The 143,737-nt window shown below is 46.3% G+C and overlaps 2 protein-coding genes across 17 annotated transcripts; both read right to left on the reverse strand.

Moving 5' to 3' along the window:
• Positions 1-651: 651 nt before the first annotated feature.
• NKRF (NFKB repressing factor) lies at positions 652-19,141 on the reverse strand. 3 transcript variants are annotated; one of them, XM_045383148.3, is made up of 4 exons: positions 18,427-19,141; positions 16,118-16,221; positions 4,680-4,810; positions 652-3,620 (listed from the first exon to the last, which is right to left on the reverse strand). In XM_045383148.3, exons 2-4 carry the CDS (start codon positions 16,144-16,146, stop codon positions 1,663-1,665), a joined length of 2,118 nt encoding a protein of 705 aa, XP_045239083.1. In that variant the 5' UTR covers positions 16,147-16,221; positions 18,427-19,141; the 3' UTR covers positions 652-1,662. The 3 variants fall into 3 exon arrangements, with proteins under 3 accessions (XP_045239083.1, XP_005594514.2, XP_073885993.1); XM_005594457.5 differs by lacking the exon at positions 16,118-16,221; XM_074029892.1 differs by lacking the exons at positions 16,118-16,221; positions 18,427-19,141 and adding an exon at positions 5,393-5,446.
• A 9,654-nt stretch (positions 19,142-28,795) lies between these two features.
• On the reverse strand, positions 28,796-108,648 carry SEPTIN6 (septin 6). Of its 14 annotated transcripts, none has more exons than XM_005594461.4 (11): positions 108,556-108,648; positions 89,951-90,065; positions 77,877-78,072; positions 67,365-67,551; positions 63,439-63,600; positions 54,151-54,247; positions 50,545-50,713; positions 46,857-46,989; positions 43,089-43,279; positions 39,071-39,115; positions 28,796-29,832 (listed from the first exon to the last, which is right to left on the reverse strand). In XM_005594461.4, the coding sequence occupies exons 1-10, from the start codon at positions 108,583-108,585 to the stop codon at positions 39,112-39,114; spliced, it is 1,284 nt and encodes a 427-aa protein (XP_005594518.1). In that variant the 5' UTR covers positions 108,586-108,648; the 3' UTR covers positions 28,796-29,832; positions 39,071-39,111. The 14 variants fall into 14 exon arrangements, 9 of the variants coding, with proteins under 9 accessions (XP_005594518.1, XP_045240063.1, XP_005594517.1 ...); XM_045384128.2 differs by having other exon boundaries at positions 39,071-39,132; XM_015444039.3 differs by lacking the exon at positions 28,796-29,832 and adding an exon at positions 30,036-32,149.
• Between the last annotated feature and the right edge of the window lie 35,089 nt (positions 108,649-143,737).

Genomic DNA, 143,737 nt, shown 5'->3' on the forward strand with positions numbered 1-143,737 from the left:
GATTGCCTGAGGGTCAGGACTTCAAGACCAGCCTGGTCAACATGGTGAAATCCCGTCTCTACTAAAAATACAAAAATCAGCCAGGCGTGGCAGCGGGTGCCTGTAATCCCAGCTACTTGGGAGGTTGACACAGGAGAATCATTTGAATCCAAGAGGTGCAGGCTGCAGTGAGTCGAGACCACACCATTGCACTCCAGCCTGGGCAAGAAGAGCGAAACTCCATCTCAAAAACAAACAAACAAAACAGGGGAAAGGAAATTACGATTTCTTGTTGGCCAATTACATGTCAAGCATGGTGCTAAATGTTTTCAAGCACTGTAAACCACCTAATTGTCCCGAACATCATTTCATTAGAGGTGTCTAATGATCAATGGTAAATTCCCCTGTGCTTTTATGAGGTTATACTTGATTTACCTGAGATACAAAAACAAAATCACATAAAAGGGAGCGGCCTAAGACTTGGTTGAAGCCAGCATGTTGGCCCACAGGAAAAAAGTGATAGTTGACTGATTCCTATCTGTTAAATCCGGACATTCATCCACATGTGCTCTGGGTGCTGAACTATTCTGTGCAAACACCACTTCCGTTCTCCAGAGACCCAGTGCTGCTACAAGGCTGCTGCCCGGAAATGAGCACGCCACCATTCTGATCAACTTTGGCTCCTTTTTATTCAGGAAGCATACACTAATTCTTTTTATACATTTTTTTTTTTTTTTACATTCCAGAAATAAGCGAAAATAGCAGTTTTAAATATGTTACAAAGTTGGCTTTTCAGGCTTAATAAGCTTTTTGAGAGAGGGACCAGCCAACTGACCTTTTCATCAAAGCACCAATGTATCTTCAGTCTTTTACCAAGCTCTACCACAGCTGTGGTTGCCTTGGATGTGCTGCACATCCAAACCGTGTGAAAGCTATAATGGAGAGTTGCTGTGAGTCTCTCTGCAAGGCACCAAGAACAAACAGTTCAAGCTTCCTTTCTTCAGATTGAACCAAAGTTTTTGAAACTTTCAACTGCTCTCTCAAGTAGTGCTCTCTCAGCGTGAAGACTAGAATTTGTTAAAACCCATATATCACAAGATACAGTAAATCACTTCCAATATTCTGGAAATCACATGGTAGAAGTTATAAATAAATGAACACTAAAATTACTTTAAGAAACTTTTACATCATTTAGTTGGTAAGGACATTTACGTGTACAGCACAATTTATTGTTAAACATTCTATAACTGGCTTCACACAAAGATGAAAATAGATTAATACAAAATGATCTGACATTTTCAGTAAATCTGGAATTAAGACTGTTTTTTTTATTGTAGTCAATATCAACTTTACATATTGTTGCAGGTTGCTGTGCTATGCCCTTTAAAATGAGAATTTCTCGGGGTAAAATTCCATTTGGATATGTGTTCTTGCTTGTCAAACTACTAAAATCTGAGGGACACAGCAATATCAAAGACACAAACAGTAACTGCACAATATCATCTGCTGGATTAAGCTAATACAAGTAGACAGAATTCTTTAGGTTCCAATATCTAATAAACCACTATGTGAAATGAACAAGGTGAGACATCTTATGAATATACTCTGCAACCGGAACATGTAGCATCTCTTTAATTCAAAAATCTGCCTCATTAGGCATTTACAAAATAAATTAGTAAGATCTCAATTTGCTTGAGGCATAACAAGCTCGTAATGGCCCACTTGGCCTTCCTGTTTGAGCTGATCTAGTAGGTCTTCCTTCCGTCTTTTTCTACCTACCACCAGGTACCTATCATGGCCCACCCCATGAGACTTACTCTTAAGACCATACTTCTGGGCAATCTGATGTATTTGCTTCCGTTCGTCATTAGTCAGCTCTCTAGAGAAAGTCAAATCTGTGTGGCTCTCAGAGCGGGCATAGTTTCTGATGATCTGTTCAATATCTCTCTTGGCAATTTTATTCACCCTCTCTACATCCAGACCAAGCCCTTCCCGCTTATGCTGCTCTTTGACTGAGATAGGCTCCCGTATGCCCTCACCAGATTTACCTAAACCACCACCAGTCCAACCCATCTTTCTCAGAAGCTGATTTCCAATGTTATCTTCTTTGATTTGTTGTTTGTAAGCCTCCTCTGCTGAGCGGCCCTGAATTTCATTTCTTGAAATCACATCTTCAACAGCTCCTTTCTTCAAGTTGTTAATGACAGTTGGCTGGGTCTTTTTGAGGGTTTTCACAGCTTCCCCAGCAGCTTCATATTTGACAGTTTTCTTCACCCCAACTGCTTCTGCAATTACTTCACTCTCTAGAATCACTTTGCATTTCCAGCGGAGGCCTGTCATCCTTTCATAGACATACTCAACTGTCATTCGGTTAAACTGAGCTGTGTCATTCAGCGTGCACACGGGATTTGAAGAATTCTCATAAACTACAAGATCCTTTATATCTTTCTTCTTTCCAGATCCTCTGGGTGAAGAGCCTGTATGGCATTGTGAACTTTTGACAGATGGATAAGTGGGCTGTGTTTTTTGAAGAATTTTCAAAGCCTCGTCGGCAGCTGCATGTTTACTTGTTTTCTTGGTTCCATAACCTTCAGCTAAGCAGTGATCTTGTAAAAACACTCGACAACGCCATGTGCGATTTGGCATCATCTCATATTTGTATTCAATTGACATCTTGTTGAATGAGGCAGAATTGTTAAGGATACCAATTGCATCATTTGCATTTTCTGTAATGACAAAATTGGTCCAGTGTTTGGCGGAAGCATTAAAAACTGGCTGCCCGGAAGCATCTTTACCCAGTACCACCAGGTCTTCTGGTGGTTTCAGAGCTGGAGGAAATTCATAGGAGGACATGCCAATCTGACACACCACGAGGTCCTCTCCAAACGTATGTTTGAATTTCCGCCGGACAACTCTAACTTCAATACGTTTCTGCAAGAGTTTTACAGCTAGTTCTGTAGCTCGATCCCTGGACCCATTCTTGCTGCCAGCATAACCTGTAGTTAAGTAGATATTTTGGCATCTAACTTCACAAGCATAGCCATCAGTTAGAAGTTTTTTATTTTTGGGGATGTCAGCAGGAGGAATTTCCTTTAAAGGAGCATATATATACTCAGGATTTGTCTTACATGCCTGAATACAACGAGTTAACATATATGTATAATTAATTTTATCAGATCCAGAAGTCATCTCTGGATTAGAAAGGTTCTTCCAGATTGTCGCCGTTAACTTTTCAATAAAATACTGCTTCTCGGCTACCACGGACTCGGGAAATGTCTGTGATGGTGAAGGCTCAGGTGTTGACTGAGAGTTTGCCTGCTGTGATGTGCTGCTTGGGGCAGGGTTCCCACTGTCAAAATACATGTTGGCTGCTACAGGCTGGTCTTTTGTGAGAATGAATCCTGATGAATCACAATACTGAGAATTCCCATCTTGTATACTGAAAGAGTCTTGAGTATAATCTTGGTAGATGTCTCTTGGCAAGCTGGCAAAATGTGTTTGTTCATTTACCTCTTTTGTTTGAGGGCCATAAGGATCTTCCTGTCTTTCATCTTTTGAACTACTAGCTACAAAATGTACAGGCTCAAAACGAGGTCTCGCATGGAATTTGGAACCGGCTTGCTTTTTAGGAGGATTTTGACCTATAGAATGAGTGAAATTTACAATTCATTAAAATGGGAATATTTCAAAAGAACCAAACAGGAAAATAGTACCAACCATATTATTTGCAAGCTGCATTGTTGGTACAAGATACTTCCATCACAAAAACTTCACATCATTTGGGTGAAGGGACTCAATTATCAATGTAAGATTCCAGCATAAGGAGGGATGTTCCCTGTCTTTCCACATGTATGGGAAGACCCTTGATAGAAAATATACCATTGAGTCAAGTATGCAGGTCACCACCACACATTACTGGTAGCTGCTTTTGCATCAAATGAGCTAAAGCACAGGTGAAGTGTACTCTTCACTTGTGCTGGAAGGTGAAGTGGACTGGAAGATTGTTCCAGTACAATCTCATACCACCCATGCTGAAAAGCTCACTTAAGGATTGAAAATGGGAAAGATGGTTCTAATGCAAGGCAGATGATGAGCAGAGGCAGTTACAAAGCCTTTCTCTTTTGTATCAGAGGTGAGTGACTCTGTGATGGTGCTTTACATAGTTGTGACTAAAAATCAAAGAAAAAGAATGATCAAAAGTTTTCAACTTCAAAACCTCAGCTCTGACCCATTCATCACAAAAGGGTGTTTGCTCTATTTTCTTTCTAGAACAAACAACAGCTGGAAACTAATGATTTATGTGAGATGCCAAATTTAAAGCTATAGATGAACTCTGATGAGGCTATACTAGACACTAGAGCTTCCTCCCTGTAACACTGCTCAGTAGAAAGCTCGTCCATCCCGGACCCATCCAAGAGGATTTAGGGATTTAGATGCTCAAGTGATCACAGGATAAGATTTTATTTAGAGGGCGGTTCCATGGCATAAATTTCAAGGACTGCATAATAATATGATTTCGATATTCTTAGTTTTCAATTCTATTTAGCATACTCAAAAAAGTGTATATAACTAAAAGCTAAAACTCTTTTACCCGTAAGAACTAATATTACCAATGTTATTTGAAATCATATACCACACTCATACCATTTTTGAAAGCCATGTTTCTTCAAATCCCACCTTTCAGAAACAAGTATACTCACCATCACATGTTGAGAGGTGGCGTTTTTGACCTTTGGAAGGCTTGGACAGCACCAGATCATATGAAGGCATCTCCCCAATATCAATACCTTCAGCCATTTGGAGAATTTTTTCCATCAGGCGTGGGCTGTACCTATTTAAGTTAATATAATCTAGAGTTAAAACAGGTAAGGATGTCTTTTCAAAAAAGCTTCAAAATAAGCCAGTCTCATAATTGCTCCCACAAGACTTTATCAACAGGGTATTTTGGCTATAAAACCAAAGAATCGGCCCTAAAATATTTACCCATCAAATGAATAATTATGTTACTAATTAGGAAATCAAGATTTTTTCAGCATAAGACATACAAATATAAACTCAAAAAATTTTTAGCAAAAACCTTAATTTGAATTGAAAATATCAGTATAAATTCATGATTTGTTTTGATTGTGGTCTCTACCACTTCTCTTGAAATGGAATCAGGGTCCTTAGAGAAGTGGCTGATTCTAAGTCTGTGGCAGGAAATGTCTAAGGTGAGCCTGAGAAATCTTCTAGCACCTAAAACCAAGGAATCTGTCAAAGATCAAAGGGGTTGTGTCAAATGGACTCAGAAGCCAATCTGAATAAACTCATACTGGCAAAGTGAGCCAACTAAAATATCGATAAGAACAATGATGGCAATGGATTGAAACACATCAAATATGTTGAAAATCCATTAGTTCATAATGATACTTACAAACTATTATTGGTCACCTTTGAAGGATGGAAGGAACCATGTCATTATTCTGCAAACAGGTAAATATGAAAGGAAGAAAGCAAACATTTATCCTGCATTTTCCTGTATAAACTGTACTTAGAGCAACCAAAGAGATGATGAGGAAAATATCTTTTAGAGAAGCATTCCAGCTAATAAATGAAGGAACGATGGACTACTACCATTTCGTAACCTATAATAAAATAAAAAACGATCATCAGGCGGGTATGGTGGCTCACACCTGTAATCTCGGCACTTTGGAAGGCCGAAGCAGGTGGATCACTTGAGGTCAGGAGTTCGAGAACAGCCTGGCCAACATAGTGAAACTCCATCTCTACTAAAAACACAAAAATTACCCGGGCATGGTGGTGGACACCTGTAATACCAGCTACTCAGGAGGCTGAGGCAGGAAAACTGCTTGAACCTGGGAGGCAGAGGCTGCAGCGAGCCGAGATTATGCCACTGCACTCCAGCCTGGGCGACAGAGCTAGACTCCATCTCAAAAAAAAAAAAAAATCAACCAACCAATCAATCAATCAATGGCTGCTAAACCTATTAGGTGAAAAGCTAATGGAGGAAGAACTCACAGTCAGACCCAAGCAAATATTCTCAACTGATTACTGACAAAGGTGCCAAGGCAATTCAATGGAGGAAGGATAGCCTTCTCAACAAATGGCACCGCAACAAGTGGGCATCCATAGGCAAAACAAAAAACAAACAAACAAACAAAAAACAAAACTCTACAACCTAAACCTCACACCTTACAAAAAACTAACTCAAAATGCATCATAAACCTAAATGTAAAACTATGAAACTTTTTTTTTTTTTTTTTTTGAGACGGAGTCTCGCTGTGTCGCCCAGGCTGGAGTGCAGTGGCCAGATCTCAGCTCACTGCAAGCTCTGCCTCCCGGGTTTTTACGCCATTCTCCTGCCTCAGCCTCCCGAGTAGCCGGGACTACAGGCGCCCGCCACCTCGCCCGGCTAGTTTTTTGTATTTTTTAGTAGAGACGGGGTTTCACCGTGTTAGCCAGGATGGTCTCGAACTCCTGACCTCGTGATCCGCCCGTCTCGGCCTCCCAAAGTGCTGGGATTACAGGCTTGAGCCACCGCGCCCGGCCTGAAACTTTTATTGAAAAAAACACAAGAGAAAATCTGTGGGATCTAGAGCTAGGCAAACAGTTCTTAGGCTTGATAGCAAGCATGATCCATCCATAAAGAAACTGGTGATAAAACGGACCTCACTGAAATTAAAAAGTTTTGGCTGGGTGCGGTGGCTCACTCCCATAATCCCAGCACTTTGGGAGGCCAAGGCAGGTGGATTACTTGAGGTCAGGAGTTCAGGACCAGCCTGGCCAACATGGCAACACCCTCTCTCTACAAAAATAGAAAAAAAAAATAGCTGGGCATGGTGCTACACACCTGCAGTCCAAGCTACTTGGAAGACTGAGGCAGGAGAATCACTCGAACCCGGGAGGTGGAGGTTGCAGTGAGCCGAGATCGCGCCACTGCACTCCAGTCTGGGTCTGGGTGACAGAGCGAGACTCCGTCTCAAAAAAAAAAAAAAAAAAAGTAAAAATTTTTGCTCTTGAAAGACTGTGAAGAGGATGAAAAGTCAAGCTGAAGACTGGGAGAAAACAGTTGTAAACCACACACTTGACAAAAGACTAGTACCTAAAACTCAACAGTAAAAAAAAAATCAAATTAAAAAATGAACAAAAGACATAAACAAAATATTTCACCAAAGAGGATAGACAGATTGCAAATAAGCACATGAAAAGATGTTCATCACTAGCCAGCAGGGAAATGCAATTTAAAAATCACAATGAGGTATCACTATACACTTATTAGAATGGCCAAAATAAAAAAGTGACAATGGCTGGGCACGGTAGCTCACGCCTGTAATCCCAGCACTTTGGGAGGCCAAGACGGGTGATTCACGAGGTCAGGAGTTCAAGACCAGCCTGACCAACAAGGTGAAATCCCGTCTCTACTAAAAATACAAAAATTAGCTTGGCGTGGTGGCATGTGCCTATAATCACAGCTCCTCAGGAGTATGAGGCAAGAGAATCGCTTGAACCTGGGAGGCAGAGGTTGTAGAGAGCCGGGATTGTGTCACTGCACTGCAGCCTGGGTGACACAGCAAGACTCCGTCTCCAAAAAAAAAAAAAAGTGACAATACCAAATGCTGGCAAAAATGAGAAGAAACTGGATCACTCAGACATTGCTGCTGGGAATGTAAAATTATACAGTCACTCTGGAAAACAGTTTGGTAGCTGCTTATAAAACCAAACATCAGACTGGGTGCGGTGGCTCACGCTTGTAATCCCAGCACTTTGGGAGGCCAAGGTGGGCGGATTACCTGAGGTCGGGAGTTTGAGACCAGCCTGACCAACATAGAGAAACCCCGTCTCTACTAAAAAGACAAAACTAGTCGGACGTGGTGGCACATGCCTGTAATCCCAGCTACTCGGGAGGCTGAGGCAGAATCGCTTGAACCCAGGAGGCGGACGTTGCAGTGAGCCAAGATTGAACCATTGCACTCCAGCCTGGGCAACAAGAATGAAACTCCGCCTCCAAAAAAAAAAAAAAATCAGTTACCACTTGATCCAGCAATTGCAATTACACTCTTGGACATTTATTGCAGAGAAATGAGAACTTATGTTCACACAAAAACCTGCTTTATTTGTAACAGCCCAAAACTACAATCAACCCAGATGTCCTTCAACAGGTGAATAGTTAGATTCTGGTACAAATACACTATGGAACACTACTTGAGACAAAAAGGAACTTTTTTTTTGAGACAGAGTCTCGCTCTGTCACCCATGCTGGAATGCAATGGTGTGATCTCAGCTCACCGCAACCTCCGTCTCCTGGGTTCAAGTGATTCTCCTGATTCAGTTGCCCAAGTAGCTGGGACTATAAGCATGCATCACCATGCGGGGCTAATTTTTGTATTTTTAGTAAGATACCTGTCTCACTAAGACATGTGAGACTCAACATGTCTCACCATGTTGGCCAGGCTGGTGTCAACCTCCTGACCTCTCCGCCAGCCTCAGCCTTCCAAAGTGCTGGGATTACAGGCATGAGTCACCGCACCCGGCCATCTCTTTGTATTATTTCTTACACTTGCATGTGAATCTATAATTATCTCAAGAAAAATTTCAGTTTAAAAAGCTGATTGGGGACTTTATCATCTTAATATCACTAAAAGTGGGACAATGAAACATGTACCCCAAGATGTGATACAATAGGACATCATGGCACTATCTAGAAAGCATTATGGCTCTCCAGAGAATTAAACCTGAACCTAATCAAGTTCCTGACTCCCAGAAACATGTGAAACACCACAAGAATGGAACTATCCAACTCCAGAATGAGGGAACAGTATGTGACAGCCCAGTCATCAAATAAATACTGTAGGAGGGAGTGGCTATAGGTTAAAGGAGATGGATCAAATACACTGTATAGACTTTGTATCATGAATGAATCAAACTGTAAAAAGACATTTGAGACAAATGAAGAAAACGACATGAAAGAGGCATTGGGTGATTTTTAAGAAATTACTGTTAATTTTGTTGAACATGAATAATGCAATCGTAACTCTATTTTTAAAAATTCTTATCTGATACAGATGTGTACTGAAGAATGTACAGGTGAAATGATGTCAGGATTTTAAAAAATATACTCCAGACTAGTGCCCACAAAAAGCTAGGGCAGAATAGATGAAGGAAGAAGGGTAGTATGGCAGACTGCTGATGATTGCTGAGTGATGGGTACATGGGATTCATTAAACTCTTTTCTATTTTTGTGTGTTTGAAATTTTAAGACAAAGCTTTAAAATATACAATTAAAAAATGTCTCCTGGCTGGGCACAGTGGTTCATGCCTGTAATCCCAGCACATTGAGAGGTGGAGGTGGGCAGATCACTTGAAGCCAGGAATTCAAGACCAGCCTGGACAACATGGCAAAACACCATCATTTCAAAAATAAAAAAACAAACGAAAAACATAGCCAGGCATGGTGACCCATGCCTGGAGTCCCAGCTACTTGGGAGGCTGAGGTGGGAGGATCACTTGAGCAGGGAAGGTCAAGGCTGCAGTGAGCTGTGATAGCACCACTGTGCTCCAGCCTGGGTGACAGAGTGAGACCCTCTCTCTCTCTCTCTCTCTTTTTTTTTTTTTTTGAGAGGGAGTCTTGCTCTGTCTCCCAGGCTGGAGTGCAGTGACACAATATCAGCTCACTGCAACCACCACCTCCTGGGTTCAAGCAATTCTCCTGCCTCAGCCTCCCAAGTAGCTGGGATTACAGGCATGCGCCATCATGCCTAGCTAATTTTTGTATTTTTTTAGTAGAGACGGGGTTTTGCCATGCTGGCCAGGCTGATCTTGAACTCCTGACCTCAGGTAATCCACCCGCCTCAACCTTCCCAAAGTGCTAGGATTACAGCATGAGCAACTGCACCTGGCTGAGACCGACTCTTTTTTTTTTTTTTTTTTAAAAAAGGCTCCTTATGAAGATTGACTGCTTGATAGAATAACATTTTACTACAGAGAAAGAGAAACAGGAGCTCAAGTGAAGTGTTTGTTATCACGGTTACCTGTTCTCCCTTCCTACCTTCAGAGCCTTCCCCAGCCTAGGACCAAAAAAGAGATTTCTGGTAGCATTTGGGAAGAAAGTTCTGAAAATGAGTAACTATCACACCTTTACATGAATCAGTTCTAAACCAGAAGGAGGGTAACATTTTCCATTTTCAGCAGAACAGGTTGCACACCCATCACGTATCATTCCACGCAAAACAGAAGTCAAGGCACGGTGGCCTCCCCGACAGATTGCTGGAAGCTAGCTCAGTTGTAACCTGCACTTTCTATTGACAACTGTTGCTGCTAAAGCTAGCACGAGTATTTAAATACCAAGAGTAATTTTATCTTCATTGACTCTTATCTGAACATCAGAAAGCACAGTCTAAAACACAATATGGCTGGGCAGGGTGGCTCACACCTATAATCCCAATGCTTTGGGAGGCTGGGGTGGGCAGATCACCTGAGGTCAGGAGTTCAAGACCAGCCTGGCCAACATGGTGAAACCCCGTCTCTACTAAAAACACAAAAATTAGCCAGGCATGGTGGCAGGTGCCTGTAATCCCAGCTACTTGGGAGGCTGAGGCAGGAGAATCACTTGAACCTGGGAGGCGGAGGTTGCAGTGAGCTGAGATGGCACCACTGCACTCCAGTCTGGATGACAAGAGCGAGACTCTGTCTCAAAAATAATTAAAATAAAATAAAATAAACACAATACATTCTACATATCACTTCCATTCAAACTGGGGAGTCCCATTTCCAAAATATGAGATAAAAACAAAAGCCGGGCACATGTGGCTCACACCTGTAATCCCAACACTCTGGGAGGCCAAGGCAGGTGGATCACCTGAGGTCGGGAATTCGAGACCAGCCTGACCAACATAGACAAATCCTGTCTCTACTAAAAATACAAAAATTAGCCGGGTGTGATGGCACATGCCTGTAATCCCAGCTACTTGGGAGGCTGAGACAGGAGAATCGCTTGAACCCGGGAGGCAGAGGTTGCAGTGAGCCGAGATTACGCCATTGCACTCCAGCCTGGGCAGCAAGAGTAAAACTCCATCTCAAAAACAAAAAAAAAAAAACACCACGAAAATGAGATGAGTCTATACATCTTAAACTACTAATCCCACGCCTGTTACCAAAAGTGGCCCTACAACCAGGCAACTTACCTTGAATTCCAGTCAATATTCTCCAGACCTTCAGTTAGAGCCTGATTCCAAGTACAGTGTACAACTGCGAATGGCATATATGTCTTACGGTGTGATGCACTTAGGGCTCACTCATTCATGCTCACTTTTCTCAGGTTTCTTCCAGCATTAGTAATTACTCTACCTACTTACTATACCCTATTCATTACATCTGCCACAAAATTCAACTTCACCCATAGGCCATAAAAATAAGTCTTTGCATAGGTTGCTGATACAGTTCTCTGTCCTTTGCTATGAAGTCATAATACTGAAGAAGCCCAGCCAGCTTGAACAATAATGAAAAAGACTATATAGTACCTAACAAACACTTCACTATTCAAAGAACAATGTAAATATGAATCTGGAGTGTTTAGTAAGACCACGAGGCTTCTACAATTATTCAGAGTAGCTATCCAAAGATAAAGAAGTGGTGCCACATATTTAAAGTAAGCCAAGGCAGTAAAGCTTTTATTATTCAGTTTCTCCAGAGTCTATTTTTTAATAGTATGTTTTAAAGTAACACGTTTAACACCAGGAATTTTAGAAAATCCACCAAGAAAAGCACCTACATTCCCAACCACTGGCCGGGAGCGGTGGCTCACACCTGTAATCCTAACACTCTGGGAGACCAAGGCAAGAGGATCACTTAAGCCCAGGAGTTCGAGATCAGCCTGGGCAACATGGCAAGACCCTGTCTCTACAAAGGGAAAAAAAAAAAAAGCTGGACATGGTGGCATACACCTGTAATCCCAACTACTCAAATCACTTGAGCCTAGGAAGTTGAGGCTACAGTGAGCTGTGATCACACCACTGCACTCCAGCCTGGGTGACAGAGTGAGAACCTATCTCAAAAATAGTAATAATAACTCCAACTACTGATAACTTCATCAACATGTTGGGTTTTTTTTTTAAATTAATCTTTTTTTTTTTTTGAGACTGAGTCTCACTCTATTGCCCAGGCAATGGCGTGATCTCGGCTCACTGCAGCCTCCGCCTCCTCAGTTCAAGGGATTCTCCTGTCTCAGCCTCCCAAGTAGCTGGGATTACAGGAGCACACCATCACACCCAGCTAATTTTTGTATTTTTAGTAGAGACTGGGTTTCACCATGTTGGCCATGCTGGTCTCGAACTCCTGACCTCGTGATCTGCCTGCCTCAGCCTCCCAATTTGGTGCTGGGATTACAGGTGTGAGCCACCGCGTCCCGGCCATGTTGAGGTTTATTTTTTAATGTTTTTTCTGTGTTTTCCATAACTCCCCATCACTATCAGGTCATCTATGTTGATTTGAAATCTGGTGGGGTTTTCTGTTAATTTACTGTACCATAAGCCTTTTCTCCACATCATTACCACGTGAGTTTTAATGGTTATACACTATTCGTATTATTGAATAAAATGTAAGATATCATTAAGGCAAGTCTAATATAGTAATTTTTTAAGATGCACACGTACTATATTTTTAAGTCTGCTAAGTTACCCTTTAGATTATAAATGCTTAAAAAAGAAAACCAGGCCGGGCATGGGGGCTCATGCCTGTAATCCCAGCACTTTGGGAGGCCGAGGCAGGCAGATCACTTGAGGCTAGGAGTTCAAGACCAGCCTGGACAACATGGTGAAACCCTGTCTCTATTAAAAATACAAAAATTAGCCAGTCGTGGTGGCGTGCGCCTGTAGACCCAGCTACACAGGAGGCTGAGGCAAGAGAATCGCTTGAACCCGGGAGGCGGAGGTTGCAGTGAGCTGATATCACAGGCTGCACTCCAGCCTGGGTGACAGAGCAAGACTGTCTCAAAAGAAAAAGAAAAAAAAAGAATCCCAAAATTCTGAGGTCTATGGTTCTCAAAAGTAGCTGATAGTATACCAAGCTTTTGGAAACCAGGATGTGACTCAACTATCCCACCATATCTAGCACATAAAAAGATGACTTCTAATGAACAAAAACATCTGTCTTCGTAAGTTTTACATCTCTGGACACAAAACAGGTGCATATATATGCATACCTATGAATAACATAAACCACTATAATATACAATGGCAGGTGAAATTTAATAAATATTCAGCAATAGATGCTTACAAACTTTTTTTTTTTTTTTTTTGAGATGGACTCTCGATCTGGCGCCCAGGCTGAAGTGCAGTGATGCTATCTCGGCTCATTGTAACCCCTGCCTCCCAGGTTCAAGTGATTCTCCCAACTCAGCCTCCCGAGTAGCTGGGACTACAAGCACCCATCATCACGCCTGATAAGAGATGGAGTTTTACCACATTGGCCAGGCTGGTCTCAAACTCCTGACCTCACGTGATCTGCCCGCCTCAGGCTCCCAAAGTGCTGGGATTACAGGCATGGGCCACCAGGCACAGCCTTTTTATAAAACTTTAAAAAAATATATTAAACTGTTCTACTAAGTTCAAATAAAAAAGCTGAGATTTGAAAATTAAGCAAAGATTAAGGTTTCCAAGTATAAAATTGTTTATTCAAAACTATTCATAAGGAAAACTAATTAAAAAAAAAAAAAAAACTATTCATAAGACTTGGGCCGGAGCCTGGTGGAATGGCTCATGCCTGTAATCCCAGTGCTTTGGAAGACCCAGGTGGGCGGATCACCTGAGGTCAGGACCAGCCTGGCCAACATGGTGAAACCCTGTCTCTACTGAAAATACAAACAAAATTAGCTGGGTGTGGTGGTGCACGCCTGTAATCCCAGCTACTTGGAAGGTGGAGGCAGGAGAATGGCTTGAACTTGGGAGGCGGAGGCTGCACTGAGCTGAGATCACGCCATTGCACTTCAGCCTGGGTGACAGAGCAAGGCTCTCTCAAAACAAAAAACAAAAAACAAAAAACAAAAAAAACGCTGGCCACAGTGGCTCATGCCTGTAATCCCAGCACTCTGGGAGGCCAAGGTGGGCGGGATCAACTGAGGTCAGGAGTTCCAGACCAGCCTGACCAACATGGAGAAACCCTGTCTCCACTAAAATACAAAATTAGTCAGGTGTGGTGGTGCACGCCTGTAATCCCAGCTACTAGGGAGGCTGAGGCAGGAGAATCACTTGAACTCAGGAGGTGGAGGTTGTGGTGAGCTGAGATCGCGCCATTGCACTCCAGCCTGGGAAACAAGAGCGAAATACTGTCACAAAAAAAAAAAAGAAAGAAAGAAAGAAAAGGAAAGAAAAGGAAAGAAAAGAGAAGAGAAAATAAAAAGAAAAAAAGACTCAGACCAGGCACGGTGGCTCACTCCTGTAATCCCAGCACTTTGGGAGGCCAAGGCAGGTGGATCACTTGAGCTCAGGAGTTCAAGATCAGCCTGAGCCACACAGGGAAACCCCATCTTTATTAAAACAACAACAACAACAATAACAACAATTAATGAGACTCCTGACATCATAAGTGAATAACATATACCCAGATTACTGATAATCTTTCAAAAGCTCCCACACCCATTTAATTAGCTAGTGATTGCTGCACTCTCCCTACTATGTGCACAGTTTTGCAACATGAGCCCAGCCAGCATCTACCTTCCAAACACCAGTCTTGTATCAACCAGGAAGAGACAAATAAGGGAGCAAAGCTGGTTTCATTTTAAGGTATATTTTATCTATTAATTAATGTCTCATCAAAGGTAAATAGTAGGCCAGGATTCTCCTTCTAATCTTATTGCTCAACGACTGGAAAAATAAATGCCCCAGTTAATCAAACTGCTTTATTAAATATAAAGACACTATCTACAATTTTAAGTAAAAATCACACAGTTCTTTAGGCATTCATATGTACAATTATTTAAGTGCTGCAGGTGTAGTTGGTCAGAAAACTGAACTAATTTTTCACTAGCCACAAATCTTAGAAATTGCTTGCAGAAAAAATTCTTGGTTAAGTTGTTTACTTGAATGGAACAGACAAATGAAAAAACGAAGTGAAACAATTTTAGCCATTTGAGCTTTCTGGTTGCCTGGACAATGAGGGAGAAAATGATTAAAAAACAGAATAGAAACATTTTTATTTTATCCTAAAAAGCAGTGGTTCTGAGAGTGCTGTTCTCTGGATCAGCAACATCGGCATCACCTGGGAACTTGTCAAAAATACAAATTGTGAGGTCCCACCTCAGACCTACCAAGTCAGACACCCTGGGGCTGGGACCCAGCAATCTGTTTCAACAAGCCTAACAGGTGATTTTGATGTGTACTTAAGTTTGAAAACCCCAGTTACAGAGTCAAGAAGATACCCAAATTTGTTCTGTGGAAATTGCCACCATCACCAAAAGGAATGAAGTATGTTCTGTTTCCCTGCACATTTGAGTTCCTCCTGGCTTGGTCTTATGATGAAGGAATTTTCAAAGATTTATTTGACCTAGAAGTTTATTTCAGCCCCAAGTAAAATGGAACACAAAACATTTTGCCAGAGGGAAAAAAGAGCAAGGAAATTCCTCTTTGCTATTGGTTCACAGCCTGTTCCAAAAGTCAAGTGATAAACCTTGAGGAACAAATCAACAATTTAAGGCCAGGTGCAGTGACTCACTGCTGTAATCCCAGCACTTTGGGAAGCCAAGGCAGGCGGATCACCTGAGTCCAGGAGTTCGAGACCAGCCTGGCCAAAATGGCGAAACCCCGTCTCTACCAAAAATACAAAAATGAGCCAGGTGTAGTGGTGCATGCCCGCAATCCCAGCTACTCAGGAGACTGAGACATGAGAATAGATTGAACACAGGAGGTGGGGGTTGCAGTGAGCCGAGATCATGCCACCGCACTCCTGCCTGGGCGACAGAGCAAGACTCTGTCTCAAAAAAAAAAAAAAAAAAGAAAAGAAAAAGAATTAACAATTTAAGTTTAGAAAGAGCTATTTCACCATGTATTCTGCAGTTCACTTGAGAGAAGAGTATTCTGTCACAGAAAACAAGAACTCTGCCAACATCTACATTAACATCAACAAGTATTGGAACACAAGTTTTACCCACCTGAAGATGAGAGGTAACATAAAGCCCATCTAAAGTGGAAGACTGCACTTGGTCCCTAGCTTCCAAGATTCTTCATTGGCCCTTCCCTTTCTCCTATATGGAAGCTATCAGATATAATGCAAACATTACTTTTCAGTTAAGCTATTTGATAATGTAATGGCAATTCTTGTATTAACTAAACTGACTTAGCTACAATGTAACATGGTGACTATAGCATACATAGTATCCACAGATGCACCTGAGTGCACACACAACAGCCTGCAATGCTTGAGCCTTTAACACCAACTACCATTGGCCTACTTTGTGTTTTTAATGCCCTGCTTATGTACAAGGGTGTTGTTCTTGGAATTAAATCCTGAGATATAGTGATGTGGCTTATGTCAGTTACTTGCTTTCACTCATGATCCATCCTTCCCAAATATGGCAGCTGTGGCTCAGTGGAAAGAGCATCAGTCTGGGCATCAGAAGACCTGGGTCCTAGCCCCAGCTGTAAGACCTTGGACACGTCACTTAACTTCTTGGCCTCCACTGATTTAGCAGTAAAAATGAGACGCCACCTGATCCCCCAGGTTGTTGTAGGAAATGAAATAAATATTTAAAATGTGTTATACATCATAAAGCTGTATACATCCATTCACTCCACACACATTTATTGAGCAGCTATTATTTAGCAGGCAATCTTCTAGGCACTGAGGATAAAGGTGTAAACAAGAAAGCAAACTCCCTATCCCTAAGGAAGCTTCCATTCTAGTGGGAAGATTTATTAACACAAAGGACGGTTACCCTCATTCAAGTTTTTGTTTTTATTGTATTTTAAGGATTCAGATTCCCGACGGCCTTCTGTGATATGATGGAGACTTATGATTATAGGATAAAGGTAACTTTTGAACTCAAGAACAACATTGTTAGGCAAAGGTCAAGTAGATTTATCTGACTTGTTTAATAACTAAGGCTTCCTCAGTTGTAACCAGTTCCTCCTAATCATTATCTCTGGTGGTAGAAATTATGCTAACCTACAGAAGACAAAAAAAATTTATGTGATGAGAGCAAAGTATATCACACTGAATGCCATGTTCAATAATTAAGGGCAGGAGTAGACAATCCTTTTTCTGCATCTGTTACAGTCACTCCTGGAACTGAACTGGCCAAAACTGACACGATCATATTCCAGAATTTCTCACCCTTCCTGATAAAAAACAAACAAACAAACAATGATTGCAGGAATGTCGAAAGAAGTCGTCTCCCAGTCTCCCAGTCTATCAAAGGAATGAGTAGTATAGGGCCGATTTAGGGGTTCTGAAGGACAGAGGTCCAAGCAGCCTGCTCAAAAAAAAAAAAAAAAAAGAACTGCGTTGGAACCATACTGCAGTCTCCATTCAATGCAAAGAGCTTTCAAAGAGGCCTGTTCAAAACGTCACCAGGTTCTAGGAAAGGGGGGAAAAACAAACAAACACACACCCCCACCACACACACACACACACACACACACACACACACACACCCACCACACACACACACACACCACTAAAACCACACACACACACACACACACACACACCCCTAAAACCTCACTCAGAGCCAAATGTTAATCCTTCTGATCCCATTTAGGGTAAAAAGAGGGCAATCCATTTTTACAGTAGATATATCCATTTCTTTGTTTGAGTCCAGACACATTATGCGCAAATCTACAAGCAAGGCTGACGCTGCTGCGGCTCTGAGAGCTGATACGTACCGCCTCCCCAGGAGAAGACAGTAAGACCCTGCTAGGGGCTGCAAGTAGAGGCGGGTGTTTTATTTAAGGGGAATGGAAAAAGAGAGTGGTCAGGAGGAGACTAGAACAGTGGGGTCCCCTCGCCCTTCCCCCACAACCCCAACTGTCGAATATATTCTCTGCGGATACTGCATGCTTGGAAGGCCCTACGCAGGTCCGAGATGCTGCTATTCATCATTTCCCACGTCCTCTAATACCGCCACCAACTACAACGACCATCTCTCAATAATCCTCTTCTAGGCGCTGCTTCATCTCCATCCCTGGTCCTGGAGAGGCCGCTTCCGCGATCTCTGCGCCCTACTAGCTGTTATGTCATGCCCAGCCACCACAGTCGGCCACCCCACCCCCAGGGCAAGAGTGATCCCTCTAGTGCCCTCCAGCACCTCCAAGTATCCAGCCTCCAAGCTATCCTACGCATCCCGCCCCCGTCCCTATCCCAACCACCATCATCGATCCCTCCCCACCGCAGTCCCTAACCCGATCCCCCATCACCCATCTCTCACCCCCGTCCCTAACCCGACACCCACACCTTACTCACCTGCAGCCCAGGAAGACGTGGTTGGTCCAGGCGGCGGAGAGGGCGAGGAGCTGGTCGAGGGCAGCCCCGGGATAGCTGTGCAGGTGCCGACAGATGAAGCTGCGCCGCAGAGCCCACTGCCAGTCACTTTCGTGGCTATAGCGCCACTGCTCCAGCACTGGCTCGGGCGGGGGCGGCGGGAGGGGCGGCAGCGGCGGCGGCGGGAGGGGGGGCAGCGGCGGCGGCGACAGGAAGTCGCCCCCCAACAGCAGACGTCCTCCAGCCATCTTCTCCGCCCCCAAGCAGGGACCCCAGGGACGAAGCCGACTACGGACCGCGAGCTAGGTAGCTAGCAAGCGGGCGGAAACGGGGGGCCTGTGGGAGGGGCCGGGTAAGGAGGCGCGCGCTGAAGGGCAAAGATCAACTCTCGGGGGGACTGGAGTGTGTGCGTGGGGGCCACCGTTAGGAGGAAAAGAGGAGCACGAGCTCGCGTCCCGACACCGGGGTGCGCGTCCCGACACCGGGGTGCACGTCCGCTGCACTCCTCCAACTCGTGGAGGAGCAGAAGGGCTTCCGCCGCACTCACGCGCGAGCCGGGGAGGCCGAGTGAGGCTCCGCACCTCCACGGATCCGCAGACCCACGCACTGCGCGGAGAGCGATAAAAGACCCCAGCACGCTCTGCTCCCCTCCTCTAGGTTCTAGCCTACCTACCCGCGTGCCGTCCGGGGTTGTGAGGCCAGTGCGCTTGCGCCGCGGCTGTTCCCTAACTTCCAAATCCCGTCGCAGAATCTCGCGCGACGTACTTTTTTCCCTCCAGTGACGACTACGGGCCTTTGACGCACTACGGTGACAAGCAGAGGGCGGGGACTCTAGAAAGGGAATTTAGGAAGGTTCTCTGAGGTTCGAGAATATGGTTAGAAGGTGCCCTCAGGTAGCCGTTGTTAGCCCACGGCTCGTCTGACGCTTTTCCCTGGATTTCTAAGCGGCGCGACAGTGAGACCATGTTCCTTGTAAGGGCTTTAGGTCTGCAATGGACTTTACATTAAAACAAAACAAAACAGGCAGCTCCCCGAGGTGCCTTTTCTTCAGAGTAGCTTGAAATGCTCTGTGCATCATGCATCATTAGCTCTGTGTAATAGCTTACTGCGAAAACGTACTAAAAATGAAACACTTGCAAAGAAAATCATCCACAGCGCCGCTTCTCAAGTTAGCCACTTTCAAGTCCCTACTGCATCCCAATTACGAACACAGACACTGTTTACACAGTTCTGATCACAACTGCAAATAAGTGTATTTCACGTATCAACTTAAGTGCAACAGATTACAAGATACAAAAGGGGCCCAGAGAAGAGGGGCCCGCTCAATCACTGTAGCCAAATGTATCACTCCACCCGGAGTCAGCTTCACTCAATAACTTCAGTCGCTTCACGAAAGCAGTTAATGAGTGTTTGGCGGCGGGAATTTACACAGCACCTACTGTGTGCTCAATACAGCAAGAATACACAAAAGAAGGAAAGAAAGTGGGTTTTCTCTGTTGTCCTGGAATTGACTACAATCTTTGGGGAGAGAAATAGCCCTGCATAAAACTAAATGTTCCACCAGGAGCCGGAGCATTGGATGAGGTGGCTTTGACGCACTACCATCTTTAACTCTTTAAAGTATTTCTAATTATATGACACTTTATGTGTAGGGGTGTAGTAGACTGATAGGAGAAGATAACAGCACTTTACACACTTTCATAATGTATTTCCACGTCTTTCTCCATGGTGGGCATTCATGTTTATTGGGATAACAATCAGACTGTTTTTAAAAAGTTCACAAGATGATACATGCTGTGAAGAAAATAAAACAGGCTGGGTGCGGTGGCTCACGCCTGTAATCCCAGCACTTTGGGAGGCCGAGGCAGGAGGATTACTTGAGGTCAGGAGTTGGAGACCAGCCTGGCCAACATGGTGAAACCCCGTCTCCACTAAAAATACAAAAATTAGCTGGGCATGGTGGCAGGCGCCTGTAATCCCAGCTAGTCAGGAGGCTGAGTCAGGAGAATCGCTTGAACCTGGGAGGCAGAGGGTGCAGTGAGCCAATATTGCACCACTACACTCCAGCCTGGGCAATAGAGTGAGACTCCGTTTCAAAAAAAAAAAAAAAAAGAGAAAGAAAAGAAAAAAGGGCAGTGCAAAGGCAAATGACTGGGGGAACACTAGATGAGAGGAGTCAGGTGACCTAAATTCTCATCTCATCGTTGCCAACAACTATCTCTACAACCTTCGGCAAGTCATTTCACCTCTGTGGCCTTGTTTTTCTCACTCATACAATCATTACTTGAATTTATTATCTCTAACCTTCCTTCGTAGTACTATGTTCTTTGATTTAGTGGTTCAGAGACTAACATTACCTCAATAAACATGAATGCCCACCATAGAGAAAGACAGACATAGAAATAAAGAATTCTGAAACTGAAAAGTGCTGTTATCTTCTGCTCTTCTCAGTCCAATACACCCCTACGCATAAGGTGTCATATAGTTAGAAATATGTCATTAGAGAGTTAAAGAGGGCACTGAGTCAAAGCCACCTCATCCGGTGGTCCTACTGCTGGTGGCACATTTAGTTTTATATAGGGCTATTTCTCCCCACCCAGCTTGTAATCAATTCCAGGACAACAGAGAAAAACCACTTTCTTTCCTTTTCGTATTCTTGCTGTATTCCACTGGAATGTCAGCTACATGAAAGCAGGGAACTCATCTGGCTTGCTCTTAGCACCTACACCTTGATCCTGTAGGTCCTCCAGATATATTTGTTGAATTAAATGCATAAATGAATGAAGCTCTTCCTTTTGTCCTAACCTAGTGAAAATCATTTCCTTGGAGCCTACATTTTAAGCTGATTTGTTATTTTATAATTAGATTAAATTCAGCCTGCTATGGTTTGAGTGTGTCCTCTTCAAAATTCAAGCGTTGAAACTTAATGGCTAATGTGATGGTATTAAAAGGTGGGGCCTTTGAGAGGTCATTAAGCCATGAGAGCTCCTCCCTCAGGAATGGGATTAAGGCCCTGATGAAAGAGGCTTTACACAGTGTTTGGTCACTCGCCCTTTGCCTTCTGCCATGTGAGGATATAACACTCTTCTCCCCTTGTTGCTGGAAGATGCAGCAACAAGGCACCATCCTGGAAGCAGAGAGCAGAGAGCTGCCCCCACCAGACAACTGAACCTTCTGGTGCCTTAATCTTGGATTTCCCAGGTTCTGGAACTCTGAGAAATAAATGTATATTCTTTATAAGTCTCAAGTCTCAGTATCTTGTTATAGCAGTATAAATGGACTAAGACACAGCCTAAGTTGCCAACTTTCACCAAAATCAGCACTGTAATAAATATACATCTTTCCTAGAAAACAATCTGTGAAAAGATAAATTACTTCCTCTCAGCCTGAATTAAAACGTTTCCATTATATAGAAACAAATAATTGTAATCTGACTTCTGAACTTGGATTACAAAATAAAAGGTGTTGGAACTGATGTAAGAGGCCATCTGCTCTGGAACAACCATAATAGGATTCCATTTGTAAATCCCACTAAGGAATAAGCAGTTTCATCCATGGAACACAAATTTCCAGGATTCTCCATGTCCTTCTCTCCCTGGTATCCTTCTGATTACAAAAAATCCATCAGCCAATCTATTTTAGCCCATTCCTTTCTCACAGCTACAGATGGTTTCTCAGTAAGCAGGAGTTGAAACCCCTGAGCAGAAATACATTAGTTGAAGAGACGTGTAGGTGTAGATAATAAAGGTCGCCATTACAATCCTAAACAAGCCAGAAGGCCGGGCATGGTGGCTCACGCCTGTAATCCCAGCACTTTGGGAGGCCGAGGCGGGCAGGTCACTTGAGGTCAAGAGTTTGAGACCAACCTGGCCAACATGGTGAAACCCCATCTCTACTAAAAATACAAAAATTATCCGGGCATGGTGGCATATGCCTGTAGTCCCAGCTACTCAGGAGGCTGAGGCAGGAGAATTGCTTGAACCTGGGAGGTGGAGGTTGCAGTGAGCTGAGATTGTGCCACTGCATTCCAGCCCGGGCAACAGAGCAAGACTCCATCTCAAAAAAGAAAACAAAAACAAAAATAATCCAGACACCTCCTGTAATCATCCATCCTCTTCCCCTCTATTGCAGGTGTCTGTCACTGCTTTTTTTTTTTCTTTCTTTCTTTTTTTTTTTTTTTGAGACGGAGTCTCCTCTATTCCACGGTTGCCCAGGCTGGAGTGCAGTGGTTGGAATGCAGTGGCTGGAGTGCAGTGGTATGATCCCAACTTGCTACAACCTCCGCCTCCCGGGTTCAAGCAGTTCTCTGCCTCAGCCTCCCCGGTAGCTGGGATTACAGGCTCTCGTCACCACACCCTGCTAATTTTTGTATTTTTAGTAGAGACAGGGGTGTCACCATCTTGGCCAGGCTGGTCTTGAACTCCTGACCTCGTGATCCACTCGCCTCAGCCTCCCAAAGTGCTGGGATTACAGGTGTGAGCCACCGCGCCCAGCCCTGATCACTGTCTTAAGACACATAAACCCCCATTTTGACTGCTTTGAGCTTCCTTCCCTGCTTTTGCCTATAGGGGGAGTCGGTATGTAATGGAAAGACAGAAACTTGAAACCTGATGCAGCACCACTCCCATAAACTATCCCAAAAATCAGATCACTGAAAGTTCTTGACCCGAGAATTCTGCACCACCATGTGCTCTTGAGGAATGTTTACTAACGGATTGAAAGCGTAACTAGGAGTTCTCACTGGCCAATTCTGAGTAATGTGAGCACCAATATTATTAAAGACAGTAATGAATTATAAACCATTGAAAACTAGGGAGCCATAAGTCCACAGTGATACCAAATAGATAAATAAATGAGAGACAAGGGAGGGCCTTTGCAGGGAGGGGCTTTGCTTTCAGTCGAATACCATGTGCTGACTGGTAAATATGGAGGGAGTGCTGGAGTTGGAAAATCATCATTTTATATAGATTGGTCCAGGCAAACATTATCAATAGATGCTCAATCCAAGGATAAATTTTTGATGAGTAAGATATTTCCAGGAATTTAACAGTTTCTCTCCAAAGATTGTTTATTAGTAGCAATAAAAAAAAAAAAGTAATTATATCCTGGAGAAATTGGGCAACACCTTGACCCAAAATGAGAACATCCTATTTTAAAAATAGGACTTCAAAAATATCAATGTCATGAAAGACAAAGAAGGGCTATTCCAAACGAAAGGAGAGTAAAAAGACAGGGTACAATGCATAAACATAGACTAGATCCTGTACTGCAAGAAAAAAAATGGTATAAAGGATATTGTTTGATAGATTAGTGTTAGAATGTGAAATTTACCAAAGTTGATAACTGTCTGTGGTTATGTAAGAAAATATTATCTGTATATATGGTGTAGATACATATATATGGGGCACAAAAATGATAAAGCAATAGGGCAAAATGTTATCAACTGGTGAATTTGGGTCAAGAGTATGCGAGTATATGCTGCACTATTCTTTTTTTTTTGAGACAGTTTCACTCTTGATGCCCAGGCTGGAGTGCAATGGCGTGATCTCAGCTCACCGTAACCTCTGCCTCCTGGGTTCAAGCGATCCTCCTGCCTCAGCCTCCTGAGTAGCTGAGATTATAGGCATGCGCCACCACGCCTGGCTAATTTTGTATTTTTAGTAGAGACAGGGTTTCTCCATGTTAGTCGAACTCCTGACCTCAGGTGATCCTCCTGCCTCGGCCTCCCAAAGTGCTGGGATTACAGGCGTGAGCTACCATGCCCAACCAGGTTGTACTATTCTTGTAATTTAATTTCAAAATATATTGTTTGAAAAGTGCAATAGTGGGTCAGGCGCGGTGGTTCACGCCTGCAATCCTAGCATTTTGGGAGGCCAAGGTGGGCAGATCACGAGGTCAAGAGACCAAGACCATCCTGGCCAACATGGTGAAACCCGTCTCTACTAAAAATACAAAAATTAGCTGGGTATGTTGGCGCTTGCCTGTAGTCCTGGCTACTCGGGAGGCTGAGGCAGAAGAATCACTTGAACCTGAGAGGCAGAGGCTGCAATGAGAGATAGTGCCACTGCACTCCATCCTGGGCGACACAGCGTGACTCCATCTCAAAAAAAAAAAAAAAGTGCGATAGCTCCCGACATTGGTGAAGAATATAAATCTAGTGCAGTTGCACAATCTCAACTCACTGCAGCCTCCACCTCCTGGGTTCAAGCGATTCTCCTGCTTCAGCCTCCCAAGTAGCCGGGACTACAGGCGTGTGCCACCGCACCTGGCTGATTTTTTGTGTTTTTAGAAGAGACGGGTTTTCACTGTGTTGGCCAGGCTGGTCTTGAACTTGTGACCTCAAGTGATCCGCCTGCCTCAGCTTCCCAAAGTGCTGGCATTACAGGTGTGAACAACCATGCCCAGCCTCTAGCTACCTCTTAATCACTTATCTTGAGGTCACACTTTACTGGGACCTCTGGAGAGCTTATAAATGATGCCCCTACTCTTATGAAGTTTAACATCTCTTGAGGAGGGAAGTCCCCCAATAAGCAGCAGAGAAGATTATGTAAATTCAACTAGGGGCCGGACTCGGTGGCTCATGCCTATAATCTCAGCACCATGGGAGGCCGAGGTGGGTGGATCTCGAGCTCAGGAGTTGGAGACCAGCCTGGCAATTTGGCGAAATCTTGTCTCTACAAAAAAATACAAAACATAGCTGAGTGTGGTGGTGCGCACTTGTAGTCTTAGCTACTCAGGAGGTTGAGGTGGGAGGATCGCTTGAGCCCAGGAGGTAGTGGTGGCAGTGAGCCGTGATCATGCCACTGCATTCCAGCCTGGGCGATGGAGTGAGACAGTTTAAAAAAAAAAAAAAAAAGGTTCAACTGGGAAGTTTGAAAATGGAGAAGAGATCAGGAATCAGGATAGGTGGATGAGATCAAGGAAGTCTTCAAAGTAGGACCTGAGCCTTGAAGGTAGGATTTAAATCAGTAGAGGATATTTCAGACAGAGTCAATGAACAGTTTGTGTAACTCAGGGAGAGGTTTGTGCAGAGATGGAATAGACTGGACAGAGAACGAATATTGGGAAGTGTTGGCAAACATGGTTGAGTAGATACAAGGGGCCAGTCTGCAAGTTCCGCAAGGGCAGCATCTAACTAGATCTCATGAAAAAGATTTAATTAAGCCCGGGCGCAGTGGCTCACCCCTGTAATCCCAGCACTTTGGGAGGCCGAGGCGGGAGGATCATTTGAGGTCAGGGGTTAGAGACTAGCCTGGCCAACATGGCAAAATCCGTCTCTACTAATAATACAAAAATTAGCCGGGTGTGGTGGCGGGCCAGAGACTACAGGCCCGCGACACCAGGCTAGTTTTGGTTACGTTTCTTAATGGCTGGGAAAAAATTGCTGGGTGCAGTGGCTCACGACTATAATCCCAGCAGTTTGGGAGGCCGAGGTGGGTGAATTGCTTGAGCTCAAAAGTTCGAGACCAGCCTGGGCAACATGAGGAAACCTGTTTACAAAAGATACAAGAATTAGCGGGGCATTGGGGCGCGCTCCTGTAGTCCCAGCTACTTGGGAGGCTGAGGCAAGAGGATTGCTTGGGCCCAGGAGCTCGAGGCTGCAATGAGCTATGACTATGCCACTGCACTCCAGCCTGGATGAAGAGTGAGACCCTGTCTCCAAAAATAAAATAAAATAAAATAAAAATAAAAAGAATAATTCAGGATATGTGAAATTCAAATCATGCATCCATAAGTGAAGTTTTAGTGAGCAGAGCCATGCTCAACCTCTTACATATTATCTATGGCTGCTTTTGTGCTACAGTAACAGTTGAATAGTTGCAGAGATCATATGGCCTGCAAAGCCTAAAACATTTATCAGCTGGCGCTTTACAGAAGTTTGCAGCTGGGCACGGTGGCTCACGCCTATAATCCCAGCTCTTTGGGGGGCCGCGGTGGAAGGATCACTTGAGCCCAGGAGTTTAAGACCAGACTGAGCAACAGCCATACCCCAGTCTCTACTCACCCCCTCCAAAAAAAAAATTAAAAATAATCTGGGCGTGGTGGCACGAGCCTGTAGTCCCAGATACTCAGGAGGCTGAGGTGGGAGGATCGCCTGAGCTCAGGATTTCGAGGCTGCAGTAAGCTGTGATTGCACTACCACGTTCCAGCCTGAGCAACACAGTGAGATCCAGTCTCAAGGAAAAAAAAAAAAAAGTTTGCTCACTCCTGACCTAAAGTGATGGTTGTCCACATGGGGCGATTGTGCACAGGGAATATTTTGGCAATGCTTGGAAACATTTCTGGTTGTCACAACTGTGGAGGGTGGGGAGGGCATCCTACTGATATCTAGTTAGTAGAAGCCAGGGATGGTGCTAAATATTCTTTTTTTTTTGAGATGGAGTCTCGCTCTGTGGCCCAGGCTGGAGTGCAGTGGCGTGATGTTGGCTCACTGCAACCTCCGCTTCCCGGGGTCAAGCAATTCTCCTGCCTCAGCCTCCTGAGTAGCTGGAATTACAGGCACGTGCCACCACACCCAGCTAATTTTTGTATTTTTAGTAGAGACAGGGGTTCACCTTCTTGGTCAGGCTGGTCTCGAACTCCTGACCTGGTGATCCACCCACCTCAGCCTCCCAAAGTGCTGGGATTACAAGCGTGAGCCACCGCGCCCAACCCTAAATATTCTTTAATGCACATGACAGCTCTCCAGATGTCTGGTCCCAAATGTCCATAGTACTGTGGTTGAGAAACTCTGGATTATAGGACTCTAAGGTGAGTACTTTCTTTTTTTTTTTTTCTTTTTGAGACAGAGTTTTGCTCTGTTGCCCAGGTTGGAGTGCAATGGCACAATCTTGGCTCACTGCAACCTCCGCCTTCCAGGTTCAAGCAATTCTCCTGCCCCAGCTTCCCCAGCAGCTAGGATTACAGGTATGTGCCACCACCCCTGGCTAATTTTTGTATTTTTAGTAGAGACAGGGTTTCGCCATGTTGGCCAGGCTGGTCTCGAACTCCTGGCCTCAAGTGATCCACCTGCCTCGGCCTTCCAAAGCGCTAGGATTACAGGCGTGAGCCACCACGCCCTGCCAGATGAGTACTTTCTAGTACAGGGAAAACTCAGTCCTTAACAAGGGAGCCCATTGACTGAACGCCCAGGTCTTTAACTTACATTAGCTCAGGAAGCCTTCACAATGACCATGGTAAGGCAATCACTGATGTCCTCCTTTTCCGGAGACGTTTTATTAAATTTTTATTTTATTTATTTATTTTTGAGACAGAGTCTCACTCTGTCGCCCAGGCTGGAGTGCAATGGCGCGATTTCAGCTCACGGCAACCTCCGCCTCCCAGGTTCAAGCGATTCTCCTGCCTCATCCTCCGAAGTAGCTGGGATTACCGGCGTGCACTACCACACCCAGCTAATTTTGTATTTTTAGTGGAGACAGGGTTTCTCTAGGTCGGTCAGGCTGGTTTCGAACTCCTGACCTCAGGTGATCTGCCCGTCTTGCCCACAGCTCTCAAGTCTGTAGGACTCCAGGGCTTGTAATTTTCCATAACACCTCAGTGCCTGCCTCTGCTCAGTGACATCACAAACGTCACAGACGTATTGTCTCACTCGGTTGTCCCCTAGCGTGTGAGCTGCAGAGAGCCAGGCCTATATACGCAGAGCCAGGCCTATATACGTGGAATATACGTGGGTACTTTCTGAAGCCTCCAGGCCTCCGTAAGGAAAGGATGCGTGCCCTGATGTCCGCACCCTGGCCCTTAGGCAAGCAAAGTTGAGGAAAGTTTGTTTTCCTAAGGGCCACCAGAGTTCTTTAAAGTGACAACTCTCTCTCTTGCCCACTTTAATGCTTGGGAGGATGGGAGGCTCCGCTCTCTAGTAGACCCAGGACACAAAATACTCCCTAGTATCTATAGAATGCTTTTTGAGTGATGAAGAATAGTCATATCCATGAATTTGGGGGGATGCTCACATCACAGGAGTAAATGAGAGAAGACACGTGGTGCAAAGTTCTTTTCCTGCCAGAATTAAAACTCACCTGAATCTTGTTCCGTAGGCTCTGGCACTCTACTTTCTCCATCTAATATACTAGATGATAATCAGCTCAACTTAGTTAAATCCATGCTAATAAAGAAAAAGTAGAGGACTTCCTGCACACCTCCACCCCAGGTGGTGGGAATTTCAGGCCCAGATGGAAGAAAGTTAGAGGGGGCGGGCACAGGGGATGGCAACCCACCTAGGAAGATTTCATAGGCTGACGGTGCCTCCCTGAGCCCTTCAAATCACCCATTCAGAAGGCAGCCACCCACTCCTCCTCAGGCAAACCGTGGTGGGCCGCATCACCCAGTGACTTAAGATCAGACCACACAGCCATTCAGCATTTCTTTGAATTTTATTGAAAATTGACATGGACATTAGAAAGGTAGTAAGCTAAACAGTGCTGGTTCTGGGATGTTTCTCCTGGAGAATGAAAGCCCCAGAGGGGCAGTGACTGGTCACACCTTTGAGCAAAAAGAACAAAGGAGAAGAAAGGAAAAGCACACACAGATTCTGGAAAACATGCAAAGAGGCTCTCTCAAGAGACACTGAACAGCAGAATGGTGGTGATGATGGTAGGGATCTATGAGAATGAGCACACTCACATGGTATTTTGATGCAAGTTAAACCAATGAATTCAAGGCAGATTTACCAACATCAAAGCTCTCCCTCCAGATCCCAGGTTGAGCAGAAACCTCTCTCAAAACCCCAACTGGTCTCAGAAGGTGGAATGGAGTAATTTTGCCCTCACTAAGCTTAAACCCCCTCCCTTCTCTCCCTTCTCTCCCTTCTCCACCTGAGTGTTAGATAGTGGACACATTTTTCCCCTTTGCTGGAATCTATAGAAGGTCTGTAAATGCTGAAGAAGATAAAAATGTCACTTGACTTTCTCTTCCATATTCAGAAATATTTTAACAGTGGCCGTAGACAGTCAACCCATCGAACCAGAGAAATGTTTAAAAGAAAAACACAAAACGCAAACAAAACCTTGTGAACAGAACAGTACTTCCACACCCACAGCTGAAGTGTCCTGCCCCAGTCACTTACACTTGGGTGAGTGGTCCTGTAGTTGTTTCTCTGAGGTTACATTTGGTCCATTTTCCAGCTCTGATGGTTCTTTTCCTGCCTTGTTAGTTAGGACAAGACACTTCCATTTAAAATACCATGTGAGTCGGGAAGAGAGCTTCTTGCCTGGACACAGGGACACATGAACACTTGTTGGGTGGTGTGGCGTATGTGTGTGTGCTTGCAGTTTGAGGGGAGAGGGAATTGGTTGATTTCTGATTTGAGACAATATGGAACCCTAACTCTTCTATAATGGCAGTCTTCTCCTTTAGACTTAGTGCAGCTGCTGAAGACAAGATTAAAAAAAGCTGGAGAGGGAGAGAGAAAGAGAAAGAAAACATGAGATTAGCCAAAGAAAGAGGACATTCAAAGTAAGACAGGGGGAGGGGAATGGGCAGTACTGAGGTAGCACAGATTATAGTTTGAGAAGACAGGTTAGAAATGGGGGTCACTGTTGGGCCATCACCACAGGGAAATCTGCTGAGAAGGTTTTAAGAACACCACACACCAGTTTAAAGCTTCTTGTTTTAATTAAAAACAAGCACATTATTAACAGCCACATGTGAATGCCAAATGATTAAAACATAAAAACAAAAACAAGAGCCATCTACACTGCAGCTAGGGAAAGCAAACTTCTTGGCTTAGGAGAAGTGAGGGATGTGTGTACGTGTGTGTGTGTGTGTGTGTATTTCAGAAAAGCCACTCCAGTCTGGGAAAATAAAAGCACAGACCATTGCTAATGACTGGTTTTGTTTCACCAGAAGTAAACAGAGTACTTAGGGTATTTTTTTTTTAAATAGTAACAGTTGTACTAATTTTTTGTTGTTGTTGTTGAGACGGAGTCTCACTCTGTCGCCCAGGCTGGAGTGCAGTGGCCGGATCTCAGCTCACTGCAAGCTCCGCCTCCTGGGTTTACGCCATTCTCCTGCCTCAGCCTCCAGAGTAGCTGGGATTACAGGCGCCCACCACCTCACCTGGCTAGTTTTTTTGTATTTTTTTAGTAGAGATGGGGTTTCACTGTGTTAGCCAGAATGGTCTCGATCTCCTGACCTCGTGATCCGCCCCTCTCGGCCTCCCAAAGTGCTGGGATTACAGGCTTGAGCCACCGCGCCCGGCCTAGTTGTACTAATTAAAACACCTTTTCATTGAAGAAGGAAAAAATCTTTCTGTCTACAGTGAATAAAGCCACCCAATGAAATACCCATTTTAATGGGCTTGATCAACTTTTTATGTTCACTCATGGGTTTGATTTTTGTTTACCAAACTTCCCTGATTATAATGGTCACCTAGGGCACCTGTTACACACAGTCTCCTGGACCCCGTTCCAGCCTTGCAGCATCACTGGGTTAAGGAGCTGGCCCAGCATGCCTTCATTTTGCCAGCCCTCACCCAATCCATCTTCAGATGTTTTTCTGTGGGAAAAAACCTCGAGGGTCTTCTAATACTAACTATTCAGTTACTCTGAACATCAAAAGGCCTCGTATCCAGGAACGTATATAAACAGACTGAATCCCTTTGTGAAATGGATTGGGAGTCAGGAGGCATGAAAATTAGTCTGGCTTCTGCCTGGAAACAGCACTGGGACCTTGCTCAAGTCCCTTCCCTTCTCTGGGCCTTCATTTCCCCTTACGGAGTAACTAGGTTATATCGTCTTACTGACTAAAATGTCTCCCTTAATATAAAACTCCTCTTTAGTTTCTGAAGGTCTCTCCAAGGCTGTGTGGGTCTAATACTTTCGAAGTATTCAGAGCTTCTCAAGCCTTAAGTAGTTAATCTGTACAGAAATGCAAATGAGGGCGCCTCCGGTTTGTAATGCAAATAATTACCGGGCGGCGGGGTCAGGGGTGGTAATTACCAGTTGGTTTTTTAAGCGTGAATTTCTGGGAAAGCAGCTCTGAAGCTGGACATAGAATCATCAAAGTTGCAAATACGAAGCCTTTCCCAGGGAGACCTGACAGGCCTAACTCAGCATCTCTCTGAGCTACTGGCTGAGTATCTGAGCAGATTTTTTGTTGTTGTTGTTGGTTTGTTTCTACCTCCAAGCATATGGTCTTCAAAACAATACTCCACCGTAACTTGAATTTTCCCAAGAAACTGGCTTGTGCTTTGGCAGCATCACCTTTATACTTGCTCTGGTCACTCACCAATCAGTAGAGCACCAGACGGTACACAGCAAACCTACACTTTTGCTTTGCCAACAAAAAAAAGGAAGTACGTGCATATGTTTGCTTTTCATTTTTTTCTTTTTGCTTCCTACTATGATCTATAATCGAAGCGAGAAATCCCCTTCCCCTTCTCAATACTTCAAAAAGGCCTGGAAATTTGGCATAACCTTGTTTGACTGTGTGCTTTGAAAGTAAGTGATCAAAAAAAGAAACTCTAAAAAAAAAAAAAAAAATAGAAGGTGGTCATGGTCAGTGCCAGTGGGGCTGGGAGGCAGGAGCAAGTTGCGGAACTCAAAAAGAGGTGAGCTTGAAGTACATGGCAGGGTAGGGGTGGGGGGCCTGGCTGCCTGGCACCCCAAAGGAAAGCTGTCAGTTAAAATAGAAACCTCGGCTTAAAAGGCTAAATGGAGTCCAGTCCAGCTGTAGCGGGGAATACTATTCAGTACACAGCCATGGATTACTGCAAAGGAAGGGCAGAGAGACGGCACGTTAGCCACAGATCATTGCCAGGTCAACTCCCTCTCTCACACTGTCACTGGCCAAACACCAAAGGCCACTGTGCCTCATAACCCTAACAAGGGAGGGCTCTCTACTTCACAGAGGTTCCCAAAGCCACTATCAGATGGGACCCATGATAAAAACTAGGGCTGGAATATTTTTAAACTCTCAACTCCTTAAATTGGAAAGCAAGTCAAGGGCCTTCCAAGGCGTAACACCTCTTTTCTTCTCTCCAGCCGATAGTCTCATCTCTTCTTATTGAGGGATGCATGCAAAATGCATGTTAAAAATCATCATGACGTTCACCAAATGAACTACAAGACTCATCAGAGCAAACCCCCAAACACTTGATTCTTTTGACAGCTCAGTTTTCCAGTCTACAAAGTGGGATTTATTATTCCTGCTACTGGCCTCACCCTACTGGGACAGTGTGGAGCCCTTCCGGAAATTACCCCTGAGATGCTGAAATACCTCACAAGAAGAACTCAGTAAGGCTATCATTCAAGACTCTAGGCTGGTAATAATATGTAGGTTTATTCTCCCTTTTGCATCTGTGGGATACCCAGAGTTAGAGAGAGGGGAAACGTCTGCTATTTTCTCCAGCAGTTGTGTTTTATGGGAAGGGCTTGGTGTAAATAAATGCGTTTACAGATTTTGAGCACAGCTTGAGTGCAGTTACTTCGAGTGAAGGAAAACTGGAAAGGGCTGGACTCAAAGGTTAGACGGAAAAGGCGCCAAAGGCTCTCCTTTTGAAACTCTCTAAGAAGTGGCTGCGGCTCCTGAGGATGAGGGTGGGGTGGGCCAGGGAAGACTAGTGACTGGGATACAGGAGACCAAGGGGGCAGCTGTGCTTATTGGTGCTTACCCAGCCATGGTGGATGCAAATACCTCAGGGAAAACTAACAGCAACCAGAACTGGAACAGGGGAGCTGCTGGGGAAGAGTAGCAGATGGGCCCCCTGACCATGTCACACCTCTGGCAAAGATGTGGGGGAAGACAGGGGGGATGGCTGGGGGTGCTGGGAGGGGGACTGGGATGCAGGATGCATCTGCGAGCCACATGACTGTTGGCTTCTTGACCAGCGGCCAGACATCGCCCTCAGATTCTCAGGTTTCTATAAACCTTGGCAGGAAGAGAGGAGAGGGCCTGGGTTGGACTGTATGCCCCCCAGGCATGTTAAGGGGGAAGTTAGAGAAAGGGAGGCCCAGCTCTGTTGCGCAGGAAAAGGGTGTCTACAGGAAGCCCAAACTGAAAATGAAAAGAGAAGCTGAGTTAATGAATGGATAGATTAATGTACCAAAAAAAAAAAAGAAAAAAAAAGAAAAAAATAGTCAGAAGAAAATTAAGTCATGAGGACTAATGGCTAAATTAGAATTTAGCTATGTTAGATGGTCTTAAGGTCTTATTGCATTGGCTCCAGGGAACATGCTTTCTAATACACTCCACACACACTCCCACATGATGGCAGCAGTGGCATTAGCCAGCAAAATAATGATCAACAACCACAAAAATACATTTTATCTCTTTTTTTTTTTTTGAGATGGAGTTTCAGTCTTTCACCCAGGCTGGAGTGCAGTGGCACGATCTTGGCTCACTGCCACCTCCATCTTCCAACTTCAAGCGATTCTCCTGCCTCAGCCTCCTGAGTAGGTGGGATTACAGGCACTTGCCACCATGCCCAGCTAATTTTTGTATTTTCAGTAGAGACGGGGTTTCACCATGTTGGCCAGGCTGGTCTCGAACTCCTGACCTCAAGTGATCCGCCCGCCTCAGCCTCCCAAAGTGCCGGGATTACTGGTGTGAGGCACTGAGCCCGCCCTATCTCTTCTTAATGACTAGGTCCTGACTAATGTCTCCCCTCCCCCGCCCCCCACACCACCACCTAATACCTTGTACAGGAATACCTTCTGCAAATCTCTAAGTGGCCTCAGGCCACCGGATAGAGCCCCAGGCTCTAGCCACTGCATTTCCTGTCCCATAAGGAAAGCAGAGGAGGCTGAGGTTTCACAGCAGGAGGCCCTCAGAGCTGTCCTAGTCAGCTAACTGGTACTCTGGGGCAAGACCTGTTTGCAGAGCATATGAGGATGGTTGCTGGTTGCTGAACTCTGCTCTAGGGTCCAGACCACAGTTAACTGAAAACATGAACTATGGAAACCCATCATTGGTTTGTGCTTAAATAATACTTTCACCTCTCTTCCATGTAAGTTTCATTCCTGTGACAAATATACGACAAGTAGGACTGATCCCCATTATACATATGAGTAGACCGAGAAACACAAGATAAGTCAATAGACTTGCCTGTGGCCGCAAAAGAGTCACAGCTGGGCCCAGAGCTGGTGTGTGTGTGTGTGTGTGTGTGTGTGTGTGTGTGTGTGTGTGTGTATGTGTGTATGTGTGTCTGTGTATTTTTATTTTTATTTCTTTTGGGACGGAGTCTTGCTCTGTCACCCAGGCTGGAGTGCAATGGTGCGATCTTGGTTCACTGCAACCTCCGCCTCCCAGGATCAAGCGATTCTCCTGCCTCAGCCTCCCAAGTAGCTGGGATTACGGGCGCCCACCACCATGCCCGTCTAATTTTGTATTTTTAGTAGAGACGGGGTTTCACCATGTTGGCCAGGCTGGTCTCGAACTCCTGACTTCGGGTGATCCGCCTGCCTCGGCCTTCCAAAGTGCTAGGATTATAGGCACGAGCCTCTGCGCCCGGCGCCAGAGCTGTTGTTTATTTAAGACTATCACATGCAATGTCCCTGAGAATTCCTTGGCTATAGATCTAAGCCCCTATTTATTACCCGAAGAATAAATTTATCCCATTAAATAAAGACTATTAGATATCTGTCAGGGATAGAAGTATGGGCATAAATGAGTATGTTTTACAGTCACTTCCTCAAAGGGAATATACTCCCATACATACACTTTGAAGGTATACACACGCTGAGGTGAATGGTCATTTATATCAGAAATTAGGAGTTCTGCCACCAACTCACCGTGTGGTCCTTGGTAAATTCCTTAAATTCTCTGCTCCTCCATTTACTCTCTTTACTCTCTCTCTCTCTCTTTTTTTTTTTTTTTTGAGATGGAGTCTTGGTCTGTTGCCCAGGCTGGAGTGCAATGGTGTGGTCTCAGCTCACTGCAACCTCCACCTCCCGGGTTCAAGCGATTCTCCTGCCTCAGTCTCTAGAGTAGCTGGTATTACAGGCACCTGCCACCACGCCCAGCTAATTTTTATATTTTTAGTAGAGATGGGGTTTCACCATGTTGGCCAGGCTGGTCTCAAACTCCTGACCTCAGGTGATCTGCCCGCCTTGGCCTCCCAAAGTGCTGGGATTACAGGCGTGAGCCACCATGCCCGGCCAACTCTCTTTAAAACAAAACAAAACAAAAAAATAGAGACGGGGTTTCACCATGTTGCCCAGGCTGGTCTCCAACTCCTGGGCTCTAGTGATCCTCCCACCTCAGCCTCCCAAAGCGCTAGGATTACAGGAGTGAGCCACCTCACCCAGCCTCCATTTACTCATCCTGCAAACTGGGGATTATTCCTTCTCTACCTCACAGACCTGTTGTAAGTATAAAATGAGATACCATATCAAAAAACCCCCAAAACCAAAAACAACAACAACAACAACAACAAAACCACTTTGGAAAGTAATAAAAGCTATACAAATGCTCATATCTTATTTTTATTCTTTGTCTACTTCCTAGGGGAAGAGTAACCTAAAAAACACTGCAATGGCCTATGTTCTAGGTTTCATGGGAAGGCTGATATATTTTGATGTGTGTATACTGTCCATATACTGTGCACTCCTAAGGACCAATAACGACTGAGATAGAGTATCTGCAACTATGTGGGGGGTCACAAATGAATCGCTTTTACAAATGCAGAGAGCTATAAGTAGCGCCTCAAGCAATTTCAAAATGTGGAGGCACAGTAAGCCTCACTCTGCCTGCATTCTAGGTGGCCTTTGTGATCCACCCCTTGAATGAGGGCTTTGAGGAGGGGGCGGGTTGCCTTTGCTGCTTTCAGATCCTGGGGGGCCCAAAGCCTCCTGTGACCAAGCAGTTGGTCTGGAACTGCTTTCGTGGTCTGCCAGGGAGAAGCCTGCCAGGAAGAGCCAACCTACTTGGGGTTGGGGTTGGCTGTTCCAGCTGTTTACCAATTGCCTCTCACTTGTAAAGTGTAGCTTTAATTATAGTTTTGCCAGAATTCATTTTAGGAATGGCCACTAACACTGATTTACTTGGGGAAACCTGTATGCAATTGTGTCAAGCCATGTGCCGTGAAACCTGAATTAACTGAAATCTCATTAACTAAAATACATATTTCCTGCTCACCTCATTAAAAATGGGGGAACAAAGAACATAACACATGAACCAAGTTCTTATTACATGTCAGACACTTCGCTAGGCACTGGAACTACATACAGTGCAAGGAATGGACAGACATTCTAGGAACTGTCTTCCTAAATGGAAATCTGCTGTTTAATTCCAATCAACTAGCAGGGGCTCCAAGACTTGCTGTTAAGCCAGACAGTAAATCAAGTCATTGTTCTTTTAAGATTGTTTCCTTTGGCCCGGTTTCATGGGCCTTATGTTGCAGAAACCTCTATGGACTTCCTCTTCAGGATTTGCTTCCAAGCAGGATGTTTTGCCAGCTGCCCTGAGTCCCCAGTGCAATAGCTGCGGCAATCAGTTTGGTGACTAACAGCAGGTTCTCCATTTAAATCATAAACTACATGGGTGAGTGGGGAAAAGTCTTTTCTATATTTTATATTCCCCGATCCAAACAAACCAAATGTAAAAGGGCATTTATGAGACAACCGGGATGTTTCAAACACTGACTAGACATTTCATGTTAATGAATTATTGTTCATTGTGTAGGTGTGATAATGGTGGGGTTGTGGTTATGTTTTTTTTAAAGAATCGTTATCTCTTGGAGATATATACTAAAGTATTCACAGATAAAAGGATATAGTTTTGCTTTATAATAATTCAGCAGGTCTGTGGTAATTGATGAAACAAGACTGGGCATACGTTTATGGTTGTTTGGGGGCTGGGCTCTGGGCTGAACTGTATTATCCTCTCTTATTTTGCTCATGTTTTAAAGTTTCCATGGTAAAGTTTAAAAAAAAAAAAATAACCCTTAGTTGGGTGCAGTGGCTCACGCCTGTAATCTCAGCACTTTGGGAAGCCAAGGTAGGCAGATCACCTGAGGTCAGGAGTTTGAGACCAGCCTGGCCAACATGGTAAAACCTGGTCTCTACTAAAAATACAAAAATTAGCCAGGAATAGTGGCACATGCCTATAATCCCAGCTACTTGGGAGGCTGAGGCATGAGAATTGCTTGAACCCAGGAGGCGGAGGTTGCAGGGAGCTGGGATTGTGCCACTGCACTCTAGCCTTGGCGACAGAGTGAGACTCTGTCTCAAAAAAAGAAACAAACGGAAATAACCCTAATTATGTTAAATTAAAAATGTTTGTATTTCCTTTCCATCCACTACCTGAGTCTAGTAGAGGAGATAGAAGGTCCTTAATCCCTGCTTTCAGTCTCTCTATAAACTATGTGATACTTTATAAACTTTTATTAATACAACATCTAGCACTGAGGAATCCTTACCTGCTGATCTCCTTATAAGAGGTTTTCATGAGGCCAGTACTTGTAGGATTAAATGTAAGGAATTCTCTGTAATTTCTAAGATCTCTTCATTTTCCTCCACTTTTATTATAGGTTTTTGTTTTGTTTTTTTGAGACGGAGTTTCACTCTTGTTGCCCAGGCTGGAGTGCAATTGCGTGATCTTGGCTCACCGCAACCTCTGCCTCCCAGGTTCAAGCGATTCTCCTGCCTCAGCCTCCCGAGTAGCTGGGATTACAGGCATGCACCACCACGCTTGGCTAATTTTGTATTTTTACTAGAGACAGGGTTTCTCCATGTTGGTCAGGCTGGTCTCGAACTCCCGACCTCAGGTGATCCACCCGCCTCGGCCTCCCAAAGTGCTAGGATTATAGGCGTGAGCCACTGCTCTCAGCCTTATTATGGTTTTGAGGGGTACAGTCAAAGGAAATTTGAGAACTTGAACCCCTCAGATAAGAAACTGCCACCAGCAGGAAACAGAGAAGTGAGTTTCCATTGACTCTGGACATTCTCAAACCTGATGCAGGGAGATGGGAGAGGGTTGATGCTGACTGTGACACTGCAGGACAGGGCTTGTGAAACCCAAAGTTTCTCTCATCACTATGGTTTAATTAATTTTGAAAATGATGGTTATAGCTCCTTTTGTTTTTGAGATGGAGTTTCACTCTTGTTGCCCAGGCTGGAGTACAATGGCGTGATCTCGGCTCACTGCAACCTCCGCCTCCCGGGTTCAAGTGATTCTCCTGTCTCGGCCTCCCAAGTAGCTAGGATTACAGGCCTGTGCCTCCACGCCCGGCTAATTTTTTTTGTATTTTTAGTAGAGATGGGGCTTCACCATGTTAGCCGGGATGGTCTCAATCTTCCGATCTCAGGTGATCTGCCCTCCTCGGCCTCCGAAAGTGCTGGGATTACAGGTCTGTGAGCCACAGTGCCCGGCCCGATTATGGCTCTTTAAGAAAAAAACTGCCCACACTGAAACCTCAAATACTGATCACAGGATCCACCTGTGTTACCCAGCTGTTCTAGCAGCAAAAGTCTGAAAACGACCCCTCATTTTAATCAGGCAGGCAGGCATTCCACATGTACACTTGAAACCACACTAGACTATTTCTGCATATTATAAGTCACGAGAGAAAACCAGCTAGACCAATGAAGCAGCTTCTTCTATGATTAGATGCTTGTGTTGGGGGTGCGGGATTGGGGGAGATATGTTCTAGAAGCCACTGCCAGTTCTATTTAGAGTTAATCAAGCTTACCAGGACCCTGGGTCTCATGCAGCATGCAGCAAACAGCAGAGTTAACTGTAAAACAGTAAGAGCTGATGAAGATGGAGTGAGCATGAGGAGAAATCAAATATTATGACTTGACACAAACAATGAAGGGTTAGAGGTCAAAGGTGATTAGGAGTAGCAGGAAGGGGAAGTGGGAAGGGTGGACTGGTAGGAACCCCTGAAACACTGATACTCTTTTTTTTTTTTTTTTTTTAAGTCAGGGTCTCCCTCTGTTGCCCAGACTGGAGTGCAGTGGTGCAATCACGGCTCACTGCAGCCTCAACCTCCCAGGTTCAAGCAATTCTCCCACCTCAGCCTCCTGAGTAGCTGGGATGATACGCAAGTGCCACCAGGCCCAGCTAATGTTTAATTTTTTTTTTTTTGTAGAGACGGGCTTCACTATGTTGCCCAGGCTAATCTCAAACTCCTAGACTCAAGCAATCCTTTGCGTTGGCCTCCCAAAGTATTGGGATTACAAGCGTGAGCCACCGCGGCTGGCCAATACTTTCTTAATCTCTTTAGGGGCAGCTAAAGGAAATTCTGAATATGTGACTCTTAGATCCAACCACCATCTCTCAAGAAGAAATACTACTACCACCATTTCTGCCCTCAAAACTCACTACCATGACTATGGGAGGAGGGTGGCACAGGTCTAACGGTGGCTCTTCCAGAAGTTAACCAATTGCTCATGAAATTACATAAGAAGCCAAAACCCAGGGCCACTTCTGCATCTGGAAGTACGGAAGAAGACAGGTCATTCTGTCAGGCCCTTATTGCTAATATGAGGTGCCACATGCCAGCAGGGTTTTCACCCATTTCAGAATTGGAAAGGAGCACTGTCACCAACCCCAAATATTCCTGGAGAGTAGAGAGGGGTATCTCCCTCTTGGGGTCTCCTGCCTGGGGTCGGAGAAGTCAGTCAGTAAGGGCAACAAGGGGAAAGCTTGATGTGAGAAGAACTTTTACTGAACATCTGAATAGGGAATATTTATAGTTTCAATGTAGCCTGAACAAACCAATTCCTAACTCCCACAAGCAGGCTATGAAACTGCCCCAGGTACTGAGTTAACAAATACCACAGGACCATGAAGGCAGCAGTTATAGCTGGATGACAAATTTAGATTTTTCTGATCTTAAAAATAGGAATTCATTCCTGCTGGTGCAACTAATACACCACGACAGATAAGTTAATACAGTACAGGGTGTGTCCAAAGAGACTTTTTTTCTGGCTAGTTGAACTTTATCCATCAGGTAATACCAAAAAAGTTCATTCATCAGTGAATTTGACATATAGTATTAAGATTCAGTAAGAAAAATTTCTGGACTAATTGGTGAAGATGTTCTTTTTTTTTTTTTTTTTTTTTTTTTTTTTTAGACAAAGTCTCACTCTGTCACCCAGGCTGGAGTGCAGTGGCACGATCTTGGCTGTGCGACCTCCACCTCCCAGGCTCAAGTGATTCTCCTGCCTTAGCCTCCTGAGTAGCTGGGACTACAGGTGTGGGCCATCACACCCAGCTAATTTTTGTATTTTTAGTAGAGACGGGGTTTCGCCATGTTGCCCAGGCTGGTCTCAAACTCCTGACCTCAGGTGATCTGCCTGCCTCAGCTTCCCCAAGTGCTGGGATTACAGGCGTGAGCCACTGTACCCAGCCAAGATGTTTAAATTACGCATTTGAATAAAGAGTAATTGGATTGCAAAGCTGAGTGCCTTCAAATATAACTATTTTACTGTTAAGCAAAAGTTACCATGTTATTCCTAAGTGATAAGCCAGAGAAAAGGAAGGTGTTTCTTCCTTCTGGCAAAAATATCCCATAGTTAAGTCCAGGAACAAATGGCTGGAAACAGAAGGCAATGACCATGGACACCTTTTGGATCCTCAGTACCCTTTAGTAAAGACACTGCTAAACAGTCCACCTGGGAACACCTCAACCCACACTGCACAAACAACTGCAGGGCACAAGGGCACCACAGGAGTTTTTCTAGATCCCGTTGAAATACTTTTCTCTGGTTCTAGGATGAGGAATTGATAACTTCAGCAAGCAGAGACTGGGGTTGGGTGAGGATTATTGACCCACATGGTATCTAGGAGTCACTGTTCTAATACCAGGGGAGATGAGAAGTCTTAAAATCATTCCACAGATTGAGGATGGGGCACATGCAGCATACACTGACATCTGAGGGCTCCCCTGTTAAGTTCTCAGCACCCCAGGCTGGGCAGAACTAAGCCAGCAGGGAGGGATCACAAAGAGGTAGGAAATCAGGGCTGGGCTGCAGCCTTCAGTGGCAGCAGTTAAATTCTGTTGGCTGCAGCGAGTAAGAACTGAGGCAGGGTGAGGGTGGGACTACGGCCAAGGAGAGATGAGCAACCTCAGATATAAGGCAGGGGTGGGGAGAGAGTGCACTGAGTTTCTGCTAAAGGCTCTCTCTTTCTTCCACTACCCTGTATCTGCACTTCTTTTTTTTTTTTCTTTTCGAGACAGAGTCTCAATCTGTTGCCCAGGCTGGAGTGCAGTGGTGCGATCTTAGCTCACTGCAACCTCCGCCTCCTCGGTTCAGGCAATTCTCCTGCACAGCCTCCCAAGTAGCTGGGATTACAGGCGCACGCCACCACGCCTGGCTAATTTTTTGTATTGTTAGTGGAGACAAGGTTTCATCATGTAGGCCAGGCTGGTCTCGAACTCCTGAACTCAAGTGATCCACCCGCCTTGGCCTCCCAAAGTGCTGGGATTATACCATATCTGCAGTTCTTTTTGTTCCTCTCTTTCTTTTCTATTTTTTTTTTTTTCAGATGGAGTCTCACTCCATTGCCCAGGCTGGAGTGCCGTGGTGTGATCTCGGCTCACTGTAACCTACACCTCCCAGGTTCAAGTGATCCGCCTGCCTCAGCCTCCTGAGTAGTTGGGACTATAGGTGTGCATCACCACACCCAGCTAATTTCTGTATTTTTATTTTTACTTTTTTAGATGGAGTCTCGCTCTGTCGCCCAACCTGGAGGGCAGTGGTATGATCTCAACTCACTGCAACCTCCGCCTCCTGGGTTCAAGTGATTCTCCTGCCTCAGCCTCCTGAGTAGCTGGGATTACAAGCTCACGCCACCACGCCTGGCTAATTTTTGTGGTTTTAGTAGAGACAGGGTTTCACCATGTTGGTCAGGCTGGTCTCTAACTCTTTTTTTTTTATTTTTTATTTTTTGAGATGGAGTCTCGCTCTGTAGCCCAGGCTGGAGTGCAGTGGCGCGATCTTGGCTCACTGCAAGCTCCACCTCCCGGGTTCATGCCATTCTCCTGCCTCAGCCTCCCAAGTAGCTGGAATTACAGGCGCCCACCACCAAACCCAGCTAATTTTTTTGTATTTTTAGTAGAGATGGGGTTTCACCATGTTAACCAGGATTGTCTTGATCTCCTGACCTCGTGATCCACCCGCCTCGGCCTCCCAAAGTGCTGGGATTATAGGCATGAGCCACTGCGCCCAGCCTATTTTTTTTTTTTTTTTTTTTAAGTAGAGATGGGGTCTTGCCATATAGGCCAGGCTGGTCTCGAACTCCTGACCTCAAGTGTTCCTCCTGCCTTGGCCTCCCAAACTGCTGAGATTACAGGCGTGAGCCACCTTGTTCCTCTCTTATATTGAGAGGCCTTGTTCCTCTCTTATATTGCTGCACCTCTAATTTTTTTCCTCCCTTCTGCTCTCTCACTCTCCCTTTGCTTTTCCTCTTTTCTCTTCCTCTCCCATGGACCTTGAGTTTGCAGGGCTTTCCTGAGCAAGCTGGACAGATGGGCTGGGCCTCTGGGACCACACCCCTCCCCTATTCTCAACTCCCCAAGCTCAGGGAATCAAAAGGTCCCACAGGGATGCTGGGACCAGTTATAGGTACCTCAACCAGTCTGACAGCCCGCAGCTCACCTCTGGTCACCAGTCCTCAGCCCCTTCAGGTGCCACGTCCTGCCCCGGGAGGATGAGCAGCAGGAAAGAGAAGGCACCACCCGAGAGCAGACTGCTACTTACTTTTTCTTCTCTTTGTCTCTCTTCAGAGTCTGTGAGCCTCCAGCCTGGGAGCCCTGGGACTGGAGCAGCTCGGCTGCTGTCTTTCTTTGCTTGAAAGCATTCACTTCATCATCCAGGGATTTCTTCTTATCCTCCAGTTTCTTCTTCTCGTCCTGGTGCAGTTTCTTCAGACGGTCAAACTTCTCGTGCAGCTGGCAGGGAAGCACAGGGAGATTGGAGAGAGTCCCCTGTGAGCAGTCCCCAGCCTGGCCAAGCCCAGATGGGTGGGGACCAGTAGGGCTGTGACCCTGCAGGACCCTGGAACCTCAGGGGGCATTTCTGTCAGGGATTGCCATGATGGCACCAAAGGCACCATGCTCTGGATCATTCTCTCCTCCTGTCATTTTATCTCCAAGTCTCTGCTCCTGAATATGGTAAAGGAACACTGCATTGTGTTTAGTCAGACATTTTGTTAAAAAGAGTCCCCATAGTTACCACACATGTTCAATAATAACATCAATGATAATAATATAACATTTACTGAGTGCTGGCCGGGCTCAGGCCTGTAATCCCAGCACTTTGGGAGGCCGAGGTGGGCAGATTACTTGAGGTCAGGTGTTCAACACCAGCCTGGCCAACATGGGGAAACCCCGTCTCTACTAAAAATACGAGAATTAGCCAGGCATTGTGGCATGTGCCTGTAGTCCCAGCTACTCAGCAGGCTGAGGGAGGAGAATCACCTGAATCTGGGAGGCAGAGGTTGTACTAAGCGGAGACCACACCACTGCACTCCAGCCTGGGCAACACAGCAAGACTCCGTCTCAAAAAAAAAAAAAAATTACTGAGAAATTATTATAGGCTAAGCACTAACTTTTATAAGCCCTTTATGTATATTAACTTATTTAATTGTTACCACATTCCTATGAGGTAGGTTCTTTATTATCTCTATTTTATGAGGAAACAGAAGGTCTAAGAAGTAAGGAATTTGACTATGGTCAACCCAGTATTTAGAGCATTATATAACGGGACCTCTTATGTGTAAGGAACCCCTGTCTTTTCTTAACCCCACAATCAGGAAGGATCACCACGGATCACAGAGAAAACTTCAGTAATGGGAAAGTCAGTCAATGGAAATGCTTGGCTTTGGGCATGGAAGGAAATAAAAAGGATTTTATAACATGGAATGAGTACAGACACCTCAGCCTTAACTAAAGGGAGGCTTCATTAGTCCTGAATAGAACCAGAAACCCAAAGAACAAGAATAATATTCTGGGCCAGGCACAGTGGCTCATGCCTGTAGTACCAGCACTTTGGGAGTGCTGTAATCCCGGTAGTCAGCTCAATCCCAGCCAAGGTGGGTGGTACGAAGTCAGGCGTTCTAGACCAGCCTGCCCAACATGATGAAACCTCGTCTCTACTAAAAGTACAAAAATCAGCTGGGCGTGGTGACACGTGCCTATAATCCCAGCTACTCGGGAGGCTGAGGCAGGAGAATCGCTTGAACCTGGGAGGCGGAGCTTGCAGTGAGCCAAGATCGCACCACTGTACTCCAGCCTGGGCAACAGAGCGAGACTCTGTCTCGGAAAAAAAAAAAAAAAAAAAAAAGAATATTCTGCTATGCCATTGTGGTAGGTGGATCAAAGAACAAGAGGCACAGACAGTCACAAACTAAAATGCAATAAACTACCCTGAATAGTAAGAGCAGAGCAAGCTGAATTGCACTTTCTTTCATGGATTCGGAAAAGAGTTTAGGATTCTGTAGCACTTGCAGCATACCATGAAGAAAGTTGGTTCTCTGGGTCCTGGGGGTATTTGACACTGTCACTTAGGTAGGTGAGTGATAGACTTGCTGTATAAACCAGCTCTTTTCTTTTTTCTTTCTTTCTTTCTTTTTTTTTTTTTTTTTGAGACAGAGTATTGCTCTGTCGCCCAGGCTGGAGTGCAGTGGCACGATCTCGGCTGCAACCTCTGCCTCCCGGGTTCAAGTGATTCTCCTGCCTCAGCCTCCCGAGTAGCTGGGACTACAGGCGCATGCTACCACTCCTGGCTAATTTTTTTTGTATTTTTAATAGAGACAGGGTTTCACCAAGTTAGCCAGGATGGTCTCAATCTCCTGACCTCGTGATCCGCCTGCCTCGGCCTCCCAAAGTGCTGGGATTACAGGCGTGAGCCACCGCAACTGGCCTAAAGCATCTCTTAGTCACTAGGGCTGCCTATCAGTTGCCTTAACCTGGCTTTTGTTTGTTGTACTTTTATTAATTTGTCTTTGAGATCCCCTCAATTCTCCTACAAGTGATGGGTGACATCTTTTTTTCTTTTTTTTTATTGAGACAGTCTCACTTTGTCATGCAGGCTGGAGTGCAGTGGCCTCGATCTCTCGGCTCAAGCATTCCTCCCACCTTAGCTTCCTGGGTAGCTGGGACTACAGGCACATCCCACCATGCCTGGCTAATTTTTTGTATTTGTACTTTTTTATTTTTATTATTATTATTTTTTGAGATGGAGTCTCACTCTGTCGCCCAGGCTGGAGTCCAGTGGCACAATCTCGGCTCACTGCAACCTCCACCTCCTGGGTTCAAGCAATTCTTCTGCCTCAGCCTCCCAAGTAGCTGGGACTACAGGTGCGTACCACCATACCTGGCTAATTTTTTGTAATTTTAGTAGAGACGGGGATTCACCATATTAGCCAGGCTGGCCTCGAACTCCTGAACTCGTGATCCGCCCACCTCGGCCTCCCAAAGTGCTGGGATTACAGGTGTGAGCAACCGCGCCCGGCCAATGTTTTGTATTTTTAATAGAGACGGAGCCTCAGTATGTTACCCAGGCTGGTCTTGAACTCCTGGGCTCAAGCAATCCACCCGCTTTAGCCTCCCAAAGTGCTGGGATTACAGACCTGAGCCAAGGCACCTGTCTGACTTTTTTTTCTTTTTAAGTGAAACTGGAAAAAAAAAAAAACAAAAACAAAAACCAATGCCCTTGTCATGGGCTTTGGTGAGAACCCTTGAGAGTGCGACAGGTTAAATGTGGAAGAGATTTGTGAAGTAATTAAGTGTTTCCTTTCTTTTTTTTCTTTTTGAGATAGAGTCTTGCTCTGTCACCCAGGCTGGAGTGCAGTGGCACGATCTCAGCTTACTGTAACCTCCGCCTCCCAGATTCAAGTGATTCTCCTGCCTCATCCTCCCAAGTAGCTGGGACTATAGGCATGTGCCGCCACACTCCACTAATTGTTGTATTTTTAGTAGAGACAGGGTTTCACCATGTTGGTCAGGCTGTTCTCGAACTCCTGACTTCAGGTGATCCAACCACCTCGGCCTTCCAAAGTGTTGGGATTACAGGCGTGAGCCACAATGCCCAGCCCGATGTTTGGATTTCTGTTCCTGTGTTAGTTTGCTGAGGATAATGGCTCCCAGCTCCATTCACATCCCTGTAAAGAACATCCTCTCATTCCTTTTCATGGCTCTATAGTATTCCATGGTGTATATGTACCACATTTTCTTTACCCAGTCTATCATTGATGGGCATTTGGGTTGAGTCCATGTCTTTCCTATTGTGAATAGTATTGCAGTGAACATATGTGTGCATGTATCTTTATAATAAAATGATCTATAGGATTGCTGGGTCGAATGGTATTTCTGATTCTAGGTCTTTGAGGAATCACCACACTGTCTTCCACAATGGTTGAAGTAATCTACATTCACACCAACAGTGTAAAAGCGTTCCTATTTTTCCACAGCCTGACCAGCAGCTGTTGTTTCTTGACATTTTAATAATCACCAGGCTCACATTTACCTCTTTCTCTGCCTCTTTGAGCTCTGCTTCTTTCTCTTTGACTCTCTGGACGAACATCTGTCTCATCTCCTCTTCTTTTTTCTGGAGTTCCCCTAGGAACTCATTTCTTTTGGCCTCATACGTCTCCTGTAAACTGCGAACATGGTCAGGTTAATTCTTCTTCCTTTGGAATGGCTCCTGTTTGATAAAACTGGCCCCAAAGATCCTCACTGGGTTCCTCTGTCCTCCCTTCCCCAGTTGTGAGCCAGGTACAAAAATAGAACCACAAAGCTGTGGGCACCTGGCTTGGCCCATGACAGCATGCCCACAGGGCTTCCGAAGAGGGATGGGGCAACCCTAGTGAACTGGAGAGACTTAGAATATCTGATTCTATACTCTTGTTCTACGGATGAGAAAACTGAGGCCCAGAGAGGTGAGGTGTCTTGCTCAAGGCTCCATGGCTAGTTAGAGGGAGACCTTTGACCAGAAGCTAAGTCTCCCGTCTCTTCATCTGGGTTTTCCCTTGCACAATGCTGCCAGGCCCTAGCTCTGAAACCGACCACATGAATGAACTATTTCAACAAATGCTTGAGGAGACTCCATATGTGCTAGACTCAGTACTAATTGACATGATGCTAGTCACTCAGCCTCTACAGCCAACAGCCATCATACTTGCCATCAAGGAACTCATGGTCTAGTGGGAAATGCCCCTGGCCTAAGCTTATTTTTAAAGAAATAGGAGATGATAGGCTGGGTGCGGTGGCTCACACCTGTAATTCCAGCACTGTGGAGGCCAAGGCCGGTGGATCACCTGAGGTCAGGAGTTCGAGACCAGCCTGGCCAACATGGTGAAACCCCCATCTCTACCAAAAAATATAAAAAATTAGCCGGGCGTTGTGGTGGATGCCTGTAATCCCAGCTACTTGGGAGGCTGAGGCAGGAGAATCGCTTGAGCCTGCTAGGCGAAGGTTGAAGTGAGCCAAGATCGCGCCACTGCACTCCAGCCTGTGTGACAGAGTGAGACTCCATCTCAAAAAAAAAAAAAAAAAAAAAAAAAGGCAATAGCCTGGTGAAGAAGAGGTGGAACTGTGATCCAAAGAGGGCAGCATGTAAGAAAGCTCGTGTGGAGAGAGAATGACATTCTTAGGGAGCCAGGTGTGGTTCAACATGGCCAGAGAGCACCATGGCAATGCTGGAGTAGAGGCAGACGAAGTTCCTGAGCCTGGTGGAAGAGAACAGGCTTTGAATGACATATTTAAAAATTGGACGTGTATGCACTGCATGGTTTTAAAGCAGGAAGTAGTACTAGATCCAATTTGAAAATGAGAAGGACCACTCTGGCTGTGTTGTGAGAAGGATAGACTTTCCATCAATCCAAGTAAGAAGTGACAGGATCTTGGCTGGGCGTGGTGGCTCATGCTTGTAATCCCAGCACTTTGGAAGGCCAAGGTGGGTGGATCACTTGAGGTCAGGAGTTCAAGACCAGCCTGGCCAATATGGTGAAACCCCGTCTCTAATAAAAATACAAAAATTAGCCGGGCAAGGTGGTGGGTGCCTGTAATCCCAGCTACTTGGGAAGCTGAGGCAGGAGAATCACTTGAACCCCGGAGACCAAGGTTGCAGTGAGCCGAGATTGTGCCATTGCACTCCAGCCTGGGCGAGGGAGCAAGACTCTGTCTCAAAAAAAAAAAAAAAAAAGAAAAGAAAAAAAAAGAAGTGATAGGATCTTAAATGTTAAGGGCTGGGAGGGAATGGAGGGAGTGGTAAGAAAAGCAGAACTCCCAGGACTTGGGAGGAGTCAAAGGTAATTCTGATTATCCCTGGGCAACCAGGTGGATGGTGGTATCATGAATAGCAACAGGGAATGTTGGAGACGCATGCTTAAGAGGGAAGAAGATGAATTTGTACTAAGCTTGATTTTCGGGGATGTCCTCTATGGGATGTCAGAGTGGAAATGTCCAGGATGCAGTTGGATTAATGGGTTTAGACTTCAGAAGTAAGACTAGCTTGGGAGCCATCTACTTCTAGGTGGTAATTAGGGCTGTGAGAGTAGAAAGAACCAGCGGCAAAGAGAACAGAAAGTGAAAGAAGCAGAGGCCCTAGGAAAGAATCCCGGGGGGTGTATATCAACATTTAAAGGAGTAAGGTGAAGAAAATGAGCCTGCAAAGGAGGCTGAGAAGAAATAGTAGGAGAGATAGGAATAGAATCAGCCAGGACATTGCTGGAAAAGCCAAAGGCAGAGAGCATTTCAACGAGGCAGTGAGGAATGGCATAAAGTGCTGCGTTGATATCAAATAAGATGGAACCCAAAGGCAACATTGAACTTAGCCACAAGTTTGCGATTCCCGGCCTTGGAGAGAGGCATTTGAGTGGTTATGCTGGGGGCAGAAGCCAGACTGCAGTGGGTTGAGGAATGAATGAGAGATGGAGAAGAGGAAACAGCAAATATAGAACAACTCTTTCTCCTTCTCATCCTGTCAAGGACTTCTTGACAGGGCAGAGGCTGGTAAGAAAGAGCAGGGTTAAGGGGAAGTTTCTTCAGCACAAGAATGCTTACGTGTAGCACGAGAAGGAGCTGGCAGAGAAGGAGTGAAGAAGGCGAAGACACAGGAAACAGAGTATTCAGGATGGAGTGAAGGAGGAGGGAAGGAGACAAAATGACCAGGTGGAGGCACACCTACTCCTCTACAAATGCAGATGAAAGCTGCAGGTGGGGAAGAGAGCCAGGGGGCTCCCACCAGAAAGAGACAAGCAGGGCTTCCCCCAGCCCCACGTGCTCCAGTGGCCCCTGGCCCCACCTGTCAGTATAGGGCATGAGCCTATCCTTCCTGAAGCAAGTATCCCCAAGGGACTGGTCAGGCTCTGACTCCAGGCCAGCTTTAGGCTGTGAACAGGTAGTGTAAGATCTCAGAGGCTCTTTGAAAGCCTTTTTAACCGGTAGACATCTCCCTCACTTGCTTATTAGTGCTTGACCACCATAAAGGGCACCACGTGGTAATTTCAACTGTGGAGCTTATTTCACACATCATACATATAGATCAGACACTTCTACTTGGTGCATCACTCCTCTCTGCATAATAACCTGCTTTCAAAAACATTTCCCTTCTCTAAAAGCATTCTGATTTAAGAAATATGCCAATGATGATTAACATCCTGCGGTCAAAACAGAACTTGCACTTGAATGCAGACACTAAGAACAGCAATTGAAGAGCCTGCAGTTCATCGATGCATGGCAAGGGATCGCTACCTGGTCCTATCTGGGTTTCAGAATGGGGAAATGGGTAAAGAACCTGTCTGAGTGCCAGGAGCCTGATGAAGAAAGAGGGGCAGAGGACAGTTACCAACTGCCACCCCGTGGAACAGGGCCCCAGCTTGGGGATCCCCTCCAGCGCAGCTGCTTGGAGCTGTCACAGATGCGTGCATGTGTGTGTGGTGATCCGCCTTGCTGGTCCTCTGGGCCTCCTCCCTTCCCTTGCCCTTCAAAGCAAGGCAGCAGTACTTCCCAAGCCTGCGCCCCACAGCTCTCCTGGCAGGTGTGCAGTGGCGAAGGGTGAACAGGCAAGCAGAACTGGCAAGTGAGCCACCCCTGCTCCTCGAGGTCTTAGCACCCGTGTCTCGCCTCCCCTGTGAATTCTCCAGGGGAAGGCTTCCACACCACCTGGGTGGGCTGAGCTGAGCTGGGCTGGACTGGGCTGGCAGGAGTGGTACCTGAAGGGTTTGCTGTCAGGGTCGGTGTCCTTGAAGCCCATCTCCTCCAGCTTACAGCGGCGATACAGCTCATAGTGCCGGGTGTGGGTCTGCTCCCGCAGATCCTCCATGTTGACCCGAATCAGCATCTCCCGCAGCTTCACAAAGTCGCAGTGGGCCTCGTTTTCAACTGCATAGCAGGGTTTGGGGTATTGAAAGTATGTTGAAAGGAAGGCCAGCGGAAGCAGAAATGGATGAAACGAGAGGCAAAATGTCTAACAGTGACGTTGCCTTGCAATCTGTGTATTTAGATCCTGCAAATTTACTTCCTCTCTTTTTTACTGAAAATGTAAATGAAAGGTTACAAAAATGCCAGTAATGAAAAATGGTGATACCATAAAAATACTTGTTAAGACAGTCAGTAGCACCACAATCTAAATTCAGCAGTCAGACCTTCAAAAGAATGTTTGGTCTATACCACTTGTAGGACAACAGCACATATGCATCTATCCATCCATCCATCCATCCATCCATCCATCTATCCATCCATCCATCCATCCATCCATCCATCCACCCATTCATCCATCCATCTATCCATCCATCCAATCAATATTTGTGGAATCTCTGTTCCCATTATTGTGTGAGGCACTGGGAATTCAGAAACGAAGTCATGGAATCTTGCTGTCAGGAGCTTACAGTTTAGAGGAAGAATAGATGCAAATAGACAAATACAATTCAGTGCAAAACTACAAAAACAGAGGGATAGCCAAGTGGCAATAAAGCTCAGAAGAGGGGGGCCTAAGAGCTCCTGGGAAAGTGAAGACTTCACCGAAGAGAATATCCCTAAGATGACTCTGGAAGGAAGAATAGTAATTTATCAGCCAGAGAAGGGAATGGTGTTTGCAAGGTGTCAATGAGGTTAGGCAAGGTTATGTAGCTAGTAAGTTGCAGAGTTAGGGCTCAAACCCAGGCAATGTAGGGGAGGTGACAAAGTCTCCAAATAATAAGGGGAAAGAACTAGGATATTGATAGATGACAGTGACAAGGAGGGGTGTGGACTGCAGGCATGGCCCACCTGGATGGTAGAAGCTTCAAAGGAGGTGGTTTCTTTAGAGGGTAGATAATGGCCTGACAGTAGCAATGGTGACTAGGAGCAAGGGGACCCCACTTTCTGGCCTGTGTGAACAAGTCCCCTCTTCAAAAGAGTGCAAGCAAAGGTCTGCAATTTTGGGCAGTGGTCAAGAATGACAGATGTGGACCGAGTCATAGCAAAATCGATTTCTGGCTAGACCAGGTCACAAGCAGTACTTTGTCAAGGTGGCTACAGGTATGGCTTCACTGTGTCGGATGGTGGTATTTGGCCTGAACAAGTAGGAAAAATGGTGTCTGAAGTGATGAGCAGGCAGTCACCCCAGATTCTGTCTTGCAGAGTCTGGAAGAGGGTAGTGGGGGCAGAGAGGGGCCTGGGATAAGTGGGTCAGCTGTAGTTGAAGCAGACTGCCTTGTGGTCATCAGTCTTTCCAAAGCCCGAATCAGCTCACATAATCCTTCTGCTTAAGACCCACTGAATTAGGAATAAAGCCCCCTGCTGTCATAGAACATAGGCTAATATTAAAGATGACATCAGTAAGACAACTTCTCAGGACTATGCTATATGCAACTTCTCAGTACTATGCTATATGCCATCTCCTCCTCCATCTCTGGACAGTGATCTCTGATGGTGAGTCAGAAGGAGTGCCTCCAAGGCCCCTGCAGGCTACCTAAGCAATATACAACTTCTTCCTCATTCAAGCAGAGCAGTCAACTTAGACTTACAAGAAAAACTTTCAAAGCCCCCTTTATTGTTTAGGTTCAGGGTAGTCCACGTCAGATGAAGTAAGTCATTGGAACCATGTCTACTGGCTTCTCCTCATCTCACTTCAGGTTCCTGTTTCTCAGACCACAAGTCCATTCCCAGGGTGGGACTGTGGGTCCAGAAACCATTTGCAAACGTTCCTAGTGGAGCAACCCCCGCTCCGAACAGCAGAGAAGACCAGAACTTAGCACAGCTCTGATAACCAGTCTTGTCCTACCTATAGAAAATCCAGCTATTGTCAGTGGGTCTGCGGGGTGTTCTAAAACATGCCAGCCTTCATATGTGATGCAGACAACTCGCCACCCACTTTCAGGTGTTTCCCCAGTGGTAGGGATGAGGTTACAGAGAACCAGCCACTCTTTCACACGATGCCCCTATCAGCCACGGCCCGTTTCTAGCTGTAGACTCTCAGGACCAAAGACCTCTTCTACCCACAGCACTGTCCTTGGCCTTGTCTTATGCACTGAACTGACTAGCCCTGAGGGTAAGTTAACATATGTCAGACAGATCCCAGAAGGAACTTTCCTGAGTGTAATACAATATGTCTGATTGCTTTTCAATTGTGAAATAATCATACATTCAAAAGAGAGCATGAAATATGTATGTGCAATTTAAAGAATTTTTGAAAAATTAACACCAATGTCTCCACAACTCAGGTTAAACATTACCAGTATCTTGGAAGCCCCTGAGTGCCCTTTTCCAATCTCATCCTCCTTTATCCCCCCACTCCCCTGGCAGAGACTTAACCCCTCTCCTGACTTTGGAGACTATCATTCCTTTGTTTTCTTTACAGTTTTACCTCTCATGTATGCATTCCTAAAAATATATATCTTGTTTAGTTTTGCCTCCTTTTGGAATTCATACAAAGGGAATCCAATGGTATGTGTCTTTCTTTTTTTTTTCAATCTCGCTCTGTCGCCCAGGCTGGAGTGCAGTGGCGAAATCTCAGCTCACGGCAATCTCTGCCTCCTGGGTTCAAGCGATTCTCTTGCCTCAGCCTCCTGAGTAGCTGGGACTACAGGCACATGCCACCATGCCTGATTTTTTTTTTTTTTTTTTTGTATTTTTAGTAGAGACGGGGTTTCACCACGTTGGCCAGGTTGGTCTTGAACTCCTGACTTCAGGTGATCTATCCGCTACGGCCTCCCAGAGTGCTAGGATTACAGGAGTGAGCCACTGCGCCCAGCCCCAATATGTAGTTTTTTAAAATCCCTTACCCCCTTCCCACCCTCCCATTATCCAGTCTTTTTTTTTTTTTTTTTTTGTACTTTTAGTAGAGATGGGGTTTCACCATGTTGACCAGGATGGTCTCGATCTCCTGACCTCGTGATCCGCCTGCCCCGGCCTCCCAAAATGCTGGGATTACAGGCGTGAGCCACCACGTCCGGCCTATCCAGTCTATTTTAATGAATATCTGGATTGTTTGTAATTATTTGTCATTACAAACAACACTACTGTGAACATTCTTGTGCATTTCCTGGTGCACTTGGGCAAGAACACAGGCTTTCTCGCACACTCCTTCCTACCTTGCAAGTCTTTGTGTTTAGGAATACTTTTCCCATGAGAGACAGAGGAAGCTTGCTCCCATCAGGGCATCCCAGTATGGAGCCAGAGTTAGCTTCCTAGTGACCCCTATGGCTATTTGGGACCCATGCCAAATGAGCAGAGACTTGGGACAGTTTAGAAACTTGTCATATAGTGGCTGGGGGCAAACAAAGAGGCAGACAAAAGGGGTTTCCTGCATGTAGCCCCTCTCCTGGAGACTCACTCACCCTGCACAGTGCCCCAAGGATACTGCCGCGCCCTCATCATCTTGTTGCCTATCTTCAGTTCTTCTGTGCTGCCGATGACAGCAAACGGCAGGTGGGCCTGAAACCGAAGGCAAACGAAAGCTGAGAACTGCAGAGGAAAGGCACTGAGTGTTACACAACCCAACTGCTGTTGGTCTCTGGGGCCCCAGACCCTCACCCTGCAATGTCCCTCACTGTCATCATCACCAACAAGCATTTATTAAGTTCCCAAACTATGTGCGGATAAGAGGCCTAGTCCAAGCTTCTGCTGTTCAGAAATTCACAATAGAGGGTAACAATGACATGGCTGAATGCATAGGGAACAAAGAGAGAAAATAAGCAGAATAATACGCAGACACACAGATTACCAAGCTATTCGCTATTCATAGTTACTGCTGACGGCAAGAGCCTTTGGAAGATGGGGGAGTGGAATGAGGGGGGTTCTGTGTGGATAGAGAGGATAAAGGAGTACCGAAGGGTCTCAGATCACTGGCCCTTCTCCCTCCCTGGCGTGCAAGAGCCCCAAGACTAGGTCCATACTGAGACCACAAAGCTGACTGAGCTGTATTGTCCTTGTTCTCATCCTTCCCTGGAGAAAGAGCTGACACTGAACTCGTGAGCCTAGAAGGCAAGTCACTAAGGATTTACTCACATGACCGTGCTGGGTGCTGCTGTAGGTGCTATAAGGCAGATAGAAGCAGCAGAAGACATGCTCCCTCGCCCTCTAGGAGCTTACAGTCTAGTTGAGGGAGCCCAAATTACATAACTCAAGTCATATAAGATAGTATGTGATCAAGGGCTCAAGTATATGGTCTGGTGCCCTGTACATAGCAGGTGCTTAACAACTACTTCCTGAATGGCTGTGGTAAGGCTAGGGAAAGAGGAAAGAAAGGCAAAGGACAAATAGGTTTATGAGTTTGGTGCTCACAGGGGGAATGAGGAGCTTGGCCTGGCTTTATGGGTCAGAGAAGAGAGAGCTGTCCCGACTTGGTAGTGTGGGGCCTGGGAAACACTCACAGAGCCCCAGTCCACAAGGAGCTGGCCAGCCTGTCAGTGCTGAGTCACCACAGCCAAATGGAACTACGGAATCAATGTTTACCGACCAGGTGAGCCCAGGCGGGGCTTTGCCCAAAAGGGCTTTACACCAACAGGTAAAGAGCCTATGGGGAAAGTTTCTTAGCCTGCTTGCAGAAACAGACCATGATCTCAGATATTTTGACCCATTTGCCCACTCACCCTAGCTCCTGTGATATATGCTAGGGATTAAGAACAACGTAATGGCAAAAAAGCACAGAGCCTGGCCCCGGAGACTGCACAGTGTGCCCAGGGAGAAAGCCATCCCGACAATGATCAGACAGCAGGATGAGGGTTGTGCCAGAAGTGGAGGTTGCAGTGAGCCGAGATCGCACCACTGCACCCCAGCCTGTGTGACAGAGCAAGACCCTGTCTCAAAAAAAAAAAAAAAAAAAAAAAGATCAAGGTCGTAAACAGGGCTGGAGTAACACAGAAGAGGGAGCAATTAACTTCGTGGGAAGTCAAATAAGTCGTTTCAGAGTAGGTAGTGGCAATCATACTAACAGCGTTAGCATTAGCAATAATTTGTTAAGCCCTATGCACTGGATACCAGCTGCTTTACATGGTATTGTCTCACTGAATCTCTACGACAACACTATATGGTAAGTTGCCTTATTATTCTCCTCTTTAGATGGGGAAACTGAGGTCTGGAAGGGCTAAGGGACTTGCCAGCAGGCACACAATAGTAAGGAACAGAACGAGGTATGGAATCCTGGTCTCTCTGACTTCAAAGCCCACCCCTTGCTGGTCTGCTACTTCCGTTTAGGGGGTTCAAGCAGTAGATGAGGTGCGTACTCTAAACCCTGGGGGAACTAGTTGTTCAAGACCAGATTATCAGAGGCAATTCAATTCAGGGAAACCCACAGCAAATCTGTTGCTTGTTTGTTTAATCCACAGGCTGATGTCACAGCCAATCCTTCCTCTCCATTCTCCTCTAGCTCTGGACCCCAAAAATGTCCTTCAGAGCAGAAGAACACAGACTTTCATCAGGAGCTCAGCTCCAGGACCTCCACCAATCCCTTCAACTGCTTGGCTGCCAGCTGAAGCTGCTCTTCTTTCACCTTCTCGCCTCTCAGCTGCTATCAGATGATCATCTCAGCCTCTCTCCAACCCCTCCCCACTCCACTGACTGTCCCTTAAATCTGGACATGGGAAAGAGGAGGTTATGGATATGGAAGGTGGGTGTGGGGTGGAGGTGAAAAATGTTTCATCCATTCTGGGAGGGGAATGACCAGAAGAGTAACTGGGCAAGTGACACACAGGGCATTTGGGAAGCACTGAATTCGTGAAAATGCTGCCCAAGGGCCTAAGCATCTCCAGTCTTTGCCAGGAGGGTTGATCTGGCCACAATTCATTCCCACTCAGGGACCTAAGACATATCGGGAGCCTCGAATCCACCCCTAAACACTTTCTGGGAAAACATTTCCCCTGCAGAGACCCCACAGCTTCAGCCACATGACACAGAAGAGCCAAGGGGCGGCGAATGCAGAGAGCTAGACTGAGGGAGGAGGTGATAAAGAAAAACCACGTTGTAGCACTCCCTCATCCTGGGCTCTCAGCTGTAAGTGATGGAGGAGGAAGGCATGTGAAGTGGGAGGTGCTTCTCCGAGCTCGAGAAAAAAAAAAAAAAAGAAGAAGAAAACAAAGGCATACAAAAATGTCAGTATTCCCTCGGGCCTGTTCCATTTTTATCATCAAGAGACACTGTCAGAATGATAGGGTGACTTGCTTCCCCCTCTTTCTCAAACTGCTGTCATTTTATTCTTCTAGCTCAAAAATATAGCCCCAGCCCTCCCACGGCACACTCCTTTGCAGCTGGCCTCAGTCTGTTTTGATAAGTATATGCAAGGTAGGCATTTCCCAGCGCTCTCCTTTCGTTTGACTTTCACAGCATCCTTCTATGGCAATGATTAAAAGATCCATTCATGAGTTGGGGGAACTGGGATACAGGGAGGTTAAACGAGTTGCCTAAGTCCCTAACCCGCATGCCCAGATCCTCTGAAGCAGCAGCAAGGCCACCGAGCTTTGGCTGCCAACCTCTCCCAGCCACCTAGGGTGGCCCGCACTCTGCCTCCTGGCTACATGGCATCCGCTAGAAGGAAGCAAACCATGACAAGCAGGAAATCATGGGGACCAGGCTCTGGCCCTCTGTTCCACTGCTTTTGAGAGACAGATGGCTTTGACAACCAGAATGGAGTCGAGCGGAGCAGAGAGCAGATACCCACCCTCCCCCCGCACCACCACCGACCATACTCCTAGGTCCTACCAGTGGGATCCAAATCTGAGGCTGGGCTTTCTGCTATTTTTCCCAGGTCTCTGTAGGAAACTGACAGACAGGGGTGACATTTTCTATGTGTGGACCCAGGGAGGAGACTCTGTTAGATGCAGGGCAGTGTTGCTGCTGAAACACAAACAGCCCTCTCAGGGGAGTCTGTGTAAATCTCTCACTCAGACTTCCAATGAGGCGCCCTCGGATGTCAGATTTCCCAGTGTCAGAAAACTCCAACAAGAGATAGTCTCAAGCCTCTCTTGGGAGTCCATTCCTAGATTCACTATCTGTCTTAGTGCATTTTGTCTTGCTACAATAAACTACTTGAGACTGAGTAATTTATCAACAATAGAAATTTATTCCTCATAGTTCTGGAGGCTGGGAGGTCCAAGATCAAGGCACCAGCATCTGGTCTGGTGAGGACCTTCTTGCCACATCCTCACACAGCAGAAGGACCAGCTAGCCCAACACTGCATGATGTCTCTTTAAAAAGGGTCTTCGGCCAGGCGTGGTGGCTCATGCCTATAATTCCAGCACTTTGGGAGGCCGAGGCAGGTGGATCACGAGGTCAGGAGTTCAAGACCAGCCTGGCCAAGATGGTGAAACCCCCATCTCTACTAAAAATACAAAAATTAGCTGGGCGTGGTGGTGGACGCCTGTAATCTCAGCTACTCCGGAGGCTGAGGCAGAGAATTGCTTGAACCTGGGAGGCAGAGGTTGTGGTGAGCCAAGATCACACCACTACACTGCAGCCTGGCCGACAGAGCAAGACTGCATCTCAAAAAAAAAAAAAAAAGGCCTTCATCCCATTAACAAGGGAGGAGCCCCTCATGGCCCAATCACTTTTTTTTTTTTTTTTTTAAAGACGGAGTTTCACTCTTGTTGCCTAGGCTGGAGTGCAATGGCACAATCTCAGCTCACTGCTGCAACCTCCGCCTCCAGGGTTCAGGTGATTCCCCTGCCTCAGTCTTCCGAGTAGCTGGGATTACAGGCGCCTGCCACCACGCCCAGCTAATTTTAGTATTTTCAGTAGTGACGGGATCTCGCCATGTTGGCCAAGCTGTTCTTGAACTTGGGTGATCCACCTGCCTCAGCCTCCCAAAGTGCTGGGATTACAGGCATGAGCCACCGCGCCCAGCCAGGCCCAATCACTTCTTAAGGGCCCTTTTTTTGTTTTTTCTTTTTTTGTTTTTTGTTTTTGAGACAGTCTCACTCGGTTACCAGGCTGGAGTGCAGTGGCGTGATCTTGGCTCACTGCAACCTCCACCTCCCGGATTCAAGTGATCCACCTGCCTCAGCCTCTCGAGTAGCTGGGACTACAGGCGTGTGGCACCATGCCCAGCTAATTTATCTTTTTCTTTTTTTTTGCAATGGAGTTTCGCTCTTGTTGCCCAGGCTGGAGTGCAATTGCGTGATCTCAGCTCACCACAACCTCCACCTCCTGGGTTCAAGCAATTCTCCTGCCTCAGCCTCCTGAGTAGCTGGGATTATAGGCATGCACCACCATGCCCAGCTAATTTTGCATTTTTAGTAGAGATGGGGTTTCTCCATGTTGGTTAGGCTGGTCCCAAACTCCCGACCTCAGGTGATCCGCCTGCCTCAGCCTCTCGAGTAGCTGGGATTACAGACATGAGCCACCGTGCCTGGCAATTTTTTGTATTTTTAGTAGAGATGGGGTTTCACCATGTTGGCCAGGATGGTCTCGATCTCTTGACCCCTTGATTTGCCCACCTTGGCCTCCCAAAGTGCTGGGATTACAGGTGTGAGCCACTGTGCCCGGCCCCCACCTCTTAATACTATCACACTGGCCACATTTGAATTTTGGAGGGGACACAATCAAACCATAGCACCACCTTTACTGACTTGTGTCTAACTTAAATTCTTCTTGGTACATTGTAAAGTACTTAATAATCCAATTGGCATGAGTTACTTTATTCTTATTTCACCACATCCATTATACTTGGGAGGCTAGGTGACTGTCTTCCTTAACCCAGTGAAATAGACAATGTCAGAACTCTTTATTCCTCATCTAATGATAATATTCTGATTGGGCTTGCTTCCCTCCCAGAGTGGACAGTGTTTCCCAGTTATGTTAGTCCCCATTTCAGGCTTCTGCTGGTGACTGAACAAGACCATTGGCTGATTTGCTCTCAAGTCAACCACTGGTGATTCCTGCAAAAGTACATGGAAACAATGGAAATACCACTGCTGTCTCAGAGGAAGGGATGGACTTGTGTCTATGGGTCTCCCTGTGACCCTACTGTTCAGCCATGTGCTCTCACTGGACCCAAATGTCAACTGCCTTTGTGGGAACCAAACCCCAGACCTCACAAATGGACAACTAATGGAGCTTAGTCAAATAAGTAACTGGGCCTTTTTGCTGGTCCTGGTCATGGTTTGAGCCATGCAAAGAACATCATTAAATTTAAAACAACATAGCAATTTTCAGTATTAAAGTCTACAACCTTGAGAGATATCAGAGTATGAGTTGAAAATAGCATGCAACAAGACCTCGCTCTCCCTTCCCTTCCCCCTCAATCTAAAATAAGGTTTTCTGGAGTCACCCATAATCCAAGGTGGTGGCTGGGACCTCATTACTCTCATTTCCTGCCATAAAAATCCCTCATGGTGACAGACAGGACATTGTCCAGTCTTCTCCACTCAGGCAACAGCCTTCTTCCACTTCTTCCAATCCAGCTCCTATGACAATTGGCTGGGATGGCTGAGGCTGTGGGGTTGGAGTCAAATCCAAAATGAAAGACCAGCACCAATTCCTCCTACCACCCAAGCCTAGGTCCTGAGGATGCAGTTTCATACACCACGGCTTGTGTGAAGACTCTGGGGACTTTTGACGTAGTTGTTCGGTGGCAGGCAGGCTAAGCAATCGTCTGTGTATATTTGATAGCACCCTCTTTCCCATCACAGCGCATGTAACACAAAGCACTCACATGCAAGCTCCTCTCACAGGCATGCCAATTCCAGGCACACTAGATGTGGGGCCACTCCTCTCTTTCCCACTCAAAAAAACCACGTGGATTAGCCGAGCAAGGTGGTGCATGCCTGTGGTCCCAGCTACTCAGGAGGCTGAGGCAGGAGGATTACTTGAACCCAGGAGGTGGAGGCTACAGTGAGCTGAGATTGATTACATCACTGCACTCCAGCCTGGGCGACAGAGCGAGAGCCTGTCTCAAAAAAAAAAGAAAAAAAGAAAAAGAAAGAAAAAAAAAGCACAGTGGGATGCAAGGGAGTAAGTGGTGAGTGATTTATAATAGGGATAATCCTGAATCCATTGGAATTCCCTCCCTCCCTCCCTCTTTCTCCTTCCTACCTTCCTTCCTTCCACTGGAATTCCCTCCTTCCCTCCCTCTTCCCTCTCCTCCTTCCTTCCTTTTTGTTTCTTTCTTTCTATTTAGTTTTTTTTTTTCTTTTTTCTTTTCTTTCCTTTCTCTCTCTTTCTGGATTATTTTTTTTTTGGTGAGACAGGGTGTTGCTCTGTCACCCAGCCTGGAGTAGTGCAGTGGCACGATCAGGGTTCACCGCAGCCTCAACTTCCCGGGCTCAAGTAATCCTCCCGCTTTAGGCCGCCCACCGACCAAGTAGCTGAGACTACAGGTGTATGCCACAGCACTAGTTAATTTTTTTTTTTTGAGATGGAGTTTTGCTCTTGTTGCCCAGGCTGGAGTGCAAAGGTGCAATCTCAGCTCACTGCAACCTCTGCCTCCCTAGGTTCAAGCGATTCTCCTGCCTCAGCCTTCCAAGTAGCTGGGATTACAGGCATGCACCACCACACCCAGCTAATTTTGTCTTTTTAGTAGAGACGGGGTTTCTCCATGTTGGTCAGGCTGGTCTCGAACTCTTGACCTCAGGTGATCCACCCACCTCGGCCTCCCAAAGTGCTGGAATTACAGGCGTGAGCCACTGCGCCTGGCCACCAGTTAATTTTTTTTTTTTAATTTCAGTAGAGATGAGGTCTTGCTATGTTGTTCAGCCTCGAATTTTGTTTTTCAAAGTGGAACACAATTATGAGTAATAAAGGACCCAAAATTCCTTCTCAGCCATAACAGCATGCTTGACAACTGCTGTTGCCTAGCTTGGGGGTTTCCAGCCTTGAGGTTGAGCCTACCCTAGGCTCAGTAGGAGGCCAGAGCTGAGCTGAGAACAGAGCCCAGGATGACTGTCACTCCTAATCCACGAGGTACAAAGATGTGGTTCTGTGTGACATCTTGAGATGGCTGACAACTCTCAGTCCCTATTTATTCTTAGCAAAGCAAACCACAAGCCTGAAAGCTGCTTGGTGACTTAGGGCATCAGTGTTCGGAAGGTCTCTATGGCGACTGATGTCCTGAGGTGACTAGACGCTTCCAGACATCAGTGCCGGTGGCACCTAGACAACACTTCTCACGAGGCTCCCGTTTTTCTGCAGACTAGGCTGTCTCTTCATAACAGAGCCTAGTTTCCATCAAAATGCCCTGACTTCTCGAGAGGACAAGCACTAATCTTTTTTAATTTTTCCATGCCCATGGCCGGTCAGAGAAGACCTATCTCCACCTGCCACGCTCCAGAGAACCTTACCCTTGAACCAGATTTGTCTAAGGTGGTGATGGTGATAACAAACACATCTCGGGTGTACTGATGGACAGGAAGTCAGGCGAGACAATGACTTGCTGCCCTGCTATGCTAATTTGTTGGCCAATTCATAGGAGGTGGCAGCTGATGTTGTAATGATAACTTAGAGGGCAGTGGCAGCAGGAAAGTTTTCTAAAAATGGCTTTTATTACAAGGCTTTCCTGAGTTTGGCTATACCCAGGCATTATGTCATTAGGAAAAACTGATGCCACTCAATAGAGAAAAAGAAATCTGTTCCCAAAGCAGACGCTTTCTGAAAGCTATTAGCTGTCTGCTTGAAATCACAACATTGAAGATTTCACAGCAACAGCAACACATTGTAAGGAAGCATTAGGAGATGTTTGCCTCTCTGCCTTCTTTATTAGTCATTCCTCTAGTAGGGAAAAGTGGGGGAGGAGAGGAAAGATGGCAAGGTTTCTTTTTTTTTTTTTAAATTCATTCACACTTAATAAAGCAAAACATAACCCTGATTTTTTTTTTTTTTTTTTTTTTTTTTTTGAGATCAGTCTCGCTCTGTCGCCCAGGCTGGAGGGCAATGACGTAATCTTGGCTCACTGCAACCTCTGCCTCAGCCTCCAGAGTAGCTGGGATTACAGGCGCACACCACCACGCCTGGATAATTTTTGTATTTTTTAGTAGAGACGGGGTTTTGCCATGTTGGTCAGGTTGGTCTCAAACTCCTGACCTCAGGTGATCCACCCGCCTCAGCCTCCCAAAGTGCTGGGATTACAGGCCTGAGCCACCATGCCCAGCACACCCTGATATTTAAAAATAACATCTCTCGGTTGCAGTGAGCTGAGATTGTGCCACTGTACTCCAGCTTGGGCAATGGAATGAGATCCTGTCTCAAAAAAAAAAAAAAAAAAGAGTAAAAGAAAAAAAAAAAGAGTTAACTACACTAAGATGGATGATGAAGATGTTTTGCTGCTCTTTGGTAAAATAATAATAATAAAGGGGTCAGCGTGGTGGCTCACACTTGTAATCCCAGTACTTTGGGAGGCTGAGGCAGGAGGACTGCTTGAGCCCAGGGGTTCAAGACCAGCCTGAGTAACATAGCAAGACCCTGTCTCTACAAAACATTAAAACATTAGCCAGGTGTGGTGAGTACACCTGTAATCTCAGCTACTTGGGAGGCTGAGGCAGGAGGATCCCTTGAGCCCAGGAGTTCAAGGCTGCAATGAGTTGTGATCACACCACTGCACTCCAGCCTGGGCAACAGAGCAAGACTCTGTCTCTAAAACAAATTAAAATAATGATAATCATCATAAAAAGCAAATGGTCAGGAAATTGCTCCCACTCACATTCATGGTTCCATTGATCTCTGCTACTGACTCATCATCTGTAGGAAACTGATAGATCTGGACTCCGTTGCTGACAAGCTCGCTGGTGATTTTGATTTTGAACTTCGTTAGCTCACTCTTCGAAATGGCATCTGCTTTGGCAATGATGGGGATGATGTTCACCTAGGGAGAGGAGGGCAAAGCGGGGTCATTGTTGGTAACCTGCAACTGATAGCAGCATCACCTAAGACTTCCACCAGCTGCCAGAGGGAGCCGCTCAGCCCAGTGGTCAAGGACTGGCCGCTTCTGTAGCCAAATGACAATACAATAAACGACAAGTACTAACTGTGCTAGGCACTGAACTAAGTGCTTTACATGAATTAGCACAATTAATCCTGACAATAACCCTTCTTTCCAGGAGGTATTATTACTATTTTGCCAATGAGAAATTAAGGCATAGGGAGGTTAAGTAACTTGTCCAAGGCCATGGAGCAGGTAAGTAGCAGAACTGGGATTCGAATCCAAACTCAGCCTTATTCCTAAGTCCATAGTCTTAAGCATGAGCTGTCTACCAGTTCAGATCCAAACTGATGAGCTGTATGATATCTTGGTATCAAGGTTACTGCTTGGGAGATATGAAGCAGAAAGGTGATAGCTGGGAATCTGTGGCTGACAGGGGAGAGGTGGCCTCTTCTTGCTAACAGTAAATTGTTCCAACCCATCGAGTCCGGGCTAGCCCCAGCCGGGCGTGATATGGACCCACATGAGAGATGGCAGGGAAAGGAGGCAGGACAGTGCTCAGCGAGGATGTACACCTGGCTCTCTTTCTGGCAAGAGACACTGAATAACCAACTCGGTTAGGTGAGGAAGAACCTCTAGTTACAATTTGATCTGAGACTTATGCAAAAAGAATTATACTGCCTGAGTCTCATGGTTAATTTCTGAGTAAGAAAAGCAGTATAAATGCCCAATTTCAGGCATCAGGAGAAAGGCCTAATGCCAACCAAAAGTTCAGTCCACCTGAACCCTAATCCTTGAAATTGCTCCAAGAAGGGACAAGGCTTTTACTGTCAGAAGGTAAAGAAACTTGAAATGCACGCGTGTTTGTGAGACAGAGCACACTAAGGTCAAGTTGACATGGAGAGCATAATCATTCCTGCCAGGAGACTCCAACAGGGGGGTGGGGGGGTGGGGGAGTGGGGGGCATAGGTGGCACTCAGGCCCCGGGCTCTGAAAGGGGAGTCTGGGAGCACCAGACGTGAAAGATAAATCCTGCCTCCTTTGCACTTTGGCTTAGGAGTGCCTCTGAAGGCTGATACCACACAGGTGGTGGGTCAAAGAAAGACTGAACCTTGGAGGCACCTCCCTTGAAGTCTTTCGCGGGCAGAGGGGTCAATGCCCTTGCCAAGATGAAACAGCAGGCAGAGCCTATTCTCCTTGGCACTTTCGCCAGGTCCCCATTGACACACCATAAACATATATCAGGCCGGGAGCAGTGGCTCATGCCTATAATCCCAGCACTTTGGGAGGCCGAGGGGTGGATCACCTGAGGTCGGGAGTTTGAGACCAGCCTGGCCAACATGGTGAAATCCTGTCTCTACTAAAAATAAAAAGTATCCGGGTGTGGTAGCGCATGCCTATGATCCCAGCTACTCGGGAGGCTGAGGCAGGAGAATTGCTTGAACCCGGGAGGCGGAGGTTGCGGTGAGCTAAGATCGTGCCATTGCATTCCAGCCTGGACAATAAGAGTGAAATTCCATCTCAAAAAAAATTAATTAATTAATTTAAAAATATATATATATATACAGACACACACATATATATCAAAGGTTTAACTCAGCCCATCCACCAGGCCTGCAGCCATGTGGCTCACCAATGCCCCTATACAGGACATGCAGGGCATGGCCACATTTCAAGAGCAGCCTTTTATTTATGGGCCATGAGCCCATTGCTGCAAAAAATGAAAAACCGTTCCTATTCTGATGAGAGCTGAAATTCAGTTTTAGAGTGGATGTGCTACTAAATGGCTGCATGTAAATTCGATTATTATTGTTTGGTATATAGTCTTGCTCTGTCACCCAGGCTGGAGTGCAGTGGCATGATTCCGGCTCACTGCAACCTCCACTTCCAGGTTCAAGTGATTCTCCTGCCTGAGCCTCCCCAGTAGCTGGGATTACAGGTGTGCAACACCATGCCCAGATAATTTTTGTATTTTTAGTAGAGACGGGGTTTCGCCATGTTGGCTTGGCCAGGCTGGTCTCGAACTCCTGACCTCAGATGATCCGCCCACCTTGGCCTCCCAAAGTGTGGGATTATAGGCATGAGCCACCAAGCCCAGCCTAAATTCAGTTTTTGTAAAATAAAAGACCATGGAGTCAGAGCTAGGTCCAAATCCCAGACCCATTTCAAGTTGTCTGAGGTTGAGCAAGTGACTTGACTTTCTGCCCCTCAATTTCATCATGAGTGAAATGGGAATAATAATAGTACTCACTGCTGGATTATTGGAAGGAAAAAATAAAATAATGCATATAAAGTACTCATCACAGCATCTGGCACACATTAAATGGTAGGTGAAAATGTAATTAGGCTTTCTGAAGAATCCCGTGATCAATTCTTTTGTAAAGCAAATAATCCTCTAACATGAAGAATCATTGTATAATTTATACATGGTATAGAATTTGCATTTTTAAGTTTTTTGTTTTGTTTTGGCTTTTTTTTTTTTTTTTTTTTTTTTGAGACAGAGTCTCGCTCTGTCGCCCAGGCTGGAGTGCAGTGGCCGGATCTCAGCTCACTGCAAGCTCCACCTCCCGGGTTTACGCCATTCTCCTGCCTCAGTCCCGAGATGGGACTACAGGCGCCCGTCACCTCGCCCGGCTAGTTTTTTGTATTTTTTAGTAGAGACGGGTTTTCACCGTGTTAGCCAGGATGGCCTCGATCTCCTGACCTTGTGATCCGCCCGTCTCGGCCTCCCAAAGTGCTGGGATTACAGGCTTGAGCCACCGCGCCCGGCCATGGTATTTTTTTTTTTTTTTTTTGAGACGGAGTCTTGCTCTCTCACCCAGGCTGGAGTGCAATGGCCCAATCTTGGCTCACTGCAAGCTCCACCTCCCAGGTTCATGCCATTCTCCTGCCTCAGCCTCCCAAGTAGCTGGGACTACAGGCGCCCGCCACCACGCCTGGCCTTTTTTTGTATTTTTAGTAGAGACGGGGTTTCATTGTGTTAGCCAGGATGGTCTCGATCTCCTGACCTCGTGATCCACCCACCTCGGCCTCCCACAGTGCTGGGATTACAGGCGTGAGCTACCACGCCCAGCCAAGTTTTTCTTAAAGCAAGACGATGCCTGATTCCCACAGCCATCTTTCTCGGGCATAGAAGCATTATAACATGGGGTCACAGATCTGAGTGTCACAGAATCTGCACTCTACCAGTAGCTAGCAATATGACAATGAGCAAGTCACTTAACCTCTCAGAGCTTCAGTTTTCTCTTCTGTAAAATGAGGCTAACAATAATGTGTACTTCATGGGGTGGGCATATAATGAGGGTTTTAATGTTAACTGCAATCATAAAAGTAATTATTGATAGTAAGAATGGTAACTTTCAAAGTCAAGTTTGCATGTTTGATTCTAGCCAGTTAACAATGGGACAAAGAAAAAACAGCTTTCCATTGCCAAAGCCTTTGCCCTTAGACCCAGGGAGCCGTCTTGCTAGTCTCCAAGACGGATCAGGGCAGAAAGACAGCTCAGGGCAAGCCCATCCCTAGTGCTGGGAAAACAGATCACAAAGTGTATGATGCTGGTGCTGGATCCATAACACCATCTTTATGGAGGGACAGGGAATGAGGGAGAGGATGAGGATGCCACAAATCTCTCCCGGAATCCCACATCTACTTTGCACAAGAGATCAGTAAGGGTGAGCCCCCAGCGCCCCCGCCCCTGCCTCCTATACCTTACTGTCCAGCTTCTTCATAGTCACTAGGTCCAGAGACTTCAGGGAATGACCCGTGGGGGCAATGAAATACAAGCAGACATGGATCCGGGAGTCATGGTAGGTGTGCAGCACTCTTCGGATCTTCAGCTCTTCCTGCAGGTAGGCCTCGAATTGTGCGTCAATGAATTCCACGATGGGCTTGTAGCTAAAAAGGACAGAGGTGAACCCCGTCAAAAACTTGGATTTTGACCCTGTCCCTTTTGGAAGTTTCAAATGCCCTCTGTAATCCTGACTCTCTCCCATCCAGCTGCATTTCTCCATCTCCCTTCAGTGGGCCTCCGATCTTGTCAGCGTGGCCACCTTCTTGGTCTCTACGTGAGCCAAACATATGCCCATCTGTGCACCTTCACTAGAACGCCCCTTTCTCTCTCCTCATCCCAATTCTGCCCTCCCAGACCTCAGGGCTCAGCTTAATGCCCTCCTCCTTCCTACGGCCTTCCCCACTTATGCCAGAAATCCCTTCTGCGAGTCAGGGGCATAACAAGAAATGGCATTCAATTACTTATTGTTGCTTCACAAAGATTCTCTCAACTAGATTGTCTTCCTAAAGGGCAGGGCCTGTGAAGGGCACTTCTCTGTCCCTCAGAGGGTCCCAACACAGCATGGAGCTCACTGGCCGTATCTGTAGAGGGGCTGATTTTCCTCCAAGCTGGGCTCATGTCTTTGCTTCCTTTATGTTGCCCTACAGTGCCTAGATGAGAGCTGGGTACACAGTGGGTAACGAGACCTCTCTTTGGCCCACTGCTGGGCAATCTTGTGAGCACATTCAAGGCTTTTGCTCATTCTTGCTAGGTTTAGTGGAGCTCCCCACTTGGCTCCCCCAAGGTCAAGATATTTTTCTGATTCTCATTTCTGCCAAGGTGGTGACTTTAAAATCTAAGTATTCAGGCCAGGCACAGTGGATCATGGCTGTAATCCCAGCACTTTGGGAGGCTGAGGCGGGCATATCTCCTGAGGTCAGGAGTTCGAGACCAGCCTGGGCAACATGGCAAAACCTCGTCTCTACTAAAAATACAAAAATTAGCCAGGTGTGGTGGCTCATGCCTGTAGTCCCAGCTACTCAGGAGGATGAGGCAGGAGAATCGCTTGAACCCGCGAAGCAGGGGTTGTAGTGAGCGGAGATCACGCCACTGCACTCCAGCCTGGGCAACAGAGTGAGACCTCGTCTCCAAAAACAAACAAACAAACAAACAAACAAACAAAACTAAGTATCCAGGCAAAATCTGGTAAAGCTACTCCCCCCTGCACACCCTGCACACGTGGACACAGGCCTGCCAGCTCACTGAGTCTCCACACACGGCTCCTCTAGGTGGCCCCCAAGTCTTGCCAAGGCTTCTTAAACAACAGTCAGCCCTCTATGTCTCTCTGTCCTGGGCCTCCCTGGGAAACTTCCCTCTCTCCCTTTCCCAGTCCCCTCCCACGTCATCCCTGTCACCCCTACAGCCTCCTTCTGCTTTAACTAGGTCAGCTTAACTCAGCTCTGCCTCTTGTTCTCATCTCTCCTATCTGTCTGCTGCCTCTCTGGCTGAGGGGCTGCCTCCCTTCAGGCTAGAAGAGGCTGGTCATGTGGGCCCAGGGCAGGGAGTTTTCAGATACCGCTGCCAGAACAGAACATGATGATCAAAGGAGGAGCTGGGTCCAGCCAATGCCTCCTACCTGCAGCAGCTCCCAGGCTGAGCCTTTTTGAAAGATCCCCCTAGTAGAGAAGGGGGAAATAGCCTTTTAAAAAAGAATCACAGGATCCTAGATTCTGAGAGCTGCAGCCAGAGCTGAGATCCAGGTTCAGGCTATCTCTGGAGCCCCAGAGAAAAATCTTTTATTTTAGATGGAGTTTCGCTCCGTAGCCCAGGCAGGACTGCGGTGGCGCGATCTCCGCTCACTGCAACCTCCACCTCCTGAGCCCCAGAGAAAACTCTAAAAACACAGTCCTTTCTTTATTCCTTTGATCCCTCTGAGCCACTGTTCTGAAGGGTAATCGCATCAAAGAATCTCTTGGTTGCAAAGATCCTTAGAAGGTTCCTGACGAATTTGGAGTGAGGGTGGGGGATGTATCCCCTAGGCTTATCTAATTAATTTTTGGATGTTTTGCTGATTTGAAATAGTTGATGATGGCACTGCTTCATTTTTTTTCTCAATTACATTACTTTTTTTTTTAACTTCATTTTTTGCTTTGCAGAAGGAATCAAAGGAGGAAAGAAAATAAAGCTAAAAAGTACATTTTTTAGCTCCCCCCGCCCCACCCCGGAATCTGTAGTGATACCCTGTGCCTGTCTTACTGCAATTGCCTCTGGCTCTCGGAAGCTCCCAAAATGTACATGGATCAGACCAGCCAAATCAGCCAATCAGCCACCAGGATTTGGTGCAGACGAATCCTAAATGGGTGATTTCTCTTCGTCTTATTCATCTCTGTATCCTCCACGTCTAGCCTGCTGTCTGGAACATAGTAAAGTTTCCCCTGCTGCTCTGCGTTCCCTCCACCCCCGGCCTTAGTGACTCATCTTCCCACGGTGGCCACCTCTCTCCCACACTCTGTTGTGCTGCTCACTGGACTCCAGTGGGTGGTAAACTAAATCTTTTATTCTTATAGGCTACCTCCTCCCAAACTGCTTCCTTCCTCTAAATGACACCTGACTATCCTTCAGAGATGCTGCTTTTCTCATGTCCTTCTCAACTGGAAATTTCTTCATCTCCACACCAAAGTCCCATGGATGGGCAGAGAGCGCAGCTTTCTTCTAGCTCTTGATTCCCTTGCTCACTGTGATCTCCTCATCTCCTCCATCTTCGACCAAAACCAGCTCCAACAGACTCCATCCCTCCCCATCACTACTGATAATCTTTGACATTTCAAGACAGCCGTTCTTAACACAGGGTTCATGGACCTCCTAGGTTCTGTGAATAGAATTCAGAGGATCTGTGAACTTGGATAGGAAAAAAATACATCTTTTTCACTAATCTCTAACTGAAGTTTAGCAGTTTCTTCAGCTACAGACATAGGTAACAATCTATAGTAATGTTAGCAGTACCTGTGATTTCATAACCAATAGAAATCACTGATACCATCATTTCCCATTCCAGTTGTTGCAAATAGCTCAAAATGGCATTTATACTCATTACATCCAAATTCTGATAATTATTAAGCCTGCATATAGATATTATTACTTCCAGAATTGATAGAGAAGCACATAGATTACTAAGTCACAATTTTTAAATATTTTAATAACTGTATTTTTAGTATACTTGGTATATTTTAGGCATTTAAAAACATTATTTTGAGAATGAGCCCACAGGCCTCACTAGATTGCTAACGGGGCCAATGGCACAAAATAACCCCTGGTCTAGACAATAATTCTTATTCATTTTGGATAATGATATGTACTATGAAGATACTCCAATAGGATAATGGGATATACATGTGATTGAGGGTTCAACTACTTTAAATACAGTGATCAGGGAAGGCTTCTCTAAGGGTGTGACATTTGAGCCGCAAGGATGAGGATGAGAGAGCCATGGAGAGATCTGGGCGAAGAGCATTCCAGGCAGAGGGAAGAGCAAATGTGAGGATGGTCCTGAGGCAGAAGCCAGTCTGACAGGTTTGAGCAATGGGAAAAAGGCCAGGGAGGTGGGACTTGGTGAACCCAGCTTGAGTAAATTATTCACAGTAGCCCAAAGGTAGAAACAACCCAAATGTCCATCAACTGATGACCGGATAAAGAAAATGTGGAGGCCGGGCGCTGTGGCTCACGCCTGTAATCCCAGCACTTTGGGAGGCCGAGACGGGCAGATCACGAGGTCAGGAGTTCCAAACCAGCCTGACCAACAGGGTGAAACCCCGTCTCTACTGAAAATACAATAATTAGCCAGGCATGGTGGCGGGTGCCTGTAATCCCAGCTACTCAAGAGGCTGAGGCAGGAGAATTGCTTGAACCCAGGAGGCGGAGGTTGCGGTGAGCTGTGATTGAGCCACTGCACTCCAGCCTGGGCAACAGAGCGAGACTCCATCTCAATAAATAAATAAATAAATAAATAAATAAAATAAAGAAAATGTGGAGGCCAGGTGCGGTGGCTCACACCCGTAATTCCAGCACTTTGGGAGACCGAAGCAGACGGATTACCTGATGTCAGGAGTTCAAGACCAGCCCTGCCAACATGGTGAAACCCCACCTCTACTAAAAATACAAAAATTAGCCAGGCATGGTGGTGGGCACCTGTAGTCCCAGCTATGTGCGAGGCTGAGGCAGGACACTTGCTTGAACCTGGGAGGTGGAGGTTGCAGTGAGCCAAGATTGCACCACTGCACTCCAGCCTGGCCACAGAGCGAGATTCCGTCTCAAAAAAAAAAAAAAAAAGACTGTGCCTTATTTCTTAGTATCTCTGACACCTCACACTGTACTTGTCACATAGTAGACATTTAAGTTTATAAAGTGGGTAATTAGCCAGGCCTGGTGGTGGGCGTCTGTAGTCCCAGCTACTTGGGAGGCTGAGGCAGGAGAATGGCGTGAACCCAGGAGGCGGAGGTTGCAGTGAGCCGAGATTGCACCACTGCACTCCAGTCTGGGTGACAGAGCGAGACTCCATCTCAAAAAATAAAAATAAAATAAAAAAGTTTATAAAGTGGACTAGGTTACCACAGCAACTTGGTTCTCAGTCTTGTGAATTCTCTCAAATCTGCCCCTCCTCTCTATCCTCAAAGCTTCTCTTCCTGTTTAAACCCTCATCATCTCTCCCATCCTCAAGAGTTGCCCCTGACCTCCTTGTCCCCCTCTAGACTGGCCTTGTGTATTTCTCCCGGCTCAGACAAGTTTTCTTTTTTATCTCTTTTTCAGAGATGAGGCCTCGCTCTGTTGCCCATGTGGGGGAACAATGGCATGATCATAGCTCACTGTGACCTTGAACTCATGGGCTCAAGTGATTCTTCTGCCTCAGCCTTCTGAGTATCTGGGACTACAGGTGTACACCACCACGCCTGGCTAATTTTTTATTTTTTTGTAGAGACGGGGTTTCTTTATGTTACCCCAGGCTTGTCCTGAACTTTTGGGCTCAAGTGATCCTCCTACCTTGGCCCCACAAAGTGTTGGGATTACAGGTAAAAGCCACCACGCTTGACCTAAATTTATTCATGCAATAACACCTATTCTCAGCCGGGCTCGATGGCTCACGTCTGTAATCCCAGCACTTTGGGAGGCCGAGGCGTGCAGATCATGAGGTCAGGAGATTGAGACCATCCTGGCTAACGTGGTGAAACTCCCTCTCTACTAAAAATACAAAAAAAATAAAAAAAAAATTAGCCGTGCGGGGTGGCAGGCGCCTGTAGTCCCAGCTACTCGGGAGGCTGAGGCAGGAGAATGGCGTGAACCCGTGAGGCCCAGCTTGCAGTGAGGCGAGATCACGCCACTGCACTCCAGCCTGGGAGACAGTGCAAGACTCCCGCTCAAAAATAAATAAATAAATAAAATAAAATAAAAGAATACCAATTCTTCCTTTCTCACAGATAACCTCTATTTTCAGTTTGCTGATTACTTTTCCAGACCTTTTTCTATGCATCTACACACACAAATAGAGAGAAATGTTTGTGGTTTTATTGGAGGGAATGGGGCAGATTTACACACATGGCATCATGATCATTCTGCAACTTCTTTTTTTCACTTAACAACATATCCTGGAGATCTAGCCATGTGAGTATATATGGATCTACCTCATTCTATTAAACTGGTAAACACAATTCCATGGTATGGTAATTCCACAGTTTATTTAATTGCTCTGTTTGTAGAAATTTAGACTGTTTAAGTTGTTTTTCATTCCATAACCAAAGCTGCAGTGAACATGCTTTCTGTATGCTTCTCAGGAGCATGCGCAGCTGCTTCTCTAGGCTGCATACTTAAAGGTGGAACTGCTGGGTCATAAATCATTCACATCTAAAATTTTAATAGATACTGCCAAGTTTGCCCTCCAAAAAGTCTACATCAAGTTTCAGTCCCATCAACATGAATGAAATTACCTCGTGTTAGTGGATAATATACCATCTTTTTGTTTTTGCAGATCTGATGGATAAAAAATATTTCATTGTTTCATTTTGCATTTCTCTAATTACTGGGGAAGTTGCATGACCATCATTTCCTATGTTGATTGTACATTAGTATTTCCCCTTCTGTAAACTATTTATTTCTTATTAAATTGTAGAAGCTCTTTTTCCATTTTAGAAGAATCCTTTGTCTATTATTTAGGCTGCAAATATCTTCTCCCCATCTGTAGCTTGTTTTTACTTTTGTTTATGGTATCTTTCAATATAAAATGGTTTTTTATTTTAATGAATTTAAATCCATCAGTCTTTTCTTCTATGACTTTTGAATTTTGCGTCACGATTGGAAAAGCCTTCTCTACCCCCAAAGTTATAAAAATATTCTCTGATGTTTTCTCCTTGTATTTTTAGAAATCTGTTTTTAGTCCAATGGGAATCTATTTTTGTGAATGGTGTTTGTGTGAGAGGGTCTCGTTTTATTTTTTTCCTAAATAGATGGCCTATTTTCCCAGCATCATCTCTTGAATAGTCCATTCTTCCCCTGCTGACTTACATATGCTAAATTTCCATATGAGCAGGAATCTGGTCTTAGACTGACTTTTCTGTTCCACTGCTCTTTTAGCTGTTCTGATGCCTTTACATCCTTACTTTCCATTCACTCAGCAATCACAGTAATCTGGCTTCTACCCACAGTTCCCCTCGAACTATTATTCTGAAATGTATTACTGACCTTCATATCACCAAACCCAATGAATATTTTTCAGTTCTGGTCTTCCTGGATACCACGTATCATTCCCTCCCATATGCTACATGATTTAGCTGTCCCTTGATTCTTCAATCAATAAAAATCATGATCATAATATCTTCAGTTTATGAGGCAGTAACTCTGTGCCAGGTGTTTGAGCATTTCACATTCCACACACGTCAAATGTGCTTCACCACAACTCTCTAAGGTAGGTGTTATTATTATTATTACCATCATCATCATCCCCATTTTACAGATGAGAAAACTGAGGCATAGAAAATGTAAGTACCTTGTTCAAGATCCCTGGGCTAAAAAGACAGCAAGATGAAATTTCAAGCCAGGTCTGAGACCAAAGCCTAGGTTCCTAAGCACTCCCCTCTCCAGCCTGTCCTTCTCAGTCTCTCCCTTAAATCCCCTTTTCTCCAGCATCCTTTTTTATTTTTATTTTTCGAGATGGAGTCTCACTCTGTCGTCTAGGCTGGAGAGACATGGCATGATCTCAGTTCACTGCAACCTCCGCCTTCTGGGTTCAAGCAATTCTTGTGCCTTAGCCTCCTGAGTAGCTGGGATTACAGGCACACACCACCATGCCCGGCTAATTTTTTGTATTTCTAGTAGAGACGGGGGTTTCACCATGTTGGCCAGGCTGGTCTTGAACTCCTGGCCTCAAGTGATCCACCCACCTCGGCCTTCCAAAGTGCTGGAATTACAGGCTTAAGCCACTGTGCCCTGCCTCCAGCATCATTTAAATTGTAGCTTTCCGCAGTATCCGGGCTTAGTCATTCCTCTTCCCAGTTTATGCATGTGCCCTTGTAAAGCGGGATATTCTAATGCCCTGTTTCAATGCAGTTTCACTGACATATCTATGCTAATATGGCCCTAACAGCATGAAGAAAACATTGCTTTTTATTATACATCCCTGGAGCTCACTCCACCCTTGCTCCTAGTGCAGTTTCAAGGAGGCTTTTCATTTCATTTGATTTATTATAAGTATGCATCACATTTATAATCAGGAAGAAACAATAGGGATATCTTAAAAATATAACGGAAGGAGATTTGCCTCTGAGGGGCAGTATCTGTTCAGTCCTCCCAAGCCATTATTATCAAGGCATTGTCCAATGTTAGATATGTTGAATGTATGTAACTGAAAGAATTGTAAGAAATGTAATTGAAGTTTCTGAGCCATCTGCAGCTGAGATTAAGCACTCATAATGTGGCCCAAATATCCTTTCTCCAAAGTTTAATTTATTCTCAACCAAACAAGATTAGCACAATAAGCACGCCTATAAAAAGCAGAGGTGGCCAGGCCCAGTGGCTCATGCCTGTAATCCCAGCAATTTAGGAGGCTGAGGCTGGGGGGGGGGGGGGAAATCACTTGAGGTCAGGAGTTCGAGACCAGCCTGGCCAACATGGTGAAACCCGGTCTCTATTAAAAATACAGAAAAATTAGCAGGGTGTGGTGGTGTGCAACTGAGTCCAGCTACTCTCGGGAGGCTGAGGCAGGAGAATCACTTGAACCCTGGAGGTGGAGATTGTAGTGAGCTGAGATTGTGCCACTGCACTCTAGCCTGGGTGAGAGTGTGTGACTCCAGCTCAAAAAAAAAAAAAAAAGAAGAGATGTCTTTTTTCTTTTTTCTAGATTTTCAAATGCAAAACAGAACTCAGTTCCATTATTAAGAAGCTACATATATTTATTCATTATAAGGAAGTGAGTGTGGCTGTTGTAGTAGCTTTAAGGGGGAAATAAAAGAATTTGACATAAAGTTCATCTAAGCAGCAAGAGAATCCTGAAAGGATGAGAAGACCCTCTGCTTAAAATGATGAATGGCCCTTTCTGAGATAAGCACATGTGATAACCATGTGACTTCTGGTTAAATGCAGATGGTACCTGACCTACCCCTTATCACGTCCCCATCTCTGAGCCTCACCTAGTCTTCACTAACATACATTCTCAACCCCCCACATCTTTTTGTTTTGTTTTGAGACAGAGTCTTGCTCCGCCGCCCAGCCTGGAGTACAGTGGTGCAATCTCAGCTCACTGCAACCTCTGCTTCCCAGGTTCAAGTGATTCTCCCGCCTCAGCCACCCGAGCAGCTGGAATTACAGGCACCCACCACCACACCCAGCTGATTTTTGTATTTTTAGTAGAGATGGGGTTTCATGATGTTGGCCAGGCTGGTCTCGCACACCTGACTTCAAGGGATCTGCCCGCCTCAGCCTCCCAAAGTGCTGGGATTACAGGTGCAAGCCACCTTGCCTGGCACCCCAACATCTTTCCTGGACCCCTCCTACCTGTCTGCTTATTCCTGTTCAGTCCCTTTTCAGGATGTCTTTTCCTCCATCTATTGACTTAACATCCTGAGGTTTTTGTCTTTAGCCCAGTGTTCTTCTTACTTTACTCTGATCCCTGGGTGATTTTACATGTGTCCATGGTTGGAACATATCACCTCTACCTTGATAACCCAATCTATATTTCTAGCCTCTTCTGATCTCCATCTCTGTGTGTTCAACTGCCTACTGCTGAAGGTCATTGCGTATCTCAGTATTCCTCAGACAGATCAAACTTGACATGTCCAAAACAGAGCTGATTATTTTGAACCCTGGTTCTCTTATGGAATGCCATCACCAATGCCCACTCTACAAAGCCAGAAATTTGGGCCTCATTCTAGATTTCTCTTTACACTTCACAACCTCACACCAAGTCTCTATCAAGTCTTGTTGATATTTACCTACTCAGTATTCAGCAAATCTGTCTCCTCTTCCCTATCTCAGCACCTATTTTACCTCTTGCCTCGATCATAAAATCTTCTGTGATCTGGCACCTGCGTACCTCTTCAGCCTCATCTCCCCCCGTTTTTTCCCCAAGCTTACTCCAAATGCTAGCCCAGGGGCACAACCAGGTTTTTCCAGCCCTTATGCTTATGCAATTTGAAAGACTCTCTAAGGAAAATAATACAACGTTGTGATTGAACATTAGTTACAGAGCTTTGGAAGGGGCCTGTGCAATCTTCATTAGCTTCACAGTGACTCTGCCCTCTGTCTAGCCAAAGAGAGCAAGCTGCACTTCCCTAGAACGTACCAGAATCCTGCACATCACTTTGCCTTTATACAGGCAGTTAATTCTGCCTGAGATGCCCCTCTCTCCCTTCCCTTGTCTGTCTGGCAAAACAGTTCGTCCTTCAAGAATCAGCTCCGGAGGCACATCCTTTGTGAAGGCTTCCCTGACCTCCCTACGTAGAATTGACTGTTCTCGCCTTTGTGTTCTCGTTGTAACTTGTCGTTTATCTCTTTGTACCCTGTCCTTTACAGAACATCTTAAACTCTATGGAAATTATTTGCTTAAAACTGGTTTTGCCTGTGAGTGCCTCAAGGGCAGAGACTAAGCCATTCCTTTTTAGATGGTCAGAACTCCACAGTACCTGGCGCAAGGTGGGAGCTCAATAAAAGTTTGCCGCGTGGAATTGAGACCTGACCCATGTATATTAGAAAGACACCCTTCTTTTGGCAAAGTGAGTGGAGTGGAACAGTTGCTGTAGACAGGGACACTGGACGGGGCCGATGCTTGGGAGGTACCTGCTGCTGCCCACACCATTCTGGGAGGACAGGCCCGGGCCTGGTAACTGTGCTGTCTTCAAGACCCACATGGTGAGTTCCTCTGTGCGGCCCTCTACCAACCTCTCCACCTTTGCCACCCCACCGCCTTCCTTACCTGTCCTCTTTGTTGATCTGGTCCCCAAAGCCAACTGTGCTAACGATCGTGAGCTTTAGCCTCACGTTGCTCTCTTGGAGGTCATAGGTATTAGACTGGAGCTGGACGCCCGGCTGTGTGTGGGTGGCTGGCTCCCCTTCGAACTTGGTGTTGAACAGGGTGTCCATGAGGGTGGACTTGCCCAAACCTGTCTCTCCTGAAAAGCAAAAGGATAAATTATGGTCTGTTCACATAGTGACTATTCAGCCCTTACACATCATGTCTCAGATACACATTTGTTGACATGGGAAAATGAACATGATAAAACATAAAGCAAAAAGCAGATAGAAGCAGATGAACTGTATGATCTCAGTTAAATGAAAAAGACTAACAGGAACGATACAGATGGATCAGTAGTAGTTATCTCAGATAGTAGAATTGAGGTAGTTTTCATTTTATTCTTCCAATTTTTTTTCTGTCATTTGGAAATTTTACCTTGAGTATACACTGCTTTTTTTTTTTTTTTGAGATGGAATCTTGCTCTGTCACCCAGGCTAGAGCGCAATGGCGCGATCTTGGCTCACTGCAACCTCTACCTCCCGGGTTCAAGTGATTCTCCTGCCTCAGCCTCCCAAGTAGCTGGGATTACAGGCGCCCACCACCATGCCCAGCTAATTTTTGTGTTTTTAGTAGAGATGGGGTTTCACCATCTTGGCCAGGCTGGTCTCAAGCTCCTGACCTTGTGATCCACCCGCCTCGGCTTCCCAAAGTGCTGGGATTACAAGCGTTAGCCACTGCACCTGGCCGAGTATACGTTGCTTTTATAGTCAGAAAAAGAAATTGTTATAGGCAGTGATGGAGAGGTATAGCTATGCCTAGAAAAAAAAGACTGGAAGGAAATACAATATACTCTTATCAATGGCTATCTCTGAGTGGTGACCTTATGTGTGGTTTTCATCCCTTTCTTTATGCTTTTCTATATTTCCCAAGTTTTCTAAATGGAATATGTATAGATTTTGTCATAAAAATTAAAGGAGTATTTTAATTTTTTTTAAAAAAGGACAGCAGTGGCCAGGCGTGGTGGCTCACGCCTATAATCCCAGCACTTTGGAAGCCTGAAGCAGGCAGATCACTTGAGGTCAGGAGTTCAAGACCAGCCTGGCCAACATTGTGAAACCCTGTCTCTACCAAAAAAATATATTATACATACACAATTTAGCCAGGCATGGTGGCAGACGCCTGTAATCCTAGCTACTGAAAGGCTGAGGCAGGAGAATTACTTGAACCAGGGGAGGCGGAGATTGCAGTGAGCTGAGATCATGCCATTGCACTCCAGCCTGGGCAACAGAGTGAGACTCCATCTCAAAAAAAAAAAAAAAACAGTGGTCCCTTGTCAAACAAATATCCTCTCATTCCAGTCCCCGCCTCTCCTCCCTGCCAAGCCTAAACAGCCCTCTGGGGATGCCCAGATGTGCCTCCCAGTGGTGAAAACTATGCAGGCTCCTGGCTTATCCTCCCATCCTGGTTGAATGGTTGAACTTTCGGTGAGACCATTTTTAACTAAGAGGGGTGGGGTGGGGAGACTTAGCAGGCCACAAAAATTCTTCTTCTTTTTTTTCTTTTTTTTTTTTTTTGATAGAGCGTCTTGCTCTGTCACCCAGGCTGAGTGCAGTGGCGCAGTCTCGGCTCACTGCAGTCCCTGTCTCCCGGGTTCAAGTGATTCTCCTGCCTCAGCCTCCCAAGTAGCTGGGATTACAGGCGCCGGCCACCATGCCTGGCTAATGTTTGTATTTTTAGTCGAGATGAGGTTTCACCATGTTGGCTCGGCTGGTCTCAAGCTCCTGACCTCTGGTGACCCACCCGCCTCAGCCTCCCAAAGTGCTGGGATTACAGGCATGAGCCACCGCGCCTGACCCTTATCCTTAAATTTTAAACAAACTAGCCATTTATTTGTTTAACTACTAGGCTGCGAGATACTAATAAATCAAACCATTGGAATTTTTAAAGTCTTGAACTTCACACTGGGGAAACAAGTAGGGGAAGGGCTGTGGCAGACTGGTGAAGGTTTTGGGAGCTTATTCCTGGGAGATCAAGGGATAGCAAGCCACTGTCAGGAGCCAACGAGACTTCAGGGAATGGGACATCACAAGAAGTCTGGAGTTGGTGACAAGGGAGCTAAACAGGAATCTGATATGAGGCCACAAACTGGGCTGGGCACTAAAACTGCTTATAATCTCTACAGATCCAGGCTGTATTTGACCCCTGAGCCCACCCCAAGTGACTCAGGAATACCAGGAATTAAAGAGTCAGTAGAGAGGCGGGCACTACGAAAAGAGGATATCATTAATTACTCTGGCCTGCCCTTTGAAGACAAAGACTACCCTCCCGTTTATTCTGCTATCATCATCCCTGTTTTTCCCTCTCCTCTCCCCAGCCCAGGGGGGGTGTGAGCCTCGACTTCTCTTCACAGTCGGGACTGGGTTTGCATTGGGCAAATTGTGGCCTGCCAAATCCCACCTTGGGACCAAAAGCACACATCTGCAGGGTGGTTCAGGGCTAGGGTTAGAGCTACATGATGTAGAACTGAAAATGCTCCATCTTCCCTCCCCCTCTGGGTGTGTCTAGCCTGTTTTTTTTTTTTTTTTTTTTTTTTTTTAGACGGAGTCTCACGCTGTTGCCCAGGCTGGAGTGCAGTGGCGCGATCTCGGCTCACTGCAAGCTCCGCCTCCCGGGTTCCCGCCATTCTCCTGCCTCAGCCTCCTGAGTAGCTGGGACTACAGGCGCCCGCCACGGCGCCCGGCTAATTTTTTGTATTTTTAGTAGAGACGGGGTTTCACTGTGGTCTCGATCTCCTGACCTTGTGATCCGCCCGCCTCGGCCTCCCAAAGTGCTGGGATTACAGGCTTGAGCCACCGCGCCCGGCCTTTTTTTTTTTTTTTTGAGACGGAGTCTTGCTCTGTCACCCAGGCTGGAGTACAGTGGCGTGATCTCGCATCACTGCAAGCTCTGCCTCCCGGGTTCACGCCATTCTCCTGCCTCAGCCTCCCGAGTAGCTGGGACTACAGGCGCCCGCCACCACGCCCAGCTAATTTTTTGTATTTTTAGTAGAGATGGGGTTTCACCGTGTTAGCCAGGATGGTCTTGATCCCCTGACCTCGTGATCTGCCCGTCTCGGCCTCCCAAAGTGTTGGGATTACAGGCGTGAGCCACCGCGCCCGGCCTAGCCTGCTTCTTTTATCCCAAATAATGAGCTATGAATGCAGGAGGTGCCTTTTAAAATATCTGTGTATGATGAGAGTTTTCTGTGTGTGGACAGAGAGAAGGGAGAGAAAGAGAGAAGAGATAAGAGACAGGAGGGAGACAGGGAGAGGAAGGGAGAACAAGCAGAACATTCAATTCAGTCTGGCTACCCGGCCCCCCAGCCCAATTTCATAGCCAGGTCTGACTAACTTGGTAAATTGCCAGAGTCTGGGGAAATGGTTCCTCACACAGATCATGTTTCAAACCAGGGTCTGCTATATCCATTAGCAGCAAAGACTCTTGAAGAAGAGGCCCCCTTTTTCCTCCCCTAAAGAAACAGGAAGTATTTGGGTCCCAAGAAGAATTTTATGAGGTGGGGCCTTTGCCATGGGAGGTGGCAGACTTGGCCAAGCAGTGGAATGTATCACACCCCACCTCACCCAAATTTGGGGTGCACCTTAACTGCAAACGGGGCCAGCACCTTAGAGGTAGGAGCACAGTGTGGCTCTCACATCCTAACTCACCTCCCCTCTCAAGGGCACTGAGGTTTGAGCTACAGTTTAACTCATCTTCTTGTGTGCCTGATGAATTTTCCATGTACATCCTTACCCCCAACTCCCTCCCATGGAACAGAAGGGAGCTCATGGAACAGAACCATCCTTACCCCCAACTCCCAAACCCTTCTGTTCCATGAGCTCCCTGCCGAATGCCCTGTAGCTCCTAGGGAGTGGGGGTCCTGTTTCCCTAGCACCCAGAGTGGGCACCCTGACTCCCCGATCCTAAGAATTCTCAGAGAGCAGGAGATGGGGCATCTTCCAGTACCCCCGGGAGTGCTTAACCCAAGGTTCACACCGAAGGCCTCAGGGGCAGCAGCGCAGCGTGAGGGACCCACCCTGTTTGCACAGCTGGAGGAATGGGGGCCGGGCAGGGCAGGACAGGGAGCTGGGAGGAACAGCAGGAGAAATGACCACCCAAACGCCTGCTGGCACAAAAGGGCTGTGGAAATTAGATGCCAAATAACGAACGTCTGGAAGAAAAGAACACCCGGGTGTCTAGGGAACTGAGATAAATGCAATAGTAGAGAGGGCAGAAAACCAAGCGAGCTCGTCCTATGGCTATCGAGAGCTCCTGTTCCAGTTTTCCATCAGTGTGGAGCCTGGGGGTCGGGGAGCCTTCCTCTCAATGACTGGCACAGACCCAGCCTGAGCCGAGGATGCTGCCCCTCCCACAGCTGCCCTGGGTCCAGTACTGAGTGTGAGTGTGTTGTGAGGGGGAGGCACACATGACCTAACTGGGATCGGGTCAGCAGATTCCACGCCCCTGCAGGAAGGTGGGGACTTGGCAATTAGATTCCAGCAGGAAACCTGAGGAGTCCCGAGGGGTCAATTTCTCACTCCTCTTCCCCCAGCCCTCCCAGAACTCCTCCGAGTGGACAGTAAGGTTTTTAATGCATGCTCCACCAGCCAAGAGGCTTTCATCTCACTTTGCTTAATGTAGATAGTATTCTAGAAACAACAGTTTTAAAAACATTTTTAAACATATATGAGTACTATGAAATATGTTTTTTTCAAACTATACTCTTGCAGGGCACGGTGGCTCAGGCCTGTAATCCCAGCACTTTGCGAAGTCGAGGCGGGTAGATCACCTGAGGTCAGGAGTTGGAGACCAGCCTGGCCAACATGGTGAAACCCTGGCTCTACTAAAAATACAAAAATTAGCCGGGCATGGTGGCGGGCTCCTGTAATCCCAGCTACTCGGGAGGCTGAGGGTGGAGAATCGTTAGAACCCGAGAAGCAGAGGTTGCAGTGAGCCAAGATCTCACCACTACACTCCAGTCTGGGTGACAGAGCGAGACCCCATCTAAGAAAGAAAGGAAAGAGAGAGAGAGCGAGAGCGAGAGCAAGAGAGAGAGACAGAAAGAGAGAGAAAAAGAAAAGACTTCTAGCCAGGTTATTGCTAAGTTACTGTGTGACATGAACTGAGCCCTTTCCCCTCTCTGGGTCCCAGTCTCTTTTTCTATAAAATGAGAGGGTTGGTAATAACGGCTATTGTTTATAGTCACTGCTGTAAGTTTTTTACATATATTTTCTTGTTTATTCCTCACAGCAAGCCTATGAGGTAGATGTTACTATTTGTCCTCAATTTATAGATGGGTTAACCAAGCCACTTACTAGCTCTGTAAATTTGCACCAGTTCCTCAGCATCTCTGCTCCTTACTTTCCTCATCTATAAAATGTGGAGGGGCCTGGCACGGTGGCTTATGCCTGTAATCCCAGCACTTTGGGAGACTGAAGCAGGAGGATCAGTTGAGGCCAGGAGTTCGAGACCAGCCTGACCAACATAGACCCCGTCTCTGTTTTACTTTTTATTTCCACAGGTTTTTGGGGGGACAGGTGGTGTTTGGTTACATGAGTAAGTTATTTAGTGGTGATGTGTGAGATTTCGATGCACCCATCTCCTGAGCAGTATACACTGAACCCAGTTTGTAGTCTTTTATTCTTTACCCCCTTCCCACCCTTTCCCCCTGAGTCCCCAAAGTCCATTGTGTTATTCTTATGCCTTTGCATCCTCATAGCTTAGCTCCCACTTACGAGAACATACAATGTTTGGCTTTCCATTCCTGAGTTACTTCACTTAGAATAATAGATCTATTTTAGAAACTAGTAATAATAAAATGTGGAGGAAGTAACTAGTCCAAGGTCACAAACTAGTAAGTGGCAGAGCCAGCATTTGAATCCAGGCAGGCTGATGCTGGAGTCCATGCTTTTAACCAATGTGCTCTAGCGAGACGCATAGGTGTGATATGTTTGTTCATTCAGTCATTCAATGAGTATTTACGAAGCCTCTAATAGGAGCCAGGCACCGTTACAGGAGCTGCAGATACAGCAAGGAACAAGATAGCCACAATCCCTGTTCTTGTGGACCTAAAGTCTCTTCCAGTTCTGAATGTTGAACCCAGAGAAATGTCTCTGAGTTTAACAGGGAGGTGCCCAAAAGGAAACACTCCAGGAACTCTGGTTGGCTAAGGAAGCCTATGGAAAGGGACAAGGTCATGCCTGGTTCTGTGACCTTGTCCTTTCTCCTTCCTGATCTTGCAGAGGCCCCGCATGCAGTGGTGTGCTGGTGCCAGCTTGTCCGCTTCCTGCATCTCTTCCCAAGCCCACGTGCAGTGATGTCATGTTGGTAGCTTAACAGCAGCCATGGCAGGAGTAATGACACCAAGGAAATGGGCAGATGCTTCAAACCACAACAGTTTTTCTCCTGAGATGGGCTGTGACGTTGACCAGCACACCACTGCTGGCGGCCTGTTTTAGACAAGTGAGCAGCTGGCCTTTCCCAGAGATGAAGGTATGAAACAATTGATCCTTGGCCTTGATAGAATGCTAGCTGCCCTTTCCCTCCTCCTGCAGCAAGCCTCAATCCTGCTTCTCTTGTGTGACTGTTTTTTTCCATGTTCAACAGAGCCCAGTTGAGCCTGGAATCCTGAGCAGCTTCAAAGTAAATATTATCATTATGACCCTTTGTGCTCCTCACAGCCATGACTGCTACTGGGGCATTTGGATGGATGAGTCTCTTTGGGGCTTGTTCCCAGGAGTGCAAAGTAACGGGCCCCAGAATATTTGTACTGTTGGCTCTGGTGGTTCCTCTGAGGCTTTCTGTACTGTATCTAGGATCAAAGGATCCTTGAAATTTCCAAAGCTAAGGGACTAGTATATGTGTTTTCATGGGGAGAAAGAGGAACCTCACCTCTATGGTAATTACGGTCAACCCTAGAGAATATATTGGAGAGGAATCATAATATGCTCACACTCATGTGCCTAGTCCTCTAAAAAGAATAATAGGCCAGGTGCAGTGGCTTATGCCTATAATCCCAGCACTTTGGGAGGTCAGGGTGGGCGGATCACTTGAGGTCAAGAGTTCGAGACCAGCCTGGCCAACATGGTGAGATCCTGTCTCTACTAAAAATACAAAATCAAATAGCTGGGAATGGTGGTGCACACCTGTGATCCCAAGTACTATGGAGGCTGAGGCATGAGAATCACTTGAACCTGGGAGATGCAGGTTGCAGTAAGCAGAGATAGTGCCACTCCACTCCAGCCTGGGTGACAGAGTGAGACTCTGTCTCAAAAATAATAATAATAATAATAATAATTGTAGGTGCCGTTTATTGGTATCCTTACTATAAATTAGGTTCTGGATTATTAAAAATTCTCGGCTGGGCGCAGTAGCTCACGCCTATAATCCCAGCATTTTGGGAGGCCGAGGCAGGTAGATCACCTGAGGTCGGGAGTTTGAGACCAGCCTGATCAACATGGAGAAACCCCGTCTCTACTAAAAATACAAAATTAGTTGGGCATGGTGGTGCACGCCTGCAATCCCAGCTACTTAGGAGGCTGAGGCAGAAGAATTGTTTGAACCCGGGAGGCAGAGGATGCGGTGAGCCAAGATCATGCAACTGCACTCCAGCCTGGGCAACAAGAGCAAAACTCCATCTCACACACACACACACACACACACACACAAAATTCTCTCTCTCTCAGTTGCAACACATATATGTGCACAGATGTACACACATATGCACAAGCATATAGGATACTTTGCTGGACGTAGGCCTATGATCAGCAGCCCAGCACCAAGATAAACAATAGTGTGAAAAAATATCCTAGGTCTCTGTTAATAATTGAAGCTAGTGCTACCATAATTTTACACCAAAAATGCCCTATCAAGAAAAAGAAAAGTCTGGGTACAGTGGCTCATGCCTGTAATTCCAGGACTTTGGGAGAGGCCAAGCAGGGAGGATTGCTTGAGCCCAGGAGTTCGAGATCAGCCTGGGCAACATCGTGAGACCTTGTTTCTACACAATAATTTTAATTAAAAAAAAATTAGCCAGGCATGGTGGCATGTGCCTGTAGTCCCAGCTACTCAGGAGGCTGAGGTGGGAGGATTGCTTGAGCCTGGGAGGTTGAGGCTGCAGTGAGCTGTGATCACGCCACAGCACTCCAGCCTGGGCAACAGAGTAAGACTGTGTCTCAAAAGAAAAGAAAAGAAAATACTTTGGGGAAATATATTCTATGCCCAAACAGCATCTTTTTATAACAGTCATTAAGGGAGTAAATGTACACAGGCAGTAGGCATGAACTATGGTCACAAATAGCTCTGCAAGATAAAAGATCACCTTCAGCAGCTAAGCTATGGACCCTTTGCCTAGTCAGCGACTGGATCCAGCCTCATGGCTGGGCTGACATTGCAGCTTCAGAGTTACTCTAAGCTACTCATAACCTTGGCCCAAATTGTGGGTTCTCTGAGCAAGGACAGGGTGGTGAGCATAGCAAGAGGGCAGGATGCATGCATTGCAGGGTTTTTTGGAACAGGGATGAAATTAACCCAGTCGGAGCTGGCCTATCCAGTGGTTGCACCTGCAGGTCTAAGACAGGAGCTACAGAGGCAGCCATTTCCTGAAACTTGACAAGTGGGGAGCAAAAGAGAATCTGTGACTCCTTGAGGATGAGAGCATCTCCTTCCTACTCCTCCCCTCTTGGAGGGTTTGTGCTGGACACTTGAGCAATTCCATCCCAGTAGGTGCAAGTAGAAGCAGTTGTAGCTGTACAATGTCTAGGTGGAAACTAGAGGATGGGGGATTACTATTTCTCCCACTCACTTTGCCTTGAGCTTGGCTGCCTCTGGGCCCTAGGGGAGCCTGTGCTCCACATATCAAATCACCCTACACTGCCACCCTCAGAGATCCATTTCAATTCACATGGCCTCCCTCCTAAAGCTTTACTAGTCCACGCAATCGCACTGGTTGCAAGGTTGCTTAGAGTGGGTCTGTCATTTTCTCTTCTCATCTCAACTTCAGTACAGGTCATATGGAGTTCTGGGAAGAATGCCAAGGCACTCTGATATGTTTGTGCTGAAATATTGTGGTAATCAAATATTATGTGAAATAAGTTGGCCATCAGCCAAAGATTGGAGCTCTTGTTAGTTAAACAGAGATTTGGCAGTGCTAATATTGGATGTGATAGTCTTTGCACTTGATGTCGATTACTATGACTTCTAGTTATTTTACATTTTTCTCCAAATAGCACCTAATGATAACCATTAGTTAGACTTTCAGCATTTGAAGAATTAACAGCCTAGATCTGGACTCTAAGGCCCTCGATGTGTAATTCTGTGAAGCACATATTTTCTTTCTTTCTTTTTTAATGTACTGCTTTGTTCGCTAACGCCTCCAGGTATATTTCTCTCCCTGTGAACAAGGACATGCATAGTAGAAGTCACATCTTAAAAATAAGTTTGAGTATAAATCTGTTGATTGAAACTGAAGCACATATTTTCAGCTGATAGGTTCCAAAGTTGATGTGGGCCAGGCACGGTGGCTCATGCCTATAATCCCAGCACTTTGGTAGGCCGAGGCAAGTGGATTCCTTGAGCTTAGGAGTTCGAGACCAGCCTGGGCAACACAGTGAGACCTCACCTCATCTCTACAAAAAAATGAGCCCGGTCACATGCCTGTAATCCTAGCTACTTTGGAGGCTGAGGTGGGAGGGATGCTTGAGCCTGGGAGGTTGAGGCTGCAGTGAGCCTCTGCACTACAGCCTGGGTGACACAAGGACACTTTGTCTCAAACAACAACAACAACAAAACCAAAGGTGTGTGGGAGTGAGCCATTTAGCTAGGGAGTGAGCCTAGCTTGTGGGAACAACTGCCCATCATCTGTTGTTCTCCACTTGTCCTTGAATGTGGAGTAACTCTCTTACAAAAAGTGATCGGAAAAAGAATGCTGGGGATAGAGGGGAAAAAAAAGATAAAGAGCCCAAGAAAATGAATGACCTTAGTGAGAAAACAGAATTTCTAGGCCGGGCGCAGTGGCTCATGCCTGTAATCCCAGAAGTTTGGGAGGCCAAGGCGGGCGGATCACTTGAGGTCATGAATTTGAGACCATCTTGGCCAACAGGGTGAAACTCAGTCTCTACTAAAAGTACAGAAATTAGCTGGGTGTAGTGGCATGCACCTGTAGTCCCAGCTACTCAGGAGGCTGAGGCAGGAGAATCACTTGAACCCGGGAGGTGGAGGTTGCAGTGAGTTGATATCGCGCCACTGCACTCCAGTCCAGGTGACAGTGCAAGACTCTGTCTCAAAAAAAAAAAAAGGAAAGAAAAAAAAGAAAGAAAAAACAGAAATTCTGAATACATTAAAGAGTAAAATAACCAATTTAGTAGTAGTTCAGATCTACTACATGAACAAGTTCCCCATACACTCTATACAAAAATAAAAGGCAATTAGCAAAAGTGTTTGAGTGTTTCAGCCAGTACAAAAACCGACTTTATTCTGGTATTTATCTAATCATTAAGGTTCAGAAGGTCACTGAAAATATGCAGGTATGCTTTCCCATGCTACAGGGTGAAAATTATATGCTATGATCATGTTTGCAAATTTGGGATATTTAAGATCTAAGAAAAAAAATTTTTTTTTTTTTTTTTTTTTTTTTTTTGAGACAGAGTCTCGCTCTGTTGCCCAGGATGGAGTGCAGTGGCGCGATCTCGGCTCACTGCAAGCTCCGCCTCCCGGGTTCACGCCATTCTCCCACCTCAGCCTCCCAAGTAGCTGGGACTACAGGCACCCGCCACCACGTCTGGCTAATTTTTTTTTTGTATTTTTAGTAGAGACGGGGTTTCACCATGTTAGCCAGGATGGTCTCGATTTCCTGACCTCGTGATCCTCCTGCCTCAGCCTCCCAAAGTGCTGGGATTACAGGCATGAGCCACCGTGCCCAGCCAAAGACATTCTTAAAGAAGGAACTGTTATCCCTCATATTTGTTTGATTGGTGCTCAGTGGGTTTCCAAAGTGCTTTCATGTGCTCAAGAGATGTTGCTGGCAGCAGTTAAGAGAAGCAGGGGGAGGAACAAGGGGTCAACCAGGCCTGAGTCCTCATTGTGGTGCCACTTCTTCTGTGTTGCCTCAGTTAAGTCCCTTATCCTCCCCAAGACTGTGTGTCTCCACCTGTTTCATGAGGATACAAATGCTACTTGCTCTGCTCACTTCGAGGAGTCCTGGTAATGTCCAAAGAGCTAATGTGAGAAAGTGAAAAGTATAATGAATGGTTCCTGTGGCATTCACTCATTCATTCATTTCACAGATATTACCGCACTCTGCTTATGCTGTGATTAGCAGATAGAGGGGGCTAAGACCAGTTCCCACTGTTGAGATTAAATGTGTAGGTAGAAGCCAGGCACAGTGGCTCACACCTGTAATCCTAGCACTTTGGGAGGCCAAGATGGGTGGATTACTTGAGCTCAGGAGTTCGAGACCAGCCTGGGCAACATAGTAAGACCCCGTCTCAAAAAAAAAAAAAAAAGTCTAGGTAAAGAGATAGGTAAAGGGAATAAAAGAATGTTGCATACAGCTGTGTGGTGCCTCTATGAGCTCAAACTAAACCAAGCACAGCAAAACTACAGAGGAAACAGACCCAACCCACTGCCCACAGCTGGTGGGCAGGCGTTTTTCCTCAGCTATCCCCTCCCTCCCAATTCTGCCCTGGCTCCTGTCTTCTGTAGTCAAAATGAACTCTGCAGCCGTCCTGAGCCAGCCAGCTCCCTTACAGAATTTCCACTGGGTCTCACATAGCTCAGTTTCCCCCCAAGATATGGCCCTATACTCTGGTCTGGCCAGGGGAAAAAAGTAATTACAGCCATCTGCTTACAAAAAAAAGGCAGAGAGATAAAAGAAGAGGGGAGAGACACTCTCACAACTAAATCAGAATGACACACTATTTAACCTAATTACCTGCAAAGCCGTATCCAGCCATTAAGGATCCATATTCTGTAATAGAATTTCCTGCTATGGAAATACTCACCCACGCACAGGATGTTGAAGCAGAAGCCCTGGCTGACGGACTTATTCACCAGCTGGTCAGGCAAGCTGTCAAACCCCACATGTCCAGCCAGGGGGACAGTTCGGCAACCTTCACCCTAATTTGGAAGGAATGGGGGAGAAAATGAAAATGTGCTTAAAAGCAGTCTGAGTCTCACTTCTCCATCCAAATGTTCGCCGTGCAAGGAAGTCACACCCGCCCAGGTCCAGTGTGTCATGTCTTCCCTCAGCTACTCCCTGCTCCAAAGCAAAATGGCCCGTCAGCTTGGAAATCACAGATTCTTGGAGACAGGCATCCTCTAGGCTCAATAGTGAATGTCGCCACAGCTCCAGAGAAAATTACAGAGGAGCTTATTAGGGGCAGGAGAGTGGAGTCAGGGGAGGAGAATGCTGGCACCGGAGGTTCACAGACTCAGGTTAAATCTCCACTCAGTCATTTACAAGCTGAGTAACTTGCTGAGACTGTTTCCTTCCACATCTGCCATCTGAGATAATATGGCATATCTTAGAGGTGACTGGGAGCCTCAGAAGCGCTAATACATGTAACGATCTTAGTACATGCAGAAGTGTTCAGTAAGTATTACAAAAAGGGTTTAAAAAGCAATTACTGGGCCGGGTGCGGTGGCTCACACCTGTAATCCCAGCACTTTGGGAGCCCGAGGCAGGTGGATCACTTGAGGTCAGGAGTCCGACACCAGCCTGGCCAACATGGCGAAACCCTGTCTCTACCAAAAAAACAAAAAGTAGCCGGGCATGGTGGCGGGTGCCTGTAGCCCCAGCTACTTGGGAGGCTGAGGCAGGAGAATTGCTTGAACCCTGGAGGTGGAGGTTGCAGTGAGCTGAGATCATGCCACTGCACTCCAGCCTGGGCAACAAAAGCGAAACTCTGTCTCAAAAAAAAAAAAAAAAAAAAAAAATCAATTATTGACTGGCAAAATGTCTTACACCTGTAATCCCAACACTTTGGGAGGCCAAGGTGGGTGGATCACTTGAGGCGAAGAATTTGAGACCAGCCTGGGCAACACAGTGAGACAACGTCTCTACAAAAAATCAAAAATTAGCTGAGCGTGGTGGCATGTGCCTGTGTAGTCCCAGCTACTTGGGAGGCTGAGGTGGGAGGACTGCTTGTGTCCAGGAGGTAGAGGCTGCAGTGTGCTATGATGGCACCACTGCACTCCTGCCCAGGCGACAGAGCAAGATCTTGTCTTTTAAAAAAAAAAAAAAAAAGGCAATTGTTCCTCTCTCTAGGACACTTTGAGGATCTACAAAGGCAGCGTAGTGTAGAGGTTAAGAGCAGAGGCTTTGAAATCTGGCAGGTGTGAGTTACAGCCCCATCTCCGCCACCTCCTGGCTGTGTCACCCTCAGACAAGTTACGTAAACTTCTCAAGTTTTCCCCATCCATAAAATTGGAAACTATTGAGTAGGAGTGTGAGGATTATACAGGATCACGCTCCTCAAGCCCTTAGCGCAGTGCCTAGCATGTGGTGAGCATTCAATCAGCAGTAGTTGCTGCTGTTATTCACTGTGGGGTTATCGTTACACCCCCAGCCTAAAGGGTACTGCATGGAACACTGTGGCTCCTTATGGCTACAAGAAGCTGCCTCCGTGCTTCCTCTGGGTCCCTTGACTCCCTAAGGGTCAGCCAAGCCACTCCCAGCCCTGGAAAGCAGAGGGCCTTTGCTTTGCCTGCAAGACCCAAAGCTGCTTATAGTTAATGATTTTAAAAAACAGGAGGAACCTCAAACTGGGACAGGATTCCAAGGAGCCAGGGGGAAGCATAAAAGGGGCCTGCATGGACTCAAGAAATGTGCCAACTACCAACCAACGGCCACAGGGGAGGGGAGGGGACAGGAGAGAAGGGAAGCTGGAGACAGCTAAGTTGACAAGAATTGAGTACTATGTAAGGAGTTAGTTTCTGTTGGGTGGGGCTGCACCAAGCTTTCCATAACTAGAAAGATGCCAAGAGCAATCCAAGAAGGACATGGTTAGTGCCAGGAGGCCCAGCCCAGAATCCCAGGCTGCACTAAGCAGACAGCTCTTCTGTTGGGCTGGACCAGTTTTTAGACTAGGTCCATAATAAGAGCACATTTTCACACTGAAAGGGGTGGGCTGTGAGGGTGGAGGAGCCTCTCAGCAGCCCACTTTGTCAGAACTGGCTCCCAGATAGCCCCTTCACACAGCTTTAGCTCTCACTCCCATCAGTGTCATTGGATCCTCTGAGGGCAAGCAACAGGGCTGGTGCCGGTGAATGCCATGTGGCAAGTTCATTACCCTCACACATCTCACCCCACACACTCCCAGTGGAGAACTCTTAACAGACAGCCCATACGCCATCATTCAGTGAGAGTGGGCATATTTTCTGCCCCAGGGGGCCCCCTGAAGACAGCTGAGGCTGGGTGCAGTGGTTCACACCTGCAATCGCAGCACTTTGGGAGGCCGAAGTGGGCGGCTCTCTTGAGCCCAGGAGTTTGAGACCAGACTGAGCAACATGGCAAAACCCCACCTCAACAACAAGAAAAATACAAAAATGAGCCCGGCATGGTGGCGTCAGCCTGTGGTCTCAGCTACTCAGCAGGCTGAGGTGGGAGGATCACCTGAGCCCAGGAGGTCGAGGCTGCAGTCAGCCATGATCTCGCCATTGCACTCCAGCCTGGGTAACAGAGCAAGACCCTATCTTGGCCGGCGCGGTGGCTCACGCCTGTAATCCCACCACTTTGGGAGGCCGAGGCGGGCGGATCACGAGGTCAGGAGATGGAGACCATCCTGGTTAACACGGTGAAACTCCGTCTCTACTAAAAATTCCAAAAATTAGCCAGGAGTGGTGGCAGGCGCCTGTAGTCCCAGCTACTTGGGAGGCTGAGGCAGGAGAATGGCGGGAACCCAGGAGGCGGGGCTTGCAGTGAGCTGAGATCGCGCCACTGCACTCCAGCCTGGGCGACAGAGCGAGACTCCGTCTCAAAAAAATAAATAAATAAATAAAAATTTTAAAAAAGCTGAGCCTCATGAGTGGTTCACATCACTCAAGGCTTTGTTCTACATTCACCCCTTTCTGCTTCTTCTTCCCATTTCCCCTTCTCTTTATTAAAGCAAACAAAGTAAGATGCAAGATTCCCACTGCTAGTTCTTGGTCCCCAATGCTGCAGGGGAGTCAGGGACATGAGAACTAACACGCTTTCTTAACGGAGCCTCCAATGTAGCAGGCATCGGAAATTGAGGTGGACTCAGAGTTGAGGTTTCCTGAGCCAATTGTTATCATCCCTGGCTGCCTCTTCCGGCCTCCAACAAATTCAGCACCATGAAGCTTCAAGTGCTCCAAAGCCAAAAGCAGAGGAAATGAATTTTCAAACTGAAGACAGTGGAAGGTAGTGGAAAGAGCTTCACACCTTATTCCTAAAGATTTACTCCATTGCCAACAACTTACCAAACACCTCCCATGTCCCGCCATTATCTCCCACCTAGCACAGTGCTGTAAAGAGCCCTAAAAGGCAGAAGAAAGAATCTTTTTTTTTTTTTTTTTTTTTGAGGAGTCTCTCCCTGTCGCCCAGGCTGGAGTGCAGTGGCGCGATCTCGGCTCACTGCAAGCCCTGCCTCCCAGGTTCAAGCGATTCTCCTGCCTCAGCCTCCCGAGTAGCTGGGTGCCCACCACCACATCTGGCTAATTTTTTGTATATTTTAGTAGAGACAGGGTTTCGCCATGTTGGCCAGGCTGGTCTTGAACTACTGACCTCAGGTGATCAACCCACCTTGGCCTACCAAAGCGCTGGGATTACAGGCGTGAGCCACCATGCCTGACCCAAAAGAAAGAATTTTCTAAGCCCTAAGAAGCAGTAGTATGGACTTCATTTCCTAAGCAATGGGATTTGGAGGATTTTGAGTGATTTGAGCAGGGAGGGCCATGATACAGGGAGTGTTTTTAAAAGATCACTCCAGCTGCAGGGTGTTTGCTTGATTGGACGGACAGAGAGACTAGGAGCAGGAAGACATAGGAGGAGATGACTCCAATAATGTTGAGCCAGCAGAGTGACATCCAGGCATTGTGACAATAAATGCTTGTTGGTGTGAACGGACCTGACTTGGGGCTCAAAGAGAAGGAACAAATTTGAGAGATGTCTTAAAGAAGGGATGAGCCTGTGCCGGGCACGGTGGCTCACACCTGTAATCCCAGCACTTTGGGAGGCTGAGGAGGGCAGATCACGAGGTCAGGAGTTCAAAACCAGCCTGGCCAACATGGTGAAACCCCATCTCTACTAAAAATGCAAAAATTAGCCGGGCGTGGTGGCGGGAGCCTGTAATCCCAGCCACTCAGGAAGCTGAGGCAGGAAAATCCTCAAACCCAGGAGGCGGAGTTTGCAGTGAGCCGAGATTGTACCACTGCACTCCAGCCAGCCTGGGGGACAGAGAGAGACTCTGTCTCAAAAATAAATTAATTAATTAACTAAAAAAGAAGGAATGAACCTCAAGGAGTGATTGGGCAAAGGGAGCAATCGCAGGGGTCTAAGCCCGGGAGCTCAGACTGACAGCACTATGGAGAGACACAGGAAAGCCAGGAAAAGACGCTTGTTTAGTGGGGATGACAAGGAGTCTGGTTTTAAATTAGCTGTTACTAAAAAAAAATTACATTTATCAGATTTTTTATTTTGTGGAAGTAATCAATGTTCTCTGTAGAAATTTTAGAATATACAGATAATAATAAAGGAGAAAATAAAAATCAACCATAGTATCACTCTCCAGAGATAAACACTGTTAATTTTATTTATTTATTTTTTTCAAGACGGAGTTTCACTGTTGTTGTCCAGGCTGGAGTGCAGTGGCACAATCTCGGCCCACGGGTTCAAGCGATTCTCCTGCCTCAGCCTCCAGAGTAGCTGGGACTACAGGCGTGCACCAGCACGCCCAGCTCATTTTTGTATTTTTAGTAGATATGGGGTTTCACCGTGTTGGCCAGGCTGGTCTTGAACTCCTGACCTCAAATGATCTAGTCACCTCGGCCTTCCAAAGTGCTGGGATTACAGGAGTGAGCCACCATGCCCAGCCACTGGTGACTCTTGGAATCCTTATTTCTTTTGTATCTGTTACCCAGGGTCCAATACACCTAAATTAACTGAGGAGTTTGGGAAAGAAGGGACATGGAACCTGGTCAGTGTGTTTTTCTTGCTAACTGGGATTTAAGCAGTAAACTTTTTGTCTCAATCCCTGTAGCTAAGAGAGCTTCAAAAATGTATTTGTGGCCAGACGCGATGGCTCATGCCTGTAATCCCAGCACTTTGGGGGGCCGAGGCGGGTGGATCATGAGGTCAGGAGTTCAAGACCAGCCTGGCCAACATGGTGAAACCCCATCTCTACTAAAAATACAAAAATTGGCTGGGCATGGTGGCAGATGCCTATAGTCCCAGCTATTCGGGAGGCTGAGGCAGGAGAATGGTGTGAACCCAGGAGGCGGAGCTTGCAGTGAGCCGGGATCACGCCACTGCACTCCAGGCTGGGCGACAGAGTGAGGCTCTGTCTCAAAAAAAAAAAAAAAATGTATTTGTATAGTTCCTACTTTAGGAAATCCTGTCTGGCAAACACTATGCACCCGTGCTTTGATGAATCTTATAAGATGTCAAGGTCATCATTATGAATATCAGTCCGCATTGTTCAGAGTTTAATACGCAAAGGTAGAAAGGACACGACATTGAACTGAATGTACACTGACCCCAGCACAGCCCCTGGAAGTTTCTCCCCTCCTCTCTCACTAAATCTCTGATATCTTATCTCTTTCCTTTTTCTCCTTAAGGTGGCCTGATTAATTGAGGGCCTGATTACTTTGACTGCAGTTAATTGAATGCTCCTTGACTACAGTGTGCCCAAGAGGAGATGGAATCGGCAAGTTGGCCCAGCATGTCCGACACTAAATCTCAAATTTTCATCTGTAGTAGCAGGTAGTTCCATATTACCATACCGAAGGCCTGAACTGAGATGCTGGATTGGCCAAAGTCACCATTTTAAATTGCACTTCTCTCTTAACCCTGCAACCTCCTCTCAGAATCTGTACAAAGATCTATTACAAGGAAATTTATTATAGCACAGTTTATAATGCTGAAAAACTAAAAACAAACAAACAAACAAAAGCCAACCTAAATGTCCAACAATAGGAAAATATTTAACCAAATTATGGTACATGGATATTCTGGAATATTCTACATCCATTAAGAAGAATGTGGTAGTTCTGTATGTACTGATGTGAATATCTCCAAGACATATTATAAAACAGAAAACAGAAGTTATAGGGAGACTGTAATAAAATAGAAGAAAACGGAAGTTATTACATGACTGTAATCCCAGCATTTTGGGAGGTCGAGGCAGGTGGCTCGCTTGAGCCCAGGAGTTCGAGACCAGCCTGGGCAACACAGCAGAATCCCGTCTCTACAAAAAAATACAAAACTTAGCCAGGTGTGTTAGCACACACCTGTAGTCCCAGCTACCCAGGAGGCTGATGTGGGAGGCCTGCTTGAGCCCAGTAGGTCGAGGATGTAGTAGGCCAAGATTGTGCAACTGCACTCCAGTCTGGGCAACAGAGTGAGACTCTGTCTCAAAAAAAAAAAAAAAAGAAAAGAAAAGAAAATATAAATTGTAAACCATAAGCACAATATGAGCCCATATATACCCCAGAAGCCCTGTATATGTGTATTTGCATGTAAATGTATGTGGATACATAGAAAGAGGACTGAAAATACAGCCACAGGCTGGGCGCGGTGGCTCAAGCCTGTAATCCCAGCACTTTGGGAGGCCGAGACGGGCGGATCACGAGGTCAGGAGATCGAGACCATCCTGGCTAACACAGTGAAACCCCGTCTCTACTAAAAATACAAAAACTTAGCCGGGCGAGGTGGCGGGCGCCTGTAGTCCCAGCTACTCGGGAGGCTGAGGCAGGAGAATGGCGTGAACCCGGGAGGCGGAGCTTGCAGTGAGCTGAGATCCGGCCACTGCACTCCAGCCTGGGTGACAGAGCGAGACTCCGTCTCAAAAAAAAAAAAAAAAAAAAAAAGAAAATACAGCCACCAAACCCACAGTCGTGGCTACCTCAGGGGAGGGGGATGGAAATAGGGGCTCAGTCAAGGGAGTAGTCAGTGTGCTTCCCTATTGTTTGACTCTTTTATAGCACGAATGTATTCGCACGTTACCCATGTAATTTTTAAACATTTTTAATATAAGAAAGAAGAGTTCTCACTCAACTTTGCAGCAGGGGTAATTAGGATGCAGAGTCTGAGAGGAGCTAAAAGGAAGGCAAAATGAAAGAGTGCTCCTGAGAACTGGGAGAGCGCCCCACTCCCCTCCCCAATTACATTTCCTGTTTTCTCCTCATCTGCAGTCACCTGTGGTTTTGAAATACGTTATACCACGTTTCGTATCACAGGCAGAAACACTGCTCTCTTTTTCTTCTGCTTCCTCTCCTGAGGACACACCAATTTTGTCTTTTAATTGAATATTCGTAAAGTTCATATTATCAAGAACAAGTTACGGCGGTTCCAGCTGCGCATCTTTCTCTCATGGCTGTTACTGAAGATAAAGAGTCCTTTAAGCACCCAAGTAGGCCACCTCTGTCCCCCACTCCCCTCGGCCCCTCTTCCAACCTCTGTGATAGTAAGCAAGCCGTATTTGAGGCCCCTGGGAACTGAGGGTGCATCTGTGTCAATGGAGAATTTCCTGCCTCTGTTTCAAACCAGGGTGGCTCAGTTAGTAGCTGTCATTCTAAAGAATGATAGCAAAAAGTTTGAAACTCATTGCTGATGACTAGGCTGTCCCTAAACTTTCTCCTTTGGCCATTCCCATCCAAATGCTAGGAAAGTGGCCAGGTGCAGTGGCTCATGCCTGTAATCCCAGCACTTTGGGAGGCCAAGGTGGGCAGATTACTTGAGGCCAGGAGTTCGAAACCAGCCTGGCCAATATTGGGAAAACCCGTCTCTACTAAAAATACAAAAATTAGCCAGGCTTGGTGGCTCATGCCTGTAGTCCCAGCCAGTTGGGAGGCTGAGGCAGGAGAATCGCTTGAACCCGGGAGGCGGAGGTTGCAATGAGCTGAGATCGCACCACTGCACTCAGAGGGAGACTGTCTCAAAACAAACAAACAACCAACCAACAACAACAAAAATGCTAGGAAAGGAAAGAAACACTGAAATTGGACTCTCTTCAGTCACCTACTGGTGGGCCCAAGCTCTCACACCTTCCCTTTCTCCATTTCCACTCCCAGCCCTGAACACTGATCTCTGAATGACCCTGCAAATCTCCAAGGCTATGAAACCCGTTTCATCGCTTCAGTGATACACGATGGAATATTAAGCAGCCGAGAAAAATGTTTTCTAAGAATATTTAATGACAAAAGGAAATGCTCACCAAAGGCAAACAACAACAGGGAAACCAACCTGTATGCACAGGGGTCATCCCAATGATGGGGGAAAAGTACGCATTTTTTAAAAGATTAGAAGAACACATGCCAAAATAATGTCAGTGATTTCTTTTGGGTAGAGAGATTGTAGGTGATGTTGCTTTTCTGGGTTTTCCAAATGTCCTACAATAGGCATATTTTACTTTTATAAACAGGGAAAATGTTATTTTTTTAAAAAAGATTCTATGATGATACTTTCCTGGGTAGGAAAGTGGCCTCAGATATTTTAGAAAAATCTTGAACTACAACCAAAAGGTGCTTGACAATTTGGCTCATCAGAGCATTTAGCTTTCAGGCAGTTTTATTGTATATAAAACATTTATTTTACCAGCAATACAATAAAACCCTCTTAGTCTTCTTATTATAACTGCCTTTTTATTTATTTATTTTTTTTTTCTTTTGAGACAGTGTCTCACTCTGTCACCCAGGCTGGAGTGCAGTGGCACGATCACTGAAACCTCCCCCTCCTGGGTTCAAGCGATTCTCCTGCCTCAGCCTCCTGAGTAGCTGGGATTACAGGTGTGTGTCACCACACCCAGCTAATTTTTGTATTTTTGGTAGAGACGGGGTTTCACCATGTTGGCCAGGCTGGTCTGTAACTCCTGACTTCAGGTGATCCACTCACCTCGGCCTCCCAAAGTTCTGGGATTACAGGCGTGAGCCACTGTGCCCAGTCCCCTTATTATAACTTGTTATTATATATAATACATACATAACTGATAGTCATACAGTATAATTTCTTATTATAATGATTCATGTGAACCAGAAGTCAAATAATATATCCTGAAACATGTAGCAAACAGTCTTGATGAAACAATCAGGTAGCTGATAGCTTCCTCTGCTGCCTCCAATGCTGCCAAGGATGCCGCTGTATTATCAGTCAGAAGAACCATATGGTCATAAGAACCATAAAAGCACTGATAAGTTCCCAGAGGTTTTGTTTTTTTTTTTTTTTTCCTAAGATGGAGTCTCACTCTGTCTCCCAGGCTGGAGTGCAGTGGTGCGATCTCAGCTCATTGCAACCTCCGTCTCCAGGGTTCGACTGATTCTCCTACCTCAGCCTCCCGAGTAGCTGGGATTACAAGCACCCGCCACCACAGCCAGCTAATTTTGGTACTTTTAGTAGAGACAGGGTTTCGTCATGTTGGCCAGGCTGGTCTCGAACTCCTGACCTCAGGTGATCCGCCCACCTCAACCTCCTAAAGTACTGGGATTACAGGCGTGAACCACCGCGCACGGCCAAGTTCCCACAGGTTTAAAAACAATTCTCAAATGCATCCAACACATCAAATATCAGAATGTCCCTCATACTAATTAAGCCAGGCTAAGAGGAAACTGAGTAGTAGCAATGCCCTATCCTGGGAAAGAGAAATGTCAGGGCTGTTCTAAGGAGAAATAAGGCCTGCAAAAGCTGGCAGCACCCCCAAGGGGCCTCAGAAATGCCCTTCAGTTGGGGAGCAGTTGTGCTGAAGAAGTACAAGACAGACTATCCTTACCAGACAGAGGAGGAGGCCCATTTTTGGCAAATCCAATAGATTAAACTGATTTTAATACACAAGATAAATTCCAGAGTGGCTTTTCATTCTATAAAAGGATTCACAGCAGGATTCCATTAAATAGCCGGCTCTCCTACTGCAATGAAAGCAGGATTCAATAGACAAACATTCAGCTGTCATGTACCTTTATAGGAAGACAATAGCTATCTACACCTAGATGGACAGGCAATATCTGAAGGGTTGTTTCTGTTCCACTTACTGAGAGCCTGCTGAACTAAAAGCATAGACCGACCTTCCCTACAACTCTCTCCCCACCCAGCTCAAGGGGTCAAAGCAGGGAAGGGGTGGGGTTCAATTCTGCCACCTCATTTGGAAGCAGACGCAGGCAAGGACCTAAAAGAAATGAGGGCCGGGCGCAGTGGCTCAAGCCTGTAATCCCAGCACTTTGGGAGGCCGAGACGGGCGGATCACGAGGTCAGGAGATCAAGACCATCCTGGCTAACACGGTGAAACCCCATCTCTACTAAAAAATACAAAAAAACTAGCCCGGCGAGGTGGCGGGCGCCTGTAGTCCCAGCTACTCGGGAGGCTGAGGCAGGAGAATGGCGTAAACCCGGGAGGCGGAGCTTGCAGTGAGCTGAGATCCGGCCACTGCACTCCAGCCTGGGCGACAGAGCCAGACTCCCTCTCAAAAAAAAAAAAAAAAAAAGAAATGAGGCTGGAGAAAAAGGAAACATAAGCACCACACGATGTTAGAGCTGGAAACGCCCTTAAAGATCACCTAATCCAGCCCTTTAGTTTCACAAAAGGGGAAACAGAGACTCACAGAGAGGAAGTGACTTGGCCCACGTCACAGACTGATTTAGTGACAGAATAGTGCTAGGATCCAGGCCCCTGTCGAGCCGACGGCCACTCTCAAATGGAAAAGCTGACTCAAGTGGCACATGTGTTTCTTTATGCTGGTAAAATTCCGGGACACTGAGCTTCTGGCTTGATGCTGGTCAGCGGCAGAAGGGTCAAGGAACCGAACCTGGAAACCCGTGAGCTCCCCAAGGTGGTTCTGGCCCACAGAAGGTAACTGAAGCAGTCAATACGGTGCAAGGCGTTCATTGTGTGTTCCTGCTCTCTACTCACTTCCCCACTTTTCCCTCCCGTTTCCCTCTCATTTCCCTCTCGTTTGACTGCGGCCTAAGCCTCAGCCTGGCCAGCTGCCCAGTTCTGTTTAAGAACCCCAAGGCTAACACACAAGCCTAAGTCTAGGTCAAATATCCCCACCTCAGGCCAGGGGTGACCCCTGCTCAGGGTGAGTGAAACTTTCCCACAAAAGCCAGCCAGATTCTCTGGAAGCCAGGCAGTTGAAAGAGAGTTTTCTAGGTGTTCTGGCTATTGTTACCTTCAATCTGCTAAAAAAGAAAAGGTTTACCCACAGGCCTCTGGGTGAATGCCCAACTGCCCTCTGGGGAGCCTGAATTTGCCTCTGCCTCCATCTGGTCTTGTTTAATGGGGATCTGAAAAAACCCAGTTCCTGCCTCCGCGCCAGTGTTCAGAGCTGGGGGCCTCCAATGTGAAAGGAAACCAAACACGACCTCACACCTCATCAAGGCCAGGAAAACAGAGTTCTGCCCCTGTTACCCCAGGGCCTTCATTCCGGGTCAGAGAGGGCCATGGCAGGGGAAACCTGAGCCCTGAGGCCTGTCGCTGAGAAGACCTGCAGATCTTTTCCCTGGTCACCTTTAAGTGAGTGGAACGGATGACCCAACTCCAGGGCCAGTTGAGAGCCCGCTGCATAATTCAACAGATGGCTGCCTCTAATGAGAAGACACTGAAGAAGAGGATAACATTATTTCTCACCCTCCTGAGCATGTGGCCTCCTTCCTCTGTGCAGGCAGCAGAGAAACCCACGGTTTCAAATCCCAGCAGCAGAAGCCTCCTCCTGCCAAACCGAGGAGGAAGGGTCTGTGTTTCTAATTTATTCTGCGCCCCCCCTCCAGTTGTTACTTAAAATAATCCATCATTACATGGCTGGTGGCTCCAAGATTTTTATTTAAAGCAATATGGAGAAGAAAAAAAAAAAGAAAGAAAAAAGAAAACCCACACAACCCGTGACTGTGCTATATTGGATTTAAGCTGAGAATCTTTTTAATATCAGAGAGTCTCCAAATCACCCTAGTATACTCTTCCCTGGGTCCTATGGGGGTGCTGAGGGAGTGTAGTGAAAGAGGGGGAAGAGAGGCCATGGCAGGATTTTGATTTCTTAGAAACATCATGAAAAGACCAGTGTTTTTAAACAAGGAATCTGTGTCATCTGGTGGGTGTTTAATTGTATCACCCACTGACCAGCAATAGCACTTCGGACTAAGTAACTTGGTCTCCCTACACCCATTAAATAAAGAGAACAGTAATACTTGTCCAGGAAGCCATTGGGGAAAATGAAATCATACAGATGGAAGCATTTTGAGATAGCTGAAAGAAACATGTTACATCTATCCATGGCTTTCCTTCTTTCTTTCATCTGTCTTTTTTTTTTTTTTTCTTTCTTTCTTTTTTGAGATGGAGTCTTGCTGTGTCGCCCAGGCTGGAGTGCAATGGCGCAATCTCGGCTCACTGCAACCTCCGCCTCTCGGGTTCACACCATTCTCCTGCCTCAGCCTCCCGGGTAGCTGGGACTACAGGCGCCCGCCACCATGCCCGGCTAATTTTTTGATTTTTAGTAGAGACGGGGTTTCACCGTGTTAGCCAGGATGGTCTCCATATCCTGACCTCATGATCTGCCCTCCTCAGCCTCCCAAAGTGCTGGGATTACAGGCGTGAGCCACCGCACCCGGCCTCACCTGTCTTGAATGTAGTTTTAATGTACGTGCAACTAAAAGCCCTTCTCAATTGTTTATGCTAATGTTAAACCATGGCTCTGATCATCCAAAAACCCAGGCAAGTCCAGAAATCAGCCCTACTTAGTTTGGGAATACCTTTTTCCGGAGTACTTATCTTCCTAATTAGTTTTGCTCAGGCTAATGCAATGGGTTTGCTCCCTTATAGCACACAAAGGCAGGGGCCATGCCTGGTAACAAAGCCAGCAATTAATAGAAAATTTACAGCAGAGACTCCACAAAGTAAATGCTATGCACACGACTGCAGATCAAAATCTCATTAGACGATACAGACAAATCACTCTGCTGTAATGTAGTTTTGTATTAAGAACACCACTAACACTCACATTTCCAGGATTTAGGATAGGAAGAGGAAACAGGGCTTATTCCTGCCTTTCATCTGGAAGCTCTGAGAGGACAGAGTTCCTGTGTGCCTTGGCCACCACTATATCCCCAGCACCTGGCACAGGGCCTGGCCGATTAGTGCCCAGTGAATATGTGCTGAAGGAACGAATGAAAATAAAAGTGGGTGAATTGGCAAATGAAATGTTCCCAACCCAGTAGCAGATGTGAGATCTCACCCACCTTCACACCTACCCATTTCCTATTTGAAGCCCTCAGGAAGCCCTTCCTGTCATCCTCTGCCTCCATTCACTGCTGAGTTAGGTTCTCTTAGTAATGAAATCTCATGGCAGGCAGTCACTCTCCTGTGTAGCACTTATCACAAAGATAATTAGATAGTGATTTGTGTCTGCCTCCACCAGTTCCTTGAAAGAAGGGACCATGCGCATTTCGGGGACATTGTCATTCTGCCCACTTTTTATTTTGAAAAATCCCAGGCTGGGTGCTGTGGCTCACACCTGTAATCCCAGGACTTTGAGAGACCAAGGCGGGCAGATCACAAAGTCAGGAGTTCGAGACCAGCCTGGCCAACATGGTGAAACCCTGTCTCTACTAAAAATACAAAAATTAGCCGGGCATGGTGGTGCACACCTGTAATCCCAGCTACTCGGGAGGCTGAGGCAAGATAATTGCTTGGGCCGGGCACGGTGGCTCAAGCCTGTAATCCCAGCACTTTGGGAGGCCGAGACAGGCGGATCACGAGGTCAGGAGATGGAGACCATCCTGGCTAACACAGTGAAACCCCATCTCTACTAAAAAATACAAAAAACTAGCTGGGTGAGGTGGCGGGAGCTGAGGCAGGAGAATGGTGTAAACCCGGGAGGCAGAGCTTGCAGTAAGCTGAGATCCCACCACTGCATTCCAGCCCGGGCGACAGAGTGAGACTCCATCTCAAAAAAAAAAAAAAAAAAAGATAATTGCTTGAACCCCGGAGGCGGAGGTTGCAGTGAGCTGAGATCGCGCCACTGCATTCCAGCCTGGGCGACAGAGCAAGACTCCGTCTCAGGAAAAAAAAAAAAAAGAAAAGAAAAAAGAGACATCCCAAACCCACAGAAAAGTTAGAAAATAATGCAATGACTGTTCAAAAAACCCTCAAATTTAGAATCAACATTTTTAAATATTTGGGGCCATGTAAACTTTCTTCCGTGTTGTATCACCAATAGAGCTAGGTAATAGGGTTTTGTTTTCTGTGTTTGAGGTACGATACTATCTTTAGTGGGTGGTGGTAGGAACGCCTGAAGCAGAGACCTCAAAGGGAATCAAAGAGTAACTGCCACGTGATGATAGCAAAACCAGAGTGCAGCAGCAATCTTTTCCCCACCTGAAGACAGTTGCTCTGAGACAGTTGACCCAGACCAACCCCAGCTAACTTTGTAGAGCAAAGTTAGCCCCTGCAAGTTCATTTGGGAGAACGACCACTACCTAGATTGCCACTGAAGAAAGCTCCATTGTTCACACTACGGGACTAGTTCAAGCCAGAATCATCCAGATACTCTTTGTATGGGCCAGCATTTACAGTCTGGATCCCAGAATGCAACACTGAAAGGAACAGCTTATTAAAAGAGCCAGCACATGCAGCTTTTGGGGCCTGCCCTGTGCCTTGGTTACCTTGGACAAGTCATGGAACTTCTCGAAGTATATATCAATAGCAGCCCAAGCCACCTCATAGGCAGGAGGTGAGGTGGGGCATCCCAAAGATCTTCTATAGTTCTTTAATTATTTCACAGTGTCCACAATTTGTCACTCCAACTAGACTATAAGCTTAAAAGCCACGAACGTTTTGTTTTGTTTTGTTTTGGTCTTGTTTTTTGAGACGGAGTCTCGCTCTGTCGCCCAGGCTGGAGTGTAGTGGCGTGATCTTGGCTCACTGCAAGCACCGCCTCCCAGGTTCACCCCCTCAGCCTCCGGAGTAGCTGGGACTACAGATGCCCACCACCACGCCCGGCTAATTTTTTTGTATTTTTAGTAGAGTTTAACCGTGTTAGCCAGGCTGGTCTCAATCTCCTGACCTCGTGATCCGCCCCCCTCGGCCTCTTTTTTTTCTGTTTTGAGACGAAGTCTTGCTCTTTTGCCCAGGCTGGAGTGCAGTGGTGCAATCTCGGCTCACTGCAACCTCTGCCTCCAGGGTTCAAGTGATTCCCCTGCCTCAGCCTCCTGAGTAGCTAGGATTATAGGCACGCGCCACTACAGCCGGCTATTTTTCGTATTTTTAGTAGATACGGAGTTTCACCATGTTGGTCAGGCTGGTCTTGAACTCCTGACCTCATGATCTGCCCACCTCAGCCTCCCAAAGCGCTGGGATTACAGGTGTGAGCCACTGAGCCCAGTCCAATCACGAACATTTTTTAAAGCCTACTACCTTTTTTTGTCCAGTTGACAAGGGCTAACCATAGTGCTGGCCACATATCATTCAATCAAATAAATATGGACACAGTGGAGAAATGGTGTTGTCACACCAAACCCTTTGTGGTGTGCATTCAAATGGGATGGACTTGTATTATGTGCACCAGAATTGAGCTTCCAAAGTTGGCTGCATGCAATATAAGCCCTACCCAACAAGCCTTACCCAACAAGGCTTGTTTTAATCACTAAGGATGTTTACCCACAGTGACTCTCAACTGACTCTAGAAAGAACACAACCACTGCTTACACACACACACACACACACACACACACACACACACACACACACACACTAGGGCACTTACTCGTATGGTACCACATCTCAGAGCTCATTAAAAAGAATTCTTGGCTGGGAGCAGTGGCTCACGCCTGTAATCCCAACACTTTGGGAGGCTGAGGTGGGCAGATCACAAGGTCAGGAGTTCGAGACAAGCCTGGCCAACATGGTGAAAACCTGTCTCTACTAAAAATACAAAAACTAGCCAGGTGTGGTGGCGGGCACCTGTAATCCCAGCTACTCGGGAGGCTGAGGCAGGAGAATCACTTGAACCCGGGAGGCTGAGGTTGGCAGTGAGCAGAGGTTGTGCCACTGCACTCCAGCCTGGGCAACAGAGCAAGACTCCGTCTCAAAAAAAAAAAAAAAAGAATCCTAAGCTAGCCACACTTAGGTTTATTCTCTAGTCTTCTGTTCCCAAACCCTGAATACATGTTCCTTGGAGGAAACAAGCAGCAACCAGATGTCCAAGGTCTCCTGAGTTAATTCCATCTTCCCTGGTGAATTACAACTTCTTGCAGACACAAAGGAGAACAGAGAGACAAATGACACATAAACAGGAGCTTCACTGGCTGGGGGAGGGGGGCATGGAGAGTGACGTCAGTTTTCCCAGAAACCCATTTATCACGATAACAAGGTCTCGAGTGCTTAGGCTGCTCTTTCAGCTTCAGAATCTGGCGTACAATTATGTTCTTCATCATACAGTATGGCAAGGCCAGCCAGAGCAAACTGGAGCCATGCAAAGCAAACCAAGTGGCCCTAAACCACCCCCTCACCCCCATTTGCAGAACAAAGGGCATCTCTGGGTTGCCTGAGTTGTGCCTGAGGTGAAACACACACAATCTTCTGGAATGTTCCCCTTTGCAACATCTGCCCTGCAATCCTAATCCAGGCAAGAGAAACTGGTGAGAATATGGAGGACAGGTCAATGCAAATTCATTAGCTGACATGAAAAATCATTAGCCTCATTTTTGGATGGAGCAAGTGTAATCCCAGAGATTAATTCCTCTACTTCATATACCATCTCTGACATGCAGGTAACCAGGAGCAGAAAAGCCACAGCAGAAAAGAGGGAGCCCTCAAAACACTAAAGCAATAAACAATGAGAGTGCCAATCTTGGGGGAAGAAAATTCTCTCAAATTCCATCATCACAGAGAATGTCTCCTGTCTACTCCTGGTCCTTCCACATCATGACTGCATAAAGTGCACTGTGCTAGGGTGTGCAGGGGGTGGAGGAGGTTCTGAAGAAATGATCCTGCCTTTCCAAACAGGGGCAAAAGAGAGGAATACATTAATACATATTCTGTAGAGAAAATACTATCAGATTCTGGCTTCAGATTTTGAAAAATCAATTTCAATTACACCAAATACCTAGAGGCTTTTTTTTTTTTTTTTTTGGTACTGTAATTGCATTGCATGAACTATTTTCCTAAACAAGTAAGCTACAAGGTTGAAAAACATTTTTATGTGGTTCAGAGATTTTCGTCAAGTAGCATTTGGTGTCATGGGATTTGACCTACCTCTGTCTCCCACTCCTTCCTCACCTCGGGGTGCTGGTGGGCTTCTTAAAGTCCCAGATACCCATGGATGAATAGACAAGCTAGGGTGTCCCCCCCAAATGGAATTCATCGCCCTTTGCAACCAAACTTCTGGTCTAAAAAACAAACATGGAGCCTCAGGTCACTTCAACATGGTTTCTCTGCACATCGCAGGCTGGAAAACTTCAGTTCTTTAAATGAAGATTTTTTTTTTTTTTTTTTTCCCCGAGTCGGTCGCCAACAAAAAAAGAGACGGCACCGCTTTTGCGAGTCTCACACTTATTTTCCTGAGTCTCCATAGAAAGAAGCCAGCTCCACAGGTTTTGGCACACAAGCCCAGTTACACTGAACATGCACCCGAGACAGATCCTCAGAGGCCCGCTCCAAAACATGCCAAAATACGCAGCCAGCCACCTACAGGCCAGCCAACTGCACCCTACACTGACGCACAAATGAGACCCAGAGGCACACAGCACAAGCAGACAGAGAGGCGTTCGGACACACACCACAGAGGTGAGCACACTCAGAGAAACAGGCGGACTTCTTTGGGTCACAGACAGAACCCTGGCGCCGCCGCCGCCCGCCCGGGAAGACACGAGCGCGCGCGCGTGCACACATACGCGCACACCGATACACACACAGACGCAGTCACATATGTAATGCATATAGAGAAACCTTATCCCAGCCAGTCACTTCCCCGCCCCCCTCGCCACTCACAGCCTTCTGCCCCAGGCTAACCCCAGCCCCGCGCCTCTTTGCCTATGCCGTCCCGGGTCACAACGGGCAGCCGTGCGCAGGGGCGCGGCAAGGCCAGGGTGCCAGGGACCTGGAGGGCTCGGCGGCTCCTACGGCCATTCATTCGGCAACGCCCCAGCCGTGGGGCCGCAGCTGCAGCGAGGGAGGCGGCCGCACTCACTGCGGCTCTTGGGCAATGCAAGTTCAGCCGCCGGCCCACAGGCTTTGCCAGCCCCCCTGCCGCCCCCCGACCCCCGCGCGCCACCACCGTTTTCCGGGACTGGCTGGGGGACTGAGCTGCTGACCCCGGGAGCAGAAGTCCCACCGTGCCCTCGGCTCCTGGATGCTGCCTACTGCCCTCCTCGCGATGTGGGGGCGGCGGCCAGGTCTCCTTGACCCTCCCCAGGCCCTGGGCCCTGGCCCTGGCACCCAAGCTCTGCACTTACCACCTGGCGAGCTATATCGGTCGCTGCCATCGCTCCTGCGTCCGCCAGGGCTGCCACGGGTGCAGCCGCAACGGGAGCTACTGCACAGGAAACAGAGGAGCTCCTCCGACAAAGAGAAAGTGTTACACTTCGGGCGCGACCAAGTCCGGTGGGGGGAGGTGCAAGGGAGGGGCCCCCTCGCCGCTGCTCCAACCCCAACCTCCCCTCTACCGCCCACTCCTTGAAAGTAGGGTATGGAGAGGGGGCGGATTTAACGCGCCGCTTCCCACTTCGGCCAGCCCAGTTCCAGTTCTTCCTGCAACCCCAGCCGCAGGCTTCTGCGAAGGGGGGCGGGGGCTCCCCTCGGTGACCACGTCCTCTGCCCCCCCCGCCACTTGGCTCCGTGGTACGTCCCGACCTCTGCTGAATTGTCACAACCCCCTGCTCTCCTTTACATCCCTAAGTCCCCAGACCCCGGAGGCTGGAAGGGAGCCCCCGCCCCTCCCCCCTCCCATGCTAAGCTCAGCGGCCAAGCTCTGCAGTTCTCCTCCCGGCCCCCGGAAGCCCCCTTCCTTTCCACCGAGATCCCAGGGTGCTTAGATGGGTGCGCCTTGGCCGCTGGAGTCTCGATGCCCCACTGTCGTGTCTCCCTCCCCCCATGGCCCGGGAGCGCAGCTGAGGCCGAGGTACAGGGGAGGCCTGCGGCACCTGCCGCTCCACAGTAGAGCTTAGCAAGGGGGCCGGTGCGGGGAGCCGCACTGCAGTCCCGCAACTGAGCTGAGCTGTGGCATGTGGGGTCCGAGGCTAGAGGTCTTGAGATGCTGCTTCTGCCCAGGGGTTTCCAAGCCTTGGGTGCTGTGGGCTGTAATTTCGTGGAGCAAAGCTCACCACCTTTGGGTACGTAGTACAGACGGAACCCACGCCTCCTCTCTCCGACCCAGCCCTAGACGCTCAGCAAGACCAGAGACTCGGACTACCCACCCCTTCTAGTACCAGAGGAGGGGCTGGGGATGAAGGTTGCCAGCTCTATGGAGCGAGATGGAGGGGCGGGTGACGGGGAGCGGCCTCCAGTCACTCTGTCCCGCCCCCTGATTTCTCCTTGACCCTCATTCAGCCCGGGACAAGGCGGCCAATAGGGCGCAGAGGAGAGAACTTCCGAAGGCAGGAGTGTGCCCGCCCGCCCTCCTTATCCCCCTGGCCCACCTCCGCGGGTCCTCTCTCGTGGGCACCTCTCCACTTCTCCGGCTCTGGCGCCCTCTCCTCTCTCCTGGGGCTGGCCTCTTGCTAGCTCCCTGTCACTGGAGCACGCTGGCAGATTTGGCATGCCCGAGGCCCCAGCGGGAGGGACAGTACATTCCACTCCTCAAAAGGGCAGGTTCCCTGCTGTGGGAGAGAGACCTGGGCCCGCCAGAGGGACCCCAGATGGGGGAGGGGATGACAAGCCTATGGAGGAAACCCCGGCCCAAGAGGGGGCCCCAGTGGAGCATGGGAGATGACCCCTTAAAGGCCCAAGGCTGGAGCAGCTGAGGGGGAGGCAGGAGAGAGGAAAAAAGAAAAGTAGGAACCAGGGAGAGAGAGGAAGACCCAGAGGCCCTGGTCTCGGAGAAGTCAGGGAAGACAAGAAAATGGAGTGGCCAAAGAAGAGCATGCCTGGCACTTGGTTCCACCTGCTGGATGGAGCTTCTCACATTCTCTCGGGAAGCCCTTTATGTATGTACCCTGTGCGCCTGGAGAACAAGGGCTCAGCGAACGCATCCCGGGGCCGAGTGTAGGGCCTCGCAGCCAGGAGGCTCTCCATTAAGCTGAGGGCAGAGAATTCGGAAGCGTGCGTGGGGGGCGGGGATAAGGAGGTAGAGACACAGTGAGGGAATAGCAGTAAGGACAGTCATGAAGAGCCAAGTATTCAGGGAGCGCCACTGTGCGCCTTCATTGTGCTGGAGACCCAGGAGCGGCCTAAAGAAAAAAGCCTGGCACAATCAGGGTTCAGTGCAGGGGAGCTCCGTGAGACAGAAGGCGTAGGCCACAGGGCGGATGGCGGTGGCAAGGAAGAGGGGCAGCTGGAGTCTTTCAGACCCTCTGGAGCTTTGGGGCAGGGCCTGAGCCCTGGATTGGGTTGGCAGTGACACGTGGGACCAGGGCTATATCTGAGGAACTACGGTAAGGCTTGGGCCCCAACCGGATGGGGGCGGGGAGTCAGAGGTGACTGGCGGCTTCCAGGCTGGGTGTCTGGGACAGGGCTCTTCCCTGGCAAAGGCTAGGGCGAGTTGGACTGAAAGGGCCCGAGGTCACTAGCCCCGATCTGGACTTGGGGTTTGGGGTGGTGGTGGGACAAAAGGGGAGAACTTGGAAGCCAGAGCAGAAAGCTGCTGCCGGAGCGGAGCGGGAGGGGACTGGCGGGCTGCGGGGCTCCCCAGGAATCCCCCACGCGCTGCCCCGCCCGCCTTAGCACTCCTCACGGATTGAAGCTCCGAATTTACCGGCCCAGCGCTGGGGGGCACCTGAGCACGGAATCCTTGGTGTCTCATCCATATGCCCCATTCGGCCCTCCGGTTCCTGGAGCCTACCAGAACCTCACTGCGGCCTCCTCTTCCAAAACGCTGAACCTCGAAGACCTGAACCAAGTGCTTAATTCAAGTCTTCTGGGACCCTTTGTTTCCTCCAATACCTGTCCTGTGTGACTACAAGCCCCTCCTGGGGCCTGGGCCTCCAGCCTCCTTCGATGGGGTGTGGGTCAGTGTGTGTGTTGGTCTTGATGTGTGAGTAGATGTGTCGGTGTGTTCGTGTGTATTGTCAGTGTGTGCTAGCTGTGTGTCTGTACATCTGTGTGTCAATGTGTGTGTTGGCATGGGTTTACTTGTGTTTGTATTTGTGGTTGTGTCTGCCGGTGTGTGTCCATGTGTGCATGTTGGTGTGTTTTGCGGTGTTTCAGTGTGTCAGTGTGTGTTTTGGCATGTGTTGGTGTGTCAGTGTATTTCAATGCATGGTGAGTGTATGTGTGTCAATGTGTAGAGCGGTGTTAGCTCACTAGCTTTACATACCTTATCTCAGTGCAGTGGGCCAACGACTGAGACGTGTGAATCAGAGCACTCATTTCAATAAAGAGATTTGGAAACTCTCTGGGATTATGCCTTTCTTTTTTTTTTTTTTTTTTTTTTTTGAGATGGAGTCTTGCTCTGTTGCCCAGGCTGCAGTGCAGTGGCACGATCTCTACTCACTGCAACCTCCACCTCCCAGGTTCAAGCAATTCTCTGCCGCAGCTGGGACTGCAGGCACCCACCACCACGCCCGGCTATTTTTTTTTTTTTTTCAGTAGAGACAGGGTTTCACCATCTTGGCCAGGCTGGTCTTGAACTTCTGATCTCGTGATCCACCCGCCTCGGCCTCGCAAAGTGCTGGGATTACAGGCGTGAGCCACCGTGCCAGGCCTGAGAGCTTGCCTTTCGGTCTTTGTCCTGAGCCACCTTCTCAGGAACAGGGGAGATGGAAGGGTTGAGGAGGCAAGAGGGCTCATGAGTGGTCAGTTCGTGGGTTTTCTTCCTTGAATGTCTGTCCTCATTGATGAGTGAGGCCAAAAGATTCCCCTTTATGAAGAATCATTTGGGACTCCCGGGTGCTGCTGTGAACATGTATGTGCTCATGTTTGATGTGTCCTTGTGGGGTCCCTTGGGCCCAGCATGGTGTCTGGCAGGTGTTCAATCAATGTTGAGTAAAGGAATGAACAGAAGCATGTAAATGAGGTGGCTTCAGTATTTCCACATCCTTAAAGAAGCTGAAACAGAGATTTCCCAGGGGTGAGCAGGTGACTGTCATTAGCATGCCAATGTTTGTGGAGCCAGACTCTACAGCCTGGGAGCACAAATGGCTACCCCTGCTAGATAATTGGAGCCCAGCTTTCCACAGGTCACTGACTGCTGGAGTGGGGGGTGCTAATACTGGATAGAGGAGCAGCAAGCAACTCAGGGGCAGGGAGGGAGAAGAGGGCACTGAAATGGAGCTAAGAGATCAGGAAACGGCTTTGTCCTGAAACTGTGGCTTTGTGATAGGAGAACGAGAACGATGGTAGAGTCAGTCTCAAGTGGAGAAGCCCTGAGAACTATCTGAAAAATAAGATCAGAAAGTTGGAGGATCAGCCGGGCGCAGTGGCTCACACCTGTAATCCCAGCACTTTGGGAGGCCGAGATGGGCAGATCACGAGGTCAGGAGATCGAGACCATCCTGGCTAACACGGTGAAACCCCGTCTCTACTAAAAAATACAAAAAAACTAGCCGGGCGAGGTAGCGGGCACCTGTAGTCCCGGCTACTTGGGAGGCTGAGGCAGGAGAATGGCGTAAACCCGGGAGACGGAGCTTGCAGTGAGCTGAGATCTGGCCACTGCACTCCAGCCTGGGCGACAGAGCGACTCTGTCTCAAAAAAAAAAAAAAAAAAAAAATTGGAGGAGGGGCCAGGCATGGTGGCTCACACCTGTAATCCCAGCTTTTTGGGAGGCTGAGGCAGGTGGATCACCTGAGGTCAGGAGTTCAAGACCAGCCTAGCCAACATCGTGAAACCCCATCTCTACTAAAAATACAAAAATTAGCTGGGCGTAGTGGCGCATGCCTGTAGTCCCACCTACTTGAGGCAGGAGAATTGCTTGAACCTGGGAGGTGAGGGGGTGCAATGAGCCAAGATTGTGCCACTGCACTCCAGCCTGGGTGACAGGGCGACACGCCGTCTCAAAAAAAAAAAAGAAAGTTGGAGGAGGAAGACAAGGTGAAGCAGAAGGAAATTGATACGGGATTCCTCAAATCCCAACAGCACCAATTGAATCAGAAACTCTGTGAAGGGGCTGAGTCAAAATGAACTGAGGATCCCTTTCATCAATTCAGTATTATCACCTGCTGCCCCTGGTTTTGCGTTAGTTTCTTTCCAGTGGTTCTTAAAATGTGGCCTTTGCAGCATATGGGAAGTTATAAAAAATGCAAATTATCGGGCCCCACCCTAGACCTACTGAATCAGAACTTCTAAGATGGGACCCAGGAATCTGTGTTTTAACAAGTGCTCCAGGGGATTCTGATTCATGCTGAAGTTTGAAGACCTCTGGTTTATCTTGAAAATCTAGCCCTGATGGGATAAGATACAGGACTGGTAAGGTTTGGTAGGATATTGAAGGAAAAGTTTGAAGCCTGGGCCATTGCCAGTAATTGTAGATCCTGTTGGATTTCTATGGTGGGAGGAGTGAGGGTATGGGAAAGGGGGTGACAAAAAAGTAATAGAAGGGAACCCAGCAGGAGCCAGCTCACTAGAAGAGTTAGAAAGATAAACTGCCTCCTGGTATGGTTAGGCTTTGTGTCCCCACCCAAATCTCATCTTGAATTGTAATCCCCATAATCCCTTTGTGTCAAGGGAGAGACCAGGTGGAGATAATTGAATCATGAGATGGTTTCCCCCACGTGTTATCGTGATAGTGAGTGAGTTCTTATGAGATCTGATGGTTTTTGTTTTTGTTTTTGTTTTTGAGATGGAGTCTCACCCTGTCACCCAGGGTAGAGTGCAGTGGCACAATCTTGGCTCACTGCAAACTCCACCTCCCAGGTTCAAGCGATTCTCATGTTTCAGCCTCTCGAGTAGCTGGGATTACAGACGAGAGTCATCACGCCCAGCTAATTTTTGTATTTTTAGTAGAAAGAGTGTTTCACCATGTTGATCAGGCTGGTCTCGAACTCCTGACCTCAAGTGATCCGCCCACCTCAGCTTCCCAAAGTGCTGGAATTATAGGTATAAGCCACTGTGCCCAGCCAGACCTCATGGTTTTATAAGGGACTCTTCCCCCTTTGCCTGGCCCTTCTCCTTCCTGATGCCTTGTAAAGAATGTGCCTTGCTTCCCATTGGCTTTTCGCCATGACTGTAAGTTTCCTGAGGCTTCCCCAGCCATGCTGAACTGCATTAAACCTCTTTCCTTTATAAATTACTCAGTCTCAGGCAGTTCTTTATAGCAGTATGAAAATGACTAATACACATCCTTTGCAATTTTCATTCATTCCACAAATATTCACTGAATCTCAACTGCCAATTGCTAAGTGCCAGAGGACTCAAGAAAGAATGAGTGACAAGAACTCCTACCTTCACCTTAAGGCACTCCCAGGACAGTTGCCAGATAGCTCTATAAACAACCAGTAATGTGGTAAGTGATATAATTGGTCAGGAGCAACACCCTGGGGAGGAAGAGACCCAGAGAGGTGAGGGAAGGTATCTCAAAGAAGAGCCATTTGGATTGAATCTTGAAGAATGAGTGGTGGTTTATCTGTTAGTCAAGGGGGGACAGCAGAGAGAATAGAACGAGTAAAACCAGAAAGAAAGGGCAGAGAGCATTTCAGGAATTTTAAGTCTTGGCCAGAGGGAGTGGTAGGAGGAGGGGACAGTGGCTATAAATGAGACTGGAAGATAAGATGGGGCCAGATCTGGAAGGGTCACGCTGGTCATACCAAGTTGCTACACTTTTCGCTCCAGAATAGGGGTTCTCAAGCTCTGCTCTCCAGACAACGCCTGGAACTACGCCCAATGTAAATGGGATGCCCACAGTGAAAAAAAAAAAATCAGTTAATGGATAGAAATATCTCTATTTTAACTTTTTTTTAACCATAAATTTTCCTAAATCTTTGACAGATGCTCCTACTTATCTGCTAGCAAGTAACAAAACGAATGAACAAGTTGCCAACGAATACAAAACAGACAAACGTGGTACTAATCATGCTTAATTCAACAGTTTATTTTTTCATGGACATCTGTACTTGTGGCTATGATTTTATATTGCACACACATAATGTGGACATATTTTCAGCTAGCAGAAGTGTTCTTTTGAAAAACATTTTATTTCATATGGCATGATTTAATCTATCAATTATTTCATGACATTCTGGAAAGAGCACCACCACATCCAGATGCTGTGCCACCTGAACCAGTTGGAGAAACTATCCCTTAGTGAGGAGTCGCCGAAGAGTTTTGAGCAGGGGAGTGACTTGAACATATTTGCAATTTTTTTGTTGTTGTTGTTGTTTTTTGAGATGGAGTCTCACTCTCTCACCCAGACTGGAGTGCAGTTGCACAATCTCTACTCATTGCAACTTCCGCCTCCTGGGTTCAATCTATTCTCCTGCCTCAGCCTCCCAAGTAGCTGGGACTACAGGCTTGTGCCACCATGTCCAGCTAATTTTTGTATTTTTAGTAGAGATGGGGTTTCACCAAGTTGGTTAGGCTGGTCTCGAACTCCTGACCTCAGGTGATCCACCCGCCTTGGCCTCCCAAAGTGCTGGGATTACAGGTGTGAGCCACCGTGCCTGGCCCATATTTGCAATTTTGAAAGGTCACTCTGGCTCCAGCTTGGGAAAAAGATTGGAGCAGAAGGTGATTAAAGCAGTTAGGGGCCAGGTGCAAAGTGGTTCATGCCTATAATCCCAGCACTTTGGGAGGCTGACGCAGGAGGATCACTTGAGCTCAGACGTTCAAGGCTGCAGTGAGCTATGATTGCACCACTGCACTGCCTGGGTAACAGAGCGAGACCCCATCTCTAAAAAAGAAAAACATGCAAGACTTGGGAGTGAGTACACTGCTGTAGCAGTTCAAGCAAGAAATGCTGGTGACATCGACATGAGAGTGGAGTGGCATGGAAGGAATAGACTCAGCATTTAAAGGGGTCACCCATTAAAGGTCTTGTGTGCCATTCTAAGGATGCTGAAGTTTCAAGGTGTAGGGAATAAAAGAGCCTTTGAATCCCTGTTTCTTAATGGGTGGTACCCAACCAGCTGCATCAGAATCACCTATACTGTTCCTAACAGATGCAGGGGCCTAGAGCCCGCCTCAGATCTGCTGAATCAGAATCTCTGTATGGGAGAAAGAATGTGGATTTCTACCAAGCACTCCAGGCGGCTCTGAGGCACATCAAAGTTGGAGAACTACTGCGTGAATGGTTCTTGAGCAGTGGAATGACAGAGTGAGATCTATGTTTATGCAGATCACTTGAGTCACCACATGAAGAACTGATTGAATGAGGGTAAGACTAGAGGCAGGAGGCCGGGCATGGTGGCTCACACCTGTGATCCCAGCACTTTGGGAGGCTGAGGCAGGTGGAACATCAGGTCAGGAGATTGAGACCATCCTGGCTAACACGGTGAAACCCCGTCTCTACTAAAAATACAAAAAATTAGCTGGGCATGGCGCATGCCTGTAATCCCAGCTACTTGGGAAGCTGAGGCAGGAGAATCGCTTGAACCCGGGAGGCAGAGGTTGCAGTGAGCCGAGATCACACCATTGCACTCCAGCCTGGGCGACAGAGCGAGACTCCGTCTAAAAAAAAAAAAAAAAGAGGCCAGGAGCGGTGGCTCACGCCTGTAATCCCAGCACTTTGGGAGGCCGAGACGGGTGGATTACGAGGTTACGAGGTCAAGAGATCAAGACCATTCTGGCCAACACGGTGAAACCCTGTCTCTACTAAAAGTACAAAAATTAGCTGGGCGTGGTGGCACTCACTTGTAGTCCCAGCTACTCAGGAGGCTGAGGCAGGAGAATTGCTTGAACCCAGGAGGCGGAGGTTGCAGTGAGCCAAGATCGCGCCACTACACTCCAGCCTGGTGACAGAGTAAGACTCTGTCTCAAAAAAAAAAAAAAAAAAAAAAAAGAAAGAAAGAAAGAAAGAAAAAAAGAAAGAAAGAAAGAAAAAGGAAGAAAGAAAAAGATGGTAATGACACCTTGGTGAGATACTGACTTCACCATCACCACCATTAGTCATTGATCAAGATGAGGTATCCATTTTATATCAAGCTCTCAATACTTTGCATTTATATACTGATTTCTCCTTGTACCCATACACCGTGTACACACAGATACATGTGCACACCCATGCACACACACACACAGACACACACAGCCATCTCATTCCAAAACAGATTTTATGGGTACATCAGGATCAAAACAGAGAATTCAAATATGCTATTTCTAGTGGGTTGATATAATTGCTATGATTCAGCTTTGTATTACACTGGAGTCTCCAGAGAAACAGAATATATTTATATTAATGTTATATACTTACTATATTAACATATATGATATTTATTATAAAGAATTGGCCCACACGATTATGGAGTCTGAGAAGCCCTACGATTTACCATCTGCAACCTGGAGACCAGTAAAGCCAGGGGCACAAAATTCCAGTTCGAATCCAAAGGCCTGAGAACCAGGGGATCTGATGGTGTAAATGCCAGTCCAAGAGTCCAAGGAGGCCAGGCATGGTGCCTCACGCCTGTAATCCCAGCACTTTGGGAGGCCGAGGCGGGTGGATCACATGAGGCCAGGAGTTCGAGACCAGCCTGGCCAACATGGTGAAACCCCATCTCTACTAAAAATACAAAAATTAGCCGGCGTGATGGCAGGTGCCTGTAATCCCAGCTACTCAGGAGGCTAAGGCAGGAGAATCACTTGAACCCAGGAGGCGGAGGTTGCAGTGAGCTGAGATCATGCCACTGCACTCTAGCGTGGGCCACAGAGTGAGATTCTGTCTTTTAAAAAAAAAAAAAAAGAGTCCATGAACAGGAGAAGAGAAATGCCTCAGCTCAACAGTCAGGGAGAGAAAGGCAACTCAATCTTCTATTGCATTTTTTTTTTTGAGACGGAGTCTCGCTCTGTCGCCCAGGCTGGAGTGCAGTGGCCGGATCTCAGCTCACTGCAAGCTCTGCCTCCCGGGTTTACGCCATTCTCCTGCCTCCGCCTCCCGAGTAGCTGGGACTACAGGCGCCCGCCACCTCGCCCGGCTAGTTTTTTTGTATTTTTTAGTAGAGACGGGGTTTCACCGTGTTATCCAGGATGGTCTCGATCTCCTGACCTCGTGATCCCCCTGTCTTGGCCTCCCAAAGTACTGGGATTACAGGCTTGAGCCACCGTGCCCGGCCTCTACTGCATTTTTTTTAAGAGATGGGATCTTACTCTGTCCCCAAGGCTGGAGTGCAGTGGCACAATCATGGCTTACTGACTGCAGTCTCAAAATCCTGATCTCATGAGCTCAATAACTCCTTCTGCCTCAGGCTCCCAAGTAGCTGGAACTACAGGCACTTGCCACCACGCCCAGCTAATTTTTTTTATTTTTAGTAGTGACAGGGTCTCGCTTTGTTGTGCAGGCTGATCTTGAACCCCTGGTCTGAAACAATCCTCCCGCCTCAGCCTCCCAAAACACTGGGATTACAGGCATAAGTCACTGGGCCCAGCTTCATCTGTTTTTTCCTTCTATTCAGGCCCTCAACAGATTAGATGATGCCCACATTGGGGAAGGCCATCTGCTTTACTCAATCTACCAGTTCAAATGCTAATCTCTTCCAGAAACATGTTCACAGACACATCCTATTTCTGGGAATCCCTTGGCCCAGTCAAGTTGACATGTAAAATTAGCCATCACAAGCTTTAAATATGCTTTTTAGCTTTCTGGAAGGCATAGCAAAAGGAAAAATACTAGCTTGCATAGTTTTATGTATTTCCTATATACAAAGATCACCATGTGATTCATTAATCCCACAAACATTTATTGAGTACCTACCGTGTGTCAAGTCTTAGACTAAGTGCTGGAGATTAACAGTGAGCAAAAGCAAACTTGGTCCCTGACTTCATGGAGCTTACAGTCTAATAGAGAAGACAGATAACAAACAATATCACACACATAAATGCAAAAATAAAACTGCAATAAGAGCACCTAGGAGATACTCATGGTGCCCTGAGAGCCTATAATGGTGGAGGAGTGGGATGGGGACAGATTTGACTTAGTCTAGCAGTCTGGTGTGTCCATCTACAACGCTTCATGGAGGAAGTGATGTTTTAATTCAGATCAGAAGATTAAAAGGGAATGAGCAAGGTAAAGGGAGGATGGGAGTAGGAAGAGCATTCCAGGCAAAGGAAGAGCAAGTATGAAGACTCTATGCAAGAAACAGAGGCTGGGAGTGGTGACGCACACCTGTAATCCTAGTACTTTGGGAGGCCAAGGCAGGAGGGTTGCTTGGGGCCAGGAGTTCGAGACCAGCCTGAGCAACATAGTGAGACCTCATCTCTACCAAAAAAAAAAAAAAAAAAAGGTTAAAAAACTAGCCAGGCATAATGGCACATACCTGTAGTCCCAGCTACTTGGGAGGCTGAAGTGGGAGGACTGCTTGAGTCTGGAGGTGGAGGCTGCAGTGAACTGTGATTGCACCATTGCACTCTGGCCTGGGCAACAGAGTGAAACGCCATCTCAAAGAGAGAGAGAGAGAGAGAGAGAGAGAGAGAGAGAGACAGACAGAAAGAAAGAAAGAAAGAAAGAAAGAAAGAAAGAAAGAAAGAAAGAAAGAGCGAGAAAGAAACAAAAAGAAAGCTGATATGGCTGCAGTGCACAGGGACCAGAGCGGGATGAAATGAGATTGGAGAGGTGAGAATAGAGCAAGATCACACAGGGCCCTAGACCAACATAAGGGGGATATTTTTATCTGACAATATAAAAAGCAAACGGGAAGCAACAGGAAGCCACTGAGAGTCTTAAGACAGGAGTGTGACATAATCAGATCCATGTTCTGAAAAGCTCCCTTGTCTTCAGTGTGGACAGTGTATTGAAAGGCAGAAAGAGTGGAGGCAGGAAGGTCAGTTAGGAGGCTATTGCGGTGGTCCAGCTGAGAGATCATGCGGGCTTGTACTAGGGTGTTGGAAGTGGAGATGGAGAGAAGAGAACTTCTTTGGGAGATAATTAGGAGGGAAAGACAACCCAGACTCGGTGATGGGAGGTGGAGGATGAGGAAGACAGAGATGCCAAGGACAACTCTGAGGTTTCTGGCTTATGTGGTGGTACATTTTGTTGAGATGGGAGCACTGGAGAACCTCTGATTTGGGGAGGAAGGAGAAAGTCTTTGGCACCAGTTTGGGACATGTTGAGTTTGGGAAGCTTTTGAGGCATTGAAGGGGAAGATGTCAAGTCGGCAACTGCAGCTCAGAGGAGAGATAAAAGTATAGGAGTCATTGGTTTGCAGGTGGTATTTAAACCCATGGGAATAGAGGAAATGACCTAGAGGACTCAAGACTAATCCCTGGAAAACCTCGACATTAAGAGATGGAAAATAGGAGGAAGAACCTGAAAAGGAGAAGCCAGAGAGGTTGGAGAAAATGAGGAAAATGCAGACCGCCACGTGCCACTGAAACCCAAGGACAAGAGGATTTCAAGAAGGTAATGGTCAATAGAACTGAATCCTGGCTGGGTGCATTGGCTCATGCCTGTGATCCCAGCACTTTGGGAGGCCAAGACAGGAGGATCACTTGAGCCCAGGAGTTTGAAACCAGCCTGGGCAACATAGAAAGACCCCATCTCTTTAAACAAACAAACAAACAAAAAAGGAGCTGAATACTGCCAACTGCCAAGAGGTCAAGGGAGATAAGGGAAAACTGTCCATAGAATTTAGGGTTCATGGAGCTCATTGAGCTAATCAAGAGCTGTTTTGGGAGTGTGACGGTGGCAAAAAAAATGTCTTAAGTATGCTGAAGAATGATTGGGAAATGAGCAAATGGATTCAGCAAGCACTATATAGCCAATTTGAAAAAACAAAATGGCTGTAAAGGAAAACAGAGATGGCATGGTAGCTGGAGAAGGATGTAGAGGTCAGAGTTTCTTTAAAGATGGCAGGCAGGGCACAGTGGCTCACACCCGTAATCCCAGCACATTGAGAGGCTAAGGCAGACAGATCACTTGAGGTCAGAAGTTTGAGACCAGCCTGGCCAACCTGGTGAAACCCCATTTCTACTAAAACCACGAAAAGTAGCCAGGCGTGTTGGTGGGCACCTGTAATCCCAGCTACTTGGGAGGCTGAGGCAGGAGAATTGCTTGAAACCGGGAGGCAGAGGTTGCAGTGATCCGAGATCGCGCCACAGCACTCCAGCCTGAGTGACAGAGTGAGACCCTGTTTCAAAAAATAAACAATAGCCGGGCGCGGTGGCTCAAGCCTGTAATCCCAGCACTTTGGGAGGCCGAGACGGGCGGATCACGAGGTCAGGAGATCGAGACCATCCTGGCTAACACAGTGAAACCCCGTCTCTACTAAAAATACAAAAACTTAGCCGGGCGAGGTGGCAGGCGCCTGTAGTCCCAGCTACTCGGGAGGCTGAGGCAGGAGAATGGCGTGAACCCGGGAGGCGGAGCTTGCAGTGAGCTGAGATCCGGCCACTGCACTCCAGCCTGGGTGACAGAGCGAGACTCCGTCTCAAAAACAAACAAACAAAAAAAAAAACAAAAAAAAAAATAAATAAACAATAATAATAATAGAAGAAAGATGGCAGAGAAGACACGAGAATGTAAAATGTAGTTGGAAAGGATTCCGGTGAAAGGTAGTGATTGAATACACAGAATACTGTGCTGGTAAATGTTTAGTAAATGGCTTTCCAAGAAAAAAACAAACAACAACCCTGCTGTGCATCATTTGCTGATTTCCACGGTGTAAATACTCTCACTATGACTGATTTCAAGCTATCGATGCGACGCTTCAAGCCCCACAAGCAGGCTCTAGCACACCGCTGACAGGAGAAATAATTGAAATTCGTAGTTATAGCCAATTGTATCTTCTCTTTTATAAATGTCCTGTACATGTCCTTAACCCACTTTTATATTGAAACATTTATCTTTCTCTTGGGAATTCACATGAGGTCTTTATATACATATGAATATTAATCCTTTCTCATTTATTTATGGTGGATTTTTGTATAAGAGGTTTAAAATATTTATGCAGTCAAATCTGTCAATATTTCCCTTTATGATATTTGCCCTTAGTGTTCTGCATTTTACTGTAAATTACTAAATTGTCACTCTGCTTTGATTATTGTGAATTTGGCTAGCATGAATTGCCTTTTGGAAGTTGAGGTATTTTAAATTGCAAAGATGAGGAACAAACTGTAGATCTTAGTATATTCACCAAGGTATTAGCATCCTGTGTGGTCTCTCGGTGGCCAGGTAACACTCCTAATTTCATCTTTTTTTTTTTTTCTTGAGATGGAATCTCACTCTGTCTCCCAGGCTGGAGTGCAGTGGCATGATCTCGGCTCAGTGCAACCTCTGCCTCCCAGGTTCAAGCGATTCTCCTGCCTCAGCCTCCTGAGTAGCTAGGATTACAGGCATGTGCCACCATGCCCGGCTAACTTTTGTATTTTTAATAGAGACAGGGTTTCACCATGTTGGCCAGGCTGGTCTCGAACTCCTGACCTTGTGATCCACCTGCCTCGGCTTCACAAAGTGCTGGGATTACAGGCGTGAGCCACCGTGCCTGGCCAATTTCTTCTTTTCAACTAAGTAATTAAAATATCATAATAGGACAGAAAATACTTGCAAAGGGCCTGCTCCCTTCTTTTTTCTTTTCTTTTCTTTTGCTTTCTTTTCTTTTGGAGACAGGCTGGAGTGCAGTGGTTCAATCATGGCTCACTGCAGCCTCAACTTCCTGGGCTCAGCTGATCCTCCCACCTCAGCCTCCCAAGTAGCTGGGACCGCAGGCACACACCACCATGCCTGGCTAAGTTTTTCTGTTTATTTTTTGTAAAGACAGTCTCTCTATGGTGCTCAGGCTGGTCTTGAACTCCTGGCCTCAAGTGATCCACCCACCTCCACCTCTCAAAGTGCTGGGATTACAAGTGTGAGACACTGCCGCTGTAGTGCAGTGGAGCAATGATCACAGCTCACTGTAGCCTTGACCTCCTGGGTTCAAATGATCCTCCCATCTCAGCCTCTCCAGTATCTGAGACTACAGGCTCACGCCACTATGCCCAGCTAGTTTTTTGTATAGACAGGGGTCTCTCTATGTTGCCCAGGCTGGTGTCTAACTCCTGGCCTCAAGCAGTCCTCTCATCTTGGCCTCCCAAAGTGCTGGGATTTCAGGCGTGAGCCACCACTCCCCGCCCTTCTTTTTAAATTTCTACTCCAGTGATTTGAATGTGTGTTTCAATCACCTGGACAGATATTTTCCCTGCCATGGCAAATACACATTCAGGGACTTTTAGGAAGCTGGTGACAAGGTTTCATCATTACCTGCCAAGAGAGACCTCAAAAGATAATCAGTCATGGTATTTTACTCCTGTTAGAAGTAATCAAGATAAAATCGTAACCCTTGACTTTGGCATATATTTTCTGTAACTCAATTGGTCAATATTAAATAACTTTATAAAGTAGATTCAGTCACCTGAGGGCATATTGACTTGCAGCTAATTCAACGAAGCAGACTCATGGAGAAGTCATGTTACTGAAAATCAGACATTCCATAGTGTCAGCCTTCAGCTGAGAGATGAAGTCAAGGATACAGTCAGGGTTTAAAGGGGTAAGTAAACTGGTGGAATACATTCATTCTTTCATTTATTCAATAGAGATTTATAGAACATTTTGTGTGTGCTGAAACCTGTACATGACATTGGGAAACAGTGGTGAACAAGTGCATTATGGAATTTACAGTCTGGGTGGGAGTCGGGGGATGAAAAGCCACATAGGTTATTATAATAGATTGGTGAAGAAAAGAATGGGGTCCTCAGGATGGGTACCTAATTGAGACTCAGGTAATTAAGGAAGACTTTACAGATGTGTTGATACCTAAGTTGATGCCTGAATGGCAGTAGGAGGTGGCTGGGTAAAATAGGCAAAGGAAATTATCAAATTATTAGAATGAGGTCTAAGAATAAAACGCTGGTAACCAGAAATGGATTGGGAAATGCCAGATGGTCAACAAAAGCACGGGGGTGGATTCCAATAGTGTGAATCTATTATCTTGAACTGGAGTCAAAACTGAGGGTGAGTAAGGATGTGTATGTGGGGGAGGAAGGGGTAGGTTTCAAAACTAAGAATCTTTAGTTCTTTCTGTGGAGACATGGGACATGGGGGTTTTGAAGACAGCTCTAAAGCAAGGCAGAAATGTGTTGGCTTAAGTGTGGATGGGATCTTGTCAGAAAGGATAAAACACCCTTCATCTAAGCTCGCTTTGTTTTTTTGTGGGTTTTTTTGTTTGAGACAAAATCTCGCTCTGTCACCCAGGCTGCAGTGCAATGGTGTGATCTCGGCTCACTGCAACCTCTGTCTCCCGGGTTCAAGCGATTCTCCTGCCTCAGCCTCCTGAGTAGCTGGGATTACAGGCGGGCACCACCACGCCCGGCTAATTTTTGTATTTTTAGTAGAGACAGGGTTTCACCATGTTGGTCACGCTGGTCTTGAACTCCTGACCTTGTGATCCACCAGCCTCAGCCTCTACAGGCATGAGCCACCATGCCCAGCCTAAGCTTGCTTTTGAATGATATGCACCACCCCAGCTTCTCAAAGTGGTCCTTCATGTGGCCTTTGCAGTGCTGCAATAGTGTTGAGGTTTTTCTATGACCATGGAAAGTGACTGATTAATGCTCTGCTCCGTATTATGGAATGTGGGGACTCAATGGTGCATTTTTTTTTGACATGTTGGCAAAGGGCCAAAACTGTTTCCCGAGAAAGATCTGGGCTTCACTGCAAATAGCTTCATGGCCCACCTCCATGAGAGGTCCTACGACCTCCCATTCAGGCAAGACCAGAGGTCAAGCTTCTCAACATTTGTAATAGAACATCTACAAAGCACCCCTGCTATTGGTTTCCAAAATATACGCATTAGCCCTCAATAAACATTTTTAATTTAGAGATAAAATACTAGCTCTCTAAGCCCTTGTCAGAGATTACAGGTTTAAATAACCTACCACGGAGTTCTGATCACAAACCTAGCCATGAGACTTGAAATTTTAGAGAAGTTTGTTTAAGGCAATGTTTCTCCATTGTAGGTTACATAATAAAAGGTGTAGATATGTACAGGCCACATAAATCAATAATAATGGTGAAATATAGCTTGTTGTTTATTTAACAATATGTATTGTGGGGACAGTAATACAAAAGCATCCCCAAAAATTTTATCAATTGTATTCACTCAAAAATCCTTATTTATACGCCTACTGTTGGTCATTGGTGAAATCTGACTGATCCAATAATAAGAAATAGAACATTGGTATTTAACAAAATAAACTGATATTTAACCAAATAAGCGGGAGCTATTCAGCCTGGGCTTGTCTCATGCTGGCTCTGGAGGCAGATTCCTGATGGAAGCTTCATTCTGGAAGTTGTCAGGAGAATGCACTTTCAGCTGCATCACGAAGACCCTAATCTCGTCTAGAGTTTGGCCATCTAGCCTGAGCAATTGGGATAATGTTCACCTGCAAAACCTGGGGGATGGTGGCCGGGCGTGGTGGCTCACGCCTGTAATCCCAACACTTTGGGAGGCTGAGGCGGGTGGATCACGAGGTCAGGAGATAGAGGCCATCCTGGCTGACATGGTGAAACCCCGTCTCTACTAAAAATACAAAAACTTAGCCGGGCGTGGCGGCGGGTGCCTGTAGTCCCAGCTACTCGGGAGGCTGAGGCAGGAGAATCACTTGAACCCGGGAGGAGGAGCTTGCAGCGAGCGAAGATCAAGCCACTGCACTCCAGCCTGGGTGACAGAGCAAGAGTCCATCTCAAAAAAGAAAAAAACAAAACAAAACAAAAAAAACCCTGGGGGATGGTGTACTTTTTGGTTGCTCCAGTTCACTGAGCTGAATGTTGACACACACTAGTAGTCGGTTTGATAATTTAGTTGCAGGCAGGGTATAAATAAAGGGCCAGGTGCAGTGGCTCACACCTGTAATCCCAGCACTTTGGGAGGCTGAGGCGGGCAGATCACAAGACCAAGTACAAAAATTAGCCGGGCATGGTGGCACACACCTGTGATCCCAGCTACTCAGGAGGCTGAGGCAGGAGAATCGCTTGAACCCGGGAGGCGGAGGTTGCAGTGAGCCGAGATTGTACCACTGCACTCCAGCCTGGGCGACAGAGCAAGACTCCCTCTGAAAACAAACAAACAAACAAACAAACAAACGAAGATCTGTACTTCCAAGTCAATCATAAAAATGTCTTTTAAATTATATTCTTTTGTTTATGAAAATAAAACATTGTTTATACTCATCAAAACCTATGAATGAGGTGAATTTAGTGGTATGTGGACTATAACTCAATAAGCTGTTTTATAAAAAGAAAAAAAAAAAGGTCTGGGTGCGATGGCTCACGCCTGTAATCCTAGCATTTTGGGAGGCTGAGGAGGGCATATCACGAGGTCAGGAGTTCAACACCAGCCTGGCCAACATAGTGAAACCCCGTCTCTACTAAAAATACAAAAATTAGCTGAGTGTGGCAGTACACATCTGTAATCCCAGCTACTCGGGAGACTGAGGCAGGAGAATTGCTTGAACCTGGCAGGCAGAGGTTGCAGTGAGCTGGGCCCATGCCATTGCACTCTAGCCAGGGCAACAGAGCAAGACCCCGTCTCAAAAAAAAAAAAGAAAGAGAGAGAGAGAAAGAGAGAAAGAAAGAAAGAAGAAAGAAAGAAAGAAAAGAAAGAAAGAAAGAAAGAGAGAGAGAAAGAAAAAAAACCTATGAGTCTCTTCTGACCATCCTATCACTGTGCCTTAAACTCACGTGGGCCCTCTGCACCATACCAAGGCTGCTACAGGAAACGCAAGGAAATCAACTATGCTTGGCATCTACCAAGCCTGGCCCAATCCTGAGGATTGGCTCTGACCTCCTGTTATTGCTTTGGTCTTTTCAGCTTGTAGGTTCTTGGCTCTGCATATTTAGCCTAAGGTGAGAGAGGCTCCTTCCTCACGTCCTAGGCTCTCGGGGCCCTGTGGTTGAAACTCTCTTCTGCACCCCTCCTCCTGCATCCAGGGAAAAGAATCCTTATGCAGTTGTGACTTATTTCCTACCAAATATAGTGCAGCATTCTTCAAAATCTGTGAGTGCATTGAACTCAAGACAGCCTGGCAATGGAAAATGAGAGGTTTCCAGTCATCATCTGCCCAATCCACATGTCCAGCTGGAGGTCTGCATTTCCATGAACAAATCAACAGAGCTTTTATTTGTCTCTTGCAGTTTCAAGTTCAATGTGTTCAGATGTCTTGTCACATCCGTAAGAAAATACAATCTTGTGAATCATGGAAGGTCTAACAAATTAGATTTGATGACTCCTTTATTGCAAAAAGTCCTTGATTGGAGGTGACAGCTCGGTAAATCTACATACTTGTGATCAGTCTCTTCTTTTTTTTTTTTTTTTTTTTTTTTTTGAGACGGAGTCTCGCTCTGTCACCCAGGCTGGAGTGCAGTGGCCGGATCTCGGCTCACTGCAAGCTCCGCCTCCCAGGTTCACGCCATTCTCCTGCCTCAGCCTCCCGAGTAGCTGGGACTATAGGCGCCCGCCACCTCGCCCGGCTAGTTTTTTGTATTTTTTAGTAGAGACGGGGTTTCACCGTGTTAGCCAGGATGGTCTCGATCTCCTGACCTCGTGATCCGCCCGTCTCGGCCTCCCAAAGTGCTGGGATTACAGGCGTGAGCCACTGCGCCCGGCCGATCAGTCTCTTCTAAATAGCCCGTAAACTGGTCATGGTTAAAGGCATGAACACAGAGAAAATTAATAATTTTCACTGCTTTCTCCATCAACAGTATGTGATAAACTGGACTTGCAAAGTCCATGAGATGAAGCATGAGGCAATGACAGCGGGGCCCACTAAATTTCTCTTGGCTTGAATATGTTGTTAAAGTCTTGTTTGCCTACCAATTCCCCTCTTTGCTCAGCCCTACGATGGGTGCTGGGGAAATAGAGATGACCCAAATCTGTTCATTCCTTCAGGTAGCTCTCAGTCTGGTAGTGGAGACAAATACATTTTATTTTTCTTTCTTTTTTTTTTTTTTTCTTTTTGAGACGAAGTCTCACTCTGTTGCCAGGCTGGAGTGCAGTGACCTGATCTTGGCTCACTGCAACCTCAGCCTCCTGGGTTCAAGCAACTCCCCTGTCTCAACCTCCCGAGTAGCTGGGACTACAGGCGCGCACCACCACGTCCAGCTAATTTTTTGTATTTTAGTAGAGACGAGGTTTCACCATGTTGGCCAGGATGGTCTCGATCTCCTGACCTCATGATCCACCCACCTCGGCCTCCCAAAGTGCTGGGATTACAGGCATGAGCCACCGCACCCAGCCAACAGATACATTTTCAATTCCTTTTTACTAAGGCAGGGTTTCATTCTCTCACCCAGACTGGAGTGTAGTTGCACAGTCACAGCTGACTGCAGCCTGGACCTCCCAGGCTTAAGCGATCCTCCTGCCTCAGGCTCCAGAGTAGCTGGGACCACAGAGGCATGCTACCATTCCTAGCTTTTTTTTTTTTTTTTTTTTTTTTTTTTGTAGAGATAAGGGTCTCAGTGTGTTGCCCATGCTGGTCTTGAACTCTTGGCCTCAAGTGATCCTCCTACCTCAACCTCCCAAAGTGCTGGGATTACAGGTGTGAGCCACCATGCCCTACTCCAGTTCCTTTTAAGGGGAGAAGTGCTATGCAGTAAGCTCAGGGTACTGAAAGACCACAGAACAGCAAGTTAACCAGATGTGGGTTTGGAAAGACTTCCTAGGCCTTGAAGGATGAGTACGAGTTAGCTGGGGAAGGGGAAGGGGAAGTCGAGATTGGATACAGTCTAGGCAAAAGGAATAGCATGTACAAAGATAAGAAGGAAGAAAGAACATGGTATGTTTAAGGAACTCTAAGATATTGTGTGACTAGAAGTTAGAGTTTGAAGATACTGGAAATTGCTGGTAGCCATACCATTGCCTTGGGTGCCATATTGAGGAGCTTTCTCCATACTGTGGTGAATGAGAATCCAAAATATTCAAACAGATGATAAACACAGTCAGATATGAATGTTAAAAGGATATCTGTGTGTACCTAACAGAAAACCCCCAAGGGTTAGAATGAATAGGAAAAAGACATTTAAAAAGAAATACAAGATTTGAACAGCATTATAAACTAACTAGGCCTAAAGACATCTATAGAACACTCTATCCAACAGTAACAGAATGCATATTCTTCTCAAGTGCCCATGGATCATTCTACAGGATAGGCCACATGCCAGGCCATAAAAGAAGCCTTAATAAATTTAAAAGTATTGAAATCATACAAAGTATGTTCTCCAACCACAATGGAGTGAATAAGTTAGGCAAAATTTTGCGAATTTTGCAAATATGTAGAAATTAGACATGGAGTTGGCTATCCTGTAGGAAAAAAAAAAGAAATTGAACATACTTACATATAACCAATGAGTCAAAGAAGAAATCACGAGATAACTTAGAAAACGCTTTGAGATGAATGAAAATTATGACACCATATACCGAAATATGCCAATATACTAATATACCCCAGTTTATGGGATGAAACTAGGCTGGGTGCAGTGGCTCATGCCTATAATCTCAGCAATCTGGGAGGCTGAGGCAGAAGGATTGCTTGAGCCCAGGAGTTTGAGACGAGCCTGGGCAGCATAGTGAGACCCTGTCTTTAAAAAAATTTTTTTAAGTAAATAAAAATAAAATAGAAACTAAAGCAGTGCTTAAAAGGAAACATATAGCTGTAGACACCTAAAAGAAAAAAAGAAGAAAATTAAACCCAAAGCCATCAAAGCAAGGATTAACAAACATTAGAGCAAAAATTAATGAAGTGGGGAACAGAAAAACAATAGAGAAAATCAATGAAACCAAAAGTTGGTTCTTTGAAAAAATAAATCAACAAAATTGATGAACATTTACCTAAACGGACTAAGAAAAAAGAGAAAGCACTCAAATTACTAAAATCAAAAATGAAAGAAGGGAAATAAGGACTGACTTTACAGAAATAAAAAGGATTATGAGAGAATACAATGAAAAACTGCATATCAACAAATTAGAAAATTTGGATGAAATGGAAAAATTCTTAGAAAGGCACAAACTACAGGAATTGACTCAAGAAGAAATAGGAACTCTGAAGAGACATGTAACAAATAGTTTGTGCCAGTAGTCAGTAACTTCCAACTAAGAAAAGCCCAGGACTAGATGGTATCACTGGTGAATTACACCAACACTTAAAGAGGAATTAACACCAATCCTTCTCAAATTCTTCCAAAAAATAGAAGAGGATGTAACACTTCCAAACTCATTCTGTGAGATGAGCATTCCCCTAATACCAAAGCCAAAGATACTACAAGGAAAGAAAAGTACAGCCCAATATTCCTTATGCATATTGATGCAAAAATCTTCAACAAAATACCAGCAGCTGAATTCAACAGCATATTAAAAGGATTATACACCATGACCAAGTGATTTATTCCTGGAATGCAAGGATGACTCAACACATGAAAATCAATCAATTTAATGCATCACGTTAACAAAGTATTTGATAATAAAACCAGATGAAGATATAAAAAAGAAAACCGGCCAGGCGCAATGGCTCGTGCCTGTAATCCCAGCACTTTGGGAGGCAGAGGTGGGAGAACTGTTTCAACCTGAAAGTTCGTAACCGGCCTGGGTAACATAGCAAGACCTCGTCTCTACAAAAAGAAAAAGAAAAAGGAAAAGAAAATCATATCTTATATGAACATAAGCGTAAAAATCCTCAACAAAATACTAGCAAACTGAATCTGTCAGTATATAAAAAGATTATTCTCCATTACAAAATGGAATTTATCCCAGGGATGCAAAGTTGGCTTAACATCTGAAAAATCAATAATGCGATACACTATATCAATAGAATAAAAAACAAAGAGCAAAACAATCATTTCAACAGATGCAGAAAAAAGCATTTGACAAAATTCAACACCTCCTCATGATAAAATAAATAAATAAACTTAGAAGGAAACATCCTCATCCTGACAAGGAGTGTCTATGAAAAACTCCACAGCTAACATCATACTTAATAGTGAAAAACTGGCTGGGCGTGGTGGCTCACGCCTGTAATCCCAGCACTTTGGGAGGCCGAGGTAGGTGGATCATGAGGTCAAGAGAGCGAGACCGTCCTGGCTAGCACAGTGAAACCCCGTCTCTACTAAAAAATGAAAAAAAAAAAAAAAAAAAAAATTAGCCGGGTGTGGTGGCAGGCGCCTGTAGTCCCAGCTACTCAGGAGGCTGAGGCAGGAGAATCACTTGAACACAGGAGGCGGAGCTTGCAGTGAGCCGAGATCACACCACTGCACTCCAGCCTGGGTGACAGAGCGAGACTCCGTCTCAAAAAAAAAAAAAAAAAAAAAGTGAAAAACTGAATGCTTTTCTCTTAAGATCAAGAAAAAGGCAAAGACGTCCACTCCCAACACTTCTCTTCAACATTGTACTGGAAGTTCTAGCCAGGGCAAGTAAGCAATGAAATGAAATAAAACACATACAGATTGGAAAAGAAAAAGAAAAACTATATTTGCAGGTGACATGATTTCATACACAGAAAATCCTAAGGAATTTACTTAAAACTATTAGAACAAATAAAAGAGGCTGGGCACGGTGGCCCAAGACTGTAATCTCAGCACTTTGCAAGGCCGAGGCGGGTGGATCACTTGAAGTCAGGAGTTCGAGACCAGCCTGGCCAACGTGGTAAAACCCTGTCTCTACTGAAAATGCAAAAATTAGCTGGGCATGGTGGCACAAACCTGTAATACCAGCTACTCGGGAGGCTGAGGCAGGAGAATTCTTTGAACCCAGGAGGCGAAAGGTTGCAGTGAGCTAAGATCGCACCACCGCAATCTGGCCTGAGCAACAGAGCAAGACACTGTCTAAAAAAAATAATAAAATTAAAAAAATAATAAAAAAAGAACAATATATTTAGCAATAAACTTAACAAAAGGAGTGCAAGATTTATACACTAAAAACAAAACATTGTTTTGTTTTTTTTTTTTTGAGACAGAGTCTCGCTCTGTCGCCCAGGCTGGAGTGCAGTGGCGCAATCTCGGCTCACTGCAAGCTCCGCCTCCCGGGTTCACGCCATTCTCCTGCCTCAGCCTCCTGAGTAGCTGGGACTACAGGCGCCCGCCACCGCACCCGGCTAATTTTTTGTATTTTTAGTAGAAACGGGGTTTCACCGTGGTCTTGATCTCCTGACCTTGTGATCCGCCCGCCTCGGCCTCCCAAAGTGCTGGGATTACAGGCGTGAGCCACCGCGCCCGGCCAACAAAACATTGTTGAAAGAAGCACAGGAAAGACATTCTGTGTTCATGAATTGGAAGACTCATACTGTTAAAATGACAATAATCTCCAAACTAATCTAGAGATTCAATGCAATCTCTATCAAAATCCAAGGAACCTTTTATTTCCAGAAATTGACAAGCTGATCCTAAAATTAATATGGAAATTCAAATGACCCAGAATAGTCTCGAAAAACAAAGTTGGAGGACTCACATTTCCCCATTTCAAAACTTACTACAAAGCTACAGTAATCAAGACAGTGTGGTCCTAGCATAAGGATAGACATAGATCAATGGAATAGATTTAACTGTCCAGAAATAAACCTTGTAGTGTACAGTCAATTGATTTTCAACAAGACTGTTGTCTTACTCCATTCAGGCTGCTATTACAAAATGCCATAAACTGGGTAGCTTATAAACAACAAAAATTTATTTCTCACAGTTCTAAAGGCTAGGAAGTCCACAGTGAAGGTGCTGGTAGATTTGTCAGAACCCACTTTCTGGTTCACAAATGGCGCTTTCTCACTATGTTCTCATGTGGAAGGGTCTAGCTACCTTTCTGGGGTCTCTTTTATAAGAGCACTAAACTCTCAAATGTCTTACCTCCGAATACTATCACTTTGTTAGGATTTTAACATATGGCTTGGGGAAGAAGGAGAAATGAATATTCAGACCATAGCCGGTATCAAGACAATTCAATGGGGAAAAAATAGTCTTTTCAACAAATTATGCTGGGACAACTAGATATTCACATGCAAAAGAAGGAAGCTGGACCCCTACTACATACCATAAAAAAAAATGAAAATGGGCCAGGCACAGTGGGTGACTCATGCCTGTAATCCCAGTGCTTTGGGAGGCCAAAGTGGAAGGATCGCTTAGGCCCAGGAGTTCAAGACCAGCCTGCACAACATAGCTAGACCCCATCTCTACAAAAAATGATAATAAAAAGTAGCCAGGTGTGGTGGCACACACTTGTGGTCTTAGTCTTAGCTACTCGGGAGGGTGAGGTGGGAGGATTGCTTAAGCCCAGGAGTTAGAGGCTGCAGTGAGCTTTGATCACGCCACTACACTCTAGCCTGGGCAACAGAGTGAGATAACTCATCCCCCCACCTCCAAAATAAAAATTAATAAAAATGTCAATGAACGGGCTTGATGGTTCATGCCTATAATCCCAGAACTTTGGGAGGCCAAGGCAGGAGGATTGCCTGAGCTCAGGAGTTCAAGACCAGCCTAGGCAACATAGTGAGACTTGGTCTCTACAAAAAATTGTACAAATTAACCAGATGTGGTGGTGCACACCTGTAGTTCCAGCTACTTGGGAGGGTGAGGTGAGAGGATCACTTGAGCCCAGGAGGTTGAGGCTGCTGTAAGCCATGACTGCACCACTGCACTCACTCTGATAGAGTGAGACCCTGTCTCTTAAAAAAAAAAAAAAAAATTAAAATGAATCAAAGACCTTAATGTAAGAACTAAAATTTGAAAACTCTTAGAAGTAAACAAGAGTAAACCTTCATGACCATGTATTAAGCAATGAATTATTAGATGTGACACCAAAGGCACCAGCAAGAAAAGAAAAAACAGACAAATTGGACTTCATTAGAATTTTTGTTCCTTACAGGATACCAGCAATAAAGTGAGAAGGCATCCCACAGAGTTGGGGAGAAATATTTACAAATCATTTATCTAATAAGAGACTTATAAATGAAAATATATGAAAAACACTTACAACTCAAAAATAAAAAGCAAAATAACTCAATTTTTAAAACGGGCAAAAGATCTGAATAGACCTTTCTCCAAGGAAGATAGGCAAGTGGCCAATAAGCTTATGAAAAGATGCTCAATACCATTGGGACCTCAGGGAAATGCAAATCAAAACTACAGTGAGATACCACTTTATACCCACTAGAATGGCTATAATAAAAAAAAAGAAATATAATAACAAGAGTTGGCAAGAAGGTAGAGGCATTAGAACACTCATTCACAGCTGCTGGTAATGTAAAATGGTGCAACCATTTAGGAAACTAGTATGGCAGTTACCCAAATGTTAAAAATAGTTACCATATGACCCAGCAATTCCACCCCTCTCAAACTAGGTACCGACCCAAGAGAAATGAAAGTATATATCCACAGAAAACCTTGTACATGAATGCTCACAGCAGCACTAATCATAATAGTCAAAGAGTGGAAATACCCAAATATCCATCAATGGATAAATGAATAAATAAAATGTAGTATATCCATACAAGGGAATATTATTCTGCAATATAAAGGAATGAAGGCCTGGGCACAGTGGCTCACACCTGTAATCTTAGCACTCTGGGAGGCTGAGGCAGGTGGATCACCTGAGGTCAGGAGTTCGAGACCAGCCTGGCCAACATGTTGAATCCCCATCTCTACTAAAAATACAAAAATTAGCCGGGCATGGTGGCATGCATCTGTAATCCCAGCTACTCAGAAGGCTGAGACAAGAGAATCTCTTGAACCCAGGAAGCAGAGGTTGCAGTGAGCTGAGATCGCACCACTGCACTCCAGCCTGGGTGACAGAGCAAGACTCTGTCTTATAAAATAAATAAATAAATATAAAGGAATGAAGTTCTGATACATGCTACAACATGGATTAACCTTGAAAACATGATGCTAAGTGAAGGAAGCCTGTCACAAAAAAATACATATCGTATGATTCTAATTTTATGAAATGTTCAGAACAGAGAAATCTATAGAGACGGAAAGTAGATTTAGTACTGGCCTAGGGCTGGAAGAATTAGGAAGGAAATGAAAAGTGACCACTAATGGGTATGGAGTTTCTTTCTGAGGCAGTGAAAATGTTCTAAAATTAGATAGTTGTGATAGTTGCACATACCTGTGAAATACTGACAGCCATTGAATTGAACATTTTAAAAATGTCAATTGTGGCCCAGCGCAGCGGCTCACACCTGTAATCCCAGCATTTTGGGAGGCTGAGGTGGGAGGATCACCTGAGGTTAAGAGTTTGAGACCAGCCTGATCAACATGGAGAAACCCCGTCTCTACTAAAAATACAAAATTAGCTGGGCGTGGTGGCGCATGCCTGTAATTCCAGCTACTTGGGAGCCTGAGGCAGAAGAATCGCTTAAACCTGGGAGGTGGAGGTTGCAGTGAGCCAAGATTGTGCCATTGCACTCCAGCCTGGGCAACAAGAGCGAAACTCTGTCTCAAAAAAAAAAAAAAAAAGTCAATTGAAAGATACGTGAATGATATGATAATAAAACTTTTATAAATAAATCTTTGTGGTGGCTGGTATGGAAAAGAAACTGGAGGAGGTGAAACTGGAGGTCACAGAAGTGACTGGTGCATGGTCCAAGCAGGAGAAGATGAGGCCTGAATTGGAACAGGGTTTGTGGACTGGATCCAAGAGAGACTCAGGATAGAGGTAGGCCAACACTTGGTGTCAATTCATTTTTGGCTTGATTCCTGGTTCCACAGTGTCTTGATCCATTTTGTGTTGCTATCAAGAAATACCTGGCCAGGCACAGAGGCTCACGCCTATAATCCCAGCACTTTGGGAGGCCAGGCATTCAAGATCAACCTGACCAAAATGGTGAAACCCCATCTGTACTAACAAAATTAGAACAAATTAGCTAGGCATGGTGGCATGAACTTGTAATCCCACCTAAACAGGAGGCTGAGTCAGGAGAATCGCTTGAACCCCGGAGGCAGAGGTTGCAGTGGGCTGAGATCTTACCACTGCACTCCAGCCTGGGCAACAGAGCAAGACTCTGTCTCACAAAAAAAAAAAAAAAGAAAAAGAAGAAGAAAAAAAAAAAACACCTGAGCCTGGGTAATTTATAAAGAAAAGAGATTTATTTGCCGGGTGTGGTGGCTCACACCTGTAATCCCAGCACTTTGGGAGGCCGAGGCAGGTGGATCGCAAGGTCAGGAGATTGAGACCATCCTGGCTAACACGGTCAAATCCCATCTCTGCTAAAAATACAAAAAATTAGCTGGGCATGGTGGCGGGCACCTGTAGTTCCAGCTACTCAGGAGGCTGAGGCAGGAGAATGGCGTGAACCCGGGAGGCAGAGTTTGCAGTGAGCTGAGATCTTGCCACTGCACTCCAGCCTGGGCGACAGAGCAAGACTCTGTCTCTAAAACAAAAAAGAAAAAAAGAAAAAGAAAAGAGGTTTATTTAGCTCATGGCTCTGCAGGCTGGGAAGTATGAGAAGCATGGTGTCAGCATCTGCTGGGTTTCTGGTGATGGCCTTGTGCTAGGTCAAAACATGGCAGAGAAGGTCAAAAGGGAAACAGACATGTGGGGAAAGAGAGAAACCTGAGGGGCATCCTGGCTTTATAACAAGCCACTCGTGTGGGAACTAATCCTGTTTTGCCAGAGTGAGAACTCACTGTCCCGAAAATGGCACCAAGCCATTCTTGAGCAATCCGCCCCCATGACTCAAACACCTCCCACGAGGCTCCACCTCCCAACACCACCACGTTGGGAATCAAATTTCAATGTGCGTTTTGGTGGGGACAAACAAACCATAAAAACCACAGCACATAGTGGCTGTCCTGATACTACCAGAGTCTGTATCCATGCACTGCTCTCCGTCTCCACAACTATTGCACTAGTCCAAGCCATTGTCATCACTCATGTCAACTACTGCCCTTTTGGATGATCTGCCTGCATTGACTCATGTTCCCTGCCAATCTATTCTCTACACTGGAGCCACAGTGGTCTTTCCGTACTGTAAGTCTGATCATGTCCTTCCCGTGCTTTAAACTCTTCGATGATTTCCCTTTGCACCTAGAAGAAAGACCAAAATTCTTGACCCACTTAACCATCCCTGTATGTCCTGGCCCCTGTCTACCTCTCTTACCTCTCCCTTACTCTCTGTGCTCTAAGTACACTGCACTGCTTTCAAATGCTTCAGCTACCACAGGATCTTTGCACATGCTGTCCTCTCTATGGAATGCTTCCATCTCTGTTTCACCTGTTGACTCCAACTCTTCTTTCAGTCATCACCTCAATCATCACTTCTTCCTGGAAGCCTTCCCTGATGGCTCAAGTTCCCCTATGTTTTTTTTTTTTTTTTTTTTGATACAGAGTCTCGCTGTGTCACCCAGGCTGGAGTACAGTGACACAATCTCAGCTCACTGCAGTCTCTGCTTCCTGGGTTCAAGTGATTCTCCTGCCTCAGCCTCCCAAGTAGCTGGGATTACAGGTGCCTGGCCTACACTTTTTTTTTTTTTTTTTTTTAATTAGCTAGGGCTGAGCTCAGTGGCTCACGACTGTAATCCCAGCACTTTGGGAGGCTGAGAAGAGTGGATCGTCTAAAGCCAAAAGTTCGAGATCAGCCTGGCCAACATGGTGAAACCCTGTCTCTACTAAAACTAAAAAAATTAGCGGGAGGCCGAGACGGGCAGATCACGAGGTCAGGAGATCGAGACCATCCTGACTAACACAGTGAAACCCTGTCTCTACTAAAAAATACAAAAAACTAGGCCGGGTGCGGTGGCTCAAGCCTGTAATCCCAGCACTTTGGGAGGCCGAGACGGGCGGATCACGAGGTCAGGAGATCGAGACCATCCTGGCTAACACGGTGAAACCCCATCTCTACTAAAAAATACAAAAAACTAGCCGGGCGAAGTGGCGGGCGCCTGTGGTCCCAGCTACTCGGGAGGCTGAGGCAGGAGAATGGCGTAAACCCGGGAGGCGGAGCTTGCAGTGAGCTGAGATCCGGCCACTGCACTCCAGCCTGGGCGGCAGAGCGAGACTCCGTCTCAAAAAAAAAAAAAAAAAAAAAAAAATTAGCCAGACATGCTGGTGGGTGCCTGTAATCCCAGCTACTCAGGAGGCTGAGGCAGGAGAATCACTTGAATTCGGGAGGCGGAGGTTGCAGTGAGCCGAGATGACGCCACTGCACTTTAGCCTGGGAAACAGACTGAAATACTGTGTCAAAAAAAAATTAGCTGGGCGTGGTGGCATGTGCCTGTAGTCGTAGCTCCTCGGGAGGCTGAAGCAGGAGGATCGCTTGAGCCCAGGAGTTCAAGACTGCAGTGAGAGCCACGATTGTGCCACTGCACTCCAGCCTGAGTGGCAGAACAAGACCTTGTCTCAAAAAATAAATAAATAAATAAATAAATAAATAAATAAATAAATAGGATATTAGTTGTATTAGGCCATTCTTGTGTTGCTATAAAGAAATACCTGGCCAGGCGCGGTGGCTCAAGCCTGTAATCCCAGCACTTTGGGAGGCCGAGACGGGCGGATCACGAGGTCAGGAGATCGAGACCATCCTGGCTAACACGGTGAAACCCCGTCTCTACTAAAAAATACAAAAAACTAGCCGGGCGAGGCGGCGGGCGCCTGTAGTCCTAGCTACTCGGGAGGCTGAGGCAGGAGAATGGCGTAAACCCGGGGGGCGGAGCTTGCAGTGAGCTGAGATCCGGCCACTGCACTCTAGCCCCGGCGACAGAGCCAGACTCCGTCTCAAAAAAAAAAAAAAAAAAAAAAGAAATACCTGAAACTGGGTAATTTATATATATGAAAAAAAAGAGGTCTTACTGGCTCACAATTCTGCAGGCTGTACAGGAAGTGTGGCACTGGCATCTGTTAGGCTTTTGGGAAAGCTTCAGGGAGCTTTTTAACTCATGGAAGAAGGCAAAGTGGGAGCAGGTGTCTCACATAGCGGGAGCAGGAGTGAGGAAAGAGAAAGGGCAGGGGGAGGTGCCATACTTTACAACAACCAGATCTTGTGAGAACTCACTGTCGTGAGGACAGCACCAAGCCATGAAGGATCCACCCCATAACCCAAACACCCCACCAGGCCCCACCTCCAACACTGGGGATTACAGTTCAACATAAGATTTGGGTGGAGACAAATTTCCAAACTACATCATTAATTAAATAAATCAGGGCAGGGCATGGTGGCTCACGCCTGTAATCCCAGCACTTCGGGAGGCTGAGGCGGGCGGATCATGAGGTCTGGAGTTCGAGACCATCCTGGCCGAAATGGTGAAACCCTGTGTCTACTAAAAATACAAAACGTGAGCCGGACGTGGTGGCACGTGCCTGTAGTCCCAGCTACTCGGGAGGCTGAGGCAGGGAAATCGCTTGAAACTTGGAGGCAGAGGTTGATGCAGTGAGCCGAGATCATGCCACTGCACTCCAGCCTGGTGACAGAGCGGGGACTCCATCTCAATAAATAAATAAATAAATAAATAAATAAATCATAGTGCATTCATACAATAGAATACTGTGTGGCCTTTAAAAATGATAATGTAAATTGTATTTATTGATGTGATTAGATGTTCATGAAAGAATCTTTAGTAAAAATAGGCAGTTACTAAAAAGTATGATGGGACAGGTACAGTGGCTCACACCAGTAATCCCAGCATTTTCGGAGGCCGAGGCGGGCAGATCATCTGAGGTCAAGAGTTCAAAACCAGCCTGGCCAACACGGTGAAACCCCGTCTCTACTAAAAATACAAAAATTAGCGAGGTATGATGGTGGGCACCTGTAATCCCAGTTACTCGGGTGGCTGAGGCAGGAGAATCGCTTGAACCCAGGAGGGGGAGGTTGCAGTGAGCCAAGATCGCACCATTACACTCCAGCCTGGCAGCAGAGTAAGACTCCATCTCAAAAACAAAACAAACAAACAAAAAATTTTTTTAAGTATGGTGGTAAGATATTAGGTCTTCTGTTTTAATAGTATGTAATATTGATATATAAATGCATTTAAAAACTGCAAGAATAAATACAAAGCTATTTACTAGGAGTTGTTTTGGAGGTCCTTAATATTTTACTCTACGTGATTCTATATAGTGTTAAAATTTTTGCCAGGCCATGGTGATACACACCTGAAATCCCAGCTGCTTGGGAAGCTAAGGTAGGAGGATTGCTTGAGCCCAGGAGTTCGAAACCAGTCTGGGCAACAATAGCAAGACCCACCCCCTCTTCATTAAAATATTTTTTAAAGTATTTTACAAAAATGTGCTCATGAGCTGGGCTCAGTGGCTCACGCCTGTAATCCCAGCACTTTGGGAGGCTGAGGCGGGCGGATCACTTGAGGCCAGGAGTTGAAGACGTGCCTGGCCAACATGGTGAGACTTTGTGTCTACTAAAAATACAAAAGAAGTTAGCCAAGCATGGTGGTACGTGCCTATAGTCCCAGCTACTCTGGAGGCTGAGGCAGGAGAATCACTTGAACCCGGGAAGCAGAGGTTGCAGTTACCTGAGATCACACCACTGCATGCCAGCCTGGGTGACAGCAAGATCCTGTCTCAGAAAAAAAAAAAACAAAAAAAACTAATATGAAGCTCTTAACAGTAGTTGTTCTGGTGGATTGGAGGTTTATGGATGATCTTTATGCTCCCTCTTTGCCTGTCTATATTTTCTATAATTAGCATATATTACTTTTGTAATAAGAGAATGTAATCAAGTATATTTCATTTTGAGAAAATATTACAGTGAGAAATAATGGCCAGGAGAGAAGGACTACTCATGCTGGCTAGCCAGCCCATTATCTCTTGGTAAAGCACATCCACATGAGAGGCCACATTTTAATCAAGAAGTTGCTTAGTGACCATAGAACCAGAGCAAAGTGCCTAGCTGGATGGCTGTAATGTCGAAAGACAGCAAGCAATGATAGTGTGATGTATCATCTCTACTGCAGTGCTAAACTGCCTGCCCTGATTGCAGACTTTAAAACACCCCCACACACCTAGAGCTCCAAGAACCCACCTTAAGATTGTTTGATCGCATTGCTCTGGACCTTCCTCTCTTGTGTATGATTTATATTCGCCTGACTGTGTCTCTGACTGACTATAAACTCTCAGCTTCATAGCCCAGCTTTGCATCCATTTGTGGTCTGGTGCCTGACTCTCTGTTTTAGCATTTGCCCTTGGTCTCCTTGAGGCTTAATTTGCAGCTTCTCTCTAATGAATTTCAGTCTGGACTTGCTCCTTGACTCATCCTGCTAAGCTCCTCTAGTTGCAGGAGCCCGGGTAGGGGCCCTGCCTCTCCTTATTCCACTGCTGGGCAGGGGTAGGACGTGGGGATTCAGACTTAGACACCTGACAAAGCTAACTTCAGACAATTCAGTAAGCTGGGTGAGGCTCTTGGACTCAATTGCACTGGTAGGCCGTGGCAACGCTTTACTTTTTCTCTTGAATTCCTGTTTCTCTGTGTCTGATGTTAACCATCCTCCTTCAGACAGACATATTTTTTCTTTAGCTTATAACTTTCAGATAACTTGCAATCAATTCTTTATTTATTTATTTATTTATTTATTTATTTATTTTTTTTTTTTTTGAGACGGAGTCTCGCTCTGTCACCCAGGCTGGAGTGCAGTGGCCAGATCTCAGCTCACTGCAAGCTCCGCCTCCCGGGTTCACGCCATTCTCCTGCCTCAGCCTCCCCAGTAGCTGGGACTACAGGCGCCTGCCACCTCGCCCGGCTAAGTTTTTGTATTTTTAGTAGAGACGGGGTTTCACTGTGTTACCCAGGATGGTCTCGATCTCCTGACCTCGTGATCCGCCCGTCTCGGCCTCCCAAAGTGCTGGGATTACAGGCTTGAGCCACCGCGCCCGGCCTATTTATTTATTTATTTATTTTGAGACAGAGTCTTGCTCTGTTGTCCAGGCTAGAGTGCACTAGCGTGATCTTGGCTCACTACAACCTCTGCCTCCCGGGTTCAAGCAATTCTCCTGCCTCAGCCTCCCAAGTAAGCTGAGACTACAGGCACATGCCACCACGCCCAGCTAATTTTTGTATTTTTAGTAGAGACAAGGTTTCGCCATATTGGCCAGGCTGGTCTCGAACTCCTGACCTTGTGATTCACCCACCTCGGCCTCCCAAAGTGCTGGGATTACAGGCGTGAGCCACCGTGCCTGGCCTTACAATCAATTTCTTATTCTTGGTTGGGCACAGTGGCCCACATCTGTAATCCCAGCACTTTGGGAAGCCAAGAGGAGCAGATCACCTGAGGTCAGGAGTTCGAGACCAGCCTGGTTAACACAGCAAAAATCCGTCTCTACTAAAAATACAAGAATTAGCTGGGCGTGGTGGCACTCACCTGTAATCCCAGCTACGTGGGAGGCTGAGACACAAGAATCGCTTGAACCGCGAGGCGGAGATTGCAGTGAGCCAAGAAGAAGGTGCAGTTTTGATGGGGAAGAGGGAGAAACCAGTGGCTGAAGAGGGGCGTAGTGGGGTTGAGGTGGGGGAGTGTTGGTTTTGTTTTTCAACAGCCTGGAGCAGGCTTTGAGGCAAGCTAGTTTGGAAGCAGCCTAGGTTGGTGGAAAGGGCTTGAGTTTTTCCTCAGCTTGACCGTGACAAGCTTTTCCTCAGCTTGATCTCATCTCTGCCAGGTGGCAGGGCAGTGAGAGCCCTGGCTCAGGAGCCAGACTGCCTCCGCTCTTAGCCCAGTTCCACACTCCACAGTGTGACTTTAGCCCAGTTATTTGTGCCTCAGTCTTCTTTTCTTTCAAATGAGCATAATAAGGGTACCTACTCCATAGGATTGTCGACCTAAAAATAAGCAGCTTGGGCAAAATTAACGTAAGTAGAGAATTTATGTGGGCCAAGCTTAAAGATTGCAACCTGAGAGCAGAAAGTCAAGTTGCCCTGAATGTACACTTCAACTAGTAGCAGTTACAGGTGGCGTTTTGAAAGCAAAAGTGGGGGACAGGGAGTGGACTGACGCGAAGTTGTTTGTCAGGAATTCTCATTGGTTTACAGAAATAACATTGTTAAGCTATAGGCTGTGGGCTGTAGTGTCTGGTATGGCATTATTGGGTTAACTTATAGCTATTTGTGCAATAGCAAGCAATTTCAAGAGATGAATGCACAGTTCAAAGTGGGGAGTAGGGCCTGATTTCAGTCTCATTTTAATGTCTCTCCTGGCCTGACTTGCATTCCTCAGATAAAAGTTCTTTTCTCAGGATCATTGTAAGAAGGGAGATAGCTCCCAGCCTGGGCAACATGGTGAAACGCTGTCCCTACAAAAAATACTAGGCCGGGCGCAGTGGCTCATGCTTGTAATCACAGCACTTTGGGAGGCTGAAGTGGGCGGATCACGAGGTCAGGAGATCAAGACCATCCTGGTGAACATGGTGAAACCCCGTCTCTACTAAAAATACAAAAAATTAGCCAGGCGTGGTGGCGGGCGCCTG

This window comes from Macaca fascicularis, chromosome X, assembly GCF_037993035.2.
Source record: "Macaca fascicularis isolate 582-1 chromosome X, T2T-MFA8v1.1".
Taxonomy (NCBI): Eukaryota; Metazoa; Chordata; class Mammalia; order Primates; family Cercopithecidae; genus Macaca; species Macaca fascicularis.

Bases quoted from the DNA above. Each gene is read 5' to 3' on its own strand.
- NKRF (XM_005594457.5), bottom strand. From the start codon at position 18,692: ATGGCTGGAGGACGTCTGCTGTTGGGGGGCGACTTCCTGTCGCCGCCG. The intron at 4,811-18,426 runs GTGAGTAAGGTG...TAACTTAAATAG, and splicing joins CACGTCTTCCTGGGCTGCAG to GTACAGCCCACGCCTGATGG. The intron at 3,621-4,679 runs GTGAGTATACTT...CTCATTCTATAG, and splicing joins CCACCTCTCAACATGTGATG to GTCAAAATCCTCCTAAAAAG.
- SEPTIN6 (XM_045384128.2), bottom strand. From the start codon at position 108,585: ATGGCAGCGACCGATATAGCTCGCCAGGTG. The intron at 90,066-108,555 runs GTAAGTGCAGAG...CTTCCAAATTAG, and splicing joins CCGATATAGCTCGCCAGGTG to GGTGAAGGTTGCCGAACTGT. The intron at 78,073-89,950 runs GTGAGTATTTCC...TTTGCTTTTCAG, and splicing joins CTTCAACATCCTGTGCGTGG to GAGAGACAGGTTTGGGCAAG.